We start from the raw sequence: 144,179 nt of genomic DNA on the forward strand, positions 1-144,179 counted from the left end.
TCTTGTGACCCTTTTAAAAAAAAAAAGACTACTTCATGGTACATCCCAGGTAGCTCAGTGGTAAAGAATCCACCTGCCAAGCAGGAGACATGGGTTCCATACCTGGGTCAGGAAGATCTCCTGGAGAAAGAAATGGCCACCTACTCCACTATCCTTGCCTGGGAAATCCCATGGACAGAGGAGACTGAAGGGCTACAGTCCATGGGGTTAAAAAGAGTCAGAGATGACTCAGCGACTAAACAACAACAGCAACATGTTACATTTAGAAATACTTAACCTGTAAGCATTTAGTTTAAAAAGATTATTTATTTTAATTTATTTGGCCATACGGGGCCTCAATTGTGTATGTAAGATCTAGTTCCCTGACCAGGGATCAAACCTGGGCCTCTTGCAGTTCAAGGATGGAATCTTTAGTCACTGGACCACCAGGGAAGTCCCTATAAGCACTTATGTTTCAACAGAATTGAATAGAACTCCTCTATGGATTAATTTTGGCAATACCATCCAGAAACAGAAACATACCATATTTGTAACATATAGACAAACATCTAAATAGACACAGAGATCACCTAGTTTTCATTTTAAAACTTAGTCGTGAATCATGTATTAGAGTATAAAATTCATAGTGTGTGTGCGCTCAGACAGGTCTGACTCTTTGTGATCCCATGGACTGTAGCCCGCCAGGCTTCTCTGTCCTTGGGATTTTCCAGGCAAGAATACAGGAGTGGGTTGCCATTTCCTTCTCCAGGGGATCTTCCTGACCCAGGGATCAAACCCAGGTTTCCTGCACTGTAGGCAGATTCTTTACCAACTGAGCTACAAGGTTTTAAAAATATATTTAAATATATATTTATATATATATTATGATTATGAATAATCTTATTTGCAGTGCATGTGTTAGTTCATAAATAATCATAAGGAAAAGTTAATTTTACTTGCTTTTCAAAGGTCTCCCCCCTACCTTTTTTTCCTTTTGCTGCTGCTGCTGCTGCTGCTAAGTCGCTTCAGTCATGTCCGACTCTGTGCGACCCCATAGACGGCAGCCCACCAGGCTCCCCCATCCCTGGGATTCTACAGGCAAGAACACTGGAGTGGGTTGCCATTTCCTTCTCCAATGCATGAAAGTGAAGTCGCTCAGTCGCTCAGTCGTGCCCGACTCTTAGCGAGCCAATGGACTGCAGCCCACCAGGCTCCTCTGTCCATGGAATTTTCCAGGCAAGAGTACTGGAGTGGGTTGCCATTGCCTTCTCTGGTTTTTCCTTTTAGTTTCTACTAATTGAGTCAGATAGAGCTTCCAGGTTGCTCTAGTGGTAAAGAACCCACCTGCCAAGGCAGGAGACCTAAGAATCACGGGTTCAGTCCTTGGGTTGGGTAGATCCCCTGGAGGAGGACACAGCAACCCACTCCAGTGTTCTTGCCTGGAGTATCCCATGGACAGAGGAGCCTGGTGGGCTACAGTCCACGGGGTCACAGAGAATCAGACACAACTGAAGTGACTTAGCATGCACAGCACAGTACAGTTGAGTCAGAGTCATGGTCTCTGGCCATGTGGGCTGTGTTTACATTTCAAGGACTTGATAAAAACAGTTATGGTTTTCATCTCTCTCCTAGGAATACTTATGTTCTCTTGGCATCAGAATTTTGAGAAAACTTTGTCGGGCTAACTTTCTCTAACTGCGTGCATGAAAAGCAGTTTGGGAATGTCAGGAGAGCCCCATCTTGGCCACTTCAGGGTGAGATAAGTATTTGCAAGGACTGGCTCCATCTCAGATGGACATGAATTCAGCTGGAGTTCCAGGGGCGGCTGCCAGCCTAGGAGCTGGTAGGCTTTAGAAGCACAATTTCCCTTTTTCTTTTAGTTTCATTTTACTGTAAAGTACAGATCTTTCTAATTTTTAGTCATGTTAAAAAATATTAGCCAACTCATTTGACTCCAAAGTTCCTTCTATCCCTTTCCTGCCTGGAAATGCCCTCTGTGTGACTTACTCAGAAATTCCCTATTTCTCTAAGAACTTCCTCCTCTATCCCCTGCTAAGAACTTCCCGCTATGTCCTCTGCTTAGGAAATTCTCCCTAGATCCCTTTCACCTAGAGACTCTACTGCTACCTCTTTAATATTCCAAGTCTTGGGACTTCCCTGGTGGTCCAAAGGCTAACACTTCATGTTCTCCATGCAGGGGGTTTGGGTTTAATCTCTGGTCAGGGAAATAGATCCCACATGCTGTAACTAAGAGTTTAAATGTCACAACTAAAGATCCTGCATGCCAAAAGTAAGACCAGGTGCAGCAGTCGAATAAATAAATAATAATTTTTTTTTTAAGTCTCCAAGTCTTAGGAAAATAGCCAAACAAAAGTCGTGGCACATCACTTAGTACAAGAAAATCCAGCTATCCGGAAAAATTCACTGGAGCACCTGAAGAGGGATGTGAAATACATCTAACAATGCCTATGACAGTAATCAACAAACAGTCTATAACAGGAATAGAAAAGAGGTTTATTTGAGCCAAACTAGGGGCTATAGCCGAGGAGACACAGGCTCAAGAGGCAGTTGAATTGTTTTCCACTGGACTATAAAATGGGAGAGGCTTATCAAGGCAAAACCCATAAAATTTCTTAAGTTGTTTGTCAAGAATCGTAATTGGAGTTGTAAGAAGTAAGAGAGCTTGATAAGTAAGGGTAGTTTGGGGTCTGAAATTACTGCGTGTTACAACAGGAGACCGTGAGATCATACGGCTGCAGCTCTGTTAGCAGATACGGTTTTGAGCATGGTGGTGTCCTAAGTCTGATTCAGTTCAGAAAACTCAGGTTCTCAGTGATGCAGGAATGTGTCTGAAACCACATCCACATTGGCCATCAGGTTCCATTTTGAGTGCCTGAACCACAGCTACTCCATTTTGATTTTTAAATAGTTAAAGCAAATGTACAGTGTATGTTATAATGGGCCACAAAACAGGCTGTCCTAGTCAGCGTGAAGTTTAAGCTAAATTGCTTTTAAGCCAGAATAACTTCCCCATGTCTCAGTATGGAAAAAGCTCTTCCATCAGGTTTTATAGGGTTAAAATATGTATTAATTTCCAGTTCCTTCTGATTTCTGTCATGTTTCTTCTAACACGAAGAATAATATTTTAAATCGACATAATATTGTAAAGCAATTATCCTCTAATTAAAAGTAAATTTTAAATAAGAATACTATTTTATTCAAATTCCAGAACTTATTTTAAGAAAATCATAGGGGATGTACCCAGAGGTTTTTAGTTTTTTTTTTTTTTTCTGGATGTTATAATAGCATAGCAAAAGATTGGAAATAGTTGAAATTGAGATAATGATCAAATAAACCATGGTAGGCCAATACTATGGAAGGCTATACATTGTTTGCAATACTACTTATGAAGAATATTTAAAGAGGGTAAAATATCTGTTAAAATCCTAGAGTATAAATGTTAGGAAAATCATATATATAATGTTATTATTATTAATGATATTTATTTCTGAGTGACGTTATGAGTAATTTTATTTTCTTCTTTGTAGTCTTCTTAATTTTCAAAATTACATATCGCCAGAGACTGAGGCTGGGTAGGACTGTGGGAGCACCAGTTCCTAACTACTAGACAAGGCCCTGGCATTGCAGAAAAGAATTTCCACAAAGACAGAAAGCAGTGAAGCAAGTAAAATATTTATCAGGAGAAAAAAGAGTACAGCACGTGTAGAGAGACAAATGGTGGACAGAGAGAGAGAATCGCTGAGTCCCACCTTCATGGCGATTGGAATTACTTTTATGGGTCGTTTCTTCTGGATTTCCTTTGGCCAGCCATTGTGATCTGCCTGGTTCACAGTCCATATTTGGTGTATTTCAGGATTCTGCCGGGTTTGCACATGCATCTCTTACCCATACAAAGAGGTGTATGGGTAGAGCATCTCTTGACATCATTCCCTTTTGACCTCCAAGGAGGCTTTCTGCACTTGTGTGGCCAAGGAGGTCTTCTAACTTTCAGAACGAGAAACATGTGGTCTAGACTCCTCCCTTAATTGTCCTCCTATTCTTGTCTTGGAGTTTTAGACCACAGGGAATGAATCTCCCAATCACTTAACCCTGGGGCGGGGGGTGGGGAGGTGGTTGTTCAGCCGCTCAGTCGTGTCCACCTCTTTGTGACCCCATGGACTGCAGGACACCAGGCTTCCCTGTCCTTCACCATCTCCCAGAGCTTGCTCAAAATAATGTCTACTGAGTCAATGATGCTATCTAATCATCTCATTCTCTGTTTCCACCTCCTCCTGTTCTCAATCTTTCCTAGCATCAGGGTCTTTTCCATTGAGTCAGCTCTTCACATCAGGTGGCCAAGGTATTGAGCTTCAGCATCAGTCCTCCCAATGAGTATTCAGGGTTGATTTCCTTCAGGAGATGGGGGCGTCCAACTACCTCTTACCTCCTTATCTTGATGAGTTTCTCTGTTCCCTTTGATCTTGCCTCAGGTGATTTCTTGGCTCCTCCCTTGATTATCAACTGTTGGAGTCCACCCCTTGGAACACAGTGAAAATCATGGAAGTTAGAGTCTTACTTACAAGAAATGGGGAACAAAAAAAAAAAAAGCCTTCCGTGTTCAGAAGCCCACAGGACCGCCCCGGTTTCAGTTACAAGTCATTATATATTTGCAAAAACTTGTTCAATATACAGTACCAAGGGTCAATCTTTATATAAAAGTGCTGTTGCTCTTTTGTACTACTTTTTGCGACACTATGGACCATAGCCCGTCAGACTCCACTGTCCATGGAATTCTCTAGGCAAGAATACTGGAATAGATTGCCATTCTCTTCTTCAGGGGATCTTCCTTACCCAGGGATCAAACCTGGCTCTTCTGCATTGCAGGCAGATTCTTTACCATCTGAGCCACCAGGGAAGTCTAATCTTAACATAGCATATGAACTTTGGGTGATTATGATGTGTCCATGTAGGTTTACTTGTTGTTCAATCACTAAATGTCCGACTCTCTGTGACCCCATGGACCGCAGCATGCCAGGCTTCCCTGTCCTTCACCATCTCCCAGAGTTTGCTCAAACTCATGTCCATTGAGTCAGTGATGCTATCCAACCATCTGTCCTCTGTCATCCCCTGTCCCCCTCCTCCATCCCCTTCTCCTCCTGCCCTCAATCTTCCTCAGCATCAGGCTCTTTTCTAATGAGTTGGCTCTTTGCATCAGGTGGCCAAAGTATTGGAGCTTTAGCTTTAGTGACAGTCCCTCCAATGAATATTCAGGACTGATTTCCTTTAGGACTGGTTTGATCTTCTTGCTGTTCGAGGGACTCTCAGGAGTCTTCTTCAACACCACAGTTTGAAAGCATCAATTCTTTGGCACTCAGTCTTCTTTATGATCTAATTCTCACATCTGAACATGACTACTAGAAATACGATAACTTTGACTACATGGGCCTTAGTAGATAAAATGATGTCTCTGCTTTTTTTTTGTTTTGTTTTTGTTTTTTTTGTCTCTGCTTTTTAATGTGCTGTCTAGGTTGGTTTCATGGCTGTAGATGGTGACTGCAGCCATGAAGTTAAAAGATGCTTGCTCCTTGGAAGAAAACCTATGACAAACCTAGACAGCATATTAAAACGTAGAGACAATACTTAACCAACAAAGGTCTACAGTAGTCCTATTTGAATGTGAGATTTGGACCATAAAGAGGGCTGAGCATTGAAGAATTGATGCTTTTGAACTGTGGTGTTGGAGAAGACTCTTGAGAGTCCCTTGGACTGCAAAAAGATCAAACCAGTCAATCCTAAAGGAAATCAATCTGGAATATTCATTGGAAGGACTGATGCTGAAGCTGAAGCTCCAATACTTTGGCCACCTAATGTGAAGAGCCAACTCATTAGAAAAGAGCCTAATGCTGGGAAAGATTGAAGGCAGAAGGAGAAGGGGACGACAGAGGAAAAGAAGGTTGGATGACATCACCGACTCAATGGACTTGAGTCTGAGCAAGTTCCGGGAGACAGTGAAGGACAGGGAAGCCTGGTGTGCTGCAGTCCATGGGGTCACAGAGAGTCAGAGATGACTCAGTGACTAAACAACAATAGCAACTGGTTGGTTGATGAATTACAACAAATGTGCCTTCCTGGTGGAGGAGGTTATGGGAGGGAAGGCAGTGGGTGTGTGGGTGAAGGGGTATATGGGAACTCATTCCTTTCTGCTCACTTTTGCTGTGAATCTAAATCTGCTCTAAAAGCTTGCTTATTTTAAAAAAAAATTAGAAAATCAGTGAATGATATATAATATCCTTCTTTTCGGTGTATTCGATTTGGGGCTTTCTTTTGAGCATTTGTTTATTTTATTTTTAGCCTAAAAAAAATACAAGACTGAGAAAACATAGTTTCACAGCTGTCTCTTAAATATTCAAGAATGTGTTCCTCCTCCCAGCTGAGATATTTGACCTTTATCCCTTTTGCGTTGGAATATAAGAATGGAAAGCACAAGTGTCCGAGGGACCCAAATAAACATCTTATAAAGGAAATCATTGAGAAGGTTTTGGCATGACTTTGGGGAATTCTGGGTGGTTTGCCATTCATACGTGTAATGACTAGCGTATAATCTTTGCCCAAGTTAAATTCATCCAGGCTAGATTTGACAATGAGTGTGCTGTCCTGTTTTTAAAATTCAGCATCTACTCTTCCTTCTTCTGGGGATGATATTGTTATTTTTTTCTGTGGAGAACTTCCCTCTCTCCATGGGGGCTGTACCTCCCAGATCAGGCAACAGGAGACTCAGACCTAATGTCACCAGAATGTGTCAGCCCCTGGCTAAAATGATCGGCTCAGAGCCAATGGTAAGAGCTTTTTAAGTGACTGGAATGAGGGAGTGTGTGTGTATGTGTGCATGTGTTTTCTTAGCTAAGAGGAAGCATGACATAGAAGAGCATGCATTCGGCACCCATGACTTGGGTTTGAATCCCAGCTACCCAGTTCCACTACCCTCTGGCCGAGTGGCCTTGGGTAAGTCACTCATCCTTTCTGGGTCTCAGTCTTGCCCTGCAAAATGGGGCCAAGAATTCTCCCTGTCTCACAGGTTGTTATGGGGGTTGAACGGGTGAATGTTTGTAAAGCCTGTCCTGATGTTTGTCTCCTCAACACTGTCATGTGAGCATCTCAGATTTAACACTTCACACAAATTCTTTCACTGTCTTCCTCAGCTCAGTGAATGACATCTCCAGCTTTCCTGTTGCTCAAGCCAAAAATCCTTGAAGTTGTCTTTGACCTTGATCTTTGTTTCTTTACTCTACAAACAACTCTGTCAGGTCTATCTTCAAAAATACATCCAGAATTCAACCAACTTCCACAGATGTCAGCCTGGCTCAGGGCACCATCATCTCCTATCTGGATAATGGCACCATAGCCTCTTAAAGGTTTTCCCTGCTTCTGCTTTTGCCCCACTTTAGTTTATTCCCAACAAGCAGCCAGAGTGAACCTGATAAAACCAAGTGAGAAAATATCACTCTACTGTACTGTTGACCTAAAAGATGGTCACAACCTAAAAGTTGAGAGTTATATTTTATTCGGTGGGAATTTTTAGGACTTAAGCCTGGGAGACAGCATCTCAAATAACCCTGAGAGATTGCTCCGAGGAGAGTTCAGGTTATATAGAAGTTTTGCAACAAGGGGCAGGTAGTCTGAACATCAGAAGTGTTTTGTGAATTAAAGAAAATCAGATATCCCAAGTTAAGGAATTTAGGGCTTTTCTACGTATGGGAAGATGCAAGAGTCTGGGCTCACAGAAATCATTCTTTTCCCACATATCTCAGCTATCTGGGGCCCGTATCTTGTGTTTTTCACATCCTGAGTTCCTTGGTGCTCACCATAGGCAGTGGCTGCAGCCTATTGACTGCTGGATTGTGCAAGGATTCTTCTCCTTCCTGGGTGCCCTTAGGGCTCAGAGATTCACATGTGGAGAGCCAGAATTGCTGATGACTATGACAGCCTTGTTTACTGGTACGGCAGGAATACTCCATTTCTCAGCCCCATGAGTGTTCATCTACCCCATCACATGCCGTCATGTCTCCCCATCTCTAGCCTCTTCTCCCACTTCCTCCCATCTTGCTCTCTCTGCACTTGGCATCTCTTACCTGATTTTTGCTCTTTTGTCAACACACCAGGTGCTCAGCATTCACTCTTTTTCTTCCCTCTGCTGGGACTCTGCTTGCTCTGACGTTGTGTGGCTACCCCACCTTCTTCAGATCCTTACCCAAAGGCTGCCTTCTCAGTTGGAAGGTCTTCATTCCAGTGTTGCCACCCTTGCCCTCCTCTCCCAGTGCTTATCTCATTCCTTGCTTATTTTGTTTCCTAGCTCTCATCACTACCTCACATGCCCTGTGATTTGCTCATGTTATTTTATCCATTATATGTCTGTTCCCTCCCATTAGAATCTAAGCTCCATAAGAATTGAGTTTTTAAACTGCTGTGTGTCTGTGTGTGTCTGTGTGTGCTCAGTTGTGTCCAACTCTTTGTGACCCCATGGACTGTAGCCCACCGGGCTCCTCTGTCCATGGGATTCTCCAGGCAAGAATACTAGAGTGGGTAGCCTTTCCCTTCTCCAGGGGATCTTCCCAACCCAGGGATCGAACCTGGGTCTCCCACATTGTAGATAGATTCCTTACCATCTGGGCCACCAGAGAAGCCCTTCAACTTATACAGTGATGTATATCAGCTATTTCTCAATAAAAATCGGGGCGGGGGGAAGGTTAAAAAAATGAAACAGTTCATGGAACATAATAGGGGCTCAGTGACTATTTAATGCAAAAATGAATGAATAAATGAGCAAACAAAGAAAGATTTGCATTATAATGTGATATTCTTCAAGACACAGTTTTACAGACACACAGTTTTGTGTCTACTAGGGGTCAGAGACTTGCTAGTCATGGGGGTCACACCCGAGAAAAAGATTGTTTCAAATTAAAGTCTAGAGTAGGGCAAAGAGGAATGAGGAAAATGACCCCAAAAATTCCCAACCGACCAAACAAACAAAACCACCCAGGAAGTTTCAGGTGCATATGGACGCTCATGACAGGAATGAGAAAGTTTGTAAAAGATTCTAGACATGGGGTGTGTAAGCTGTGACCTAAAAGTTCACGAAAGGGCAAGTAAGGCGACCAAAGAGGTGGAGGGTGAGGAGAGCTAAGTTGCCAAGTCTATTAGGCTGAGGTTAGAGCACTGACCGAGGAAGAGGCTGAGGAGCTGATTTATCACAACGAGCAAGCCCGGGCAGTGCAGAGAGAACACACAGCTCGGAGGGAATAAAAAGCAACTCACGGCTTTCTGCCACGTCGTGTCAATTCTGCTTCATTGAAAATACAGGATAAAGGGTGAACGACGTGGCTGTTCTCAGTTTCAGGATGTGGGAGATGTCACTGTACAGCTTTCGTTTTCACAAGAAGGTGAGAAGAAAAAAAATCCCCAGATGAGAGGCTGTGGTGTGTTTGACATCAATGGATGTGTGTTTCTGATGGTTTTGATATTTGACATCTATCCACCCTTCTGATTTGAAAACACGTTGCAAAGACAAATGCCTTCCTAAGAAAATAGGTCCATTCTAAAACCCCTGATGATGCTCGGAGTTGATGGCTGCCATGGATTCATACCCAAAAATATGTTTCCAGAAGTTCCCACTCTGGACCACAAATCCTCTGTAGCAACAGGTTGAGCCTGTCAATGCTGGGCCAGTACACAGTTGGAACCCATTGACTATCTGCTGCCTAAGTACATAGAGGTAGGGTTAGCTGGACAGGCTTGAAATGAGATTGTCTGAGTTCAAACCCCTCTGTGACTAACTAACTTTGGCCAAATTGCTTACCTTTCTAAGCCTCTAATTCCTCATTTTTTCTAGTCCTCATGTGGACTAACAAAGAATTTACACAATGGCAATGCTGTAGGGTATTGTACACAAAGTATTTGACAGTAATTGATGTTAGCAATTAATACTGAAGGAGGAAATATAACTTCGTAATTAACCGTAGCCTTTCCCCTCCCCTCCCTTCAACATTGCACTTTACTTCTCAGATGACCAATAGATGCTTACTGGATGGATTGGTTTTAGCTGGTGAGTCTTTTTTATTGGTTTCGCTGGGTCTTCATTGCTGGCTCTTCTGCTCTGCAGGAGAGGAAGTTGTCCTTCAGAGATATTTTGTTACTTGCCCCACTGACAGAAAAAATAGGATCTTTGGCTCAGATGGTAAAGAATCTGCCTGCAATACAGGAGACCTGGGTTCGATCGTGGGTCAGGAAGATCCTCTGGAGAAGGGAATAGCCATCCACTCCAGTATTCTTGCCCAGAAAAGTCAATGGACAGAGGAGCCTGGCAGACCACAGTCCATGGAGTTGTAAAGACTTGGACACGACTAAGCGACTAACACTTTCTCTCACTTTTAAGTGGCCCAGATCATTCAGGTTAACTTAACTGGCAAACCTATGCTTTTATTGTAGATTTAACTTTTTGATCGTTATTTTTATTGTTATAACATTATGGCCCAAAATATGGGCAATTAAGTTTCCACTTTGGGTAAAAAATTGAAGTACAGTCGATTTACAATATTGTGTTAGTTTCAGGTGTATAGCAAATTGATTCAGTTGTATATCTGTATTTTTCAGATTATTTTCCATTATACTTTATTACAAGGCATTGAATACTGTTCCCTGTATTATACGGATAATCCTTGTTGCTTATCTGTTTTATATACAGTAGTGTGTATCTGTTAATTCCATATTCCTAATTTATCCCTCCCCCTTCCCTTTCCCCTATGGTAAACATAAGTTTTGCTTTCTATGTCCCTGAGTCCATTTCTGTTTTCTAAATACATTCATTTGTATTGTATTATTTTTTAGATGTCATGAGTAAGTGATATATGATATTTGTCTTTCTCTTCCTGAATTACTTCACTTTGTATGATCATCCCTAGGTCCACCCATGACACTACAAATAACAATATTTCATTCTTCTTATGGCTGAGTCATAGTCTATGGTAAACATATGCCCCATCTTCTTTTTCTAAAAAATGTTATTTATTTATTTTATGTTTTACTTTTTGGTCACGTGCGGCATGTGGGATCTTAGTTCCCAGACTAGGGATCGAACCTGCGCCCCCTGCACTGGAAGCTCAGAGTCTTCACCACTGGACTACCAGGGAAGTCCCGCCCCATCTTCTTTATCCATTCATCGATCGTTGGGCCCCAAGGTTGCTTCCGTGTCTTGGCTATTGTGAATAATGTAAGCAAGCCTGCGTTCTTAATTGCCTTACACAGGCACTCCTCAAAGCTAGCTTCCTTCCCCGCCCTCAGCAATCCACCATAGTGCCTGGCGTGTGATGGGTCCTGAATGTATAGGATCAATGCCATTTTTTGAGCCTGAGTGCATGGCACCATGTGCGGAGCACCTAACCTGCCCAAGGTGTGTATACTATCCCACTCAATCCCCACTTTGACCTAAGTAAGCATTATACTGTGCCCATTTTACAGATGAGAAAACTGAAATTCAAAAATGTAACTTGCCCCAAATTGTACCTTATCCAGATAGTGTAGGGAGGGTGGCTCCCTTTTTGTGTCTTTGTAATCTCCTTCTCCCAGGGCATACCAGGATGTCTGACATTTGTAGCTGAACATCTGACTTGCAGAAAGACAGGATACAAGGTGAGAGGGTTCATAAATCAAGAGGCTTAGCAGGAGCAAAGTTCGAGAGGGTCCTTTTAGACATTATTTTCTCAAGTGTTCGTTGCATTTGACAGAAGGAGAGGCTGAAAGCTGAAGTGCTCCCAGGCCACTCCTGATTCATAATCAGAAATGGAGACAAAGCAAATCTGAAACTAACTGTGGGTGTGAGACTCAATTGGTATAATCTCTTTGGTTGGCAATACATTACAAAGTTTAAATGGTTGTGCTGTTTGACCCAGGAAATCTACTTTTAGGAGTGTAAGTACTCAGATATGTGAAAAATATGCTAACACAAAAATTCCAGTATTTAATGTAGTAAGAAAAGAATGAAAAACCTAAATGCCCATTGATATGGGTCTACTTAGATAAAGCATGGTGCGTCTGGTCCCATCACTTCATGGCAAATAGATGGGTAAACAATGGAAACAGTGAGAGGCTTTATTTTCTTGGGCTCCGAAATCACTGCAGATGGTGACTGCAGTCATGAAATTAAAAGACGCTTGTTCCTTGGAAGAAAAGCTATGACAAACCTAGACAGCATATTAAAAAGCAGAGGTGTTACTTTGCTTGCAAAGGTCTGTATAGTAAAAGCTATGGTGTTTCCAGTAGTCATGTATGGATGTGAAAGTTGAACCATAAAAAAGGCTGAGTGCTGAAGAATTGATGCTTTCGAACTGTGATGTTGGAGAAGACTCTAGAGAGTCCTTCAGACTGCAAGGAGATCAAACCAGTTCATCCTAAAGGAAATCAATCCCGAATAGTCATTGGAAGAACTGATGCTGAAGCTGAAACTCCAATACTTTGACCACCTGATGAGCTGACTCATTTGAAAAGACCCTGATGCTGGACAAGATTGAGAGCAGGAGGAGAAGGGGATGGCAGAGGATGAGATGGTTGGATGGCATCACCAACTCAATGGACATGAGTTTGGGTGAACTCCAGGAGTTGGTGATGGACAGGGAGGCCTGGCATGCTGTGGTTCATAGGGTCACAAAGAATCGGACACGCTGAGCGACTGAACTGAACTGAAGAGGAACATCCAGGGTAGGAGAAAGAATGACTGTCTACATATTTACCTGGTTCTATTTGGCTTTTATTCCATGTGTATTTATCTTTTCTTTTAATGTTTTTTCTTATTTTGGTAAAAGTCACATAATATAAAACATACTATTTAACCATATTTAACTGTACAGTTTAGTGACACTGAGAACATTCACATTGTTTTGCAACTCTCACCATTGTCCATCTCTCAAATTTTTTACATTCTTGAACTGAAACTGTACCCATTAAATATGAAACAACTCCCCCATTTCCAAAAACAAATGCCTTGTTACAAGGGATTGTTTGCGTGGCAGATCTTAGACGCTGTAATAACAAAAGACTTAGTTCAGTAAGGAATAGGAGTAACTGATTTTGGATCTTGCTCAATATTCAGTATAAAACAAAGTTCACACCCAGGAGAAGGGAGTGGAGGAAGGCAGAGCACAAGGTCAGAGATCAGGGAAATGAACCCTCGGCCAAAACCAACTTTTCTCACCCCATATTCATACTATTTCATGTAGATCTGAGATTGTAAAAGTAACCCTCTGAATCTAGTTTGGAAAGGATGGGGTAGCAGGGGCCAGAAATAAGACTCTGGTCTGTGATTCATTCATCTATTCATTCAACCAGCAGTTGTGGACACCAACTTGAGTCCCAGGATACTGAGAGAATGAGCTAGTATTCCTGCAGACCCAGGCTCAAGCAAACTCTGATCCAGTTGAAGAGGACATCTTGAAGAAATTCTCAGAGGACGTGTTCCTGGTCTAGGTGGTCCAGACCAGAGATTTGGGGCTCTGTAAGGTCACTGACATCTGTGTTCTTCTGCTAGGAAAGTATACAGCTTGGAGACCTAACCCAGTTTGGGAGCTCCATGGGGTCAGGAAAGGCTTCCAGAGAAAGTCACATTGAAGGAAATCAGGAGGAGTTGGCTGGGGATGGGAGCAGGGGTGGGGAGGGGGGTGAAGAGGTGATGGCATCTGTGAAGACCCAGTATCAGGGAAGAGCTTGGGTTTAACCCCTTGTCTGGGAAGATCCCCCACACCACGGGGCAACTAAGCCTGGAAGCTGAAACTACTAAGCCAGCATGCTGCAACTAAGCCCAAGTACCTAGAGCCTGTGCCCTGCAACCAGAGAGGTCACAGCAAGGAGGGGCCTGCGCACTGCAGCTAGGGAGTAGCCCCCGCTGTCTGCAAGCCCGCACAGCCAAGACCCAGCACAGTCAAAAATAAATAAATAAACAAAAGTTCTAGCGCATTACAAATGGCTAAGATGTGAATCGAATAAAAAAAAAAAACAACAACAACTGTATGTGTCCATACCTATGTCTCCAGGACTAACCCCTGGCCTGCATGCCAAATGTTTATATCCCATCAGTCACTTGGTGTCTGCTCTTGCAGTCTAATAGGCATCTCAAGCTTAAGACCTCTGAAACCAAATTCTTGCTTCATGCCTTTTCCCCCCAAAACCAAATCTATTTCACCCCCAGTTTTTCTTTCGCTGTACATGGCAATTCTGTCCTTTCTCTGGTCAGTTACTCAGACTAAAATTACTGGAGTCATCTTAGACTCCCCTCTTTCTGGTAAACCCTACATCCAACTCATAAGTAAATTCCCATGCTTCTGCTTTCAAACTACGTCAGGAATCCAACTTCCTTTTTTTCTTTGCTGCTTCTGCTGTTACTCTCCTGGTTACAGTCATCATAACAGGTGTCCACCTTTCTATCTTTACTTGCCTACAATTTATTCTCAATACAGAAGCCAGACGGAACCTTTAAAGTGTCATACCTGATCAAGTCACTCAGTGACCTCAAATAGGTTAAAAATAAAATCCACAGTCCCAAAAGTCCTTCGTTTGTACTGCTGGGCTATAGGTGGCCTGCCTTCCTCCTACCCTCTGAACTTCTCTCCTGATCTTCCTCCCTCAGCCCTGCATAACAGACCAAGAGCTTTTCTTGTTGTTGTTCAGTCGCTAATGTGTGTCTCACTCTTTGCAATCCCATGGCCACACACCAAGCTCCTCTGTCCTCCACTACCTTCTGGAGTTTTCCTGCCTCAGGGTATTGGCACCTGCTCTCTACACTGTATGGAAATTTTTTGCCCCCGGAAATCACTTTCCTTAGGTGTCTGCTGAAATATCAGAGATGCTCCTAGTGTAGAACCTTGAGAGAGGCAATGCAGTGGGTGCGGGAAAAGCCATTGCATTATTTATTGAATCACTACTTTGAGTACTTACTGCGTGCCAGACACATGCCAGGCACGTTCCAAGCAGCACCACATGGGTCACAGAACTGCAGCCTGTCGACAGCCTCAGGGAGTAGTTGAGTGCTTGTCATGTGCCTAGCTAAACACTTGGCAAGTGGAGAAGTGAAGTGAAAGTCGCTCAGTCATGTCTTTGCGACCCCATGGACTATAGCCCGCCAGGCTCCTCTGTGGCCGGCTTCCCTGTCCATGGAATTCTCCAGGCAAGAATACTGGAGTAGGTAGCCATTCCCTACTCCAGGGGATCCCAACCCAGGGATCGAACCCAGGTCTCCCACATTGCAGGCAGATTCTTTACCAGCTGAGCCACCAGGGAAGCCCTTGGTAATAATGAGCTCCCTCAATCCTCATAACAGCCCCATAAAGTCAGTATGACTATGGTGCCCACTTTACATCTGAAGCACAAAGAGGTCAAGTGACTTACCCCACAGCACCCAGCCAGAACTTACTCTGATGCCGCTGGAGAGAAGGCTTAAGCAGAGCCTTTACAGGAGGCTGAGCAGGTGTTTCTCAAAATGATAAGCAGAGGTAGGCATTGCACGCACACAGGCTGGGAGGCAGACAGTCACTTTGTGTAAAGTTCAGCTTGGGAAAGGGAGCCAACCAAGGTGTATAGTTACACTGTCTGTTCTTTGAGCGTCTGCCAAGTAAGGTCAAGGGCTTCCCAGGTGGCTCAGTGGTGAACAATCGGCCTGTCAATGCAGAAGAGGCCGCTTTGATCCCTGGGTGGAGAAGATTCTCCAGAGAAAGGAAATGGCAACCCACTCCAGTATTCTTGCCTGGAAAAATCCACGGACAGCGGAGCCTGGTGGGCTGCAGTCCATGGGATCGCAAAGAGTCACAACTGAGCGACAGGACAACAAATAAAGACAAAGTGGTGGCTTCTCCCTGGAGATGAGGAGCCTGGCTCTCTCTGCTCCGGAACTGAACAGTTCAGTTCAGTTCAGTTCAGTCGCTCAGTCATATCTGATTCTTTGCGACCCCATGGACTTTAGCAGCCAGGCCTCCCTGTCCATCACCAGCTCTCAAAGCTTGTCCAAACTCATGTCCACTGAGACAGTGATGCCATCCAACCATCTCATCCTCTGTTGTCCCCTTTTTCCCCTACCTTCAATCTTTCCCAGCATCAGGGTCTTTTCAAATGAGTCAGTTCTTCACATCAGGTGGCCAAAGTATTGGCCATTCATTCCTTCCAATGAATATTGAGCACCACAGTTCAAAAGCATCAGTTCCTTGGAACTCAGCTTTCTTCACTGTCCAACTCTCACATCCATACATGACTACTGGAAAAACCATAGCCTTGACTAGGCAAACCTTTGTTGACAAAGTAATGTCTCTGCTTTTTAATATGCTGTCTAGGTTGGTCATAAATTTCCTTCCAAGGAGCAAGCATCTTGTAATTTCATGGCTGCAATCACCATCTACAGTGATTTTGGAGCCCCCAAAAATAAAGACTGTCACTGTTTCCACTGTTTCCCCATCTATTTGCCATGAAGTGATGGGACCAGATGCCATGATCTTAGTTTTCTGAATGTTGCGTTTTAAGTCAAATGTTTCATTCTCTTCTTTCACTTTCATCAAGAAGCTCTTGAGTTCCTCTTCACTTTCTGCCATAGGGTGGTGTCTATCTGAGGTCATTGATATCTCTCCTGGAAATCTTAATTCCAGCTTGTGCTGTATCCAGGCCGGCATTTCTATGATGTACTCTGCATATAAGTTAAATAAGCAGTGTGACAATATACAGCCTTGATGCACTCCTTTCCAAATTTAGAACCTGTCTGTTGTACTATGTCCAGTTCTAACTGTTGCTTCTTGACCTGCATACAGATTTCTCAGGAGGTAGGTCAGGCGGTCTGGTATTCCCATCTCTTTCAAAATTTTCCAGTTTGTTGTGATCCACACAGTCAAAGGCTTTGGCATGGTCAGTAAAGCAGAAATAGATGTTTTTCTGGAACTCTCTTGCTTTTTCGAGGATCCAACACATGTTGGCAGTTTGATCTCTGGTTCCTCTGCCTTTTCTAAAACCAGCTTGAACATCTGGAAGCTCATGGTTCAGGTACTTTTGAAGTCTGGCTTGGAGAATTTTGAGTACTACTTTGCTAGTGTGTGAGATGAGTGCAATTGTGCAGTAGTTTGAATATTCTTCGACATTGCCTCTCTTTGGGATTGGAATGAAAACTGACCTTTTCCAGTCCTGTGGCCACTGCTGAGTTTTCCAAATTTGCTGGCATATTGAGTGCAGCACTTTCACAACATCCTCTTTCAGGATTTGAAATAGCTCAACTGGAATTCCATCACCTCCACTAGCTTTGTTCGTAGTAATGCCCACTAAGGCCCACTTGACTTCACATTCCAGGATGTCTGGCTCTAGGTGAGTGATCACACCATCGTGATTATCTGGGTCATGAAGATCTTATTTGTACAGTTCTTCTGTGTGTTCTTGCCACCTCTTCTTAATATCTTCTGCTTCTGTTAGGTCCATACCATTTCTGTCCTTTATTGTGCCCATCTTTGCATGAAATGTTCCCTTGGTATCTCTAATTTTCTTGAGGAGATCTCTAGTCTTTCTCATTCTATTGTTTTCCTCTATTTCTTTGCACTGATCACTGAGGAAGGCTTTCTTATCTCTTCTTGCTATTGTTTGGAACTCTACATTCAAATGGTATATCTTTCCTTTTCTCCTTTGCCTTTTGCTTTCTCCTTTGCTTTTCTCAGCTATTTGTAAGGCCTCCTCAGACAACCATTTTGCCTTTTTGCGTTTCTTTTTCTTGGGGATGGTTTTGATCACTGCCTTCTGTACAATGTCATGACCCTCTCTATTCATAGTTCTTCAGGCACTCTGCCTATCAGATCTCACCCCTTGAATCTATTTGTCCCTTTCACTGTATAATCATAAGGGATTTGATTTAGGTCATACCTGAATGGTCTAGTGGTTTTCCCTACTTTCTTCAATTTAAGTCTGCATTTGGCAATGATGAGTTCATGATCTGAGCCACAGTCAGCTCCTGGTCTTGTTTTTGCTGACTGTATAGAGCTTCTCCGTCTTTGGCTGCAAAGAATATAATCCACCTATCTGATCCAGTCCATTTTAGTTCGCTGATTCCTAAACTGTCGATGTTCTCTCTTGCCATCTAGGAAGTGAATGGCTGAAGGCTTTTTAAGACCGTGAGATCCTTATTGGTCGAGCGATCGCCACCGAGGGACTTCGAAGGAGGGGGGAGGAGCGGGAAAGGAAGCGAGAGAAAAGGCGAGCGAGCGCTAAAGGGGAAGTGCAGTTTGAGAACCGGGCTAGGGCTCTCCTCCCGGGCCGCTCGGACTCCAGCAGGCTCTTCTCCAAGTTGCTCCCGGCGACCCGCATCCGACTCCATGGGTGACTGCTGCACCCAGAGGAAGGTCTGCTGCTTCGTTCTTTTGTGCCTCCTGGTGGCGGGGATCACCGGGGGGGCGATCGGAATCTACAAGTGGCACCACTCCGGGCTCAACAGGTGGCACGGGAGAGGCAGCACCGCCGACTTTCAGAAAATCATCCAGGAGCGATGCGACTACTACACCCAGCAGATCCGGCCGGGTGCCAGGTGAGTGGGCGTCTTAGGCGCCCCGCGGGGCCCCACGCGCGGTGGGGACGGCGCTCGGCGGGGCGCGCTGTGCACAGCTGGACCCCGAGCGCCGAGCGGCAGCCGTCTGGATTTGCTGGCAACAAGGCATCTACTGTCCCGAGTCAGCTGAGAGCCCGCCGGGCGGTGCCGAGTAAGCAGTCCGGGCTGGCGTTTGCGCGCGCCACTCGCTAGAGGTGCGGGCGGCCGGTGGTCCCAGGGAGCCCGCCGACAGCGCGCGGCTCCTGGCACGTCGGCTCGGCGGGTGGGACTTGACCGAGACGCCCTGAGCCTGGCCTTCCATTTGGGGCCGCAGCCCACCCCCCCGCCCCGGGTGCCCACCGCCCGGCGACTGGTTCGGAAAGTCAACTGGAGGCAGGTGAGCTGCTGGCATTATCCACTTTGCGCGGGGTTTCTGTTTGCCATCTCTTGCCTCCCAAGTCCCCGGAGTGTTGCAGATGACACTGGATTAAGTGGTTTGCGGAGCCTGGGGTCGGGGGAGGACAGTGACTGGAGGGCCGGATCACCGACATTCATTTCATTCATTAATATACCAGCCCCGAGATTCTGCTTGTGCGCCCTGAAATGAGTGTGACTAGAGCTGCCAGTAACGACAGAAAACAAAGTAACAGCAAGGTTAAAAATTAAGATTCTAACAGCCGCGAAAGTGCATCTGCTTTATGAATCGGTAGAGACCCTGGAAACACCCAGTCTATGGAAACTTTTGTGAAGGTTTCTCGCGCCCTATCCCAGCTAGCCACTAATCTCTCCCCAAAGTGAACCGATTTCCTGACTTCCATTACCAGGGCTTAGTTTCACCCGGAAAACTCAGTTTTGAAATTGTACATGAAGTAAAATAAGCTGGGAAGTAAAAAGGTGCTGGCTGTCTTTTCCAGGCTGCCAAAGGCGCGCAGGCTAGCGCGAAATCCATCTATGTGATTCAAATCAGTTCTGCCTCCTAACACACTTGACCCCGGGTGGGGGAGAGAGGAAATGGGCAGAGAGAACCCCCCCTTTCCCCTCCCCCAAGCCTCCCTGCGTGCCCTTGAGTTCAGGTTCTAGCGCAGCGACTGAAGTTTCTTACTTGCAAATTGTTCTAGTCCAAAGATTGCCTAGGTCTCAAGTGTTTTGCTTACAATTAGTTAATTGAGAGAAAATGTAGAAGTTGAGCCATTCCTTTAGATTTCATTTAACGTATCAATTAAATCAAGTGATGTGCTGTGCTGTGTTTAATCGCTCATTCCTGTCTGACCTTTTGCGACCCCATGGACTGTAGCCTGCCAGGCTCCCTTGTCCCTGGGGATTCTCCAAGTAAGAATACTGGAGTGGGTAGCCATGCCCTCCTCCAGAGGATCTTCCCAACCCAGGGATCAAACCCAGGTCTCCCACGTTGCAGGCAGATTCTTTACCGTCTGAGCCACCAGGGAAGCCCATGAATACAAGAGTGGGTAGCCTATCCCTTCTCCAGGGGATCTTCCCCGCTGAAGAATCAAACCGGGGCCTCCTGCGTTGCAGGCTAATTCCTTACCAGCTGAGCTACCCCAGAAACTCAAATCAAGTGATACACAATCTGAAATGGTAAGAGCGATCATTTTATTTTCGCTTAATTTAATAGTCTTTAAATTGCTGTTGTTTGATCATCTTTGGGGCATTCACATCCATATAGCAAGCAGGATGCCATAGAGGTCGGTGGCTTTTCAGTGCTTGTCAGGATGCTTACTCAATGTTAGATACACACTCAGTATTCAAAACACAATGTCAAAAAGACACATCCTTTGGTGAATGCATATATATATTTAAAATATTAATGGGGATATCTTGTTACTATTTTTTGAACATCTTTCCAGATATCTCTCAATACACATACACACACACTTTGTGTAAGCAGGTTAATAATTAATCTGATACTTCCTGTGTGCCAGGCACTTAAAAAATGTTAAGCCAAATATTTAGCCCTTTCACAACTATCTGAGGCATTACTTGTGCTATCTCCATATTACATGTAAGCAAAATGAATTGGAGAATTTGAGCAAACTGCCCCAAATTTGGCTCCAGAAACTGAACTCTTAACACTCTGCTACCTGTGTAGGTTCTGTAGGTGGAGGGACCATAATGCATTGACTGTGTCTGGAACTTTTTGGAAAGAAAGGGGACACTATTCATAATTCTGCTGGCCTTAATCAGAACATACGGTCACTTTATCCTTGGGTAGTTTAAGAGCAGGAACTCTGGAGTCACACTGGGATTAAATCCCGGCTCTGTCACAGTGTAACTGGGCAAATTACTTACTTTCTTTGAACTTCAGTGTTCTTAGCTGTGAAATGGAACGTCAGTACCTACCACATGGGGGGAATGATGAGAATTAAGAGGAAAAATCCTGATATGTTCTAAACGTTCAACATGCTATCTTTGAGGGAAGTGCAATATCACAGACATCTTTCAATGATAATAAACATGGACCAAGGCCAGCATCAAAATAGATGTTCCTTTTCCATAGTCAGCCTAAAGGTGACCTCTAAAAACCATCTGCTGTTGGTGCAGGACTTGCAGAGCTCATGGTCGGATCAACCCATGCATGAGCTCTCCCGGTCACACTGAGATGATCCTCACTGGAAAGGAGCAGATTATTCCTAATCTTCCCAAGCCAGGGATCAAACCCGGGTCTCCCGCATTGTAGGCAGACGCTTTACTGTCTGAGCCACCAAGGAAGCCCTAAATCAGAAGAGGAGTTTGCACAAAAGAAAAAGATATCCCAGAAGAAACTGAAAAAACAAAAACTATGGCCTGGGAATAAATGTCGCCAAAAAAAAAAAAAGAATCCAAATAAAAGTAACAGCAAAAAACAAAAAACGTAGGTGCCTAAGATTTGATTTATTTAAATCACAATCCACTAAATCAATCCTTCAATGATGAAAAATTTTTTCTACTGTAATTATCATTATTTTGATTTAATTCATAATTGGTCCTGGAGATCTTTCAATATCACTACACATAGGTTGTGCAGGTTAAGTCACTTTAGTCAGTCTGACTCTTTTGTGACCCTATGGACTGTAGTCCACCAGGTTCCTCTGTCCATGGGATTCTTCAGGCAAGAATACTAGAGTGGATTGCCATGCCCTCCTCTAGGGGATCTCACGGACCCAGGGATTAAATCCCCATTTCTTATGTCTCCTGCATTGGAAGGCAGGTTCTTTACCACTAGCACCACCTGACAGCTAATAGTATTCTGTAGGGTGGATGTAAATATTTCCTACTGATACAAAATTAGTTTCCAATGTTCAGTCCCATTCATTTATTCAATAAATGTCTGTTGAGCATCTTCTATGTTTCAGAAAGTGATCTAGTTCTGACAATACAGGATTGAAAGACAAAGTGCCCACTGTCATGAAGCTATCATGCTGGTTGGGGAGAAACATGCTGCAATGAATATTTTTGTTAAATATATAATTTTTGTTATATATATTATGTTATATATATATATATATATATATATATATTTGTTATACCCAGGTGTCTCAATTGTAAAGAATCTACCTGCAATGCAGGAGACACAGGAGACCTATTTTTGTTAAATATATAATTTTTGTTATATATATTATGTTATATATATATATATATATATACATATATATATATATATATTTGTTATACCCAGGTGTCTCAATTGTAAAGAATCTACCTGCAATGAAGGAGACACAGGAGACAGGGGTTCGATCCTTGGGTCAGAAAGATCTCTGTGAGGAGAAAATGGCAACCCACTCCAGTATTCTTACCTGGAGCATCCCATGGGCAGAGCATCCCATGTAAAGAGGAGCCTGGGGAGCTACAGTCCATGGGGTTGTAAAGAGTCGGGCATGACTTAGAGACTAAACAACAACATATACGTATATTTGTGTACGTATGGGAGTGTTTCTATAGGATAGATTTCTACTGGGCCAAAGGGGGTATTATGCATATTTTAAAATTTGATAAATATTTCCGAATTCTCTCCAAAGTAACTGTATCATTTTATACTCCCATCACCGTCTATCAGAGGTCATGCTTTCCCACAATCTCTTCATTGCTGACTAGTACGAACTCTTTCGAGTTGTGAGAAAAACAACTAATTGTTCCCTGATTATTGGTGATTCTTAGTGTATTGTGTATGGTTATTGGTTGTTTATATTTTTTTTCCTGTGAGTTTCCTATTCAGATCCTTGTTAATTTCTACTGTGTTGCTTATTTCTTTCTATGAGAATTCTTCATATATTGTAGATTATATGTAATCTAATGGTGTTTTTTTTCTCTCTGCCTGTTGTCCTTGTAGCCCTTCTAATTTCTGTTCCCCCAGAGACTTTAACTTCAAGGTCATGGCTGTTTGGTTAATAACTTCCTCCTTCTATGTTGTTGAAAGTCTAGCATGCTATTTCCCTTGTAGTCATACACTCTTTTCCCTAATGAAAGCTGAGACCATTTCTGCATTCCTTCCTTGCATCCATCTCTTGCCTAGACTACTCTCTCCTGCCTTGGTCATTTATAGAGGGCCCAAGCAGCAATTTATGCCAACTGTTCAACTTGGTATTTCTACTCTGATCTGGCTCTTCTTACCCCTGCAGTACTTTATTCAAACTATGTATAACATATAAAAATGTGATAAGTAATATCATGCAAAACAAGACTGTCATAAAAATGATAATAATTGCAGTTATGTAAAATCGAGTGTCGAGGAAGAAAGACAGAATGTGGCAGTGCTAGGTAAACGGACTTGTTAGCCGCTGATAATTATTACCCCACCGCCTTCAGTAGGTTTATGGTAGGTCTCTTCCCTTATTACTCTTCACTTTCAAATAATCTGTAGTTGGTATTTTGCTTATCTATTACCATGTAACAAACCATCCCCAAACTTAGTGTTTTAAAACATAAGTCGTTTTACTGTTTTGCATGACTCTGAGGATTGATGGGCTTAGCTAGGTGGTTCTTCTGTTCCTTGTGGTGTCGGCTGGGGCCGAAGTCACTGGGGGGCTTAGCTAAGCTGGAGCATCCCAAACAGCTCAGACATCACTTCCATGAATGGCATGGTGGGGGAGTCAGCTGAAAGGCTGGCGTCACCTGGGATGCTGGAAATGCTGAGCTTCTTCTGCATGATGTCTCAGAGCCTTCCAGTCACACCCCTGAAGTCTTGACCCTGTGAATGTGTTTTATTGGCAGCACCCTGGATGTGATCATTGCCTGGAGGCCATTTCTTGCTTTGAAATTCTTTTACTAGGAAAGACTGGGAACGAAGAGCAGTTTTATTTCAAACCTAACAAATCTTGACTTGGAAATGCTTGCTTTTGAATCTGCTTAGAAAGGAACAGTTCTCTTTTGGTTTATTTCTCTCTTTCTCCCTGGATGTTTCTCACAGACAGTTAAAAGAAATGATTTGGCACTTCCAACATTCTGCCTGGAAATCTCCTTAGCCAAAACCCTAAGTTCACTAGGTCTGTTTCTATTGGCTCCATTATGGCAGGTGACAGGTCTTCATAGCACAGGTTTCGTTTCCCTAGCCTCCAATAACAATTTCTGTCCTGTCTGTTCAGCCTTCACAAATAGTCTTCTTGAGGCCTTTCTACTAATAACTGTAGCTTGTCACCCCGTCCTAAATGCCAAAGCTCGTTGTAATCAGGAAGAGAAAGAGACAGAGAGATAGAGACAGAGGGAGAGAAAGAGCTCATTTAACGTATTATTGACCAGAGACGTGGCAATGTGTTTTTAAGAGTGATACAATTAACATCACCATGCAAGATTGTTAGAGCTAAAAATTGATCAAGGGTTCATCATACAACTTGTGGTTGTTATCATTCATATTTTGCTCCATTAGGTTTTTGTTCCAACCTTATGTATATCATAAGCAAGTTTATTACCATAAATTTTTTAAAAAGGACATACCATGAAATTTTATTTTATTTTATTTATTTTTATTAGTTGGAGGCTAATTACTTTACAATGTCGTGTTTCGTTTTGTTTTTTATTTTTTTTTACGAAATTTTAAGTGAAGAGTCATTTTTCGGTGAATTTTATGCAGATACTTTCTCTGATTGTCCAAGCAACATAGATACTAGGATCTCAGAAGATGATAGTTCTTCAGAATATACTTCTGCTTCAGATGATGTGACTATATTGGGCCAACAAAAAGAATAAAATCCTTCGTGATTTAGTATTCACTTGCATAGCAAATCGCTGACCATAGGCATTAGTTTCTGCAAAAATCCTCTAGTCGATAATGTTTAAAGAATTGGCTTACATGATTTGGAGTCTCACAAGGCAAAATCTTCAGGGTGGGCAGGCAGGCTAGAGATCCAGGGAAGAGTTGATGATGCAGCTCCAATCTGAAGGCCTTTGCTGGCGGAAGTCAGTCTTTTTTTTAAAGCTTTCAACTCACTGAATGAGGCCCATCCAGACGGTGGGTGGTCACCTGCTTTACTCAAAGTGCATCCATTTAAATGTAACATACACACACACACACAAAATAAATGCAACATACATCCAGATGCATTTGACTAAATCTCTGAGTACCATGGGCTAGCCAAGCTGACATAGAACATGAACCATTGTACACATGCTGGACTGCAAGGAGATCCAACCAGTCCATCCTAAAGGAGATCAGTCCTGGGTGTTCATTGGAAGGACTGATGTTGAAGCTGAAACTTCAATACTTTGGCCACCTGATGCGAAGAACTGACTCATTGGAAAAGACCCTGATGCTGGGGAAGATTGAAGGCAGGAGGAGAAGGGGAAGACAGAGGATGAGATGGTTGGATGGCATCACCGACTCCCTGGACATGAGTTTGAGTAAACTCCAGGAGTTGGTGATGCACAGGGAGGCCTGGCGTGCTGCGGTCCATGGGGTCTCAAAGAGTCAGACACAACTGAGCGACTGAACTGAACTGAACTGAACACACGTTTCAGGTTTTCGTTAGGCCATGGCTCGCTTCCAGGTACACTTTCTGTTTTGGTTATCTTTTGCTGCATCGAAAACTACCCTAACATTTAGGGGCTTAAAGCCGCAGCCATTTGTAGTCTTTCCCGATTGAGTGGCTTGTCTGGGATCAGCTGGATGGCCTGCTTCACATGGTGCCAGCTAGGGCTGCAGTCATCTGAGGGACTGACGTGGCCGGAACATCCAAAACGTGGAACCTACAAGATGGCACCATGGCATGTGGTACCAGCCGGGGTGGTGGCCTCGCTTTCTCTCTCTGTATTCTTTTCAGGGCCCCTCTTCTCGTGGTGTCACCATACGATCTCTTTGTGGTGCGGCTGGATTTCTTCCGAGTTCCCAAACTTTCAGAAGTAGAGGCCTTCCTAAAGCATTAGGCCCGTAACCAGCACAGCATCATTTCCGCGTTGGTTAAAACTGTCACCCCTTCAGCCCAGATTCAGGAGGCAGAGAAACAACACCGCCCACTCCATTCGAGGAGGGGCAGGTAGTGTGGACAGCTTCGCCCTTTGTGTATCGTTATGTTAGCTTGTAAATGTTCGTTTCCTTATCATCTTTTTTGTTCTTCTGTTACATCTCTTTCTACCTTATTGCTTTTTTTAAAAAAAACTAGACTTAAAAATGCTAAAAATCTAGCAAATGCCTCGTGAAATATGAGCTCGCTTAGTCTAGAGACATTCTGTTGAGGGATCTACCTCGAGGATCTAAAAGAGTGCCTGGAATATAATAAGCAAGAATATTTAGCTGGGTTAAATGAATGGTGTACAAGCCAGTAGGGGCTACACAGATGGCTCAGTGGTGAAGAATCCGCCTGGAATGCAGAAGACGTGGGTTGGATCCTGGTCCAGGAAGATTCCCCTGGAGGAAATACAGCAACCCTCTCCAGTATTCTTGCCTGGGAAATCCCATGGACAGAGGAGCCTGGTGGGCTACAGTGCATGGCGTTGCAAAAGAGTCAGACACAACTCAGAGACTAAATAACAATATACAAGCCAATATATTACAAATAATAGAAATGAACAAAATCATAATAAATGATTTTTTTTTGTCCCTGTCCCGAGACAAGCTAGGGTCCTGGCTGAAGACCTTGTTTGCTTGTTCATGCTCAGTCATGTTCAACTTTTTGTGACCCTGTGGACTGTAGCCCACCAGGCTCCTCTGTCCATGGGATTTTTCAGGCAAGAATACTGGAATAGGTGGCCATTTCCCTTGGATGGAGAGGGGCTGTTTAATTCATCTCTGCATTCCCTGTGGTCCAGCACGTCCTCCATCACATTACAGAGTCTTAATCCGCGCTTGCTGAATTGAACCTGCTTAAGTCCACACCGTGCTTGTTGATACATAAACAGTGAGGGACTTAATCAGAGAAGATTCTTCTTTGATCTTTTCCCAACTGCTAGTGATCACTTCTGTGATCACATCCACTGTCTCTTCTGATGCCTGTATCTCTAGTTCATCATTTGTTTTGGCTTCTCTTTCCTTTTCAGAATTTCCAATAAGATTTCTCAGGGCAAGTCTTCATTTTTACTTCCCCATGCCTCCCATTTTAATGACTCTAGCATTTCCTTAACTTCCACTTCCTGTAAAATGTATGAGCAAAAAATCGTACCCAATAGCAGATTCATATGAACTCTTAGTCAAGGCTTTTGTGTGTGTGTGTGGAGCTGGGGCGAGACGTGGAGGATTCGGGGAGGAAGAGCACATGGGTCCTGCTCTCCATGTCCTGCAAGGCCGGTTTAGGAGGACAGGCCTGGAAACAGTAACGCAGGACAGTGAGATGCACAGCAGCTGAGAGGATGTACCCAGACGAGAGGGGCCCTGAGCAGGGAGGGGCCGCTTCTCTGCTATTAGCCCTTTTTGCTGGATTCCCCAGGGCCGTGTGGGATGTACGCAGGTACCCATCAAACAAGAAAATATCGGTACATGAATTGCCATGTACCGAGGGTCAGAGCAGCACCACCGAGATTCAGCAAGCTGAACCCACCTGGAGAGGCTGGATCAGGAAGGAGCTGATGAAAGAGGCCAGGCATGACGTCCTCTTTTAACGGTAGGGTTTCCACAAAAGGGTGTTCCCAAGTGTGTGTGTTCAACACTGTTGAACAAAGCCTGGGAGATAGATAAGATGCTATTGCTTGTGGCAGATTGGCCAGGCCGTGGACCAAAGCTCTCTGACGGCTGTGGGACCTCGGGAGGATCCCACTGGTTGGAGGGCCATGCTGGCCCGTGTGCAGCCTGGGCTTGCCCAGCACACGAGACTGTGTGAGGGTGGCCGTCCTTGCGCGGGACGGAGCGGCGGTGTGGTTGCCCTTTGCGGCGATGGAATGGCCACCTGCTCATCGTGCCTCCTCCCGGTGAGACCCTGAACTTCATCAGCGCACCACAGGGCCTCGGGTCCCCCCGTGCGCTCTCTGCGATTATCAGGTTTCCTTCAAGCCTGTCTTTCGTTCTGGGCTTCTGAGGCAGGGACCAGGGCCAGAGAGTCTCAGGTGGGCCTGACTGAATGTGGAAAGTGAAACAAGGATCCGAGCTGCTGCTATGGTTCCGAGGAGGGAAGTCGGACCCTGCAGCTGAGTTATCCATGGAGGGAAGGGTGGGGTGGAGGATGTATGCAAATTAGCAGAGTGTGGGGCCTGTAGGGCTTGGGGTGCTCCCAGGACATCTGGGGGAAGGTAGCTGGGGGTGGGTAGAATCTTCTAGAAGGAGGGGTTAGTTGGATGCTCTGGGCGCCCATTAGATGGCTGAGTGAGCGAGGATAGGAATAGGTGAGAGAGAAGGGGAGAGGCCACTTCCGGGCTCTTTGGCCTTGGGCTTTGCTTCTGATGCTGTTCTTAGAAAGGTCCGTGCTGCTTGCAGCCGCCTGCAGCCCAAGGTCCCTCCCTGGTATCATTATTAATAACCGAAGGAAGTGGCCATGAATAAAGAAAACCTTTATTCAGTACCACAGTGAGCACTCACGGCCTCTCTGCTTCCTCCTCCCCTCTTTGAAGGGAAAAATCCTTGGAAAACAGCTGCCAAAAGCCTGTTTAGAAATTTCGAGGGGATGAAGGTTGGGAATCCATGTGTATGGGTTGTCTGCAATGCACTAGGAGCTTTATCTCGGGGGTTCTTTCTCAACATTATCAGCATCCTGTCGGGGAAGTCTTAGGACACGCATTGTAGGGATGGACCCGAGACAGTTATTATAAATGATTAAGTGACAGTTAGAGCTCGCAAAGTAACTTGTGGGGCCCTCGTACAAGTAAAGATGACTTGCTTGTTGTTCAAAAAGCAGCAGAAAGATTTCTTTTTATTCTGTGGTCTCTCTCTCCACTGGAGCGGTAGTTTGAGCTTCCTAGGTGGCACTAGTGGTAAAGAACTCCCCGTCGATGCAGGAGACCTAAGAGACATGGATTCCATCCCTGGGTGGGGAAGATCCCCTGGAGAAGGAAATGGCAACCCACTCCAGTATTTTTGCCTGGAGAATCCCATGGACAGAGGAGCTTGGCAGGCTGTGGTCCATGGGGTCACACAGAGTCAGACATGGTAGTTTATCACTATTATTTTATGTGATTTTTTTTTTTTTTTTTGGCTGCGCTGGGTCTTGGTTGCTACACGTGGACTTTCTCTAGCTGCAGCCAGAGACGGCTACTCTCTGGCTGTGGTGCAATGACTTCTCGTTGCGGTGGCTTCTCTTGTCGGGAACCATGGGCTCCAGAGTGCTGGCTCAGGAGTTGTGGAAAATGGATTTAGTTGCCCCCCAGCATGTGGGATCTTCCCAGACCAGGGATGGAACTCATTTCTTCTGCATTGGCATGTGGATTCTTAGCCGCTGGACCACCAGGGAAACCCTGCCGGGTGGTTTTTACTTGCTGTTTGAGGTCAGGTTGTTACCGAGTCCAAGCTCACCACAATCGATCTGAGATGAGGCACTGTGATCAGGAAAGGGCTTTATTTGGGAGGCAGCCTACCAAGAAGATGGCAAGCTAGCACCTCAAAAGAACCATATTGTGGGGCCTGGATCCCAGGTTCTTTAATGAATCAGAAATGCAGGGAGGTGAGGAAACTAAGTAAAAAGACTATTTAGTCCTTACAAATGTCCCCCACAATGGCAAGTCTCAGGCAGGGGGATGTGTTAGTTTCACTTTCTCGCAGACCTTCACAGGTGGGCAGCTCGGCTCATCTCCCTGAGGCCAGCCATCGTGTACGCAGGTAACAACAAAAGGGGCAAGATGAGGGTTCCAGTCACAGAAATAGATCCTGCAGAAATTCAAGATGAACCTTTCCTGGTTGCAGGGTCCCCTTGAGCTTGGGGGTTACTGGCAGGGAGAGTTCAGAGCCTCACAGGTGCTGGACTGCTCCCCGCAACTTGCTACACAGGGAAGGGGTACCTGAGTCCATCAGACCTTCCTGCTGGTGGGCAGAGAGAGGAAGGGCCCTCACAGGCAAGACCCTGCCCCAAGGAGGTGGAGAAGCAGCGGATGGGGCACCATATGTGAGCCAAGGCTTCGAGGCCCTGGCGCCCCTTCCAATGTCCCATTGGGCTTATCTTGTAGAAACACAAAAGCAAAGGTAAAGTTTTTAAAAGTTTCCAGACAGCGACTTCAGACCATTAAACTCTAAGTGTGGTCTTTCTGAGCCCTGGGCTCTCTGTGACTGTATCAGGGCGTGAAGACAATCTTGAAGTTAGTACATGGCAGAGTGGGGACTGAAACTCATCCCTTTCTACTCTTGGAACCATCAGGCCCATTCAAACGTGGAGGAAGCAGAGACAGGGAGAGCTCTTCCCAGGGTCAGAACTGGCGAAATGGTAGAACTGGCTTTTGAACTGACTGCATAGCCTGGAGCCGTCCCATTCAATGGTTTCCAAAAGAGAGTTCTAAGCAAGGCTGAGGCCAGAGGCAACCCGTTCCCAGTGTGTTAGCGTTTCTGCTGTCTCCAGACGGAGGCAGCCGGTGTCCTCCTCTGTCATCTCACAGGTGAGTCATTAGGCTGCTGGGTGAGGTCACAGGTCTGCATTTAGTGAGGCAAGGTCCTAATGTTTGTGCGTCAGGACTTGCTACAGATTTCCGCAGGTAAGGCAGCAGGGTGCCACACCTGCGCTGGTTATCAGACGCAGTCTTTGTGGTTTATCTCACGTCTTGAACTGTCACCTCTTGGAACTGGGTCAGGAAGGATGTGGTTCATACCAGGCACGTTAATCTGGGGTCCCTGGAAGCCACTGCCGATTGCTGACAGCGCTTGGGGGTGAGCCTGGGTTCAGCCTCAGCCTGCCCTGTAGATAGATGCTAGCAGTGGGTTAGAATGAGCCCGAGAGATGACGTCTATTTGTGACTCTGCAGCAGAATCACGTTGCTCATCAGTAGAGAAGAGTAAAATATTATTTATTCCACCTGGGGATATTCTTCCCCTTCACTTTCAGATATGGATGCCTAAGTGCACCAGTGGGTAACAAATGAGAGCGATTCTGGAGTAGGGGAGGCCAGAGGGGACAGAGGATAAAGGGCCTAAAGTTGTGCGGTTAAGACAAATCTGATGGGAGGGACCGTAGGTGACCAGATGTCCTCTACCAGCTGAAAAAGAGTCTTGTTGTGAGTGGACCAGATGTGTGTTGTGTAGCTCGGCAAGGCAGAATCAGAGCCTCAAGAGGCAAAAAAGCCAAGAATATCAGCCAATATTTGCACAGCTCATCACAATCTTTTTGTTGAGCTTTTTTTTTGTTGTTGTTGTAGTTGCTGCTGCCACATGGCATGAGGGATCTTAGTTCCCCAACCAGGAATTGAACCCGTGCCCCCTGCAGTAGAAGCCCAGGAGTCTTAACCACTGGACCACCTTGGAAGCCCCACAACTTATTTGAACTGAATAATTTATTTGAATTCATTTGTCAAAGCAGGAATTTCAAAATGCTTAGAGTAGGAATTTTATAACGTACAGAATCAACACATGTCAAAGATTTATTTATTCCTTTATGAGGGAATCTGTAAAGTGATAAAGTCCACTCAGAGAACATTGGGAAGCACTGGATCACTTATAAGTATTTTAAAAGGAATATTAGAATAGATTGGTAGGTTAGATTTAAAACTGGTCAGTGTTCTGCAAGGCAATAAGAAGCCATAACCTTTGGGAATATCTTTTCTATCAGACAGAAATTATTTGCATCTCTAACAGACAAGATCTATAAGTTACCATCAAACTTCACAAGGTTTGAGAATCAGTAGAAGAGACAAAGACACAACTTGCTAGATAATTAATTCATTCTGGAGTAAACTTGTCAAGAAAGAGGAAAGTGAAAAAGCTGGTTCAAAACTCAACATTAATAAATTAAGATCATGGCATCTGGTCCTATCACTTCATGGCAAATAGAAGGGGAAAAAGTGGGAGAAATGGCAGATTTTATTTTCTGGGGCTCCAAAATCACTGCAGATGGTGACTGCAGCCTTGAAATTAAAAGACACTTGCTCTTTGGAAGGAAAACTATGACCAACCTAGACAGCCTATTAAAAAGCAGAGACATTGCTTTGCCAGCAAAGGTCCATATAGTCAAAGCTATGGTTTTTCCAGTAGTCATGTATGAATGTGAGATTTGGTCCATAAAGAAGGCTGAGTACTGAAGAACTGATGCTTTCAAATTGTGATGCTGGAGAAGACTCTTGAGAGTCCCTTAGACTGCAAAGAGATCCAACCAGTCAATCCTCAAGGAGCCCTGAATATTCATTGGAAGGAGTGATGCTGAAACTCCAATACTTTGGTCACCTGATGCAAAAAGCCAATTCATTGGAAAAGACCCTGTTGATGGGAAGGATTGAGGGCAGGAGGAGAAGGGAGAAGCAGAGGATGAGGTGGTTAGATAGCATCACCAACTTAATGGATATGAATTTGAGCAAACTCTGGGAGATAGTGGAAGACAGAAGCCTGGCTCCAGAGTGTTGCAGAGAGTTGCACACTTAGCAACTGAGTAACAACAGACTTGTTGAACAATGACCCAAAAGGACATTGAAAGGATGTGTGCCCACCTTTTGGTTTTATTTCCAAATCGTGTCTATTTTTTGCAATACAGTTATTCAGTAAGTTTTTATTGAGATTCTGTTACCTCTCACAAACCCCACTACATCCTGGGGATATAGCAGTGAACCAAACAGACTACATTCTTGCTCAGATGCAACAGATATTCTAGTGGGAGGTGGGGCACAGGCTAGAAAGCAAAAAGTATGTCGTGGGATGGATGGTGACATGTGCTGGAAGGAGTGCTTAGTTTTAAGTACGGTAATAAAATAAGGAAGGCTTCAGTGAAAGATGACAGGTTGGTAAAGACCTGAAGAAAGAGGGAGAGCAAAAACTAGAAAAGTCTGCAGAAGAGCATTTGAGGCGAAAGAAAGAACATGGGCAAAAGCACTAGACAGCAAGGACACACATAGGAACAGAACTTTTGTTACAGAAATCTTTAAACATCTATAAAACTAGAGAAAATAATAGCCAACCCCCTTTTGAGCATTACTCAACCTCAAGAATTATCAACATCCTGCTCTTCTTCTTTAATCTGTCTTCTCACATTTCCCCCCCTAAAGCAGAGGTTCTCAACCTCTGGAATCTAATGCCTGATAATCTGAAATGGAGCTGATGTAATCAGTTCAGTTCAGTCGCTCAGTCATGTCCGACTCCTTGCAACCCCATGAATTGCAGCACGCCAGGCCTCCCTGTCCATCACCAACTCAAGAGTTTACTCAAACTCAAACTCATGCCCATCGAGTCAGTGATGCCATCCAGCCATCTCATCCTCTGTTGTCCCCTTCTCCTCCTGCCCCCAACCCCCCCCGCCCCCAGCATCAGGGTCTTTTCCAATGAGTCAACTCTTCGCATGAGGTGGCCAAAGTACTGGAGTTTCAGCTTCAGCATCAGTCCTTCCAATGAACACCCAGGACTGATCTCCTTTAGGATGGACTGGTTGGATCTCCTTGCAGTCCAAGGGACTCTCAAGAGTCTTCTCCAACACCACAGTTCAAAAGCATCAATTTTTCGGCGCTCAGCTTTCTTCACAGTCCAACTCTCACATCCATACATGACCATTGGAAAAACCATAGCCTTGACCAGACGGACCTTTGTTGGCAAAGTAATGTCTCTACTTTTTAATATGCTATCTAGGTTGGTCATAACTTTCCTTCCAAGGAGTAAGCGTCTTTTAATTTCATGGCTGCAGTCACCATCTGCAGTGATTTTGGAGCCCAAAAAAGTAAAGCTAATGTAATAATAATAGACAAAGTGCACAATAAGTGTAATTCACTCAAATCATCCTGAAACCACCCCACTCCCACCCCGTCTGTGGAAAAATTGTCTCCCATGAAACCCGTCCCTAGTGCCAAAAGTTTGGGGACAGCAGCCCTAAAGCACTTTCTTTAAAGCAAATTCCAGATTTCACATTATTTTGTCTGTGAATACTTCAGTCTGAATCTTGAATGAAAAATAACCTTAAAAAAATTCAAGCCAGTGTAATACCATACTCTCATATAACAAAATAAAGAGTGGTTTTTCAATGTTGTCCAATATCCAACTTGTGTTCAGTTTTCTATGATTTTCTTAAAAAGCATGTAGTTTTACAATTGATTTGTTCAAATAAAGATTCACCCAGTACATTCAGCTATCTGAAGTATCCTCTAAGTATCTTCAAGGATATCTTATTAGTTTCCTTTAATTCATAATCATTTTTAAAAGCCTGTTACTCTGTTGATGAGATTGGGTGATTTGTCTTGTAGAATTTCATACCTGCTGAGTTTGGCTCCTGGTTTTATTCCATGTTCTCCTCTAGTCCCTGTGGCAAGTGGGCTCTGCTCAGCTGTTTCCAGCTCTTTGCGACCCCATGGACTGTAGCCCATCAGGCTCCTCCACCCGTGGGATTCTCCAGGCAAGGATACTGGGGTGGGTTGCCGTGCCCTCCTCCAGGGGATCTTCCAGACTCAGGGATTGAACCCACGGCTCTTACATCTCCTGTCCCTGTGTGACCAGCAAACAGAGCTAGGTTAGAGTCAGATTAGATTTGGGGGTGGTCAGGAATGCTTCATAGAGGGAGCTGTGGAATTCCTCAGCCATCACCTCAGGCAACGCATAATGTCACATTGTCTCGTATCTAGGGGCGTTAACAAGATTGGCCTTTATTCATTGGCCTAATTCATTCGTTATAAAGTTCCACAACAACTTTTCATTGAATTAGTTTAGCAGCATTTGATGACTGTTACCAAGATTGATTATTTCCATAGGAGCTGTAACATGGATGTTTTCTTTCTTTTTTGTCAAAATGCTTTTACTTAGATCCATAGAAAATGTCCTATTTACTGTTCATCAGTTTCTCAACCTTAAAAAACTTAGCAAGTACAAACTTAACAGAAGAGTCTACAATGATGAATGTAACTTGAACAACAGAAACTAGAAATGGATGGAAAAGAAGATGAAAATTATAAATTTGAAAACAAAATGTAGTTTTTTGAAATTAAAAAATCTTAGGCCAGATATTATATGTACAATCACCAAGTAGCATTAAAAAAATAAAAACATGTGCATTTAATAGTGATGAGTATAATGGATATTATCTAATTGTAAAATTCCTTCTGCACTTCTTACTCTGATTCTTACAAACAGAAGGCTATCTTTCATCAAACATTTGGTTGTCCTGAAATAGAGTCCATGAAAGAAAAGCAGGACACATGCTTGGTTCTTTACCTTTAAAAAAAAATCGATTTATGGAATAACAAATTGGTTAGTGCTCTATCAACTTCTAGAGGTGACCTATGAGTTTTTTAAAGTATCATTTTGAACTCATGATTTTTTTATATGTTTAATGAGTATCAGTTCCTTACATCACTATTTGGACTACATCAGAGTGCTAATTGCCACTGGATTGTCATAACTATTCAGGCTTTTTAATAGATGATGCTGGAAAACATATCCTTTTCAAGAAAGAGAAATTATGAGTTCAAGACGCAAGCCTTTTAATCTAACATTTAAAAATTTTATGTTTGTATGTTTCTCTGACACTAAAAATCTTGGTTCCTAATAACATTAACATAATCATGTATTTTCTTTCATATATATTAAATAATAAATAATTATATGTATATTATTATTGCTATTAGCGAAATATGTAAATGTCTTTATGATTCTTTTGGTCCTTAGGATATAGGATGCATCCCACTAGTGATGAATAGTGATGTATAGACTGATGGATAGTGGTGTACAACTGTCTGGCACCATATTAAAGGGATCCCTCTGGTTGCTGGGTTGAGAATAGGACAGAGACACGGAAGCCACCTAGAAGTTCGTATAGTTGTTCAGGTGAGAAGTGATTGAGGATTTGGTCTTGATGGATGGGGTTGAGAAGGGGACATATTCTGGATATATTCTGAACACAGATTTCGTATGATTTGCTATGAACTTGAATATAGGATGTTAGAAAAAAAGAAGAAACAATAAAAACTCAGGTTTGTGGGCTGAGTTACCAGAAAAATGAATTTCCCTATATTAACAAGGGAAAGACTGGGGTGAAGCAAGTTGGGACAGGAACCACCAGTTTGGTTCTGTACATATTAGCTTTGCATTGTCCATGGTCATTCAAGTGCATACATTGAATAGGATGCCGGTTTCTGTGAGTCTAGGGTACTGGGGAGAGGTCTGGGCTGAAGATATGAAAGTGAAAGTCAATTGTGTGTAGCCGTTCAAGCAGCTGTTTCATGTGGAGGAAGTGTTGCTTGTCTTATTCAAGTGCTTCTGACAGGCTAAACAAGATGAAAACTGAAAACGGACCAATGGATCAATGGCTTGACAAAATGGATTTTAGAGGAGTGGTCATGGTGAAAGCCTGGCATAATGGACTGAAGAAGAGCAGGGAAGAGAGGAACTGGAAACTGAAAATAGACAGCTTTCCCTAGGAGTCTTGCTGGAAAGGAGAGCAGAGATGACATGGTGATTGGATGGATAAGGGGGGATCCAAGATGGGAGAAATTGGGGCTAGTTTGAGAGACAGCTTCTTTGAAGTGGACTGAGGAGTTGTCTAAGTAAAGAATGCTACTGAACTTCTACAGTTCCTAAGCTCTTTGACAACTGGACGACCAACATCAAATTCAGCCACATTTTTAAAGTGACTCACCTTGGTCGTTTTTACCCAAAATTTCAACTTAGTTTTCACAGGAAAAAACCTTTTCTTTTTTCACTCACCCAATTTATTTGCAAACAATTTAATGAAAGGATATAATTAAAGCAAAAAGAATAGGCATACACTTATTTAAGAACAGGTAAATAAAGAACCAAATGAGTGAAAATGAAAGTTCTTGGGTATACTAGGAAGTAGCCTATTAATTGTGCAGAGGATGGGCAACTTGTATTGAGGGAGTGAAAAATGGTGGTGGTTAATGCAGAGATTCAGTTAAGAGTTTCTTTTTTCTTTTTTGTAATGAATGATTTTAGAAATGGTCAGGCATTACTTTTTTGTTGTTGTTGTTAAAGATCTTTTTCTTACCTCAGGTCAGAAAACTATGAGGACAAAGTTTTCTTTAAATGAACAATAGTGTAAAGATATGCCTGCAGTGCAGGAGACCTGGGTTCGATCCCTGGGTCTGGAAGATCCCCTGGAGAAGGAAATGGCAACCCACTCCAGTATTCTTGCCTGGAAAACCCCATAGACAGAGGAGCCTGGTGGGCTACAGTCCATGGGGTCACAAAGAGTCGGACACACTACTGAGCAACTCACTCACACACACTCATGGTGTAAAGAACAGATGCAAGATGGTGAGACTGAAACATGAAACTGAATGATAGATGAAATCAAGAATTGCTTTCATGTGTGCGTGGAAGGGAACGAGTGGTTATATTCACAAGTTTTTGTAGTTGATCTGAGTGGAGAATAGTGATAGCTTATGGTGAACGATGTTGGATTCGTGATCTCTGAAGAAGATTTAGCTTCGGGAACAGGGACCAAGCTTGATCACTCAAGAGCTTTTGTGTAGCAGAGTTTTATTCAAGTTAAGAAAAGGCTCAGAGAAAGCTTCTGACATAGACATCAGAAGGGCATGGAGAATGCCCCCCTTGCTGGTGTTAGCAAGGGAGTCATATACTTTTAAATTAATTATTACAAGTAAATCAAAGGAATGTCTCAAAGTTGTAAAGATCTTACTAGACCCACTCCCATAATTTACATTTTAAGATAACAGGATTAGCCAGAAGGTTTTCAGGAAGGAGAAACTGTCCTCAAACAGGATACATTGTTGTTATATAATCTTTAGTACGGAGTTTAAACTGAGTCATTTAATGGAGTTTAAACTGAGTCATTTGTTGTGTAATCATCAGTTCCAGGCTTAAAGAAAAAACGGTTTTATGTGACTAAGACTATGGAATATAGAGGAAAAAAAGTTTGTCCTTTCCTCCTCCTTGAGAATTCCAGACCCCTTTCTCCTCCTTAGGAACCCTGGACTTCTTATCAACCCGCCTAGGAATTGACTCTCTCAGTAGGAGATCACGGGTTTTTTTGTTTTTTTTTTAATCACCAGTAAATACCTGCTCTGAAACTGGGAGGGATGATGAGAAGGTTGTTTTTAAAGATAAAAGAGAAAGTGAAACCTGAGGTCAGAAGCTTGAATAAGTGCTAGGTGAGAATGACATTCCTTGTCCTTGCAGTGACTTTTCTTCTCATTTTAAAAATAAAGCATGCCCTTTCTAGAACACTTGGAAAAAAATTTTTTTTTAATGTACAGAAGAATACAAAATCACTTAGCCCCCAAGTGAAGTGAAGTGAAGTCGCTCAGTCGTGTTTGACTCTGTGACCCCGTGGACTGTAGCCCGCCAGGCTCCTCCATCCAGGGAATTTTCCAAGGCAAGAGTACTGGAGTAGGTTGCCATTTCCTTCTCCAGGGGATCTTCCCGACCCAGGGATCGAACCCAGGTCTCCTGCATTGTAGGCAGACGCTTTACCATCTGAGCCACCAGGGAAGCCCCAAAGTGGAATTCTAGATACTAGTGGGGCATACGACAAAAATTAAGGAGATTCACAAAAGGAAGCTGTATACCTGCTTAAATGGGTGACTTCAGCTAAGTAGTTTTATAGATACAATTCAAATTTCCCCTATAATATGACATTGAAAAAATTGCTAACCTATGTTCTCCGCTTCCTACCTGAATGCATCTATACAGCAGAAAGCTACCTACCTCTTTAGTCTCTGGATGTTTTGAAGCAGTTAGTAAAGCTTGATTTGAAGTAATGTTAACAATTCCGCCCATGCTTTTACTTGGCCATGATACATATTCGCCTTGCCATGGTCAAGATGTTTCTTTTCTCTTATTGTGACTATCAAGAAAACATTATCAAGTAGTTTCTGTCTTTGGCACCCCACAGTTTAAATATTGTAAAGCACATAATAAATTTCTTCCTTCATTATCTTGGTTTCTCGGAGTAAAAGTCTGTGTATGAATTAGCTTGTCTAGAGCAGTAATAAAATCTCCTTGGGGATTCTTTAAGAGTAAGGAAAGATGGAAAACATACAGTTTTGTATGGAAACTGGGAGAGATTTAAAACTGCAGAGGAATGTGTGAGACTGAGATCAAAGGTAACTGTTTGTATTTGGGGGATCTGATTTCATGTTTAGATACTTCTTGGTAAAAATTTTAAAAGGTTTGCATTTTTTTTTCTTGTCTAGTATGACTTCTTTGTTCCCACTCATATTTCATTTTGTACAACTCCTTGGAGCTCCTTTCTGTCTGCTAAATTGGGTGCTGTTCCATTCATGAATTGTTGATCTTTTAAAATAAAAAATAAATTTAAAGGTTCGGAAACCAAGATTATGAACATATCCATTTATGCCAAACATGTACTTTTTGTATTTGACAGGTCTAGTTTTCTTCATTCTTTTCCCTGTTCAATATTCCTTACTCCTCAGTTCATATATCCTCTCAAGTCTTTTCTTTTAAACACGTTAAATCATGACAGTGTTAAACACACTGAAATATCTGTGGGACAAATATCCATTTACTCATCGTGCAGAATTAACTGACAATACAACTTTTGTCATATTTCCTTCAGATCTTTTCCCCCTAGTTTTCAAAGAAATGACATGTTAGAGATAAAAATCAAAGTACATCTTCCCTCAATTTTCTTCTTTCTCATATGCAAGCAATACTTGATTCACCTATATCTTTCTAGAAATATTTTCTGAATATATGAGCACATATGCATATATTCATTTTTTCTGCACACATTCTTTCGCCTGTGTCTCACTTTTTTTTCACTTAATAGTGTATCTTGACTATCAATGTAGTTCTGTCTCATTCTATAATAGCGTTCCACTTTATAGATTTACCAAGTTCTAGACTTGCATTGATGGACGTTTGCTGCTGCTGCTGCTGCTAAGTCGCTTCAGTCGTGTTGAACTCGGTGAGACCCTAACTCTTCTCTTCGTGACCCCATGGTATTTAAACATGAAATCAGACCCCATGGACAGAGGAGCCTGTCGGGCTACAGTCCATGGGGTCACAAAGAGTCAGACATGACTGAGCGACTTCACTCTAAACTCTTTAAACTTTCACAATAGATTGCAAACTATGCTGCAATAAAATCCTTGGGTTTGTAAAACGGAATCCTAGAAGTCAAAATACTTACCACTCTACATTTTGAAAACATGGACACACTTCTCTTGATGAAGCAATCCTCTTCATGAGGCAATGAAACTTTATTTCCCTGTATGTTAACTATGAAGGATGTTTTAAAAACTTTCTGATTTTTGTCAATCTGATAAGGGAAGATGGTACTGCATTTGAATTCTAATTTGTATGTTTTGTGTTTTTGCCCTGTAGAATGAGCTTTGCTTTTTTCCCACTTACCAATATGTTTTGGTGATTTCAATTACATTATTTTGATGATTTATTCATGTTGCTATATGAGCACTAATTCATTCATTTTAACTGCTGCATAGTAGCCTAGCGAATGACTATATCCTACATTTATGAATAGATTTCCTTTTTCTAAAGGTATAAATTCAATATATTTATTTTAAAATGTTTTCTTTCTCTTTTAACTATCACAAATTATAATTGTACAATATTGAGAAGTGTAGAACGAAATACAGTTATGGGAGGAGAGTTGCCCCACAGTGCTCTGTGTTGGCCTCTGCCACGGTCAGCGTGAGTCGGCCAGGTACACACGCCCCGCCTCTGCACCTGCCTCTCACCTCCCTTCCCATCCCACGGCTCTAGGCTGTCACGGAACCCTGGGTTGAGCGTTCTGTTTGACACAGCTAATTCCCCCTTACTCTCAGTTTTTGCTGACCTAAACCACGCTGAAACACACACATCCACTGGCGCCTATGTTTTTTCTCAGATCTTTAGCTAGAGATGGAATTCCTAAGCCATAGGGGGTCATTGTCACCTTTCCTGGGTGCATTAGTTTGCTAGAGCCGCCATAATAAACTACCACAAACCGGGTGGCTTAAACAATGGGAATTTATTGTCCCACAGTTCTGGAGGCCAGAAGTCTGCAGTCAGGCTGTCAGAGGGCTTGGCTCTTTCCGAGAACCATGAGGAAGCCTCTCTTAGTTTCTAGACACCGCAGACATTCCTTGTCTGAAGTGAAAGTGAAAGTGATGTCACTAAGTCGTGTCCAACTTTTTGCGACCCCATGGACTGTAGCCCACCAGGCTCCTCCGTCCATGGGATTCTCCAGGCAAGAATACTGGAGTAGGTTGCCATTTCCTTCTCCAGGGGATCTTCCCGACCCAGGGATCGAACCCGGGTCTCCCGCATCACAGGCAGACACTTTAACCTCTGAGCCACTAGAATTCCTTGTCTAGCAGATGGCATTCTCCCTGTGTTTCCACATTTCCTTCCTTCTGTGTGTGTCTGTCTCTAGGTCCAAATTTCCTGTTCTTTCTAAGGACCCTGGTCATATTGGGTAAAGGATCCTCCTTATTCTCACCTTAACTTCATCATCTGCAAAGATCCTATTTCCAAATAAGGTCACCTTCTGAGGGGCTGGGAGTTAGAACTTCAGTATCTTTTAGGGGACACGATTAGCTCATAACAGTGGGTGTATCAATGAAGATGCTTTTGGTCACAAGAAAAAGAATACTCAACTATAAGAGGTCTAAAACAAGAGGTTTTTAATAGACACACATAACAAGACATACAGAAGTGGGTGGTCATTGGGTAGGTTCAGCAGCTCACCCATTACTTGGGACCTTCCATTCCTCCATCTCCCTAGGGCGGCTTTCATTCTTGTGCTTCTTGTCACAAGACGGCTGCTGCAGTTCCAGGCATTACGTCCTTGTATCATGATACCCAGGAACAGAGAGCAAGGGGATGGGCATGACTGCCTTCCCTGCAAGTCTCCTTATCAAGGAATAGCAATCCTTCCCAGAGCCCTCCTGCAGTTGCCTCTGTGCTTCCTCCTTGAATTTTATTAGCCAGAATTGGTGCACATGGCTCCCTAAACTGCAGAGGAGGCTTGCAAAGTGAGTATTTGATATTTGGAATCTCTATGATGGGAGACATGCTTTGCCAGTAAGGAAGAAGAGTGAATGATATCTATTTGGGTTGGAAAGCAAAGTTGTCTGCTACATCACATATGGCCAACCTGGCCTCCAACTTTGTGGTATCAGTTTCCCTTCACAAAAGCAGGGTGAATTCACCTGTTACCGTGCATCCTCACCAGCACTTGGAAATTGTCAAAATATTTTGCCCATCTTTTGTGGCTCTAATTTTTGTCCCCCTGATTACTAACACAATTGATCATTCTTTAATGGTTTTATCGGTCATTCTGGTTTCTTCTGTGAAATGCCTATTTTTATCTTTGAATGCCTGTTTTTATATTGAATTTTTTTCTTTATACTGAATGTATAAAGATTCTAAATTTTTGTCATTTACATGGATTACAAATAAGCTCTCCCTATCTGTGGTCTGACCTGACGTTATTTATCAGGTCCCTTGTCTTACTGAAGATTTTAATATATTCATATTATCTTTTATGGTTGTGCCTTTTTGCATCTTTATTTTTATTTATTTATTTTTCTTTTTGCATCTTTAAAAAAATGTTTATTTATTTTTTGGGCCACACTGCAGGGCATGTGGGATCTTAATTCCCCAACCAGGGATTGAACCCATGCCCTCTGCATTGGAGGCTTGGAATTTTAACCACTGGACCACCAGGGAAGTCCCTTGTATCTTATTTAAGAACTTATTTTCTACCAGAGGTCACAAAATGTCACATATAATCAAAAAATTTTAAAACAATTGATTTTCATTAGTGTTTTATACTTTTGGAATATATTTTTGTGTGTGGTATAATGTAGGAACCTAATTTCATTTTTCCCCCTGCAGTTGGATAGTCAGTTCTGTGAGTTCTATCTATTAAATAATCTATTATTTATGAAGGGCTTTATAATGCCACTTTTGTTGCATATCAGGTTTATTAGTTCACTTCTGGGCTCTAATATGTTTTATGATCTTTTTATTTCTAAACCACATTGTTTAAATTACTAATGTCTTGATACTGAGTAGGGTACCTCTGCTTTCTGCTAGTTTACATTTTTTTTTTTTGAAGTTTATGCAAACAGAATCACATACTCCATATTTTTGTCTCTGGTGTCTTTCAAGGCTTTGGCATGATGTTTTTTTTAGTTCATCCGTGTTGTACCAATAGTTTCTTCCCTATTATTGCTGAATTGTAGTCCCTTGTGTGTGCATATACCACAATGTGTCTATCCATTCACCTGTTGATGGGTATTTGGCTTGTATTCACCTTTTGGATATTATGAGTAAAATTTCTATGACTATTAGTATACAAGCTACTGTGTAGACATGTGGTTTCATTTTTCTTGGGTAAATTCCCGGAAATAAGGTAGCTGAGCCATCGTGGTTTAGCTGTGTAAGAAACTGCTATGCTGCTTCACAAGGTAATTGCATAGTTTTATGCATCCACTATCAGGGTATGAATATTGTTGCTAGCACTGTTATTGTCAGGCTTTTATGTGCTAGCCATTCTAACGAGCTTCCAGTGGTATTTGAATGGTGGTTTTAATGTGCATTTCCCTCATGACTAATGATATTGAACTTCATCTCATGGACTTATTGAAGTATGTATTCAAGTCTTTTGCCAATCTTTAAAAAATTAGATTTTTGTTCTTACTGTTGAGGTGTAGGTGCTTTATTTATACTGAATACAAGTCCATTTTCAATTCAGTTCACTTCAGTGGCTCAGTCGTGTCCGACTCTTTGCAACCCCATGGACTGCAGCTCTCCAGGCCTCCCTGTCCATCACCAACTCCCAGAGTTTACCCAGACTCATGTCCATTGAGTCAGTGATGCCATCCATCCATCTCATTTCTGTCGTCCCCTTCTCCTTCTGCTTTCAATCTTTCCCAGTATCAGGATTTTTTCAAATGAGTCCTTTATCAAATGTGTCCTAAACATATTTTCTTTCACTTTGTAACTTGTCTTTTCATCTTCTTTAATGGAGTCTTTAAGGACCAAAAATTTTTTTAAAAAACCTTTATAAGATCCAATTTGTTCATTTTCTCTTCTACAACTTGTGCTTTAGGTCTTTGATCAATTTATTGATCAAAAGATCAAAATTATTGTGTATAGTGTGAAGTGAGAGTCAATTTCTTTTTTTGCATATGAAAACTTATTTGCTATAGTATCATTTGGGCTTCCCAGGTGGCCCTAGTGGTAAAGAATCTGCCTGCAATGCAGGAGACCAAGTTCAATCCCTGGGTTAGGAAGATCCCCTGGAGGAGGGCATGGCTACCCGCTCCAGTATTCTTGCCTGGAGAATCTCCATGGATAGAGGAGCCTGGTAGGCTACAATCCATTGGGTTGCAAACAGTTGGACACAACTGTAGTATCACTTATGGAAAAAGCTTCCCCTTGCCTTCTTTGACTCCCTTCCTGAAAGTCAGTTGACCGTGTCTCAGTCAATTCCAGAGGCTGTAACAGAATAGCATAGACTGGGTGGTTTATTGGCAACAGAAATTTATTTCTCGAAGTTCTGGAGGCTAAACATCCAAGACCAAGACGTCAGCAGATTCGGTGTGTGCTGACAACCCACTTCCTAGTTCAAAGATGGCCCCTTCTCACTGTGTCCTCACAGGGATTAAGGAGGGAGTTCTCTGGGTCTCTTTTATGAGGTTGCTAATTCCATTCATGATAGCTCCACTCTCATAAGCTAACTACCCCAAATGCCCCACTGCCAAATAGTATCGCCTTGGGAAACAGGTTTCAACTTATGAATTTTGGGGGTCACAAACATTCAGTCTATAGCACCAAGTATGTATGGGTTTCTTTCTGCCCTCTCTTCTACTTTTTTGATTTATATCAATTCTTTCATGACTCCTACATTGTGTAGATCACTGAAGCTCTTTAGTAAAACCTTGAAATCAAATCTTGTAAGTCTTCTAGCTTTTCCCCTTTGATTGGTTTGGCTAGCTTGTATAATAAAGTTTAGACTCAACTTGTCAATATTTTTAACAAAGCATGCTGTAAGTTTGATTTGTATTTTGTCACCATCTTAATATTGAGCCTTCCAACCCATAAATATGGTATATTTCCTTGAAATGTTAATCACTCAGTTGTGTCCGACTCTTTGCCACCCCAAGGACTGGAGCCTGCCAGACTCCTCTGTCCATGGGATTCTCCAGGCAAGAATACTGGAGAGGGTAGACATTCCCTTCTCCAGGGAATCATCCCTACCCAGGGAACCCAGGTCTTCTGCATTGCAGGCAGATTCTTTAATATCTGAGCCACCAGGGAAGCCCTTAGGCATTTGAAAATTTCTTACAGCAATATTTTGTTTTCAGAGTACAAGTTGTATATATTTTGTTAAATTTGTTAATATTTCCCACTTTTGCACTCCTATAGTTTAATATACATGTATATATTCTACTTTGATATAATATGTAGTATGTAGTTTTCATATAGTACATTATGTGTAGTATTTAATATATAGTTTATAGCATAATAGGGGATGACAAGGGATGAGACGGTTGGATGGCATCACTGACTCGATGGACGTGAGTTTGCGTAAACTCCAGGGTTGGTGATGGACAGGGAAGCCGAGTGTGCAGCAGTCCATGGGGTCACAATCAGACACGACTGAATGACTGAACTGAACCGAACCGATACAATATATTACATATTCTGATCAATACCACCTCGACCCAAAGACTTCTCCATCCCAGTTCATGGCAATGCCATCCTTCCAGTGTCTCAGGCCCCAAACCCTGGAATTATTGAATCCTTATTTCTCTAGCACTACTTATCCTATCTGTTAGGAAATCTGCAATGAATCAAACATTTATCACATCTGTTACCTCCCTGGTGCAAATCACCATGGGCACTCATCCAGATTACTGGTCTACCTCTCTCTGCCTTTTCCACTTTTCAGACTCTATTTAACAAAGCTGTCCGAGAAATGCTGTGAAGCCTAAGTAATGCCAGGTGCCTCTCCTCAGTTCACCGTGAGTAGAAGCTCGCTGAGCTCAGCCCAGTGGACAGCATCGCCTTTCTGACCTCATTTCCGTCCACTCCACCTTGCTCACTGCTCTAGCCACACTGGCTTCTCTGCTGTTTCTGGATCACACCAGGCATCAGGGCTATTGTGAACGCTGTTCCTTCCACCCAGAATGTGGTGGGTGTCTGTGTGACTAACCTCCTTGCTTCCTTTGATCCTTTGCTCAAATGTCATCTACTGTCCTCCCTGTTTAATGCCAAACACAGACACTTCCTCCCAATGACTTCTGACTCCCTTCTCCTGTTCTATTTTCCATTTTCTCCCCTCATAGAATTTATAAATTGCTAGGATATTCTATAATACTCATTATCTTTATTGTCTATTATCAGCCTTGCTCTGGTAGAATGGAATTCTCCCAGGACAGAGATTCTTGTCTGTTTTGTTCACTGGTGCATATTATTTGCTCATAAATGTGCCTGGAACATAGCAGATGCTCAATAAATATTTTCCAGTTGAAGGAATGAATGATTTCTGAGCTTTCCTTCAGCCTGAAGAGTCTTCTGATTTTAAGACTGCTGAAAAAATCCTCACCACCTCAGAGAATGTGGTCAATCTCTTCCTCCTTCCAGTAGGTGGCGGTCTTCACCTTCAACGCAGGCTTCCGGGAGCCTCAAATTTGAGACTCCACTGATTCCTGCATCGCAGGCAGATTCTTTACCATCTGAGCCACCGGATCCTAATTTCTGTTAGGACTCAACTTCATTCTCAGGATAAGTTGTTATTGTTGTTCAGTCACTCAGTCGTGTCCGACTCTTTGCGACCCCATGAACTGTAGCACGCTAGGCTTCCCTGTCCTTCACCATCTCCCGGAGTTTGCTCAAATCACTGTCCATTGAGTCAGTGACGCCATCCAACCATCTCATCCCCTCTGTCATCCCCTTCTCCTCCTGCCCTCAGTCTTTCCCAGCATCAGGGTCTTTTCCAATGAGTCGTCTCTCCTTATCAGGTGGCCAAAGTATCCGAGCTTCGGCTTCAGCATCTGTCCTTCCAATGAATATTCGGGGTTGGTTTCCTTTAGGATTGACTGGGGATAAGAAGGGACATGATTTAAAATTTCCTGCAGGGGGCAGCATTGTTTAGCAGAAAGAGAGGAGTTTGGCGATCAGTCACCTGTCCTGACTGCTGATTGACTTTGGGCAAGTTGCTAAGCTCTGGGACTAGGTAGCTCCAAAGCAGGGGAGAGGGTAGTCCCCCCACCCCAACACACACACACGTAAGGAGGGCTGGTGTAAGAGTTAAACCGGATGTGTCCACGATGAGCACGTGGTGCGTGCTGCGGTGTTCACACCCTCTCCTCGCCCCTTCTAGCACTCCCCTGCCGCTGGGCACTGGAGGCACCTGCGTGAGTGGGTCAGAGGTAGAAAGAGGGGCAAGCGGTGAACAGGAGGGAATACTCATGGTGGGAGGGAAGCTGGTGGGGGTCTGTGGGAAGGAGCTGAGTGGTAGGAAGGGGCGGACATCTCGGTGACCTTGAATCCTGACACTGGTGCCCAGCCTGCATGCATCGAGACTCTAGGTCAGCAATTAAGGAAGCAAACAGAAAACTGCTGTCAGCCTGGGAGCCCAGCTCAACCCAGAAAGTTGCTTATGACAAATCACTTCTTTCAGAAGCTGCTCCTGGAGCTTGTCAGGCATGAACACTGATGAAGCATGCTGATTTTTCACAGTCTTCCCTGGTGGCTCAGATGGTAAATAATCTGCCTGCAATGCAGGAGACACGGCTTCGATCCCTGGGTTGGGAAGATCTGGTGAAGGGAATGGCTACCCACTCCAGTATTCTTGCCTGGAGAATCCCATGGACAGAGGAGCCTGGCGGGCTACAGTCCATGGGGTTGCAAAGAGTCGGACACAAATTAGTGACTGAACAACAAAAAAACAGTTCAGATTGCTGGTTACCGCCAATGCCTGCTCCCCTACCCCCATCCCCCGAGAACACCCACACAAGAACACCAGTGGTTGAACAAGGTGGGTTTATTGCTCTTTGCAGAACAACTGGACGCTCACCCTAGGGATGCACAGGGGCAGGAGAGGGCTCCATCTAAGGATGCTGTGCTTTAGTTGCTTAGTCGTGTCTGACTCTTTGCAACCCCATAGACGGCAGCCCACCAGGCCCTTCCGCCCATGGGATTCCCCAGGCAAGAACACTGGAGTGGGTTGCCATTTCCTTCTCCAAAAGAAACTGTAGAAAGAAAGTGAAGTCCTCAGTCCTGTCCGACTCTTTGCGAACCCATGGACTGTAGCCAACCAGACTCCTCCATCCATGGAATTTTCCAGGCAAGAGTACTGGAGTAGATTGCCTTTTCCTTCTCCATCTAAGGATGTTAGAAGGGACTTAAAGGATTCTGACTTGTTTTATGAGATTTTGGCCAAGTTTCAATGAGGCTGGTTTTCCCTGGATGCTGCCAGGAGGCAAAGGGGAAAGGAGTAATCCTTCATGTGCTGTCTTTTCAGTCGTGTTTGACTCTTGCGACCCCCATTGACTGTTGCCCTCCAGGCTGCTCTGTCCATGAGATTTCCCAGGCAAGAATCGTGGAGTGGGTTGCCGTTTGCTTCGCCAGGGGATCTTCCTGACCCAGGGCTCAAACTCGCGTCTGTTACATCTCCTGCATTGGCAGGTGGTTGCTTTACCCCTGAGCCATCAGGGAAGGCCATAGGGGCTGGACCTCAGTGATATTCGCTGATTCCTGGGCTCATCAGGAGGAACGAGCCACTCGACTTGGCCAGCCTGAGTCAAGAAGGCAGAAGACCCTTGGAATGGCTGCTTGGCTAGTGCCCTGCAGGGACAAAACAGGCTCAGGGGGAATAGAAAACCGGAGGCTAGTCCTTACTCCCCTGGGTCCAGCTGTCTGATCTAATATTATACTTGGGATGCCAAGTCCAAAGGCCAGAGTTTGTCCTGACGACGTTAGCCGAACTCTGCCAATGGAAACCCACTCCCTGCTCCCCCTGCCAGGAAACGATGGGCTCGGGTTCACTTGAAACACAAGCTCACAAAGGAAGGTCCAGCTGGGTCTCTGCCGGCACCTCCAGCTAGCCTCCCCTCCATCTCTGCTGCCTCGCCTGCCTGCCTGCTCTCCTCCAGGGGCTGTTTAGAGGGGGCCGTGGGGTTCGAGTTTCTATTACAAAGACTTCTCTCCATCTTTGAGGCCGGCACAGATTTTTTTCAGAATGATTTTTCAAAAAAAAAAAAAGTCAGCAGAGGCCAACTCCCTGCTTCCAGCTATCCACCATCTTCCCCTGGTAATTAGGTAAGATTCGGAACCGTTTCCTCGGTCTAAAAGGCCCGTGTGATCTCCTCTAGATTACTTTTGTGACTTGACTTCTCCCCTCTGCTCCCCTTATTCTTCCCTCACTTCCTCAAAATCAGCAAGTTCTTTTCTGCCTCAGGGCCTTTGCACTTTTGCAGGGCTGTCTGCCTGGACCGCACCCCTTCCCAACATCTAGTCTTAGGGAGCCATTTCCTGACCAGCCTTCCTAAAGTGGTCATTGCACCAAAATTCCCCACTGATTCCCTACGCTCTTATCATCACCTGTACTTGTTTTGTTAGCTTATTTGCTTGTTTGGTTCCGATCTGTCTCTCTGACCAGAGAGGAACCTCACGAGGGCAGGGACCTTGTAGAGCAGGGAGGCTGAGGCTCATCCCGTAAGGACGGTGCACACGAGACGCAAGGGTGTGGATGAACCACTTGACACATGGTGGCTTTCTCAGCAAGACTTCTTTGGTGTGTGTGTGCGCTGTCATGTCCAACCCTTTGTGGTCCCGTGGCCTGTAGCCCACCAGGCTCCTCTGTCCATGGGATTCTCCAGGCAAGAATACTGGAGTGGGTTGCCATGCCCTCCTCCAGGGGACCGTCCTGACCCAGGGGTGGAACCCGCGTCTCCTGCATCTCTTGCATTTGCAGGCAGATTCATTCATTACCACTAGCACCACCTGGGAAGCCTTGTGCTCTAAACATATATTTGAAATCGAATTATTCTTCTTTTACTTTGCTTCCTGTCTTATCTCACAGAAGCGGAAACTGCCAAGGGATCAGGCAGGCGTTCACGAGTGCATTCATTTCCAAGGATCCCTGCAAAGCGACAAAGGAGGACTACAAGCCCCTGCTAGACCTGGCGTATCCCACTGTGCCCTGTGGCAAGGTACCTGGGGCCAAGTTATGGATTTAAAAACTGAGGTTAAAAGCCAAAGGGGAGAGGTCATGATCAGGGTGAGGGAAGAGGAAAATTGGATATTAGGGTGTAGGCTTGATTGGCAGGGAGGGAGCTTGTGGGCCTTTGGGAGACCAGGATGTCACAGGGATTCAGGACACCCCGGGGGACACGAGGTGAGAGAGAGAATTGGGGATATAGAAAGAGGAAAGGAAAGTTGGCCAAAAACCAGGCCAAGCAAACCTAACGTAGATCCCAACCCAACCCAAACAGAGGTAACCCACCTGATGAAATTCAGAACTCTCCCTGACCTCTGGCGATGGTGATGCTGGTAACAGCAATGCCTTTTTGAATTTTCTGAGTCTCCTTTTTGTTTACAAAGGGCTCTCTGAACTTTATCCTGTTAGGTTTTCACTGTCAACTTGTGAAATAGACAGGTCAGGCATCAGTATCTCCATTTCACCAGAAAGAATACCGAGACTTCATGAGTTTGGGGACCATGATGACTGAGTTTGATGATCCTGAAAGTGCCCATCTGAAATGTGCAAGGTTCAAGATTTAGAACCAGACAGGCCTGAATTTTAATACACTAATTATACCGGAAAAGGTCTATAACGGAGTGCATCTTTTCTTTTAAGAAAAACTTTATTTGTTTTAATTGTAGGATAATTACTTTACAGTATTGTGATGGTTTGTGACATACATCAATATGAATCGGCCATAGGTATACAGGTGTCCCCTCCATCCTGAACTCCCCGCTCCCATGGAGTGCATCTTTTCTAAAATCAGCGTTTAAGGTGAAAATTCAGTGTGCCCCAAATCATCGTCATGCAGCCCTGCAGCCTTAAAGCCACAAATTACAGCCCATCGTTAGAGCTGCGGTTGCTATGAAGCTCTGGTTGGTACAACAAGAACCAGGCCCTTCACAGAGGGGCTGCTCGTAGATTACCACCCGGGAGACGCTGGCTGAATAGGTGATGGGGCCGCTGACAGGAGACAAGCACTTCACTTGTATTGTCTCATTTCATCTCAGCATCTCAGGGGTCCGTTACAATTGTTATCGGCGGGGGCTAAGAGGTCAAGAATCCGCCTGCCAGTGCAGGAGAGGGAAGAGATCAGGGTCTGATCCCTGGGTTGGGAAGATCCCCTGGAGGAAGGCATGGCAAGTGTTGGTTGCTAAGTCATGTCCAACTCTTTGTGACCCATGGACTGTGGCCCACCAGGCTCCTCTGTACATGGGATTCTCAGGCAAGAATTCTGGAGGGGGTTGCCATTCCCTTCTCCAGGGGATCTTCCCCAACCCAGGGGTCGAACCCGGGTCTCACTTGTTACTATCTGAGCCACCAAGGAAGCCCCTAAGGCTTCCCTGGGTCGGGAAGATACTCTGGAGAAGGAAATGCAACCCACTCCAGTATTCTTGCCTGGAGAATCCCGTGGACAGAGGAGCCTGGAGGGCTGCAGTCCACTGGGTCACAAACAGTCAGAGACGACGGAAGTGACTAAGCGCGCACACACCATTTTACGATGGGAACATAAGGCTTAGAGATTCTTTAGTCGCCCGAGGTCAGACAGCTAGTGAGCAGTGATGCTGGGTTTTGTACAGGCAGCCTGACTCCAGGACCTGGCTTCAAAGGGCAACGTCCACTGCCTCCTACTGAGAATGAACAGATCCATGGAACAGAAGATGGTTCTGAAATTCGACTTTACAAGGGACCTTTACAAGGGTCGCTGAGAGAGCTCACTGTATTTGTTCTTTTCCTTTGTTTGTAAGGGGCTAGGGGAGATTTGAGGGGGAAAGCAGGGATTATAGAGCTCTTTAAGAACCAATGAGCAGTTTTCCCAGAAAATGGCATGTAGAAAAAATTGTTTTGCCAAAAACTTTAGGAATTTGGAACTTCCTAATGCCTTCCCCAGATGCGTTTGGCACTTTTAAAATTCCAAGATTTTTTAAACTTTTGTATTTACTTAATTTTTGGCTCCACTTTTTAATTTATTTTATTTTTGAATTTTTATTTATTTAATTTTGGGTCTGTTGCTGAGCTCAGGCTTTTCTCTCGTTTCGGTCCACGGGCTCCTTGGTGCAGTGACTTTTCTTATTGCAGAGCGGGGAGTCTAGGGGGCGCGGGCTTTAATAGTTGTGGTTCACGGGCTTTGTTGTCCCTTGACATGTGGGATCTTCCCACATCAGGGATCGAACCTGTGTCCCCTGCACTGGCAGGCAGTTTCTTAACCATTGGACCAGCAGGGAAGTCCTATTATAAGATACTGATCAGTGGCTTTCAGGCTTCTTTCCTGCAGTCCAGAAAAATCAGTTCACTTTAACATTGTGACCTAGAGAACACACACACACATGCACACACACACACATGCGCACACACCCTCTCACTCACACACAGAAATTGATGATGCCTGCCGTACTTACTCTTACACAGGTGATTTACGTGATGTTTCCCATGTTTTCTTTCATTTACAGAAGATGCAGATTTGGTGTTTTTATTCAACTTAGTAAATCTATCTCAATAATAGATTGTGTTTATTCTTTCCTAGGCGGTCTTTTGGAGCAAAACACGGGAGCTGGCTCATGAGTATGCGAAACGGCGGGGCCTGTTGACCCTGGAGGACACGCTGCTGGGTTCCCTTGCGGATGGCCTCAGCTGGTGCGGGGAGCCAGGCTCTCCTGGTGAGACTCGGGGCCTGCGGGGCGGCCCCGGGGACGGGCAGGGTGCAGGAGCCTCCCAGCTGGTCAGTGCTCCTACAGGTGCCCCCGGCACCCTTGAGGACAACTCGGGCCGATGGAAGACAGCATCCTGTAGGCCAGCTCAATTTTTTTCTAGAAAAAAATAAATGACTTCAGGATTTGGGATTGCTCAAGCTTCCTGATTTTCTCCTTTCTGAGGGAAGGTGTAGCCTGCTTCGGAATGGTTGGTGGTCTGCTTTCTCTAAGGGCATCCTTCAGGACCAAAGAATTATCGGGCAGGAGGAGCCTCCAACGGAAGCAGGTAGAAGTCCTTGATCTGCAGAACAGCCCCAGGGGCCACGGGCTGGGCTTCTCTGTCTCGGGCTGTGTGTAGCTTTGCCAGAGATGAGAGGTCCCTTTACCTTCCTAGAAAGACCTAGAACACCTCCCTGTGGGAAGGTATTTCTACTCAGAGAGTCTGATTGCACTTTCACTTCTTTTTGTCCTTCTCTTTTTATTTTTAATGTGGGTATTTTTACTTTTAGTAAAACTTTTAGTTTTAGTCTTTCACTTTATATATTTTACTCTTTATATTATTTTATTGCTTTAGACTTACCCAAAAAAAACTTACTGTGGTGGCTTCTTCAACCCAGATGTGCACTGTTTCCAAATACAAAAAGGATGGACTCTTTTTTAAAAAATGATTTTTAAAATTTATTTATTTTTGGCCATGCTGGGTCTTTGTTGCTGTCACGGCTTTTTCTCTAGTTGTGGCAAATGGGGGCTACTCGCTAGTTGCTGTGTGTGGGCCTCTCGCTGCCATGCTTTCTCCTGTTGCAATCATGGGCTCCAGGGTGCGTGGGCTTCTGTAGTTGGGGCCCATAGGCTTAGTTGCTCCTTGGCATGTGGGATCTTCTTGGATCAGGCATCTATCCGTGTTTCCTGCATTGGCAGGTGGATTCTTCACCACTGAGCCACCGGTGAAAAAGTTGGCTTAAAGCTCAATATTCAGAAAACTAAGATCATGGCATCTGGTCCCATCACTTCAAGGCAAATAGATGGGGAAAGAGTGGAAACAGTGACAGACTTTATTTTGGGGGGGCTCCAAAGTCACTGCAGATGGTGACTGCAGCCATGAAATTAAAAGATGCTTACTCCTTGGAAGAAAAGTTATGACCAACCTAGACAGCATGTTAAAAACCAGAGACATTGTTTTGCCAACAAAGGTCCATTTAGTCAAGACTATGGTTTTTCCAGTAGTCGTGTATGGATGTGAGAGTTGGAGTATAAAGAAAGCTGAGCACCGACGAATTGATACTTTTGAACTGTGGTGTTGGAGAAGACTCTTGAGAGTTCTTTGTACTGCAAGGAGATCCAACCAGTCCATCCTAAAGGAAATCAATCCTGTATATTCATTGGAAGGACATATGCTGAAGCTGAAACTCCAATACTTTGGCCACCTGATGACTCATTGGAAAAGACCCTGATGCTGGGAGGATTGGCGGCAGGAGGAGAAGGGGATGACAGAGGATGAGATGGTTGGATGACATCACCGACTCAATGGGTGTGAGTTTGAGTAAACTCCGGGAGTTGGTGATGGACAGGGAGGCCTGTCCATGGGGTCACAAAGAGTCGGACGCCACTGAATGACTGAACTGAACTGAGCTGAGCCACCAGGGAAACTCCTCCATTTTTCACAATTGAAATATAGTTGATTTACAGTGTTCTGCTGGTTTCTGCTGTATAGCAAAGTGACTCATTTAAACTCACATATGCATTCTTTTCTAATATCCTTTTCCATTATGATTTATCCCAGGAGATTGCATATGGTCCCCTATGCTATACCGTAGGACCTTGTTGTTTGCCTATCTTTGATTTTGAGGCTCAGCATATTTGTGTATTTAATGGTGGACATTTCTATTCCTATTGTTAACTGACAGCTCATATATATTCATCCTTTTATTGGAATGTTTATTGCTTTCTTAAAGAAGTTCGATTTAAGTCGACAGTGGTGGCTACTATTTATTGGGACTTATAATAGCCCCAGTCCTTGCTCTGTGTGCTGTATGAATATTGGCTCATTTAATCCTTCAGGACTCTACGATGATCCCATTGTGCAGGTGAGAAGTCTGAGGCCCAGGGCTGCAGAGTGAGTTGTTGGTTAGTGAGTGGTGGAGCTGGAGCAGACCCAGGATTACTGGCTGAAGGATCCGTATTCTTAACCACATGACATCCTGCCTGTTCTCTGTCACGTGTCTATGTTTCTCAGCTTCTGTTTTTCATTTAATGCTGTTTATATTCTGTGTTTTGCCAACAGAAATGCAGGCAAGTCTGTCAACCCTGTCCCATTTGGCTACTGGGTTGCCTATTTTGCTTAGAGTTTCCTCACGCAAGATTGAGGTCTTCTATATTTTCATCTAGTGCTTTTATTTTGTAATTTTCAATTCATCTTTAATTTAGACTTTTCACCTAGAAATATGACATATAAATATATCTGTCCACTTTTTTTTCTTTTTGGCTAAATTCCAGTTTTCGCCATATTTCTTGCTTTCCTTTTTAAATGTCCCTTATTGTAAGTTGGGCTTCCCAGGTAGCACTAGTGGTAAAGTGTCCACCCGCTTTAGCTTTTGATGGTCATTCATTTAATCCTTTTAGCTTTTAAAGGTGTTTCCTTAAAACTTTTTAAGTTTGTTTTCTTCAATTCTTTCTTAGAGTGAAAAGTATATAAATATCTACTTCTCATCTAGTTACCATTTAAAGTTCCTTATTATTGCTCTCTTTTCAATTGAATCCCATATAGGTCATTTTATTTTGTCAGCTTCCTTCTTCTTTGCCCTCAGTTTTTATTGATTTTAACCTCTTCCCCTTATTTTATTTGTTGTCTTTCCAGTCCTAATTTTTATGTTTTAACTGTTCTACAGTCTGGTGTTTTCCTTATTTTTTACTACATTAATTTTGCCTTGTTTGTTTTGTTATGAAAATGGTAGTTTCCATTGTAACCTTCTAATTCCTTTTTTTAAAAACTTCTTATTCTGCTTTTTAGGTACTTGATTTCTCTTTATTCTAAAATTCCTCTCCTTTTTTTCCCTCTGACTTTAAAGTTTTGTCTAATGTGCAGGTGGCAAGGGGGAGATATCCTTGTGGGCAGGAGGTAGGTGACAAACTCAGAGACTTCTCTCTGGCTTTCTGTTCATGAAACCCTATAAACAAGGGCACCATTGTAGCACCTTACAAAATGTATGTTCACTTCATTATCATCAACATTTTTGCCTCTCTTGGAGATGATTCAAATTTATCTTTCGACTCCACAGTATTTATTTACATCTGTATGTGGGAAAGTTTTTGTTCTAATTTGTGTTATTTTGTTTTTAATGCATTTAATTATTATGGAAACCCTAAGGATTACTTCCTCATCCCTGGGAGGTTTCTGATCTAGAGCTTTATTTTCTGTCATTGGCGGTCAAGCCCACATCTGGAGTTATGTTAGTTTCCCGAGGCTGCCGTAATGAAGAACCACATTTTTGCTGTTGTTCAGTCACTAAGTCATGTCCAACTCTTTGTGACCCCATGGACTGAAGCACGCCAAGCTCTTCTGTCCTCTACTATCTCCCAGAGTTTACTCAAATTCCTGTTCATTGAGCATGTCCGGTGATGCCATCCAACCATCTCATCCTCTGCTGCTCCCTTCTCCCGCCTTCAATCTTCCCAGCATCTGGATCTTTTCTAACGAGTCAGTTCTTCACGTCAGGTGGCCAAATTATTTGAGCTTCAGCACCGGTTCTTCCAATGAATATTCAGGGTTGATTTCCTTTAAGATTGTCTGGTTTGATCTCCCATCAGTCCAAGGGACTCTCAAGAGTCTTCTCCAGCACCACAATTCAAAAGCATCAGTTCTTCAGCACTCAGCCTTCTTTATAGTCCAACTCTCACATCCATACATGACTACTGGAAAAAACCTTAGCTTTGACTAATTAGACTTTTGTCAGCAAAGTAATGTCTCTGCTTTTTAATGTGCTGTCTAGGTTTGTCATAGTTTTCCTTCCAAGGAGCTAGAGTCTATTAATTTCATCTTTGCATTTGCTCTTTGCAGTGATTTAGGAGCCCAAGAAAATAAAGTCTGCCTCTGTTTCCACATTTCCCCGTTCTATTTGCCATGAAGTGATGGGACCAGATGCCATGATCTTAGTTTTTTGAAAGTTGAGATTCATGCCAGCTTTTTCACTCTCCTCTTTCACCCTCATCTAGAGGCTCTTTAGTTCCTCTTCACTTTCTTCCATTAAGAGTGGTATCATCTGCATATCTGAGGTTGTTGATTTGTCTCCTGGCAGGTGGCTCAGTGATAAAGAACCTGAGATGCGAGTTTGATCCCCGGGTCGGGAAGATCCCCCAGAGGAGGGCATGGCAACCCACTTCAGTATTACTGCTGAGAAAATCCCATGGACAGAGGGGCCTGGCAGGCTGCACTCCATGGGATCACAAAGAGTCTGACACAACTGAGTGACTGAGTGCACACACACACACACACACACAATCTCGCTTCCAGCTTGATTCATAGAGCATTTCGCATGATATACTCTGCATGTAAATTAAATAAGCAGGGTGACAGTATACAGCCCTGTCATACTCCTTCCCCAATTTGGAACCAGTCCACTCTTCCATGTCCGGTTCTAACTGTTGCTTCCTGACCTGCATACAGGTTTCTTAGGAGACAGGTAAGGTGGTCTGGTACTCCCATCTCTGAGAATTTTCCACAGTTCGGCGTGTCCACACAGTCAAAGGCTTTAGCGTAGTCAAGGAAGCAGAAGTAGGTGTTTTTCTGGAACTCCCTTGCTTTCTCCATGATCTAATGAATGTGGCATCAAACAATATAAATTTATTTTCTTACACTTCTGGAGGCTAGAAGTCCTAGATCAAGGCGTCGGCTGGGCCGTGCTCTGTCTAAAGGCTCCAGGGGGAGAGACTCTGACTCTTCCAGCTTCTGGTGTTTGCTGGAAAACCTTGCTCATGGATACATCACTCCACCCCCGTCTCCATCCCCTTGGCTGTCTTTTGCTGTGCGTCTCCACAGTGTCTTCTCCCTGTGTTTGCCTCTGTAACCAAACCTCCCTTCTCATAAGGACCTCAGGCTTATAGGACCAGGACCCACCCAACCTAGCGGTCTAATTTTTTAAAATTAATTAGTTTTAATTGGAGTAGCAGTCTCATTGTGATTTGATTACATCTGCAAACACCCTTCAACACATCTTTTGGGGGGTATGCGATTCAACCTATACCAAGAGGGAGCAGAAAGATGGGTATTTTTGTAGGGTCAGCTATGCACATGGCTGCAAAGAAGACAGGCAGCTGCTACATGTCTGACTTCCGAGGCCTCTCCACACCCCCAGGACCTGCTTGCTGGTGCAAAGCCGGGGTGACACAATGCCAGATTGTCCCTTCACTCTCATTCTGCTCTCCTTTGCCATGCCCAATCAGTCCCCACCTGGTCATTTACCTGGCATTCATCCTTTCCTTCCTGTGTCTGTTACCACTGCCTGAATCCAGCTCACTAACATGCTCCCCTTTCTTGCTGGATAGACTGCTCACCCCTGACCCCTTTAGGTCAGCCTGTATCTGGCCATCACAATGGGACTGCTTCTGTCTCATACCTAAAACCCAAACAGCTCTCTTTTGCCTCTAAGATAAAGTCTGAATTCTGTCTTTCATACACCCTATCACCAGTCCGGCCCCTCCCCATCCCTTCTGCTCTGCCAAGGTCATTCTAAACCACAGGTCTCTGCACTGCTCTCTCCACATGGATCCCCTTCTACTCCTGTCTTCCTTCAGTCTTTCCCAGGGTCTTTTCAAATGACTCAGCTCTTCGCATCAGGTGGCCAAAGTATTGGAGTTTCAGCTTCAGCATCAGTCCTTCCAATGAACACCCAGGACTGATCTCCTTTAGGATGGACTGGTTGGATCTTATTGCAGTCCAGGGGACTCTTAGAGTCTTCTCCAACACCACACTTCAAAATCATCAATTCTTCTGCACTCAGCTTTCACCATAAGGACTTCAAAGTTCTCATAGAAAAAAAAAAAAAAACAACAAGAATATGAGGTGATGGATGCACTAATTAACCTGGTGGGGGAGAAACTTTCCAAAATATGTATGCATATCAAATCATTACATTGTACCCTTCAGGTATTTTACAATTTTATTTGTCAATTATTTGTTGCTGCAGCTGTTCAGTTGCTAAGTCATGTCCAACTCTTTGAGGCCCAATATGCTGCAGCATACCAGGCTTCCCTGTCCTGCAGTGTCTCCCAGAGATGGCTCAAATTCACGTCCATCGAGTCAGTCACGCTGTCTAACCAGCTCATACTCTGCTATACCTCAGTAAAAAGCGGTTGGTGTGTTAAGGCAGGTATCCTTGGTAGAAGGAGCACAGAAACTGCGTGTTCCTGCCTTATGTCTGTGGTTCCTCGCTGACAGCTGAGCCTGTCTGGATGCGGTGTGTGTAGGAAGACTCTGAGGGTATCTGAGTCTAAGGGTGTGGGGATGAAAGCAGTGAGGGAGGAAATGATCTCAAATTCTTCCTGGAACTGGAAATACTGCTGGGGGCTTGTCTCTGTCAGATGAGCTTTTGCTGCAGTTTTCCAGAATGATGACTCAAAGCTGGTCACTGTATTCCTGTCTGGGGCATGGAGGGTAAGCTGAGGACTTGGAAGGGATCCAGGGGGCACTTAGTTAAATTGGGTCGAGAGGCGTCCGTTCTCCGTCCTCTGTCTTGGCAGTGATGCCGCGGAAAGTGACTCCATTGAGATCCGACAGCCCACAGAGAACAGAGATGAATTACGCCTTTTCTTGCCCACTTTAAGTACTTTTCTGCAAACCATGTCTTTTAGATTTGAACTATCAGTCTTGCCCAGACTGGAAGAGAGACTGCAGAACCAACTATTTTTCTGTATTCTGGGAAGCGCTATCTGAAAGGGTAAGAACCGGGGTGGGATGGGGTGGGATGGGAAGGAGTCTCTAGAGGGAGAGGATATATGTATATTTATGGCTGGTTCATGTTGTTTGGGCTTCCCTGGCGGCTCAGACGGTAAAGCGTCTGCCTGCAATGTGGGAGACCTGGGTTCAATCCCCGGGTTGGGAAGATCCTCTGGAGAAGGAAATGGCAACCCACTCCAGTAGTCTTGCCTGGAAAATTCCGTGGATGGAGGAGCCTGGTAGGCTATAGTCCATGGGGTCGCAAAGCAACCGAGCAACTTCCCTGGCACTGGCATATTGTTGTACGGTGTGAAACCTACCCAACATTGTAAAGCAGTTATCCTCCCATTAAAAATATTAAAACAAAATAATTCACTTTATGAAGAAAAACAAGCAAAAGGGTAAGTACCACAAATGAAATTCTAGAATTTGGAGGCCAAAGAGCTTAGGAGGTCATCCCGTCAGTGGTAGGTTTTAATTCACTTGGAGAAGGGAGCAGCCCAGATCCTTTTAGAAACAAAGGGTTCTTTCCTGAGAAAAATGTTCATAAGCACATGCCAAAAGATTTTCACATGTAATCTGTGGCCATTCATGGAAGGTCTGGGGCTCTGGATGAAGATTCCCTGCTTCTGCCTTTTTTTGGAGCTTTGGCTGCCAGGCACCTCTGGCTTGGTTGAATCCTCTGATCCAGGTATTGGCCAATCTTAGATTCCTGGAACAGTCCTAATAATCTACACTCGCAGACCATTTACTGTGTGCTCGGGGTAGTCCTCAGCGTTTTACGTGGGTTAAAATCAGGCATCCTCGCAGAACTCTGTGAAGCAGGTACCCGGAGTGTCATACCCGTTGGAGGTGCAGGTGAATAAGCATTCCACTAAAGAGATGCAGCAAGTGGCAAATGTGGGTGTTTATCCCAAGGTGTCTGACTCCAGATCCAGGATTTAGCCTGGGAAATACCACCTTCCCCTCTATCTATGTATTTCTGGCCTCATTCTAAGCTGCTTTTGTGCTTATTTTTAAAATAATTTTGTTTATTTATTTATTTATTTTTGCCTGTGTTGGGTCTTCATTGCTGCACCCGGGCTTTCTCTAGCTGCAGTGCAAGGACTTCCCACTGGTGTGGCTTCTCTTGTTGGGGAGCACAGACTCTGGCCGCATAGGCCTCCGAAGTTGTGGTGCATGGATTTCATTGCTCTGCAGCATGTGGGATCTTCCCAGACCAGGGATCGAACCTGTGTCCCCTGCCTTGGCAGGCAGATTATTAACCTCTGGACCGCCACAGCAGCCCTGTCCTGGCCTTTCTGTGAGCACTTGCCTCAACCCCTACCAGGCGAAATCCTATTCATCCTTTAGGACTTGGTTTTTGTCCTCCTCTGTTACACCTTTGCTGGCTCTTCCTGCTCTCCATCATAGGGTATTTGGACATCTTGCTGTCCTCCCCTCTCCTCCGTCCATGGACTTTCCTTGGGCGCCCACTCACAGTGCCCTGGCTGCAAGGCTCCAGCGCTGTGGAGGTGGGTGGGATGGCCAGGCTCACAACTCTCAGTCCCAGGGGCTAAACCCACGTTAAACTCATCAGCACAATGCCCTAGAGCTGGATAATGAGAGAAGGGGATGCAGAGATAGTCCCAGGGGTCTGGGTGGGCCTCCTGGAAGAAATAGTAGATTGCATAGTGTTTTTATTTTGTATTAGCGCTTAGCCGATTAACAGCAACGTTGTGAGGGCTTCACGTGAACAGTGAAGGGACTCAGCCGTACATATACAGGTATCCATTCTCCCCTCCCTAGCTTGCATAGTTTTGTTCATCTTATTTTCCCCAGTGTCTAGCGAAGATTCCAGCTGAATCTTTGTTGCATGAAGAACTAAAACCCCATGCTCAAAAATATCCACTCATTTGTTCATTCTCCTCTCCTCATTATGCTGGTGCAGCCTTCAGGGCCACCGTCTGTCACAGTTTCTTTTCCCTTGGCATTTTCTTTTGTCTTTCTTCGTTTCTTACGGCTGAAGGGTCTGCTCCCACTGAATGAGATGTGTGGCGTCTACCGTGCGTGGTGTTAGGAAAGCAATGTTAACGTCCTTCTCCGGCAATGATGCTGTTCTTACTCACCCAGACTTCTGCCTTCTGAACCGCCAGCTTAGCAGCGATGAAGCTGAACTTCATTGTTCAGACACAGATTGGCACAATGGCTTCCAGAACTCCGGAGGGAAGCATATGCCCTCCAGTAATTTGGGGTAAACGTTCCTTAGGCCTCGCTGTCTGAGGTAGAACCCTGCGGACACTTCCTCTTTCACCAGCTGATGTTAAGAGCTGTGGGGGTGGACCTGCTGGGGACTGGCAGCGAAGTTTGCATGCTGAGGAATGGTGTTTCTGTTTTTAAGTTTGCAGAAAATGTCTGTGGTACAGTCCAGGTGGTGCTCAATGGATCCATCGAGAACGCCTTTGACAAAATGAGGTACTTATTTCTTTGCCTCCTGTGGGTTAGGGTTAACGCAGTCTCCTCCTGGCTCTTCTGCCTTTAGAAGAATATGCTTTTCATGTCGAACTTCAGGACTGAAGATGTGGGCTGAAAAAGGTAAAATGTATTCTATGGTGAGATTTTTGTCTTTCTAAGTCAACACTTGTGTCCAGTTTCTCCGGTTTAAAATTCTCCAAAGGTCCTTGCACGGGGTCCAGCTCTTCCTCTCAGCTTTCTGAGGCCTGCTCTCTCTCCTGTAGACCTTCCCAGGTGGCTCCGTGGTGAGGAATCTGCCTGCCAATGCAGGAGACACAGGAGGCATAGGTTCAGTTCCTGGGTTGGGAAGATCCCCTGGAAGAGGAAATGGCCACCCACTCCAGTATTCTTGCCTGGAGAATCCCCATGGACAGAGGAGTCTGGCAGGCTGCAGTCCACGGGGCCACAAAGAGTTGGACACGACTGGCTGGCTGAGCATGCCCGCTCTCTCTCGTAACACTCCATCCTGCCCATTTCCCTTGCTCACCCTGTTTCCCCACAGGACCTGTCCCCTCCTTCCTTCTGCCTGTCTAAAATCTTCTTCTCCACGAACATCTGCCCGAGACTCCTCTCTCCGCCCTGGACAGTACGGATCCCCGTGGATCTGCTGCTGAGAACAGCGGGAGCTCCGCCATGCCTTTGACCTGCATTCCATCTTTTGCAGGCAGTGTCAGCAGTTTATTGTCACGGTTAAAAGTGGGGACTCCAGAGGTCATGACATCTTACCTGGGTGACCTTAGCAGGGCCCCACTAGTTTCTGAGTACCTGAGGAGGTGCTGGTGATGTGAAGATGGGCGGGAGGGTGTATGAAAGATGCTGAGCCACACAGAGAAAGTGCTGGTTGAGTATCTCCTTTCGCCCACACCACTGACCCTGGTCTCACCCCGGCTTTCCTTCGCTGACCCCCTTCTGCACTTACAGGTTCTACCACATTGCTTACCTTGGTCTTTCTTCTCCAACCTTTCCCTGGATAAGGCTGATTGAGACGAGGGAACATATATTAATGTGCCCCAGGGGCTTCCGAGGTGGCGGAGCAGTAAAGAATCTGCCTGCCAATGCAGGAGATGTGAGTTTGATCCCTGAGCTGGGAAGATCCCCTGGAGAAGGAAATGGCAACCCACTCCAGTATATTCCTCTCCATGGGCAGAGGAACCTGGTAGGCTACAGTCCATGGGGTCGCAAGAGTTGGACACGACTGAGTGACTAAAGCGCCATGACTGGGCACTCCAGGTGCCCCCCAAATGAATTTTCCTTCTTTCCTCTTTCTTAAAAATATTTATTTGGCTACATCCTGTCTTAGTTGCAGTTGCCCGCATGGTATGCAGGATCTTAGTTCCCCAACCAAGGTTTGAACCCACGTTCCCTGCACTGCAAGCGGATTCTTAACCACTGGACCACCGGAGAAGCCCCCCTTGCCTCTGTTAATGTTTGAGTCCTCCAGGAAGCCTTTGTCCTCTTGTCTTCTTCTGACCCCAACCTCGCGGGCTTTTGGGTGCAAGTGTGAACATTCCAGAATTTTGTAATCTGGTATTAGGGGCCCAAGTACTTGTAACAGGAGTTGTGGCACCTAATGGGGAGAGCTTAGGGCTGGGGTCAGAACAGGACATAGGGGTCTTTCAACGACATGCTTCTCAAACTCACTGTGCGTGGGGATCACCTAGGAATTGTTGGGCTGCTGGCTCAGATTCAGCAGGTGGTGTTGGGCAGAGATTCTGTGATTGTAATGAGCTCCTTACCTTGGTCTAAGCGAGTGTAAGATAATTGTATCTTCTTGGAATAGCAAGTGTGTAAAGAATCAGCATCAGTGTACAGATGAAGACCCTTATTCTGAGAATCTTCCTAACTTGGGGTCATCCTGAATAAGTAAAGGTGGCTGATTCTGATGCAAATCATGGGTCACTTCCAAATGGTAGGTTCTAACCAGTGACACCCGCCCGATGACTTTTCACAGGGGCTGTGGGTGCTCCAACAATCCAGCTTGAGGTTAACAATGTTCTGTGTCTCTTCTATCTTAGCATATTTGGACGAGTGGAAGCCCCTACCTTGAGGCCAACGGTTACACTACAGGCCTGGCTGGTACATGACCCTGGAAAACCTCCCAGGTATGTGTTACTACTTTGTACTCCTGTATGTTCTCAGGCTTATTTCAGGAATCAGTCCATGAAAGACAGGGATGAATGCTCTGAGAAAAGACTGGCTCAGGAAATGAATGGGGCCTTACTCTACCTTTACCCCATCCCAACATAGCTCAGTTGGTAAAGAATCCGCTCAGCAGGAGGCCCCAGTTCAATTCCCGGGTTGGGAAGATCTGCTGGAGAAGGGACAGGCTACCCACTCCAGTATTCTTGGGCTTCCCTGGTACTCAGCTGGTAAAGAATCCCCCTGCCATGTGGGAGACCTGGGTTCAATCCCTGGGTTGGGAAGATTCCCTGGAGAAGGGAAAGGCTACCCACTCCAGTATTCTGGCCTGGAGAATTCCATGGACTGTATAGTCCACAGGGTCGCAAAGAGTCAGACACGACTGAGCGACTTTCACTCACTCCACAGTCTCTTAATTGTGTCTCCGTGGTAGGTCTCTACCTAGTTCACATCTTAGACTCTGCTGCAGACCTGTGAGCTCTCTGAAGCTCCCTCCACATCACGTCTTCATCCGAGGGCCCTGCCCAGGGCCTGCCTCCTGGAAGACACCAAGTGACTCCAAGGAAATGCGTGTGAGCTCTTGTTATTTTAACACTTTCTTCTTTTTCCCTCCAGCGACTCATGCTCTGGCCCCTCTATAAAGGAACTGGAGTCCATCCTGAATCAAAGGAGTGTCAGATTTATCTGCAGGGATAATCTCAGGTAACTGATGCTCTCCCGCCAGGTACAGATGCTCTTCCCTTGGGCCGTGACGGCGGTCTGGGTGGTGACCTTCAGCGAACCCCAACCTTCTCCCAGCTTAGCCTGGAAGCCATTTCCAGCCAGTGGCCTTCTGATGTCCACTCCCCTGCCCTGTTCCTCGTCCTTCCCCACGCGACTCTAGCAGTGATTTGCCTCTAAATGTGACCCAGGTTTGAGGGCATCTTTCCTGCTTTCCCATGTGAGAGGCCTGACCCAGAGCTCCTGACTTTCAGGGGTGTAGAAGCACATTTTGCCAAAAGCAAAGGATTTATAAAAGCCTTGTGATTTGGCATAACTTGCAGGTGGGATTGCTTTGGTTGGGTCTCAGTTGTACATACATAACACTTGGTGGCTTACACACAGACCCAAATAGCTCAGCTCACACCCAGGTCAGCTCCCTTGGGTGCGTAGCTCCTCTAGATACCAACACTCAGATAAGCTCAGCAGGGCTTTAAGCAGACACTCACAACAGACAGGAGGCCTGACGTCAAGCCTCCACATTTATTCTCCTTAAAGCCCACCAGCCTTTCTGGGCTTCACTCCATCATCTGTAACATTGGAATGGACTGGGTGATTTCTAAGACTTCCTAGCTTGGCCTCCCTGACCCTTGAGGGTCAGCCCCCTTGGGTAGAACAGCAGCTGTAACCATAGTCTCATATCATAAAGAGCAAGCTTTATGATTTTCTAATTAAAAAATGTAAAATCTTAAAACTGTTTACCCATAACACCTATTTATTGGAGGAAAGTTTAAATTACAGATAGGCATATGTTTTTTTTTTTTTTTCTTATTTTCAAAAATTTTAGTTATTTGTTTATTTTTGACCGTGCTGGTCTTTGTTGGCATGTGGGCTTTTCTCGAGCTGTGGTGTGCGGGCTTCACATCGCAGTGGCTTCTCTTGTCGTGGCTCCCCGGCTCTCGGGCGTGCGGGGCTCAGTAGTTGGTGGCACGTGGGCTTGTTTGCTCCACAGCAGGTGGGATCTTCCCAGACCCGGGATCGATCCCATGTTCCCTGCATTGGCAGGTGGATTCTTATCCACTGTACCACCAAGGGAAGCCACAAGTATATATTTTTTAAAATCACCTGTGACTCTGTTATCATAACCAAGACCCCTCACTGTTTTTTGTTTTTTTTTTTTTTTCCTCACTGTTTTTAAGATGTGTGGTCAGTATTTAACTCCAGGCAGAGATCTGTGCTAAAAGCATCTTTGGAAATTTTCCCATATGTGACAGATAGATACGGGACAGATAGTTCCCAGAGAACAGATGCAGAGAGAAACACTTTCTCAAAGAACATCGAAGCTGAAATGCTTCCCATCACTTCCCTGTCACCACCCTTTCCCACCAACCATGTCAGAAAGGCAGGAGGACAGATTCAAGGAACAGTCACTGAAGCCTTTGTCTCTCCGATGACCTGAATTCCCCATCAGCCAGCTGGCTTCTCTCTGGAAACTGCCAGAAAATAACACAAGCTTTCTACAGCAGTTAGGTGGGAAAACAGAAAAAAGGAACAACTATAAAGGAGACATGGCAGACATCTGACCAGTCTAAGTTACTCAAAGTTATTTTGCATTAAGAGAATGGAATACGAAAGCCCAGGACAAGATTAAGGAATGTAAGTGAGTCATTCACAAAACTCTTATCTATTCCCTTACAGTAAACATTCACCTTTTTTTTTTTTTTTCATGAATGGCCCAAACTGCAGGCTCTGGGTGGGCTCACTCATCCTTCACCTTGCAAAAATAATTAAGTATACCTTCCCACCTGGACTTGTGGAGTGGCCTACATAGGAAGCCAGTACCTGTCACTCAAGCATCAGTTCATGTGACCGTAAACTTGGGGACCATATTTGAAATCACTTCTGGTTTGCTCCAACCATGAGGTCATGATATATTCAGCATAACCAGACCTCCAGGGTCCCCTGTTGTATCTAAAGTTCCCTGTTGTACAGAACTGTTGTATCTAACAGTTTGAAGACTTTGCAAGAAACTTGCTTGTCTCTGCTGCTACTGCTAAGTCACTTCAGTCGTGTCTGACTCTGTGCGACCCCATAGATTGCAGCCCACCAGGCTCCCCCATCCATGGGATTCTCCAGGCAAGAACACTGGAATGGGTTTGCTCATCTCTAGGGGAGCTCAAAGTGAATGTCATGGATATAGATGTCGACTGTAGACTCCCCTTCCACAGCATTATTTTCTTGAGGATGAGGTTACTTTTCCCACCTAGAATGTATTCAGGTGGGTTTTCCGGGTGGCGCTTGTGATAAAGAACCCATTTACCAGTGCAAGAGACATAAGAGATGAGGGTCCGACCCCTGGGTCGGGAAGATCCCCTGGAGTAGGAAATGGCAACCCACTCCAGTATTCTTGTCTGGAATATTCCAGACAAGATTGGACAGAGGAGTCTGGCAGGCTGTAAGACACGGGGTCTCAAAGAGTCAGACACGACTGAGCATGTGCACACACACACACACACACACACATACGTGTTCACGTGGGGGATCCCAGACCACAATGTTGGTGAGGATGGATGACTCTACTTAGAGCTGATGTGCCCAGCTGGTCACGACAGAGGGCTAGAGATGAGCCTGAGATGGCCCCTCCTAGAAGCCCAGGGATGCTGCTAGCTACTTCTAAGGCTCTCTCTCTGTTTCTTGACTCACATTTAACAAAATCAGATTTGACTGCAGTTTAAGGAACCACTTTCCCCCACTAGACAACCCCCTCCACTAAGTGCCAGCCACTCCCATTGAACTCCGTTGCTTTGTGATTTGATTTTTAAGAAAAAGAGGGTCATTCACCTGCCTATACTATAGGAGGTATTCTGTGCAAAGAATCAGGGTCCTCTCGCTAACGGCAACCAGCCCTCTTCTGGAGAGTCTATGACCTCTTGCTGCCTGATGCTTTGACCCAACACGTCCTCAGGAAGTTCTTGAAGAAGAGAAAACCAATCCTCAATGGAAACTATGGGGTCTGTCCTCTTTGGTTGCTGCTTCTGCTGTTTCTTGACCATCAGTTGAGGATCACAGCACCTATCTGTGACATGTGAGCCCGACATTCGTTCCCATCTCCACATATTATCATAAAACATCAGTTATCTATTTCTCTGGCTTTGCACATGAAATGAAGCTAAATTGGGCTGTAGTTTCAGTCAGTCACTCTTGGACTTGACCTTTCTCGGTATTGTCACTGCAGCAGAAGGAACTTGTGTGGATGCTAAGTGGCCCACGCATACTTTTGTTGTTAATGAAGGGCCTTGTTTCATTGGCGAGTTGACCAAGGTGTATCGTACTGCCTCTTGACCTTTTTTTCTTTCTCATCATAGCCGTGACCAGTTTCTTGGAAGTTTCTGAGGATTCATTTTGCAGATGAGTCAATCAGCATGGTTGAGCCCTGGCAGTAGAGATCAACACACTCGATTCAGGAGACACGCTGGCGGAAAGCTGGGACTTTGGGGGGAAACTTTCGTCATAAAATTAACGCCAGAGATGGAAGCCTTTTCCTCTGGAATCTTAAAATAGCTTATGCTATTGACATAGTTTTTATCTTGATCTAATAGTCAAGAAAAATTAATTACTGTATAAAGTTAGAGTGGAAATTTTATATAGTTTTTTATTTTTTTTATATGATTCTTTTATATTGCTAATATGTTGGTAACATCCTTTCTGTTGAAGAATGACCTCTCCAAACCTATTGGCCGGTCAAGAAAAATAAATGCCCAGACTTTTCAGCAAAGATCACATATCAAAATGGATGACCTTATCTCAGGATATATTTTTGTATCTTTCCTACAGATAAAGTATAGATGCCATGGTTATGGGTCATGTTATGTTCTGTAAGATGTAAATTACTCCTGCACTTGGGGTTTTATCTCTAATCCTTCCAATAGCCCTGTGAGGTTGATATTACTATCCTCCATTTGTTAAATGAGAAGAATAAGTTCAGAAAGTTTATATAATTTCCCCAAAGTCATACATTTAGGTCAAGGTAGAGAATGAATTTGAACTCGACTTTGTTTCAAAACTTCACGTGCTTGCCCTTTCTAGGCAGATAACACTAGACTGATAGCCCTTATGTTCTCTTCTAATGAATGTATGTTGGATTAAACTGAATACGGTAGAGTCTGAAAAGTGATTTTTCTGGATGGCTTCAAAACAGGTACATTTTTTCATCCTTTTCCTTGCTTCTCCTCATCTTGGGGTCTTGTGTAGGAGTCAGTTAAAATGTATTTATTTGTTCTTGATGCTGACAGTTTGCATCTCACTTGAATTTTACTTGATTAGTCTTGCTTTGGGAATGCTCATGTTTACTACTGTTAAAGAACCAACATTTAACCTTGTTGATTTTCTCATTCTACTTATTTAGGTTTTACTTTTCTCTGTATTATTAGAGATAGAGAGATTCTAATTTCTTTGCATTTCCTTATTCAGCTTCTTAAGATGGAAGTTTAGATCACTGAGTTTGTAGTACATTTTCTTTTCTTCTATGTGCATTTAGTACTATAATTTTTCTTCTGAGTGCTGTCTTTGCTGCAGCTCTTAAAATTTTTGCTATGTCTCTTTTCCTCATAATTTAAAAATATTTTCTGATTTAATTGTTATTTCAAAATGTGTTGTTTAGGTTTTAAACATCGGATATTTTCTAGTTCTTTGTTGTTCTTGTCAAAACATAAGATGCATCGAGTGGAGAATTAATAAACTCATTTGGAAATCCTTCAGGGAAACCAGCAGGTGTGTTGAAAACAGCATACATTTTGGAGTCAGACGTTTCTGGGTCCATATTTTGGCATCACTCTACGCTTTAGAATGAAATACCTAATCTCTCTGAACTTCAGCTTCTTCGTCACTTAAATAAGGATTATAAATTTACCCTCATCAAAGTGTGGTGAGAACTAAAGAAGATGACAGAAAATGACAGTCTAACACAGTGAGTCACGTGTCAGAGGTCACTAGAACATAGACTCCCTTCTGCCTGCCCCTTGATTGCCAGTCCGGTTCCCATCAGGAGTCCTTAGAGCTACGGCCACTGCCATCAGAGCAGGGCTTCTTCACCGGCCCGTTCTCCGCTTTCTCGTGGACTGTGGTCTTGGCTAAAATGAGAGGAGATGCTGGGGACCAGTTCTGGGTAAGGTTCAGTCTTGCCTCTTGCCTACCTGCAGAACATCTTCAGAGACAGGTCCCTGCTAATTCACTGGGTAACCCGGCTGTTTTTCTTCCCACCACTCTGCCTTATTGTTGGGCTAGCTTGCTGAGTTCTGGATCCTTTAATGTACCTTCTTTGTTTACCAGGATACCCCCATGAGGTGGCTCCCTGTGTCAGGAAAATTTTGTCCTTAACATCTCTTTTCAGTGATGAAATGGATAGAGTAAAAATCAATTTGTGAGAATCTTCTCCCACAAGAAGACTGATTTGAGTGCTTAAGGTCAAAGCTGGTGGAGACCAAAGAGGGGGCTGGTCCCCAGATTTTCACACCTGCTGCAGGACGCCCTGCGGCCCCTGGAGGCGGCTGGGGGCTGAGGTGCTATTTTCTCCTCACACCACCTCTGTATCTTCATTACCATGATGTTTCATCCGTGCCTCCGCTCTCCCTGTAATTCTGATTTTGCATCTTTGCCATTGACCATGCATCATGGGCCTTCCCTGGTGGCTCAGCTGGCAAAGAATCCACCTGCAATGCAGGAGACACTAGTTTGATCCCTGGGTTGGGACGATCCCCTGGAGGAGGAAATGGCAATGCACTCCTGTATTCTTGCCTGGAAAATCCCATGAGCAGAGGAGCCTGGAGTGCTATAATCCACAGGGTCGAAAGAGTCAGATACAACTCAGTGGCTAAACCATGCGTCTCTAGCCCTAAGTACTTTTTCTGTAAGTAGATCCTCCATATCCCTCTTCTTATAAGTGACATCTCTACCAAATTACTGATTGCTCATCAACCTCATATTTTACTCATAAACCTGCTATGGCTTCTCTCCCCACTTCATTCCTGTGTGCTCTAGAAAAATCCTGTTACTATCCCAACTTTTACACACCACCATATTCACCCAAAGGCTGTGGGAATGAACCAGAACCTAATTTCCCTTCTCCAGCTCCTTGAGGATCACTATTTTCCTTCTATAATGGTTTATGACCTGATAACATTTGAGGCACACTTTCAAATACAGTTCTCATAGTTGAAGGGATACACATGCATGTATGCATTTATATGTATTTCTGTGTACACACATTTTTCTCAGTCCATAGCAATGCTGCATTTAGTAGGTCTCTCTTAGTCCCATTTGTGTTGACCTGTTTCACACCACATCTGTGTCTCTTACAAAGCCAAGTATATATCAAATATTTTGGCAAAATGCATTCTTTCTGTCAGCTCGACAACTTTCTGTTCCTTTTACCTCTTGTTGGGAACAAGCTCACCCAAGTCTGTACACTCCCCGATGGAAGAGATGCCTTAGGAGCCTTGCTGACTTACTTCCTGGCATGCAGTTTCTCCTGAGGACTGCTCCCAAGACTGTGACTTGAGCATCTCAAGTAGAATCCACATGGAGCAGAACAACTCTGTGTTTTTGTGGGTTTTTAAAGGGCAAGTGGTTATGTATATGGGTACAGGTTTTGTATGGCAAATTAGAATTGTGTGAAGCAAAATGTTAAAATAAACCTACAGCATAACTTTAAAAGGCATTTGTATTCATTTATTTATTTGGAGGATAATTGCTTTATGATGTTGTGTTGATTTCTGCCGTCTGATCGCTTGAGTTGGTCATAATTATATCTCTTCCTTCTTGAGACTCCCTCCCAACCCCCACCCCCATTCCATCCCTCTGAGTTGCCACAGAGCACCAGACTGGGTCCCCTGTCTTCAGTAGCAGCTTCCCATAAATAAAAATAAGATATTAAAAAAGAGGGGATACATGTATATGGCTGATTCACTTTGCTCTACAACAGAAACGAATATAACATTGCAAAGCAACTGTGCACCAATAAAAATAATAAAAAAAATAACAGTACTAGAAAAAGACAGCATTTTATAAATGCAATGTTAGCCTAACATTTTCCCACAGTTTTTAAATAATGAAGCAACTAATTTCTTTTTTGCTCCATTAGCCATCATTTTTTAAACTTTTTATTTCCTGTTGGACTATAGCCAATTAATAATGTTGTGACAGTTTCAGGTGAACCGTGGAGGGACTCAGCCACACATGTGCATGTATCCATTCTCCCCCACACTGCCCTCCCATCGAGGCTGGCACATAACATTGAGCAGAGTTCCCTGTGCTATATGCAGTAAGACCTGTTGGTTATCCGTTTTAAATATAGCAGCAGTCTTCCCAAGTAGCTGAGTGGTAAAGAATCTGTCTGCAATGCAGGCATCATGGGTTCAGTCCCTGGGACAGGAAGATTCCCTGGAGAAGGGAATGGCAACCCACTGCCGTATTCTTGTCTGGAAAATCCCATGGACAGAGGAGCTGGGTGGGCCGCCGTCTATGGGGTCCCAAAAGAGTCGGACACAGCTGAGTGACTAAACAATAACAATGGGTCAACCCCAGACTCCCTAACTATCCCCCCCAACCTGTCCCTGATAGCATATGATATACCTCCTTCTCTGTCTGACTCACTTCGCTCAGGATGACAAATCTCTAGGTCCATCCATGTTGCTACAAATGGCATTACTTCACATTCTTTTTGGCGGCTGAGTGATATTCCCCTGCATAGACGTATCACATCTTCTTCATCCGTTCCTCTGCTGATGGACATTTAGGTTGCTTCTTTGTATTGGCTATTGTAAGCAGTGCTAGCCATCATTTGAATATATGTTTTTTAATATAAATCCATCAGGGACTCTGATTCTGGGTGCTACCCCAAGAGGCAGGGGTTAGCTGGCTCTTAGATCACACTCAAAAAGCACAGAAGGGTTTGAATTGATCCCTAAATAGCGTTTATCCTTGAACTTAACTCAAATTGGGTCATCATGCTTTTTTTCTTTTTTAATCATTTAAGCAAAGTGCAAACAGCACAAGGTAGCGAAAACCATGGGATTAAGAGACAAGTGACCCAGTGAGAAAGTTCATTAACATCTGTGACTCTCCAGTTTGGAATATATTTACAACAGATATCAATGAATTATACAAAGAATGAATAATAAAGGGCTTTGTGGAATTATTCTTTTAAAAACAATTGTGTCTGCAAAAACTGCTTGCCCTCACTTATGTGTGGAATCTAAGAAAGTCAAACTCATAGTAACAACAAGTGGAAAGGTGGCTATCAGAGCCGGAGGGGTGGGGAACAGGACAATGCTGGTCAAAGGGTGTTGTAAACTTCTGGTTATAAGATGAGAAATTTCTGGAGATGTAGTGACTAGGGAAGCTGAAGCTCCAAAAATCTGGCCACCTGATGCAAAGAACCGACTCATTGGAAAAGACCCTGATGATGGGAAAGATTGAAGGTGGGAGGAGAAGTGGATGGCAGAGGATGAGATGGTTGGATGGCATCACCAACTCAATGCACATGAGTATGGGCAAGCTCCGGGAGATAGTGATGGACAGGTAGGCCTGGTGTGCTGCAATCCATGGGATCACAAAGAATCGGACATGACTGAGCGTCTGAACAGCAACAAAATAAATATCAAATTTTCTCACCACACACACATACACACACAGAGGTAACTATGTGAGATGATGAATGTGTTAATTAGCTTAATTGTGATCATCATTGAGCAATGTATATGTCTACCAAAACATCACATTATACACCTTAAATACATATCAATATTTATTTGTCAATCATACCTCAATATATCTGGGCAAAAAAACCTACAACAATTATCTATAGGTTTGGAGGGAGAATCAAACAAGCTGGAGATGCTCTTCCAAAGACAACATGGCTTCTGGCCTACCCCACCCCAAGGTCGAGTGAGTCGGGCAGCCGGAGAGAGGATGGACGGTCATTATGGATGTCTTGCGGATGGGGGAGGTGGGAATAGATGCTCAGAGGGGTCCACATAATCAGTTGAAGACCCGAAAGCTCTCAGCATTCATCTTTGTCATCAGAGACATCGAAGAACAAATAGTGCTGTTTGCTTTCCAGCAAGAATCTCAGCTTGGAAGTTTGGAGAATCATGTGATGACCCACCTTTGTCCTGTTAAGAAACCTCACTTGAAACCTCCCAGGAGTCGATGTGATGAGATAGTGAAATGTGTGACTATTATTAAGGAACGTAACTGTGAAACAACGTTTGAAATCTTGAACCACTGCAGACCTGCAGAGAAGAGAAACCCCGTCAAACACATGTATCAACCAGTGACCTTAGCTGCAACAAGTGAATACAGCTCTGGCCGGAAATACGTTATCTAGGGAAGCTCAGAGGCTGGCAGGTTTTCCAGGAGGGCAGGAGAACAGTTTGAAAGCCACTTAGTCAAGAGCAACCCTCCAGGACTTTCTCAGTGGTCCAGTGGTTAAGAATCCACTTTGCAATGCAGGAGATGTGGATTCAATCCCTGGTCTAGGAACTAAGATCCCAAATGCCACTGAGCAGCTAAGCCCCCACGCCACAGCTACTGAGCCCTTCCGCCCCAACTAGAGAATCTGTGCACTGCAACAAAAAATCCCGTGTGGAAAACCAAGACGTGACACAGCCAAATAAAGAAATATTTTTTAAAAAGAGCAACATTGCACATGACTCCACAGACAGGTCAGGTCGAGGAGTCATCCTTGCCCCCAGGACACTCAGCTGTCACTCTGTCACTGTCCAATGTGGCCACCATTGCTTCCGGGAGTAGGAATAACTGAAGTGGGTGGTGCATGGTGAAGCCCAGGGAGCGTGGCCCTTGCCTCCCACGCTAGCCTCACGTTCACGGTCACCCAGATCCATCTGACGTCCGGATCCTGACGTGTATAAAATGCTTAGAACAGAGCTCAGTTTTTCTACCTGTAAAATGGGGTGATAGTGGTGCCCAACTCTTTGGGTTGTTTGAGATTTAAGTGAGATGATAGATGCACAGTTCTCAGACTAGTTCTTGAGGTGGTGGTCCAGTGGTTAGGACTTGGCACTTTCACTGCCGTGGCCTGGGTTCAATCCCCTGTCAGGAAGCTAAGATCCTATAAGCTCCATGGCTTATGTATATATACACATATATACATATATAAACAGTGCTTGGGCTGGGAGGTGGGAGGGAGGTTCAAGAGGGAGGCTGCAAACATATACTACATATACCTATGACTGATCCATGTTGATATACGGCAGAATAAATAAAACAAATTAAAAAAAAAACAGTGCTTGACACAGAGTACCATCAAGTTTAGTTTTTTAAGTTCAAAAAATACTGTTGGAACCTGTTTTTATTCTAGAGTAAACTGCTTGGCAAGCCTACTTGGTTTGGAAGCTGAGACCCAGAGACCTCATGGGCAGTGGAGGAGAGGGTAGGGAATGGCTCTCTTGACAACCAGCTGGGTCGGCCACACTCTCTCCTCCTAGGTGGGCTTTGAATCATCCTAGGTGGGTACTACGTGCCCACCTGAAAGGACTGGCCAGAGAGCCTGATAAGACCTTTCACTAAGAGCTGGCTTCCACTCTTGGAAGATCTTCCTGACCCAGAGACCGACACTGTGTCTCCTGCATTGGCAGGCGGGTTCTTTACCACTGTGTCACACACCAAGTGATAAATTGATTCACTGATTCACTGATTCATTCAGCAAGCTTTATCAAGCCCCCATTATCTACCAGTCAGCTGCAAGAGGGCTTCCCTTGTAGCTCAGCTGGTAAAGAATCTGCCTGCAATGCAGGAGACCCAGGTTCAATTCCTGGGTCAGGAAGATACTCTGGAGGAAGGCATGGCAACCCTCTCCAGTATTCTTGCCTGGAGAATCCTGTGGACAGAGGAACCTGGTGGGCTACAGTCCTTGGGGTCGCAAAGAGTCGAACACGACAATGACCAAGCACAGCACATCTACCAGTCAAACCACTGTGAGCCGTCAGCCTTCCTCCCTACCTCCAGGACATGGTTTATAGTGATGCACTGGGCTTCCCCGGCAGCACTAGTGGTAAAGAACCTGCCTGCCAATGCAGGAGATGTAAGGGGCGTGGGTTTGATCCCTGGGTCCAGAAGATCCCCTGGAGGAGGAAAGAGCAACCCACTCCAGTCTTCTGGCCTGGAAAATTCCATGGACAGAAGAGCCTGGTGGGCTACAGTCTACGGGATGGCAAAGAGTCGGACACACCGAAGCGACTTAGCATGCATGCGGTTTACATGTGTTTCCTCCACCATCTCCACCTCTGAAACTTTAGAGACAGACAACGCTTTTCCATCACTTTAATTCCATGAACCTAGTCCTTACTGGTTGAAACAAGTACAACATATTAAAAGCCAAAATTACATCATAGAGGATGAAATACAGCAGATCTTAAAATCAATACAAGCAAGCAACAAAACTGACCCTAGTGTACTTTTTATTGATAATTCAGCCACCCAGGCACAAGAAATTAATTCAAGTCTTGTTTGAACATAATATCCTGACTGTGCACTGTTATTGGAATGTATTCTAAGGATGAAAATAACCACAAATCAGTCTTTAACTCTAATCAACAGGTTTGTTTTGACATGTATCACCCTTTGCAGGTTAGACCAAATGACTACAAAGAATGAATATGTAAACTGAGAGAAGACGAATGAGGTGTTGAGTTTGAGTTGATGGGGTCACTGTGAACTTAGACATATTTGCAGATGCGATATGGTTTAGCTGCATTGCTGTTTTGCCATATTTTAATTTCTCTGAGGTCCTAATTCTACAACATATGTTGAATGCTTCCTATACTCCAGACCCTGTACTCAGCAGTTTACATGAAATATTTCATTTAATTTTCACCATCGCACTTTGTGATTTGTACAACTGTTATGAAAAGGTGACCGATTTGCCCACAATAATGGCAGAGTTAGGTGTGATCTGACCCCAAATTGTGTTTATAATCACAGAGATGAACAAGACAAGACATAATCTACTCCATCTTAAAAAATGCCTTCATTTTAACACTAAACTTGATCTGATAACTGAAATAATTGTCTTACAGGAAAAGCTTTGGAATCACCTAATTTGTCGATAAAAGTATTTGTGCTCATTTGGCATAGGGCATATTTTAAGGGGTTTGAGAAGCAAGAACTGGGTTTTAGACCCAGTTCTGAAAAATCCCAGCTCCATGACCTTCTGCAAGTACTCCAGACCTTTCTGGGTCTCTTGTTTTTGCTTTTCTAATTGAAGGAGCTGGAAGACATGTGGAGTCACAGACTCGAACGTCTGCCGATGTCGACTGGAAACATAAATGAGTAAAATGCCCTCAGGTCCTGTATCCTGCCTGCTTGAAGTCCTCTGAACTTCTAATTCTTCAAAAGAAACCAGCAGTCCAGGCTTGTTTGACACTTTCCAAGTCTTAAACTAATAACTAAAAAAACCCAAAACAAACAACAAACAAAAAAACCCTTGTGTCAGAAAAGCAAACAAACCAACCCGTATGTAGCTCTCAGACCAACACCTTGTACATTTGTGGATCAGATAAACTCTGAAGTCCCTTCAAGGGGAGTCTTTGCAGAAAATGAAATGGTCACTTCAATCATGGAGAAGATGTTCCATGCCTTAAATTGTGAAACTCAAAGTTGATTACCTGGTTGATCTCAGAACTTTGAAGTAGTGGACAAATCCTAGCACCTTTTTGGGCCACCATCTTCTTATGGTGCAATGAAGAGCCTGAGCATCTCTGGGGAAGTGGGGATAAACCTAATACCCACTGAGCCCCTGGTATACGTCAGGGACCTTCATGAATCATACCATTTGTATTAGCTGGGGTTGTGCAGAGAAACAACCAGCAGTAGATAGATGATAGACAGATAGATAGAGGATGATGCTGTTAGTTGCTCAGTTGTGTCTGACTCTTTGTGACCCCATGGACTGTAGCCCGGCAGGTTCCTCCATCTATGGGATTTCCTAGGCAAGAATTCTGGAATGGATTGCCATTCCCTTCTCCAGGAGATTTTTCCCAACCCAGGGATTGAACCTGGGTCTCCTGCATTGCAGAAAGATTCTTTACCATCTGAGCCACATGGGAGATGATTAAATTGATGGATAGATAGATAGAAGATGGATAGATGATAGATTAGATAGATGGATAATGACAGATGATTAGATAGCCAAGTAGATAAATGACAGATAGATGATAAATGGATCACTAATACGTAATAGATGGATAGACAGGTAATAGATAGATAAAGGATAGATAGAGATGGATTTTAGGAAGTTGGTTTGTGTGATTATGAAGGCTAGCAAGTCCAAAATCTGCAGGGAGGACCATCAGGCTGAGACCCAGAAGAGATAATGATATAGTTCAAGTTTGAAGGTCACCCGCTGGCAGAATTCCCTCTTGTTCAGCAGAGGTCAGTCTTTGTTCTACTACTCAGGCTTTCAACTTCTCGGATGAGACTCACCCACATTATAAAGGGTAATCTGTTTTATTTAAAGCCCACAGACTTCAATGTTAATCTCATCTGAAAAAAAAAAACAGCCTCTCAGAGACATCAAGATAATGTTTGACCAAAACGCTAGACAAAGTGACCTGTTCAGTTCAGTTCAGTCAGTTAGTCGTATCCAACTCCTTGTGACCCCAAGGACTACAGCACGCCAGGCTTCCCTATCCATCACCAAATCCCAGAGCTTGCTCAAACTCACGTCCATCGAGTTGGTGATGCCATCCAACCATCTCATCCTCAGTGGTCCCCTTCTCCTCCTGCCTTCAATCTTTCCTAGCATCAGAGTCTTTTCCAATGAGTCAGTTCTTCACTTCAGGTGGCCAAAGTATTGGAGCTTCAACTTCAGCATCAGTCTTTCCAATGAATATTCAGGATTGATTTCCTTTACGATTGACTGGTTTGATCTCCTTGCAGCCCAAGGGACTCTCAAGAGTCTTCTCCAAAACCACAGTTCAAATACATCAATTCTTTGGTGCTCAGCTTCCTTTATGATCCAGTTTTCACATCCATACATGACTACTGGAAAAACCATAGCTTTGACTATATGAAACTTTGTTGCTAAAGTTATGTCTCTGCTTTTTAATATGCTGTCTCAGTTTGTCATACATTTTTTTCAAGGAGTAAGCATCTTTTAATTTCATGGCTGCAGTCATCATCTGCAGTGATTTTGGAGCCCAAGAAAAAAAAAGTCTCTCTCTGTTTCCATTGTTTCCCCATCTATTTGCCATGAAGTGATGGGACTGGATGCCATGATATTTGTTTTTTGAATGCTGAGTTTTAAGGCAGCTTTTTCACTCTCCTCTTTCACCTTCATCAAGAGGCTCTTTAATTCCTCTTTACTTGCTGCCATCAGGGTGGTGTTATCTGAGTATCTGAGATTATTGATAATTCTTCCAGCAATCTTAATTCCAGTTTGTCCTTCCTCCAGCCAGGCATTTCTTATGATGTACTCTGCACATAAGTTAAGTAAGCAGGGCGACAATATACAGCCTTGATGCATTGCTTTCCCAATTTGGAATCAATGTGTTGTTCCTTGTCCGGTTCTAACTGTTGCTTCTTGACCTGTATACAGATTTCTCAGGAGGCAGGTAGGGTAGTCTGGTATTCATATCTCTTTCAGAATTTTCCACAGTTTGTTATAATCCACTGAGCCAAAGGCTTTGGCATAGTCAATGAAGTAGATGTTTTTTGGAATTCTCTTGTTTTTTTTTATGATCCAACGGATGTTGGCAGTTTGATCTCTGGTTCCTATGACTTTTCTAAATCCAGCTTGAACATCTGGAAGTTCACGGTTCATGTACTATTAAAGCCTGGCTTGGAGAATTTTGAGCATTACTTTGCTAGCCTGTGAGATGAGTGTAACTGTGCAGTAGCTTGAGCATTCTTTGGCATTGCCCTTCTTTGGGGTTGGAATGAAAACTGACCTTTTCCAGTCCTGTGGCCACTGCTGAGCTTTCCAAATTTGCTGGCATATTGAGTGCAGCACTTCCACAACATCATCTTTTAGGATTTGAAGTAACTCAGCTGGAATTCCATCACCTCCATTAGCTTTGCCTGTAGTGATGCTTCCTAAGGCCCACTTGACTTCCTACTCCAGGATGTCTGGCTCTAGGTGAGTGATCACAGCATTGTGGTTAGCTGGGTCATGAACATCTTTTTTGTATAGTTCTTCTGTGTATTCTTGCACCTCCTCTTAATATCTTCTGCTTCTGTTAGGTGACCTGCTAAGCTGATACATGAAGTTAACATACCATTTAGCTTTCACCATGATCCATGAAGTAGATTACTATCCCCATTTTACAGATGAGGAAACCAAAGCTCTGAGAAGTTTAATGACTTATAAGCAATGAGGGGCAGAGCTGGCCTTCAAACCTGTATGTCTGACTTCAGAATTCATTTCTTCACCCAGTTCTATCATGATTCTAGATATTTTAAAATATTTTATTGGTTTTTGATTGTGCTGGTCCCCATTGCTGCAGGGGCTTTCTCCAGGTGTGGGATTAGGGCTGCTCTCTTAGCTGCGGTGGGTGGCTTCTCACTGCGGTGGCTTCTCTGGTCTCGAAGCGTGGGCTCTAGGCACACGGGCTTCAGTACTTGTGGCACGCGGACTTAGTTGTTGTCTCACAGCATGTGGAATCTTAGTTCCCGGTCCAGGGATCAAACTCATGTTCTCTGCACTCTGGGACCCTGACCTTTCCCTGAATTTTGTATCCTTGGAGGCTAGTATCCTGTCTGCATATAGTAGGTGCTTAATAAATGCTCACTGAATGTCTCCATGGATAGAGGGGTAAATAGAAATGATCTATTTACATATCTGTGCTTCTACAACACAGTTATCTCCTTAAGTGAGTGAAAGTCGCTCAGTTGTGTCCAACTCTTTGTGACCCCATGGACTATACAGTCCATGGAATTCTCCAGGCCAGAATACTGGAGAGGGTAGCCTTTCCCTTCTCCAGGGGATCTTCCCAACCCAGGAATCGAATGGGAGTCTCCTGCACTGCAGGCGGATTCTTCACCAGTTGAGCCACCAGGGAAGCCCAAGAATACTGGAGTGGGTAGCCTATCCCTTCTGCAGTGGATCTCCCTGACCCAGGAATCTAACCGGGGTCTCCTGCATTGCAGGCGGATTCTTTACTAACTGAGCTACAAGGGAAGCCCTACCTCTTTAAGGACAGTAGCTAAAAATATGGGCTCAGGACTTGGACCATCTGACTTTAATGTCCACCCATCCCGCTTACTGACCCAGGCTCAATGTCTTTGACTGTGAACTATTGCTAAAAATAACTCTGCTAAAAAAACCTCTGTGAGAACCCATAGACTGCAGCATGCCAGGCTTCCCTGTTCTTCACTATTTCCCAGAGTTTTCGTAAACTCTGCTGCTGCTGCTGCTGCTAAGTCTCTTCAGTTGTGTCCAACTCTGTGCGACCCCATAGACGGCAGCCCACCAGGCTCCCCCGTCCCTGGGGTTCTGCAGGCAAGAACACTGGAGTGGGTTACCATTTCCTTCTTCAATGCGTGAAAGTGAAAAGTGAAAGTGAAGTCGCTCAGTCGTGTCTGACTCTTAGCGACCCCGTGGACCGCAGCCTCCCAGGCTCCTCCATCCACGGGATTTTCCAGGCAAGAGTACTGGAGTGGGTTGCCATTGCCTTCTCCGTCACAAACTCTGAGTGGGTGATAAATGGTGAATGACTCATTTTATCCTGGGCCACTAGGGGGCGGAGAGGCAGGCAAATCCTCCCTCTCTTTTCTTCTCTGGGTTGTTTGAGCTCAGCCCGCAGGTATGTTCCCTTTAAATGCTCTGCCAGCCCTTGAAACTTTGGGGACCAGGGCAGCAGATTGTGAGGGTTTGGTGCTGTGAGGATGCAGGCCCCGAGAACTTTCAGTGACCCTTTTCCTCGTGAATTTTCACCTAAATTATTTACGTCTGAAATGAGTTGAGAGTGAATGAGGAATCAGCATTCTTCAAAGCTATTAATTTCACTCTCCCTAGTAATAGTTGTTATTGTCATTGCTCAGTTGCTAAGTCATGCCTGAGTGTTTGTGACCCCATGGACTGCAGGATGTCAGGTTTCCCTGTACTTCACCATCTTCCTGAGTTTGCTCAAACTCACATCCATTGAATCGGTGATGCTGTCTAACCCTCTCATCCTCTGGGATCCCTTTTTCCTCCTGCCCTCAATCTTCCCAGCATCAGAGTCTTTTCCAATGAGTCGACTCTTCACATCAGGTGGCCAAAGTGTTGGAGCTTCAGCTTCATCAGTCCTTCCAATAAATATTCAGGGTTGATTTCCTTTAGGATTGACTGGTTTGATCTCTTCGTAAGAGGGACTCTCAAGAATTTTCTCCAGCATCACAATTCAAAAGCATCAATTCTTCAGCACTCAGCCTTCTTCATGGTCCAACTTTTACCTCTGCACATGACTACTGGAAAAACCATAGCTTTGAATATAAGGACTTCATTCAAAGACACCGGGGTTCTTGGCCTCTGGAGGAGAAGAATTCAATCCGGGGCCAGAGATGAGGCTGGATCGCTCAGAGCTTTTGTGTAATAAAGTTTTATTAAAGTATAAAGGAGATAGAGAAAGCTTCTGACATAGACATCAGAAGGGGGTAGAAAGAGTACCCCCTTGCTAGTCTTAGCCCTGGAATTATATACTCTCAAATTAGTTATTACAGTGAATCAAAAGAATGTCTGGAGGTTGTAAGGACCTCACTATACCTACTCCCATAATTTACGTTTTAAGATAATAGGATTAGCCAGAGGTTTTTTTTCTTCCAGAGACTGTCCTCAGCAGGATATATTATTGTTATATAATCCTAAGGAATGTAGAGGGAAAAAAAGTTTGTCCTTTCTTCCTCCTTGAGAATTCCAGACCCCTCTCTCCATGGGGACCCCTAGACTTCTTATCAAACTGCCTAGGGATTGACTCTCTCAGACTTTTGTCAGCAAAGTGATGTTTCTGCTTTTTAATATGCTGCCTAGGTTTGTCATAACTTTTCTTCCAAGGAAAACCATGAATACTCTTGTTTTCCCTAAAGTCCTTGCTACACTCTTGTTTGTTTCAAGACCAGAGAAAATCAGAAACACTGTTAAAGGGATCTCTCTGTGGAGAGATCCACACTTCCATCTCTGAGGTTACCCCACATTAAAGTAGTTCAGATGTGCCTTGGCATGAAATCACCATAATGGCCAGACTCATAATTTTTAAAAGTGTCAGCTTATCTTTACCTCTCACCCTTTATTCTGGCTTGGCAGAAACTTATAAACTACTGGAAAAGATTATGTAGCAACATGTCCACATTTCAATTACCCATTAGGTAGGTACTCTTGTTTGAATTTAGTCAAAAAAATTTTGACTAAAATATTATATGTCTAAAATAATAAAATACACTTATTTGAGTCATGCACAAAAAAACAACCAAAACAAATGGATTTGGAGAATTAATAGTATATTCTATATTACTAATAATAGAATATATTTTAAATTAATAATAACATAGAATAATATTGACATTGGGTTGACCAGAAAGTTTGTTCTGACCAACTCAATAATAAGATATGATGTACTGGAAGGACCATACAATATCGTAATATAATATTATTAATGTAATAGTTAATAATAATATATATCTAAAATTTTTGCCTACATTTTGTGCTTTTAGTCTTAGAGTGAAGATATATTGAATTTTCTCTCTGAACTGAAGACCAAATATTCTCAGTTAAGAATATGTTCTAAATAGACATGTGGCCAAGAAAAACTAGAGGATACAATTTTTGAATGACAAATTATAGATTGGATTGGTAAAGAATATCAGGGCATTTAGGGTGTGGTCCCAAGCTCTCAAGTCCAGGCTTTGCCTTTCTTGATGCCTGTGGTATCTTTCTCAAAGACTTAATGCTGGGAAAATTTTATGTTCCTTTTATCATGTAATCAGGAATGTCATGTCATGTAATAAGGTCATCAGAAAGTACCTGAAAGTCCCCTTTTCTAGCTTCAAAATGCAAATGATTCAGAAAACACTCAGACCATTTATTTTGGTATTGGAGAATTAATGACAACTCAGCATATCCCAGATTTTGAAATTAAAACTTGCTCTTCAACTTCTGTTGCATTGACACATTTTAGTTTTGAAGGTATTGGGATTTTCAGAGAACGTAGAGAAGATGTGGGGTTACATGTAACATAAAAAATACAGCAAATGTTTATTGAAATACTTGATAAAATGAACATTTATTTATGTAACATTGATATATAATTTGTATAACTTTGTATTTAATTATAAAACAAAATTTGGAAAATAGGCTATTAAGAAAAAGAGGAAAAAGAAAATAAAAATTACTTCTAATTCCATCACCCAGGGATAATTACCATTCTCATATTTTTAGTGGCAAGCTTAATCCCTGGCAAAAAGTAGGTCCTCAAGAAGTATTAGTTCATTGACTATGTCCTTAATCTTCGTTATTATGAATATGTGTATTTATATATATATAAAATTGCAGTCATACCATGTGAACTGTTCTGTAATCTGTTAACACACACTTCCAAATTATAAAAAATGAGTTTTCTGCTTCAACACAGAAAACTCAGAAATACTTTCATGACTTCAAACAAGTTGGTCAGGTTATCCTTGGGAAATAGACTCAGAAGGAGAGGGGAATGTGTGAGCAGGAAGTTTATCAGCGTGCTCTTGGGATCAGCACTTTGGGAGGGGAAACAAAAGAGGCAGTTTTGAGCAGAAGGAGAGATGAATGTGCCATGCAGCCTTAGAAAAGGTCCCGGATGATCCCAAAGGGGGCTGGGATGGTCCTCCTGGGAGTCCCTCCTGGAGATAAGGGCTGGAACATTGAACTCTGAACAGTCCTTAGAGGCAGGTTTCATTACTTGCTTCCCTGGTGGCTCAGAGGTTAAAGCATCTGCCTGCAATGTGGGAGACCTGGGTCAGGAAGATCCCCTGGAGAAGGAAATGGCAACCCAGTCCAGTATTCTTGCCTGGAGAGTCCCATGGACAGAGGAGCTTGGTGGGCTATAGTCCACAGTATCACAAAGAGTCAGACACGACTGAGCGACTTCACTTCACTTTCATTACTTGCGGGTAGGCTGGTCCCTTCATCAGAAACAATCCTGGAGGGAACTCAGCTGAGAACCATCAGCTTCCAGCACTGCTGGACGCCGGGGAGATGAGTAATGAGGGTCCAGGGCTTGCAGGGCATCTGAGCACCCGCGGGGCTACGTCACACCTGCCAGGGATGCCGCGGGGCCGTCTTAGCTTCTATCTATTTGGGTGTTCTATTTATTCATACCATTTGCGTTCTGTCATTGTGTGCCAGAAGTGACATGTGACAAGGTGAGTACTTATCCCCTGCCCCTTTAAACTGTCTTCTACTTGTGACTATATGGGCTTCCCAGGTAGCTTAGTGGTAAAGATCGACCTGCCAAGCAGGAGACACGAGTTCGATCCCTAGGTTGGGAAGATCCCATAGAGAAGGAAATGGCAACACACAGCTGTATCCTTGCCTGGGAAATCCCATGGACAGAGGAGCCTCAGGGGCTACAGTCCACGGGATGGCAAAAGAGTCAGACACAGCTTAGCAACTAAACAGTAACAAGTTGTGACTATAGCTCAAATGCTACGGGCTCATTCTTTTGAACATTCTTTCTGAGCTTGATTTTTCTAAGTTGTTTCAGTCCTGATTTGCTGAAGGAAGGTGATCATATTGGGCTCAAACAAAAAAATGAGATGTAACTTTCATTTCACACCGGTCAGAGTGGCCATCAACAAAAAATCTGCAAACAGTAAATGCTGGAGAAGGTGTGGGGAAAAGGGAACCCTCTTACACTGTTGGTGGGAATGTAAATTGGTACAGCCACTATGGAGAACAGTATGGAGGTTCCTTAAAAAAACTAAAAACAGAACTATCATATGACCCATCAATCCCACTCCTGGGCATATACCCTGAGAAAAACACAATTTGAAAGGATACATACACCCTAACATTCGTTGCAGCACTATTTGCAATAGTCAGGACATGGGAGCAACCTAAGTGTCCATCAGCAGGGCAATGGATAAAGAAGACATGGCACATATATACAATGGAATGTTACTCAGCCATAAAAGGAATGAGTCGGGGCCATTGGCAGAGCTGTGGATGGACCTAGAGACTGCCATACAGAGTGAAGTAAGTCAGAAAGAGAAAAACAAGCATTGTGCATTAACACATGTATGTGGAATCTAGAAAAACAGTACTGATGAATCTATTTGCAGAGCAGAAATGGAGATAAAGACACTGAGAACAAATGTGAGGACACCAAGGAGGGGAAGGAGGAGGTGGGGTGAATTGAGAGATTTAGACTGATACATATACACGAGTACGTATGAACTTGTTGACTGCTGAGACCCTGCTGTACTGCACAGGGAACCCTATTCAGCGCTCTGCGGTGACCTACATGGGAAGGAAGCCCAGTAAAGAGGGGATATATGTAGATGTGGGTTTTCCTGGTGGCTCAGCTGGTAAAGAATCCTCCTGCAATGCAGGGGAGCCCGGTTCAATTGCTGGGTCAGGAAGATCCCCTGGAGAAGGGATAGGCTACCCACTCCAGTATTCTTGGGCTTCCCTGGTGGCTTAGTCAGTAAAAATCCACCTGCAATGTGGGAGACCTGAGTTCAATCCCCGTGTCAGGAAGATCCCCTGGAGAAGGGAGAGGCTACCCATTCTAGTATTCTTTCCTGGAGAATTCCAAGGACAGAGGAGCCTGGTGGGCTACAGTCCCAAAGAGTTGGACACAAGCGAGCAACTTACCGTTGCTTACACAAGCAAGCACATTACAGTGAATTTTGGGGGAGGACATACCCAGCACTTGTGTATACATATGGCGGATACACTTTGCTACACAGCGGAAACTAACAGAACATTGTGAAGCAATAAATTTTTTTAAAATATAAAGGGATATAAATGGCTGACTCTAATGATTTTTTTGGGCTCCAAAATCACTACAGATGGTGACTGCAGCCATGAAATTAAAAGACGCTTGCTCCTTGGAAGGAAAGTTATGACAAACCTAGACAACATATTAAAAAGCTGAGACATTACTTTGCCAACAAAGGTCCATCTAGTCAAGGCTATGGTTTTTCCAGAGGTCATGTATGGATGTGAGAGTTGGACTATAAAGAAAGCTGAGCACTGAAGAATTGATGCTTTTAACTGTGGTGTTGGAGAAGACTCTTGAGAATCCCTTGGACTGCAAGGAGATTCAACCAGTCCATTCTAAAGGAAATCAGTCCTGAATATTCATTGGGAAGACTAATAACTGAAGCTGAAGCTGCAATACTTTGGCCATCTGATGGGAAGAGCTGACTCACTGGAAAAGACCCTGATGCTGGGAAAGATTGAGGGCAGGCGGAGAAGGGGATGACTGAGGATGAGATGGTTGGATGACGTCACCAACAACTCATGATGGACACGAGTTTGTGTAAGCGAGTTTGGTGATGGCCAGGGAAGCATGGCGCCCTACAGTCCATGGGGTCACAAAGAGTTGAACACAACTGAGCAACTGAACTGATCTGAATAACCAAAAATCTGGATCCCCCTAAAACTCTGCGGGAGTTTCTAGAACTCATCCTAGAATTATGAAGCACCATTGGCAAAAGTGTGCATTGTCCCAGGGTTCTGCAGTGACTCTATTTGCTTTCAATGATCCTCCGCCACTCTGTCTGCTTGAAGCGAGGGATCATAATTTAAGCAGACAAAGATGAGAAACTGTGCATTCTCCTGGATGTGGCTTATGTGGGAACACCTTGAGGTCCACCCAATCAAAGGCTGCTTAGTCCTTTGACTAAGTTACCAAGTCACCAAGTATTTGTTTTCCACTGTTTTCTTCAGATATGAATGTTGTCTTGATAAATATTAAATAGGAGTATGTTGAGGGAAATTGTTAAGTTTAAAGGGACCTCAGCTGCATGAGACATGAGAAGGGGGGCTTCATGTTCTGGCAAAACTGCAGCAATGGTCAAGCTGGACTGGGAGGGATAGAGCTGCTCCAAGTTGATAGGTCTCTCTTGCGGCTCCCATTCAAGCCGAGCTGTGAGATCAAAGTGCTCATCTTCTACCAGTGCGAGGCACACACCCACCTACCAGGTTGCCGGGCCCCTCCTCCAGGGGATCTTCCCCACCCAGGGATCGAGCCCACATCTCTTACATCTTCCACATCAGCAGGTGGGTTCTTTACCACTAGCACCATCTGGAAAGCCCTCTGTTTACAACAGAATACATTTAATAGAGGGATTTATTGCACCAGTAATGAAGGAAGCCAGGAAGCGAGATTGGGACTGGAGAAGAATAACAGCTGGAAGCCTTCGCTACTCTAAGGCTGGAAAATCAAAGGGAGGAAAACCTGTCACCAGATCCTAGGGGCCAGGTCACCTGGCTGGAGATGGGACCAGGTGGGCCTCCTGGGCAGAAGTAGGGAGTCCCAGAGATGACCAACCTGCCGAAGGAAAGGCAGAGAGGGTGGGAGGGGAGCCCTCACGTCGCGCTTTTCCTCACCTTCCTGTCTCCATCAACTCCTGCAGCTACTAAATTCATCAAGAAGCCAGAAGACACGGGAGTCCTCAGGAGTCAGCTGCCCTGAATACAGAGAAGAGCAGGGCAGAGTAAAGAATAAATTCGAGGGTGAGCAGAAAGTGAAAGTGTTAGTTACTCAGTCATGTCTGATTATTCGCAATCACATGGACTGTAGCCCACCAGGCTCCTATGTCTGTGGGATTTCCCAGGCAAGAATACTGGAGCGGGTTGCCATTTCCTCCTCCAGGGGATCTTTCTGACCCAGGGATCGAACCCACATCTCTTACGTCTCCTGCACTGCTGTGGGTTCTTTACCGTAAGTGCCACCTGGGAAGCCTGACGGTGATCAGGCCCAGTGCAGTCTATCAGGAGCAGGAAGAGGAGCTTTGATGGAACCAGTCTTCTCCCCATCAATCGTCCAAGAATCCCAGTGGTCTTCTCTGGGAGGCAGTAACTCCTCAAAGGGATCCAACTCTTTGTCATACTTGGACAACAGGGCCCAGACTCAGGCCCCCAGGGTGGAGAGCCTGTTGTTTAAATTTAAATGCTTAATAAGTCCTCAGCAGCATGATCTTGATGCCAGCATGTTGGTTAAGGTGGAGTTCCAGTCTTAGGCACATGCCTGACACAGTGGGCCTCTCTATCATGGGACCTTGGCTTGGAACCCGACATTCCACTTCCTCATGCTGAGTTCTCCACTGGAAGCCTAACCTCAGCCAACATCATTGCAACCAACAAATATGTTCTGTTATCACTGAGCCTCAAACAGGAACGTTTTCAACTCTTTATCCCTGCTCTCCCATGATCTCCCTGGCCCGTAAGAAAATTTCCACCTCTAACCCAGTAATCTTTTTGCCTTCTCATACTGTTCATGGGGAGCTCAAGGCAAGAATGCTGAAGTGGTTTCCCATTCTCTTCTCCAGTGGACCAGCTTTTGGTGGAATCCTATCTGAGCTATTTTGAATCCTAAAAGATGATGCTGTGAAAGTGCTGCACTCAGTATGCCAGCAAATTAGGAAAACTCAGCAGTAGCCACAGGACTGGAAAAGGTCAGTTTTCACACCAATCCAAAAGAAAGGAAATGCCAAAGAATGATCAAACTACCACACAACTACACTCATCTCACATGGTAGCAAAATAATGCTCAAAATCCTTCAAATTAGGCTTCAACAGTACGTGAACCGAGAACTTCCAGATTTACAAGTTGGATTTAGAAAAGACAGAGGAACTAGAGGTCAAATTGTCAACATATGTTGAATCATAGGAAAAGCTAGAGAATTTCAGAAGAACATCTGCTTCATTGACTATGCTAAAGCTTTTGATGGTGTGAATCACAACAAACTGTGGAAAATTCTTCAAAAGATGGGAATACCAGACCACCTTGCCTGCCTCCTGAGAAACCTGTATGCAGGTCAAGAAGCAACAGTTAGGACCAGACATGGAATAATGGACTGGTTCAAAATTGGGAAGGGAGCATGTCAGGACTGTGTATTGTCACCTGCTTATTTAATTTATATGCAGAGTACTTTATGCAAAATGCCAGACTGAATGAAGCACAAGCTGGAATCAAGACTGCAGGGAGAAATATCAATAACCTCAGATATGCAGATGATACCACCCTTATGGCAGAAAGTGAAGAGGAATTAAAGAGCCTCTTGATGGAGGCTAAGGAGGAGAGTGAAAAAGCTGGCTAAAAACTCAACATTCAAAAAACTAAGATTATGGCATCTGGTCCCATCACTTCATGGTAAATAGGTGGGGAAACGATGGAAACAGTGATAGACTTTATTTTCTTGGGGCCAAAATCACTGTGGATGGTGACAACAGCCATGAAATTTAAATACATTTGCTTCTTGGAAGAAAAGCACAGACAAACTTAGACAGCATATGAAAAAGCAGAGACATTACTTTGCTGACAAAGGTTCATATAGTCAAAGCTACGGTTTTTCCAGTAGTCATGCACGGATGTGAGAGCTGGGCAATAAAAAAGGCTGAGCACAGAAGAACTGATGCCTTCAAATTGTGGTGTTGGAGAAGACTCTTGAGAGTCCCTTGGACAGCAAGGAGATCAAACCCATCAATCCTAAGGGAAATCAGTCTTGTCTATTCACTGGAAGGACTGATGCTGAAGCTGAAGATCCAATACTTTGGCCACCTCATGCAAAGGGCCAAGCCATTGGAAAAGACCCTGATGCTGGGATAGATTGAGGGCAGGAAGAGAAGGAGGCAACAGAAGATGAGATGATCAGGTGGCATCACCGACTCAATGGACTTGAGTCTGAGCAGGGAGATAATGAAGGTCAGGGAAGCCTGGCGTTCTGCAGTCCATGGGGTTGCAAAGAGTCGGACATGACTCAGCGACTGAACAACAACATAATTCTACCACCCAAGATTCTCCATGTTGTATCACTGAAATTTCAACACTCACTCACACACACACACACACACACACAGTCATACACACTCTTATTTTAGAAATTTTGTCAGTTTCGAAGAGCCTAGTCTCTTCTACTCTCGAGCTGTGCTAGCCCCTCTTTCTGAGACTTAAGTGAAAGTGAAAGTGTTAATCACTCAGTCGTGTCCAGCTCTTTGCAACCCCATGGACTGTAGCCCTGGGTAGGGAAGATCCCCTGGAGATGAGAATGGCAACCCACTCCAGTATTCCTGTCTGAGAAATCCCATGGATAGAGGAGCCTGGTGACTAATACTTTCACACTTTTGTGACTTAGGGTAAGGTAATTAACTCATCTGAGCCTTGACTGTCTCAAAATTTAGTGGCTTGCACAATTACCCTTTTCTTGTCCCAATTCTGAGCAGCTTCCAGCTGGAACAGCTCGTGTCTGCCCCCATGGGGTCTCAGTATGGCTCCCCTGGGACCTCAGGGCTCAAGACGGCCTCACTCACATGCCCAGAGCACTGGCTGGAGTAGCAGGAATGGCTGGGGACAAACTAGTGTGAGTGGGTTTCTCTCTCCCTGCAGTGTGGGCTGAAATCACCTACATGTCTGGAACCTATAACCTAGGTTTCTTTCTATGGTTGGTTGGATTCCCCTCCTAGTAAAAGAAGAATCCATGTGGCTCTTTAGGGTCTAGGCCCACAAGTCCCAGAACATCACATTGGCTGCATTCTATTTGTCAAACTGTTATAGCAGGCAGGTAGCTAGAGATGGGCAGAGAAATGAGGCCAGGTGGCAGGAAATCACACATCTTGCAAATGGTGCGGACTGGGAGAGTCCATAGACAGACAAAGAAAAGCAGGAATTTCCAGACTGACAGGAAACCACACATTTTGGGTGATAAGTGTCCGGGTAGCAGACAATGAAAGGTGGGGCCAGGTGAGAATCTCTTATGTCCAATGTAACCTGTTGTTTATTATACTCTTGAGAGTGAAAGAAAGTGAAAGTGAAAGTCACTCAGTCCCATCTAACTCTTTGCAACCCCATGGCCCATACGATCCATGGAATTCTCCAGGCCAGAATACTGGCATGGGTTGCCATTGCCTTCTCCAGGGCATCTTTCCAACCCAGGGATCGAACCCATGTCTTCTGCATTGCAGGCAGATTCTTTACCACCATGAACCCCAAGGGAAGCCCGCAGATACTGTTAATCAACCACAAAACTTTCTAATGAGGTCCTCTTGCATTCTTACCATTTTTCTCAAGATTAAGCTCTAGACAAGTATCATCAATCTAAGTATTTAAAAAAGAGATGAAAGGCATCTACCACACTGGCTTATTTTCTGAGGGGTAGGAGGGCTGTGAATATTTTTAATACACTCCCCAGGTCAATCCTGACATACCCTGCCCCCTACTGGTGGAGACCACTGCCTTAGCCTCTTCATTTGGCATAGCAGAGTACCCTCAGCAGTGGCTTTCTAATAGGATTGGATTCTCACATCACATTCTCAAGCAAACAGGATTTGGTTCTCACAACTCAGGGGAAAGATGATGCAACTGGGACTCAGAAAAAGTTGAACAGTCTGTTCAAGTTCCATTAGTGGGTTAGTGGTGGTCCCAGTGTCTTTTTACTTCTCACCCAAACTCTCAGAATCATAGACCCTGGAAGGTGAAGTGACGCTATCGGGTCTAAACCCCTTGCTTCATGGCTTAAGACACAGAGTCCCAGAAGATTGAGGGTCTTTCTTCTGGTCATAGGAGCCTCGTTGGCTATGGTCTGTGGGGTCACAAAAAGTCAGATATGACTGAAGCAACTCAGCATGCAGCCACTGGCTGTGCCCTACAGCAGAGGTTAACCTCAGTGCTGGAAGCCAGGTTCCCTGTTTCTAGGGAACTGCCCTTTACCTCCATTTCCGCAGAGCTAAACATTCCCACTTGGCTGACTTTAGACTCTTGGTTCATCCATTTGGCTGATCTGCCCTTTGAAATTAAGTAAGAAAGGAGGTGAATTCTCACAGGTTCAGACCCACAGTCCAAAGCAGTTCCTATACTTTTAACAGTTATAAAAGTATAAAAGTATTTCACAGTTATAAAAGCTGTGAAATATTTAAATTAGTCTTTATGTTTAGAATTTGCCTGTCAGAACGGGATTCTAAAGATTTGGGAATATGCTGCTCTGACAGATTTTGTTCTTGCCTTTGATTTAATACTGTCATTGGAGGTATTTCATGCAGAGTCCTGAGATGTTTTGCAGAGTGATATGTTTTTTAAAAATCTGATACATTATTTATGGATAAACCTAACCTCACTAGCTTCTTGAATTTATCTAATCAACATACAACCTTATTTATCTAATTAATTTATTTTACTTGCCAGCTCCAGAGCAAGTGAGCTCAGTAGTTGAGACTCGTGGGCTGAGTTGCCCCACAACAGGTGGAACCTTAGTTCTCTGACTAGGGATTGAACCCGTGTCCCCTGCTTTGGAAGATGGATTCTTAACCACTGGGCCACCAGGGAAGTCCCAGATGTACATCTTCTTAATAAACAGATTTCCAGAGCTGGAAATTGTGTGTTAAGAACAATGAGACAAGGAGTTGTGATTTTAAAAAATATATATTTTTTATTTATTTGGTTGTGCCAGGTCTTAGCTGTAGCACATGGGATCTTCAGTCTTCAGTCTGCTGCATGCAGGGTCTTTAGTTGCGGCATGCGGGATCTACTTCCTCCACCAGGGATCGAATCCCAGCCCCCTGCATTGGGGGGCATTGGGAGCATAGAGTCAACCTCTGGACTACCATCCCAGCTGTCACTTTTTGAGTGCAGCTGGGAACCAGGGGCTCACCTATACTCAGTCATTCAGCCTCTACAGAGTCTGTGTGAGATGAGCATTGTAAAGTGAAAGTGAAGTCACTCAGTCGTTTCCGACTCTTTGCAACCCTAAGGACTGTAGCCCGCCATTCTCCTCCGTCCATGGGATTTTCCAGGCAAAAATACTGGAGTGGGTTGCCATATCTGCCTCCAGGGGATCTTCCTGATCCAGGGATTGAACCCAGGTCTCCTGCATTGCAGGCAGACTCTTTACCACCTGAGAGTCTATGTGAGATGAGCATTGTAAGCCCCAGTTAAGTACGGATGAGGAAGCTGAGACCCAGAGCGGTTTGCCGTCTACCAGTATCTGTACGGCACACTCACCACCTGGGCTACCGCCGCAGGTGACATCAGAAGCCGGTCACTTTGTGACCAGCTTCTCTACTCCGCTTGCCTCTTCAAGCACATCTTCCTAGATATTCCCGTCTGTTTTCTACAACCTCAATTTTTTGGATTTTTGTTACATTATTCTTATCAGCACACAAACATACAGTCAGTTCCACCATTTATCAAAAACAGGCATATAAATGTAAAAAAAAAAACCCAATGCTTTTTTTTCTGTCTGCATTGCTGATTTCATTTCTCAACGCCCCTTTGAAGCAAAATACCGTGGAAGGATTGATTATACGGGTTGATTCTTATTCCTTTCTTCCTGTTGTTTGACCTTACCCCACCTGCTTGCTAGTCAACACTAAGAGAGGGTTCAGTAGTTGTGGCACATGGGCTTAGTTGCCCCCTGGCATGTGGGATCTTCTTGGACCAGGGATTAAACCCCTGCCCCCTGTCCTGGCAGGCGGATTCTTTACCCCTGAGTCACCAGGAGGCCCCAGGTTTACTGCTTGGGCTTCCCAGGTGGGTAAGGAATCCACCTGCAATGCAGGAGACACTGGAGACTCGGGTTTGACCCCTGGTCCGGGAAGATCCCTGCAGGAGGAAATGGCAACCCACTCTGGTATTCTTGTCTGGGAAGTGGACAGGAGGAGCCTGGCAGGCTACAGTCCATGGGGTCGCAAAGAGTCAGACACGACTGAGTGACCGAGCACACATGCTCGACCAAGACAGCTCTGGCCACATTCCCAGGGGGTACTAGTGCTAAAGACCCCGCCTGCCAGTATAAGAGACTCAGGTTTGATCCCTGGGTCGGGATGATCCCCTGGAGGGCACAGCACCCCACTCCAGTATTCTTGCCTGGAGAGTCCCAAGGACAGAGGAGCCTGGCGGGCTACAGTCCACGGGGTCGCAAAGAGTCGGACACTACTGAAGTGACTTAACGTGCATGCCTGTTGTTAAATCCCCCGTCCTTCACCTGTGCTCACCTTCCCTGGCCTTTGACACAGTCACGTGAGGAGGGTAATGTGGGCACGTGAGGCGCTGGCGGGGTCATGACCGGGGAGCAGCTGTACTTTACTGCAGTCAGCTGTTGCGTTCTACCCTATGGTGTTGCCAGATCTTCAGGGCTTTTTTGAGAAGCAAAGAGGAAAGGCATTTAGATTTTCATGCTAAATTTTTAGAATGCTTGTGACTAATTGCAAACTTTAAGAGTAACGTGCAGGACTTCAAATCCACAGGTCAGCTGGTCTCCATTTCTCACCTTTGCACCAAGCTTAAGTACCTGCAGAACAATCTGTTCTAATTTCTCTCTAGACTCAAGTGCCAGAGACATGTGTTGGTAGTTTTAATATTCTTTCCATCTTCCTGCTTTGTATGTATCTGTGTGTGTGTATGTGTGTGTGTGTGTATGTGTGCATGTTTCTTTTTTGGAGAAGAGTGGCTTTTTATTACAGTATAACATACATACAGAAAAGCAGTTAATAATAAATATACACTTTGAGGAGTTTTTCACAAGATGAGCATCTTGGTCAAGAAACAATTCTTTTCCCCACCCTGGAAGCTTCCTTCACACAGTTTCCAGTAACTACCCCCTCAGTTCAGTTCAGTCCCTCACTTGTGTCTGACTCTTTCCGACCCCATGAACTGCAGCACGCCAGGCCTCCCTGTCCGTCACCAACTCCCAGAGTTTACCCAAACTCATGTCCACTGAGTCGGTGATGCCACCCAACCATCTCATCCTCTGTCATCCCCTTCTCCCCCTGCCTTCAGTCTTTCCCAGCATCAGGGTCTTTTCAAATGAGTCAGCTCTTCGCATTAGGTGGCTAAAGTATTGGAGTTTCAGCTTCAACAGCATTCCTTCCAATGAACACTCCAATGACCTACCCCCTAAGGATAACTATATCCTGCCTGTTGCAATGAAAAGGAAAAAAGAGGAAGGATTTTTTTCTTTTTCCCTTTTCTAAGAACAAAGTAGATAAAGAGGACAGTGAGCAGGCCCGAACATTCCTTGTTTTTTTTTTTTTTTTACCTTAACTGCTCCTAATTCTGCATGTCTGTAACTAAGTTTGCTTTTCTGCCCTCTAACTCTGCAGGAGCCACAATTTACATTTTCTCCTTTGACTCCATACTAGATACATCCCCTCCCTGGTGTTTACCCTTACACCTTTCCCCTTATAGTCACATATCAGAAAGAATGTCTCAGAGCCACCTAACTGCCAGACTCAATTACTGGATTACTGATGAAAGTTTATGACTGTCTTTGAAACAATGAAAGTGGAAGAAATCAAGATCCTGCCACCTTTGTTCCTCATCACTGACTCCTGACTAGGAGCCTTGCCTTATATAAGCCCCTAGACTCCTCATGGAGGGGGCGAGGGGCACAGTTTTTCATGCATGAGCCTACAGTGTTCCCCTCTCTGCTGGCTGAGAATAAAAGCCACCTTTCTATTTCCTCCAGACTCTGTCTCCATATTTTTCATTTGGCTTCAGTGCCCAGAGAAGGCCAAGAAGATTTTGGCTGGCAACATGCCTTCCTGCACCACAGAGTCTTTTTGCCTCTCCTTATGAACTTTATATAGATGGAATTGTAGAACATACTTGCTTTTGTGTTTGGCTTTGTCAGCTCAACTTTGTGAAAGTCGTCCGTGTTGTTTCATGTTGTACATTTTCTCTTTTTAATTAGTGTATAGCATTTCATTGTGTAGATAGACCATGATTTATTTTGTGTATGCTACTCTTGATGAGTAGTATTCGGGTAATTTCCAGTTAGGGTTTATTAGGAATAATGCTGCTACCTTCTCACACATGTCTCTTGATGGACCTGTGTATGTATTTCGCTAGGTATATATTTAAGGTGGATGGCCGAGTCATAGGTTAGGCACATGTTCAGCATTAGTAGTTCCTACCAACAAAGTTTTGCAAAGTGACTGTCACAACAGACTCTCTCCCAGTGTGTGAGTTCTGGTTGCTCCATGTCCTTGCCAACACTTGGCATTGTCTTTCCATTTTAGCTGTTCTGGTGGGTGTGAAGAGATACTTCGTTGTGGTCTTATATCCGTCTTCTCTTCCTTTAAATTTGTGTGCTATGCTATTATTGTCAGGGGTACTTCTATATAATCTATACACTACTTAAGGAGCCCATCTATTATAAATTCTTTAAATGACTCTCCACTGCTTTCAGGGTAGAGCTAAAACTCTATAACCCTTTTTTCCCCACTGTAAATCCTAAGTGCTTTCACTTAGGTCACACTGAGCATCTGTTCACTCTTTTTTCCCTGATTTTTTCTCTTCCATGCTCTTTCCCAGGTTTGGTCTTTCTGTGTGTTGTTCTCTCTGCCTGGAACCCATTCTCTGACATCACTGCTTGACCAATAGCTTCTCAGCCCTCAGGATTCAGCCCAAACTTTACCTCTTCCAGGAAGCCTCTCCTGACTCTTATAACTTAGCTGCTCATACTATGCCAAAATGGTTGATTTGCTTATTAACATCCATCAGTTCTTCATGAGTAAAGGCAATTTACATGGTTGTCATAGTGTATGAGCGGCAAGTGTTTATTGAATGAATGAATGAATGAACCAACAAGGGCATCAGTAAGAGAGATTTAGAAAGGGGAACAAACTTAGAGATTGATAATGGTATTTATTCAAGAGGAATTTCTAATAATAATAATAATTATGTCCCGTGACTCTCTTTTCTTCAATTCACTTAAGCAAAGCATTGGTTCTGGAGAGCAAGGCAACACATTCTTCATTCAATTCAATTCCAGTGTTGAAAAGATGCTTCAGGCTTATGCAAAAATGAGTTCCTTTAATCACAGAGGTTTACTCAGGAAGCCACAGGAAAAGTGATTAAAACAGATGATTCACTACTGGGTTTAGCCAGAAGTTGTTTCAAACCTGCCCTGAAGGTCTGGTGGGTGGGGAGATTTGCTTCCCTTCAGCTGTCTTCAGGCTCAAACACGGTCAATACAAGTTTGATCGCTTAGTGTATCTTTCCAGATTTCCTGCATAGGGAAGTTCTTATAATCCAAGAATCACCTAGGGAACAATGGGCCACCCATGCGTCATCTGATTCGTCTTTCAGTGTCATAACTCTGTGATTCTTAGTGAACAGTAGAACATTGATTGGTTCCAGGCTTAAAAAGTATCGATGGACAGAGTATTGACAGATGAGCCAGACTTAAGCATGCTCTCCTGAAGCAGTGAAACAAAAGAGGAAACCTTGAACCCACGGGTTGAGAGAAAATCACCAGCTAGTGGATCTCATTCATTGTTTTAAGAACACAATATTATTTTAAAATTATTTTCTTACCCTCAAAAGTAAGATGGAGAAATTAATGTATAATCCTACAAAAATGCTTCTGTCCTGTGGGAGACAACTCACCCCCACCACGTCCCTCCCACTCGTACAAGCTCCACACAGGGAGGGACCATGCCTTCTTTTCTGCATTCCCAAGGTGTGTGCGTCAGCACCTGCATTTGATAATTGCTCAATAATCATTTGAATTAAATAGATTTATAACCCATACATTTACTGTCTCTGATCATACATTTTGTTTTTGCCCTTCAGCAACTTTGATGTACAACTCAGCACTTTTTTACATTCATTAAGAATTATCGCGTTGGCATCAGATGTAAGTTTTACTGAAGGATTTTTAGGAGAAATAGAAAGATTTCCTTACAGAGCCTGTGGCGTTTCCTCCCCTAGGTCTCCATCAAACACATACTTCCAGTTTCTCTCTCTCTTTTTTTTAATTTTGGGCACTGTATTATATCTCTTCAAATCTCCCTCAGGAGTCCATATTTCCCAAGGAGTAAGATATGAATCCATAAGAGACACTTTTTGATTGTATGTGTAATGATTTTTAGACCATTCCTAGAAAGAGCATAATAGCACATCTTGTAAGGAAAACTATTCTCTTTAAATTTTATTCTCAGTCCAATTACATCAAAGAGAATGGTTTCAGTTTGCTGCTATTATATCTTCTTTTTTCCCCCCCTTAAAGCCTATCTTCTTTCTTTTATTTTCTTTTACCTGAGAGAAAACAGGACTTAGACTCACATGAGACAGTGGTTTCTAGATAGACACTTTTTTTTTTTTTTTTTTTTCTGTTCTGTGTGGCTTTCAGGATCCTAGTTCCCTGACCAGGGATAAAACATGACCCTGGCAATGAAAGAACCAAGTTCTAAGCACCTGACTGCCAGGGAATTCCATCTAGCTAGACTTTAATAAGGAAATGGCAAGCCACTCCAGTAGCCTTGCCTGGAAAATCTCATGGACAGAAGAACCTGGAGGGCTGCAGTCCATGGGGTCGCAAAGAGTCAGGCATGACTGGGTGACTAGCACTTCCTTACTTACACTAAGACTTTAATAACTTGAATTTCTTCACAGTATATTTATTTTCATGATCACTTTCTGTATATATAAAGTTATGTTAGTTTTTATTTTAATGTAGTGAAATAAGCCTTCCTTTTAAAATGAATTTAAATTTAAAAATTGAATCAATTTAAAGACAATGGTAATTGATAGTTGGTAACTTTAGAAAAGTAGAAAATAGTAATTTTTTGTGTCAACTTGGTTAGGCCCTAGCACACAGGGAGTTGTTCAAACATTATTCTAGATATTGCTGGGAAGGTATTTTAAACTCATGGTTAAGATTTAAATCAGTAGACTTTGAGTAGAGCAGATTACTCTTCACAATGTGGGTGGGCCTCATCCAATCTGTTGACATTTTTAATAGAAAAAGACTGACCTCTCCCAAGAAAGATGCCATCCTTTGGACTCAAACTGTAACTCCTCTTTGGGCCTCCAGCCTGCGTGTCTGCCCTGAGAATTTTGGACCCGCTAAGCCTTCACCATCATGTAAGCCATAATCATTAACCCTTGAGTCAGCATTTTGCTTTAAAAGACAAGGGCATAGGGGCTTATACACACTTTCAGAGGTGGCCTCAGAAAAGAGATCCATAATGTCAGCTGATCAGGAGAAAGCAGGTAAAAAATAGGGGAAACGTACGTGGACAAAGAAAGACTCCACTTGGGAGTCAGTTTTCAGCAAGTCCCTGATGGCGCGCGCGCACACACACACACACACACACACACACACACACACACGCACACACACCCCAAACACATACTCACAAAACCCGGGTCTAAGATTAGGTAGCTATTTGTATTTATTCTCAGGGCTTCCTTTGCAGCTCAGCTGGTAAAGAACCTGCCTGCAATGCAGGAGACCTGGGCTCGATCCCTGGGTTGGGAAGATCCCCTGGAGGAGGGAAAGGCTACCCACTCCAGTATTCTGGCCTGGAGAATCCCATGGACTGTTTTATTTATTCTCAAGTACTTTTTCTTGGAAAATATCACTGAAATAACTGGTTGATCAGTCAATCCAAGTTTATTTCCACCCTGACAAGGTCTTAATAGAGTCTCAGCGTGGAGAAAACAAAGTTAGGATATTTAGATATTTATGGGGTTTGGAGTCTGGTTTAAGGTGGGTCTTTCAGTGCAGGGGTTTGATTACCACTGGGCAAGGATCATGTCATAATCACTTAGGATTAATGGACACAATGAGGCAGGGGTTCCCAGGCACAGCTTTAGATGAATCCAACTTGGGGTATAATTGTCACTGTTAACCACCTACTGAAATATCGAGCAGTCTGATGTTCTCTTAAATCGATTTGACCTCAGGAAGTTCCTGACCCAAAGAATAAGATCATTTGCAACTTCTTATCTTTCTGGGCAAACAGATGTCTCCTGGAATAGCAGTCATATTGTTCAAGATGGTGATGGCACAATTTGTTTTTGCCACTTAGCACGTTTGAAGCATGACTCAGCAGTTTTTCCATTCTTAAAGAATTTGTTGCTTTGCTGTACAATGATGATTTTAGTGAGAGCTTCTTCTAAGGCACAAAAGAGCAAAAGGTTTATCTTGTAAAGTCACGCTGAGGAAGACAGTAGAATATGAATGTCAGGTCAAGATCGACAGCTTGTGGGCATACATAGCTTTGGTTCCCATGATCAAGACTCCTGATTACAAATGACAGAAAAAAACAACCCAAACTGGGTTTTCAGCACAAAGAGATTCCGTTGACTCGTGATGCTGCGAAGATTCCAAGTCCAGGCTCGGGTGGAAGCAGGGGCTCCCACGATTACATCATATATTATGAATCTATGATTAGAGAAAGATATTCCACTATTGTATTTCTCTTCGTTTCCCAAGTCTGCTGTCCCCTGTGCTGGCCTCATTCTCAAGCTCATAAAGTGAAAAGAAAGTGAAGCCACTCATCGTGTCTGACTCTTTGCGACTCCATGGACTATAACCCTCCAGGCTCCTCCGTCCATGGGATTCTCCAGGCAAGAATACTGGAATGGGTTGCCATTTCCTTCTCCAGGGGATCTTCCCGACCCAGGGATTGAACCCGGGTCTCCTGCACTGCCGGCAGACTCTTTACCATCTGAGCCACGAGGGACGCTCTCAAGTTCATAGGGACAGAGTAAAGGGACACGGTAGGTCATTAAATAGTTAATCCCACAAAGGGATTGTAAGTAGAAAAAAATATGGGAAACCCCTGTAGGTTAAGTTACTCAGGAAAGCAGGTTTGCTTAACCACAAAACCAAGCAGACTCGCTTAGCAGCAAAACCACGTGACAGAAGCATGAGACATGCCCCCAAACAATAAAACAACGATGACATGAGACCCACATCCTGCCCAGAGAGCCCAGAGTTCCTAGTACCTGCTCTCTGCCCACATAAAAAGTGATCATTTGTGGACCCAGCTTGACCACGCTGGGACAGGAAAACTCCTCTGCTCAACCAGGAGGAGGAGCTGATGATGGATGCATGGTATCTACTCAAGAAGGATGCAGAAGGCCCTCTGCACTCCACCTTTCCTTTGATTATAAAACTGTTGCAGTAAGTTCCAAGGGTGTTGCACCCTCTCACCTGCCCGCTTTAAGCCTCATAAGCACCCATTCTAATAAATCACTTCTTGCGTATCACATTGCCGCTTGCTGAATTCTACCTTTGCTGAAACATAAAGGGCTGTGGTGCTGGAGCTCTTTGGAGCCCCTGAAGTGACAGCCAATGGTTTCAAAGCCAATTTTCCCTTCTCATGGGGAATGTGGAAAATGATGGAGGGATGTTATTTTAGAGAGAGGGCTCCAGAATGCCTCTAGGAAGAGGTGAGTTAAATCAGCCATATGAATATCTAGGGCAGGACTTCTTGGTGGGGTGGAAAGCAAGGAGCAAAGACCCCAAGTGGGGAGTAAGTTTAAGGAGTGTGGAAATGCAAGCAGGCCAGTGGGGACTGAAACAGGAGAAGCAAAACAGAGCAAGGAGTCAGAGCTATTAGAAATTAGAGATGAGACCAGAGAGAGAAACAGATTATAGAGGGATTTACAAACCATGGAGAAGAGGTTGTATTTTATCCTGCCTGTAAGGAAGACTGGAGGGTACTGGGCAGGAGAATAATGGGCCTGTTTTAAGTATTAAACTGTGCTCTGGGTGCTGAGAGGAGAATTACTTGGAGGGGAACAGAAGTAGAAAGTCCAGTTAGACAAGGTATGAAGTGATGGTGGTTTGATGGTAGAACCAGCAAGGCCCCTGTATATGGATTTGATGTAAGACTAAAAGGGAGAAAAGGGTCAAAGAAGGGTCCTAGGTAGTGTGCAGACTGCTGTGAGTCGGTGCTCCTACCCTGCGCGAGTCCACAAGCCGCTTTCTCTGCTGTCTGACCCGCTCGGCTCCACGATGCCGGTGGACCTCGGCAAGTGGTCCGGGCCTTTGAGCCGGCAGGAAGTGGATGAGCGGCCGCAGCACCCGCTGCAGGTCAAATACGGCGGGGCGGAGGTCGACGAACTGGGGAAAGTGCTGACACCCACTCAGGTTAAGAACCGGCCCACCAGCATTACATGGGATGGCCTTGATCCAGGTAAATTGTACACCTTGGTCTTGACAGATCCGGATGCTCCCAGCAGGAAGGACCCCAAATACAGGGAATGGCACCATTTCCTGGTGGTCAACATGAAGGGCAACGACGTCGGCAGTGGCACGGTTCTCTCTGATTATGTGGGCTCTGGGCCTCCCAAGGGCACAGGCCTGCACCGCTACCTCTGGCTGGTTTACGAGCAGAAAGGACCACTGAAGTGTGACGAGCCCATTCTCGGCAACCGATCTGGAGACCGCCGTGGCAAATTCAAGGTGGCCTCTTTCCGCAAAAAGTATGAGCTTGGGACCCCAGTGGCCGGCACATGTTACCAGGCTGAATGGGATGATTATGTGCCCAAGCTCTATGAGCAGCTGTCTGGGAAGTAGAGGAGATGGACACTGTCCCAGAGTTCCCAAATAGTGTTTCAGTTTAGTGATGCATGTAGATTTCCCCCCATCTCTCTGCCCAAGCCCTGAGTGGTCAGATTTACATTTAGGGTGACTTTTCTTTCCTTCTGCCTGTATTGTATAATTTTAGGGGGTTTATGTTTTGATCAAATTTGAACTCCGTTTTGGTGGGGGATTCTTTAAGAAGAAAACAAATTCTGGTAAAAAGACCAGGTCTGCAGTATTAGAACAGAGCTTCAAAGAATCTTTAAGGGAGGTTGAAAACAAAAAAGAGATTGATTGCCTCCGCCTTTGTGAACCTGAGCACAGAATTGTGTGTGAAGGCACCTACTGGCATGTGTTTTCACGGCTCTGTCTCACCAAAACAACCAGGGGCCGGCATGTCCACTAACCCCCAGCGTCTCAGACTGGTTACTGCTTGTCTGTCCCGCTGTGGCTCCTTTAAAGAACAGTACTGAAAAAAACTCCACAGAAGAAGTTGCTTTTCTGTTAAAGCCTGGCCATCTAGATGAGCAGCAGGGCTGGGTAAGAGGTTATCAGAAATCCTAAAGTCTGTGCTTATTAAATTGATCACTCTTTGGTTTAAAAAAGAAAGCCAGTCTGGAGTTGAATGTTGTGTTAATTTTGCTGTTTGCTTATATTTGAATAAAAATAAAAACACTGTGTAATTGAAAAAAAAAAAAGAAGGGTCCTAGGTTACGATCCAAATAAATGGATAATCATGAGAGTCATCTACAGAGCTGGGGGTCTGTGGGGAAGCAGCCAGTTAGGAGTCAAGGGTTCTTGACATGCTTACCTACTAGGCACCCATGTCAAGTGCCAAGTAGACACTTGGACCCAGAGGACAGAGTTGTCTATGTTTTCAGAGGCAGGCATATAAATGGCAAGAGCAGGGTCCCAGGACTGATCCTTGGAACACTCCAGGAGAGAGAGGTTGGGAAGAGGAGATGAAGACAGAAAAGATGACGCAGAACAAGCAATCTGTAAGGTTAGGCAGACTCAGGGTGTGATGTCCCACAGCCTGGAAAAGGGAGAATTTCCAGAAAGACTGATCCATGTGTCCTAAGTTCCTGAGAGTCTGAGCCAGACGAGCTGTGAGAACTGACAAATGGAAATGAGTGCTGAACAGTTTAGATCTGCAAAGCACATGTTATTTCCTGTGGACTAAAGGCATTGTGCTTGGAAATCCCTGTTCCTGCTAATGATGGTGGAAGAGGAGGTTAGCAAGGTGGTTAAAGGTTGCTTTCTCTTCTGGGATTTTAATTATTCTCTTCGGGGTTGCCTCCACCTCTATGGGGTAGGAAGTTCAAACATAAGACTATTCATGAGGATATTTTCTCCCTCTCTTCAGGGGTTTCGTCACTCCTTAACCTCAAGAAGGCATCTGGGGACAGAAGGCAATGCGTGGAGCTAGGTGGGGTCTTGGTCCTGGGTCTTTGCTGCTGTGTGTGGCTCCTGCTGGCTGGTTCCCAGTCCCGGCTCTGTTCCTGAGCTCGGGGCCCTGACACTCCATCCCTGTCTGCATCCCTCACCCACCAGCTCTCTCAGCATCTTGCGGTCCTCTTCCTCAGGATGGGGGACCACAGGAAGAGAGGTGACGGCTCTCACTGCCCTCACAAAGCCCCTCAGCCATGGGACCTGGGAGGCAAGTACAATGCTCAACGGAAGCTTTCTCTCTGAGCCTCATGATTTGCCTGAGTGATGGCAGCCCCTGCTTAGAATAGCTCCAAACCCTTGCAGATGATTATATTCTCCTTCACTCCCCTCCGCCCGCGGGGCTTTGCCCCCAGGGCGGGGGCAGCCGGGATACTTGGTTATGACACCTCTGTCCCATTCCTCCCGTACTGCTTCCCCCTTCACGGGGGCACATCACTCACATCAGATCTGGGGTCTTTCCTCGGGCAGGTGCTGTGACCCGGTGATCCTTGGAGGTCCAGGTTAGACAAGTAACAGGCAACATTGCCAATACAGAAAAGCCCTTCTGACCTGTTTGTTTTTTTGTTTTTAAGTTTGATATTTAACACAATTCTCTTCCTAGGAACACTAGAAAGTCAACTTTGAGAGTCAAGGCTAAGAAATGATTTCTAATAAACCAGGATTCCAAACCAGTCAATCCTAAAGGAATTTCTAATAAGCTAGGATTCCAAACCAGTCCATCCTAAAGGAAATCAGCCTTGAATATTTATTGGAAGGACTGACATGGAAGCTGAAGCTCCAATACTTTGGCCACCTGATGCGAAGAGCCGACTCATTAGAAAAGACCCTGATGCTGGGAAAGATTGAGGGCAGGAAGAGAAGGGGATGTCAGAGAATGAGATGGTTGGATGGCATCACTGACTCAATGGACATGAGTTTGAGCAAGCTCCAGGAGAGAGTGAAGGACAGGGAAGCCTGGCGTGCTGTGGTCCATGGGGTCACAGAGTTGGACACGGGTGAGCAACTGAACAGCAATGAGGGATTCAAAGCAGACGAATCCATCTGCCCAGTGCTGTGGGGAGCCACAGGCAGCATGCTCTACAAGGAATGAAAAATACAACGATTGATCAGGCACTCTGTTTTATTTTCATTTGTGCTGGATCTTCGCAGCTGTGTGAAGATCCTGTGCCCTGCTTTTCTCCAGCTGCCTTGAGCGGGGGCTGCTCTTTAGTTGCCGGGTGCAGGCTTCTCATCGCAAAGGTTTCTCACGGGCTCTAGGGCATGCGGGCTTCAGTCGTGGTGGCTCCCAGGCTCCAGAGCACAGGCTCAATAGCTGTGGTGCACAAACTTAGTTGCCCTGAAGTATGTGGGGTCTTCCCAAGTCAGGGATTGAGCCCAGGCAGGCTATTTTCATAACGCTTTTGTCTGTCCCCTTCCAACACCCCCTGGTATAATCTCATGAATTGCATTGCTTTCCCTTCTCATGTGACTTTCAGCCATATATGAGCAGTTTGTCTCTCGCTCAAACTACTCCGAGTGTCCACTCCAGTTCTGCCACTCAGATACTTCTTGCACAGCTGGGGGGACCTGGAAACTCTCATATGCAGTTTCTAGGAATCAACATGGATGTCTTTGGGGGATGCAGCATTCTGCCAATCACAAGTCCATGGCTACTTGGCATCCTATCAACAGTCCCGTTAGGATACAGTTGGAGGAAGGACGGTGGTTTAGGACAGCAGTTAGGACAACGGTCCCTCTACTAGTGAAGCTAAGTTTCAGGGGGTATAAATTGGAGAGGGAAGCCATTGCCAAAGCTATGTGTCTTCCTGGGTGTGTGTGCCAGGGTGGGAGGGGGTGGGGGAAGCAGATAAGAAATGTAGCTACAGGGCCCCTCCCCAGCGATTCTGATTGATTAGATCAGAGCTGGTGGTGAGGTATTAGGTCCCCCTTCCTGGTGCAGAAGGGTGTGAATTACACTTCCCCGAGCTTGTGACCCTGCCCGTGAGAGACCACGGGTGGATCCTCCTTTTCTTATTCCCCTGCTGAAGTCTGGCCTCGCAAGGACACCTAGGTGGCCGAGTCATTTCCCAGTTGGTCAGCAGTCACCACCAAGAACGAAGATGCTGGGGAGGGTCAAAATGGATGAGCTTCCTCGGTTGTATGTTCTTGACAGATTTCCTTCCTTTAGGGGACAGTGGTCTTACTTATCCAGGTCACCTGCCAAAAAAGGGGGGAGCTTCTCTGGTGGCCCAGTGGCTGGGACTCTATGCTGCCTGCAGGGGACCTGGGTTAGAGTCCTGATCAGGGAAACGGATCCCACATGTTGCAGTTAAACATCTCATGTACCACCGCTAAGACTCGGCACAGCCAAATAAATAAATGAAAATTTTTAAAGGGAGAAGGACAACAAGGGCTCCCTGCAAATCATTTTTGGGCAATATATAGTATTTCAGTTATAGGAACATATTTCATTAAATTTTTAGTTGAAAAGGTAATAGAAATTGAAAAAATGCATACAATGTAAAAAACACAAACCTCCCTCCCTAGTTTTCCTCTCTCCCAAACAGCTGCTATCAGTTTTTTTGGTCCAGAAATATACACAAACATATTTATGTAGACATGCCCATTTTTCTCTTATACAAATGTAACAATCTTGTGCACACACCATTCCCTATTGTACCTTTCCCCCTGGGACCTGATTTCATATTCAGTTCCGTTCAGTTCAGTCACTCAGTCCTGTCCGACTCTTCACGACCCCATGGACCACAGCACGCTAGGCCTCCCTGTCCATCACCAACTCCCGGAGTTTACTCAAACTCAAATCCACTGAGTCAGTGATGCCATGTAACCATCTCATCCTCTGTCGTCCCCTTCTCCTCCTGCCCTCAATTTTTCCTAGCATCACGGTCTTTTCCAATGAGTCAGCTCTTCACATCAGGTGTCCAAAGTATTGGAGTTTCAGCTTCAGCATCAGTCCTTCCAATGAACACTCAGGATTGATCTCCTTTAGGATGGACTGGTTGGATCTCCTTGCAGTCCAAGGGACTCTCAAGAGTCTTCTCCAGCACCACAGTTCAAAAGCACCAATTCTTTGGCACTCAGCTTTCTTTATAGTCCAACTCTCACATTCATATTAGCACGTGAAATTGGCTGCGTGAGATCAACTCCTTTTCAGAACTGTACCCCTCACAGGGATGACTGTGACTGATCTTGACTCTTCCTTATTAATGCCTTTTTAGGTTGTTTCCAGATTTTGCTACTACCAACACTGCTGTAATAGCTAGACTTGCATACATGTCAGTTCCTGACCATCAGAGTCTATTTTAGGGCAAATATCTAGATATGGATTTGCTGGGTTAAACGGTTTGTTCATTTCCAAGTCTGATTCTATACTGGCAAACTGCTTTACGAACAGCCTGTGGAGATTTGCTACCAGCAAGAGATTGTGAGAGTGTCTGTTTCAAAACTTTCTCTTTCGTACCTGCTCTGAGGCAATCCGAGTTGCGTTTTGGAGTCTCTTTTAAAAGATGCCAGTTGTCCCAGTCCCAGCTGTTTGAGTGTGGGGGAAAGGGTACCAGTCTAAAAACTGGAGCAACTAGATCCTAGTCCTGCCTCTCTAATTCCCTCAAAGACCTCTTGACCAGTTACTTATTCTCTCTGGGATCCAAGCTTCTCATCTGATGACAGGCCTCTGAACTAGACAAGGGCTGACACCATGATCTCAAATCTGTGATCGCCAACTGACACAGCCACGCACCATGTCGATGGTCATTCACCACAATGTCCAAGAGCAACTCAATCAATAAGCTCTGATCGAGTCCCATTAAGAGCCCAGCTTGTGTGTCACATATCCTGTCAAATACAAGCGATAAAGCATGCTGCTGCTGCTGCTAAGGCGCTTCAGTCGTGTCCGACTCTGTGCGACCCCATAGACGGCAGCCCACCAGGCTCCCCCGTCCCTGGGATTCTCCAGGCAAGAACACTGGAGTGGGTTGCCATTTCTTTCTCCAATGCATGAAAGTGAAAAGTGAAAGTGAAGTCTCTCAGTCGTGTCCGACTCTTAGGGACCCCATGGACTGCAGCCTACCAGGCTCCTCAGTCCATGGAATTTTCCAGGCAAGAGTACCGGAGTGGGGTGCCATTGCCTTCTCCGGATAAGGCATGAGCACTCACCGTTTGAGAAAGATGGTTACCAAACCTCAAGGAGGTGGTGAGCCACAAACAGTGGCATGTGATCAAGTGTCACATGGGTGGCATGGATAATAAGGGTCGAGAGATTGACATCAGGCACTTAGTGTCAACAAAATATTCCTAGAAAGGTGCCGTTTACCTAAGATATAAAGAGAACTAGAAATCTAGCTGGCAGCAGTGGTAGAAAGGAAGCTGGGGCATAGGGTGGTGTGAAAGTCCCCCGCCCCCCAACATAAAGAAACGTCGTGCTGGAGCACAGGAAAACTCCCACCCCAAAGGCGGCTGCGCCTTATCCGTTGTTTGCACAGTTGCTGAAAACCAAGAGTGAATTCCTTGTCCCCACCACCAATAAGTCTTCACAGTCTCTCCTGTCTCAGGTGGAGCAGCTCTGCTCTTTCAGTTTGGTAAAACCTTCAGGCTGCCTTTGACGCCTCTATTTCATGACTCACATCCAGCCGGTCACCACATCCTACTGATTCGCCCTTCAAAGCGGATCCAGAATCAAGGTCCTTCTGTCCAGCTTCACTGCTCCCACCTCGGTCCTGGGCTACCACCATCTCTCAACTGCACAGCTATGAATGCCTCTTACCTGGTATTTTGCTTCCACCTGACTCCTCACATGTTACTCTGGGCTAGAATGATCCTGTTCAAATGAAAGTCAAACCATGTCATTCCTTGGATGCCCTCCGACGGCACCCAGAGTGAAAGTCAGGCTTTATAATGACCTACAAGATCCTACACGATGTGACAAGTGCCCCCTCGTCTAGACCTCCTGCCATCCCCTCCTCATTTCTCACTCCTTCCCCCATCTCCAGCCCTACTAGCTTCCCAGTTGCTCCAGTTACACACCAGCGGAACTATTGTGCTGCTTACACTCCCTGGCTAGAAAACGCTTTCCTAACATAGCAATAAGCTCACACTTTTGCTATCTTCTCAATGAATCCTACCCCATGAGAAATGGAGTATTTCCTGCCATATCAGAAAGCAGGAATGTCACAGTCATCAGCAATTCCAGCTCTCCAGCGTGAGCTGATGAGCCCTAAGGGCACTCAGGAAGGAGAAGGATACCTCTGATCCAGCAACAATCAGACTGCAGCCACTCCCTACGGTGAGCCGAAGGTAGCCCAGGAAGTGAAACACAGGATACTAGCCCTGATAGCTGAGATGCACATGAAAGGAATGAGTTCAGTGAACCCAGAGTCTTACATTTTCCCATACACAGAAAAGTGCTAAAGTCCTTAACTTGGGACATCTGGTTTTCTTTAATTCACAAAAATATTTTTGACATTCATACTACCTACCCTTTGTTACAAACTTCTATATAACCTCCCCCTGCCCCATTTCCTCTGTACCAGTTCTCTCAGGGTTGCTTTTGAGATGCTGCCTCCCAAGCTTAAGTCCTAAAAATTCCCACCTGATAAAACATAACTCTCAACTGTTCAGTTCAGTTGCTCAGTTGCGTCTAACTCTTTGCGACCCTGTGGACCACAGCACACCAGGCCTCCCTGTCCATCACCAACTCCTGGAGTTTGCCCAAACTCATGTCCATTGAGTCAGTGATGCCATCCAACCATCTCATCCTCTGTCGTCCCCTTCTCCTCCCACCTGCAATCTTTCCCAGCATCAGGGTCTTTTCCAATGAGTCAGTTCTTCACATCAGGTGGCCAAAGTATTGGAGTTTCAGCTTCAACATCAGTCCTTCCAAAGAACTGTTAGGTTGTGAATTTTTTTTAAGTCAACATCCAAAAGCCCTATTTATAACTGCAATCTGCTTCCACTTCTTTGGCACTTTCACTCCCCTTATCATGCTCCACTTTTTCTCATAGCACTGATTTTACTGTACAATTAAATTATTATTTTCTTACATTGATTGCATATTGCCTATCTCTTCCCACCCCTCACCAGAATGTCAGCTCCACGAGGGCAAGGCTATATGTCTGATTCTTGCATTTCCTTAGGACAGTGCCTGGCTCATAGAAGGGCTCAATGGATGTTTGTTAACTGAATGCCTAAATAAATCAGCTGATTTCTGGATGTGCTGCTATGAAGGCCAAATGTTTTGGGCAGTTATCATCAAGATGGCATTTTCCTTTGTCTTGTCTTTTGTCCCCTGAAAGAAAAAATGTTGCCTGCCATATCAGTAAACAAAGAATGATGCAGCCATCAAGCCAGCACTTCACAACCTCTCCGACACTGGGCACTGAGAGAACCCAGGACGGAAACAGGATGTCTGCCATCCAGCTATCAGCCGTTGCACTCACCACCACCCCCTCAACAAGGCACCTTGAGGAGACTCAAGATGAGAAAACACAGGATACAGGCCCCAGATGGCCGAGATGTGCATCAAAGGAACGATTTCAGTGAGCCCAGACTCTCGCATTCTTCCATATATAGAAAAGCACTAAATTCCTTAACTTGAGATACCTGGTTTTCTTTCATTAATAATCTTGATTTATTAATAGCTAAGGGCTTCCTTGGTGGCTCAGTTGGTTAAGAATGGCCTGCAATGCAGGCAACCTAATTGTCCATCAAGTTCAAGACCTGGGTTCGATCCCTGGGTCAGAAGATCCCATGGAGAAGGGAATGGCTACCCAGTCCACTATTCTTGCCTCGAGAATTCTGTGGACAGAAGGGTCTGGTGGGCTACAGTCCATGGGGTCATACACTGTTGGACATGGCTGAGGGACAAACACATTAATAATCAATACTCAGTTAATAATCTTATGATGTCCTGACTAGGTATTTGTTGCAAAAACTCCTCTATACCCCATCTTCTCCCTTATCTTGTCAGAGCGGTCACTAAGAGAGATCTGAGAGTCCTGTCTCCCAGGCTTGAAGTTCTCAGAAAGTCTGCTAAATAAAACATAATTCTCAACTTTTAAGTTCTGCAATTCTTTTCAGTCCACAGTCCTCTGCCCACCAAGCTGGTGTGTTCAATGACGGCTCCCTGCTGGATGTTAGCTGATTCATTACTGAGTAAGAGAGGCGGAAAGATGGAGTGTTTGCGCCAAGAGCTTGCCTTCTGGCTCGGTCGCTTACTGATTGCTTAAACCATCATCCCAGGAGCTCAATTTCCTCATCCGCAAACTGGAGGCAATGATACAAATCTCTTCAAACTGTGGTGCTGGAAAAGACTCTTGCGAGTCCCTTGGACTGCAAGGAGGTCAAATCAGTCAATCCTAAAGGAAATCAGCCCTGAATATTCACTGGAAGCACTGATGCTGATGCTGAAGCTCCAATACTTGGGCCACCTGATGCGAAGACCTGACTCCTTGGAAAAGACCCTGATGCTGGGAAAGATTGAAGGCAGGAGGAGAAGGGGACCACAGAGGATGAGATGGTTGGCACCCAACTCAATGGACATGAGTCTGAGTGAACTCCGGGAGAGCGTGAAGGACAGGGAAGCCCGGCGTGCTGCAGTTCATGGGGTCACAGACACAACTTAGTGACTGAACAACAACAGGCAAGAAGATTACATGAGATAATAATGTAAACGGCATTTTTGCAGGATACCTGCTGTTTAATAAGTACTCAAGAGAACACACAACAGGGACTTCAGATCTTTCCCGGCTCTAAGGGGGAATTAGGTGGGGGTGGCCCTGCGGTCACACCCTCCTTCCATTGTCTCCACATCCAGGTGATTTCCCCAGGTTTCCAGTTTCTTTTCCGTGCAGTCACCTCCCCGTGACAATCTTTGCCAGCCAAGGGGGAAAAGCCAGTTTTGGTCTCAAGGGGGAAAAAAAAATTAAAAGCTGGCTCAAGGCCAACCTTGCAAGAAATACCCTCGTGAGGGTTGCTCTCTCCTCATTCCGCCAGCCCCACGCCCACCAGCTGACCCCTGACTGCTAAGGAATTAAGGTTCCTGCCTTTTCAGGGAAGGGGACCTTTGAAAGGAATGGGATGGGCGAGATTATAAGCAAGGTGAAAAGAGATCACACCAAAGGTGAGAGTCTAGGCCTCCCGGGAAGGCTGGCAGCGGTGTAGGTTTGGGAGGGGCCAGAAGAGCAGTGCCAGAGCATCCCAGAGGTTCGCTGCCCGCAGGTGCCGCCGGGTACCTGGCCAGTGCGGCGGCCGCACTGATTGGCCCGCGCGCGTGGGACCACATCAGGCGATGGGGTGGGGCGGGGCGGTCCGCTGAGCGGGGTGTGTCCAGCCCCTGCCCGTGTTCCTTTCCCAGGGTGTGTGATTAGGCAAGTGTGTGAGCCACCAAGGTCCCCGCTGCTGCCAAGTGGGTGACTAAGTCAGCCCTGGGTGGGAAAAAGAATGTGCATTTAGAATGATCCAAGTTTCCTAACAGAGGGAAATCTGCCTCCAAAGACCCAACTCTCCCCACAGCCTCACCCCTTAACAAGAGGTGATTTACTGACCACTCTGTTGAGTACTTTCCCTGCCCTGGGGCTCACTGGATTCTCACAACAGCCCTGAGTAGGAGATGTTTTAATTCCCATTTTACAGATGGGGAAACTGAGGACCAGAGAGGCTCAGAACTGTACACCCACACAACCGGTCAGTCAGTAGCAAAGTCAGGTTTATAATCCATTGCCCTTTGCCTTCAAGGGGACTAATGATTATCCTGCCCTTCTCATTTAATTTTTAAATAGTGCAGATTTTTGCATTTTGTTTGTTTGTTTTTTACCATACTGGGTCTTAGTTGTGCAATGTGGGATCTAGCTCCTGCACCAGAGATTGAACTTCAACCCCCTGCACTCGGAGAGCGAAGTCTTAGCCACTAGGCCAGCAGAACTCCTTGTCCTTTATTTTTAAGAAAATGGTAAGTTTCTACTAATAAAGCATCTTCTTTTCTTCAGTGAAATATAGTTGACATAGAACATCATATTACTTTCAGGTGTATAACATGATGAGTGGATGTATGTGTCTATTGCAAAATCATCACCACAATAAGTCTGGTTAACATCCATCACCACCCATAGTTCGGATTTTTTTCCTTGTGATGAGAACTGTTAAGAGCTACTTTCTTAAGCATCGTCTTGTTAATCCAATTGGCTTGAGGACTTGAAACCATTTTTCCACATCGTAGGTGGGGACAAGAAGACCACATGCCTTAGCCTCCACCTTCTGCAGACCAGACTTATCCTTCTATCCAAACTTGCTTTTCGAGAATTCCTTAGGTCACGGAATCAGCAAGTCAGAAATTCAGAAAGGGTCTTCACTGCCCACCCCTCCAGACTGCTCTGAGGGCAGAGAAAGTAGGCTCTCTAAGTGCCCTGTCAGCTAACTCACCCTTCTTTATGCCTTGGGCGGGGAATGGGGGCTTTCCTTTATGGCCTGGGGGACCCTCCTAAGCCCTCTGCCCATGCCCCACTGCTGCCCCCAGCCCAGACTCCAGCCCCGCCAGGCCTGTCTAGTCCTTGTCACATCCCTCTGGGTCGGCTTTGACCCTGCTCTCTTGACTATCAAGCTCCATGGTCAGAATATCTGATCTCAGGACCTCTTCACAATCTTCAAGGTTATGGAGACATCCCAACAACTTCTGTTTCTGTGAGTCATACCTGTTAATATTTACTGTATTAGAAATTAAAAATGAGATTGTTAACCATTATTTTTAAAAAGTATTTATTTATTTGGCGACATTGGGCCCTAGCTTGCAGTACCTAAGACCTTTCACTGAGGTGCACGGGCTTCTCTGGTTGCGGCCTCAGTAGTTTTAGTGAGTGGGCTCAGTTGCCCTAAAGCATGTGGGATCTTAGTTCCCTGACCAGGGACTGAACCCTCATCTCCTGCACTGGAAGACAGATTCTTAACCGTTGGACCACCAGGGAAGTCCCCTAAACCCTTGTTTTAAGCAATAATAAACCCACAACGTGTTAATAGAAACACTTCTGTGAAAAATAACTATATTTTCCAAAACAAAAGATAATTAGAAGAATGGCATTGTCTTCTACTTTTGAAAATCTCTTTCCTGCCTGGCCAGAAGCCAGCGGGCTCCCCGTCTGCGTTCAGTCGGTCACAATACTACTGCAGCCTCTGGGAACCCCAGCTATCCACTCCTGAGGGGCGTGTGAAAAGACGATGCATCTTAGCACAGCAGGGCAGTAGTCTGACTTTGTGAGCCCCTGAAAGCATCCCAGGGACTCCCAGGAGTCTCCAGACCACGGTAAAGGCAGCTGGCCACTGTAAGAATTCTTCGCCTTGTTTTGCTTTGTCCTGTACTAGTTTTCCATTTCAAATTCATCTTCTGCCAGTTATTTCTGCTTGGTGCTAATGGCTAATAGATAAAGGCTGCCAGTGACCTAGATAGCCAATAATAGAACCAGGCAACTTCCCACACGGAACCAAATGGAGCCATTAAAAATTATTTTTTCTTATTGTAATTCAGTATCTTTTCCATCACAATAAAATCAGGTGATAGTGATTACCCACAACCTTTTATGTCCAAAGACAGTCATTGTTAATACTTGTATAGATACCTTGACCTTAGACCTTAGACCCAGGAGGGGTCCCTGCCTGTGGCAGGCAGCATAACAGCCCCCACATCTCAATATATTCTCAGCCTCATGCCTGGAACCTAAAAATATGTCACCTTACCTGGCAAAAGGGACTTTGCAGATGTGGTTAAGGTCAAGAATCTTGAAATCGGGAGAAAAGCCTAGATTATCCAGTTATTGTTTTTCAGCCATTAAGCCTGTCCAGCTCTGTGTCCCCTTGGGCTGAAACACGTCAGGCTTCTCTGTCCTTTACTATCTCCTGGAGTTTGCTCACACTCACGTCCACTGAGTCGGTGATGCCATCCAACCATCTCATCCTCTGTCGTCCTCTTCTCCTCCTGCCCTCACTCTTTCCCAGCATCAGGGCCTTTTCCAGTGACTCAGCTCTTCTCATCAGGTGGCCAAAGTATTGGAGCTTCAGCTTTCGTATCAGTCCTTCCAATGAAGTACTGATAATTTCCTTTAGGACTGACCTCCTTGCAGTCTAAGGGACTCTCAAGAGTCTTCTCCAGGACCACAATTTGAAAGCACCAGTTCTTCAGTACTCAGCCTTCTTTATAGTCCAGCTCTCATGTAGAAACGAAGTTACATTGTAGAACCTCTCTAAAGGCAGAGCTGAGACTCTTGCCTATTGTTCTCAAGCAAAGCTATATCCATGTCTGTTCAACCCCAGAAGATGCTGGGAAGAGGAAAACGCACATTGATGATTTCCAAGCTCTTTCTCAAAAAAAAAAAAAATTTGGACAATGTTGGTTTGCTTTCTTCCAAGGTTTTAGTAGTGAACTTCACAAAAATTTCCCCACAATATCTTGAATGAAATAAGAGAGTAATGACTGCAGTTCAGCCTAGGCGGTTATTTTCTGCCCAGTAAAGTCATAAAAAGGCAGCACACCCCCCTTACTGTCACTCTATGAAAGAGTCACCTGGTCGACCCCATAGCACTTGACCATGGACCATCAGCAAAGTGGGGATCCTGAAAGCTCAGGGCTTAGGACACCTAAAAATCTCCAAGAATATCACTTTCAGCAGACAGGTAGAAGCCATGCAGGTAAGATCAAATGTTACTTAGAGATGTACTAGATGAGAAATAAAGGCACAGTAGACATCTCCATAAGTATCTTGAAATTTTAAAGTTTTTACCTTTAAAAAGATCACAGTCCTGGCTTGCCAAGTGAGGGGTGCCATCTCAACCTTTTTTTTAAATTTATTTATTTGGCTGCACCAGGTTATGTGCACACCGTAGCAAGGTCCATCTTTGTTGCAGCAACTTTAGTTGCCCTATGTGGAATGTAGTTCCTTGACCAGAGATCGAACACAAGCCCCTTGCTTTGGGAGCTCAGAGTCTTAGCCACTGGACCACCAGGGAATTCTCTCAACTTTTGATGGAGGCTGAAATAACAGAGTGGCATACCTCCCTGCTCTGGGGTCTCTGTTTACTCTGATGGCCCAGATGGGCTAGATGCCAGCCCAGCACACTGTGGCCACCTGTATTCCATGACCACCCTCTGAGGGACAGTTTCCCAAGACACCCAGGGACTTGGCTTGAGCCCCCGCTGCAGCACAAGGACCTCTTTGGTCATCACTGTGTCCCTCTGGATGCAGGCTCCCCAGAAATGACAGTGTCTCTGCCATCAGGCCACCTGTCACACCTCACCAGTCTTCTCTGCAACTTTAGCTCTCCTCCCCACCTCTCCCCTCTCCCTCCTCTCTACCTCTCCATCTCCCTCTCCATCACCCCCCAACCTTCCCTACTTCCCTTTCTCCCTCCTTCCTGCTCCTCCCTCTTCCCTTCCCCCTCCTTCCTTCACTCGTCCTCTCTCCATCTCCCTCAAGGGGCAGAGGGGGTAGAGTTAAGAACTAGCAGCTAGCCCACCACGGTTGACCTGGCTTCTTGGGAATGTGCTGCTCTCTAGAACTCTCTCTTGAGCACCTGCCCGTGTTAAGTACTATGCTCAGGCCTAGAGAAACACAGGTGAATAAAACACTGTCCCAACCTAGACTTACAGGATTGTTAGATCAGGAAGAGACTCCAAGGAGCCAATAAAGGAGCACCTGCTGTGCCAAGACCCTGGGTGCACAGAGGTGAAGCCAGCTTTCCTCTGCCCTTAGGAAATGATAGCTAAATAAATCCTTGCAGGAAGCTGTCATAACAGAGACAGAAGGACACTCGGGGATCTTTGATTCACCGGGGGAGTCAGGAGTCAGCAGAAGAATTACAAACAGCTTGAAGCTCTGTTTCTGAAATGAGCTAACACCCATGAGAGTGGGCTCTCTCGTCCACTCCTGGTCGGAGCGTAGGTTGGGACGATTTTCAGAAGTGGAGACAGAGGTGGAGACGGCCCACCAGTGTGGTTCCCAGATGGCTTAGTGGTAGAAGGATCCCCCTGATACTTCGAGAGGTGCAGGTTCAACCCCTGGGTTGGGAAGATCCCCTGGAGTAGGAAATGGAACCTGCTCCAGTATTCCTGCTGGGAGCTTCCATGGACAGAGGACCTGGCAGGCTACGGTCTATGGGGTCACAAGGAGTCAGACATGACCGAGCAACCGAGCACACACACACACGTGCTTGTGCAGTGGTGTGCAGGCTGCAAGTGTCCTCTGACTCAGGAACCCACCGGTCAGGGACTGAGCCTAGGAACTCATGGCAAAAGTTTGCTCAGATTCAAGCCTGATGGTGTTCCCTGCAGCCTTTGTAACTGTGAGATATACCAACCAAGGGAAAGCTAATGTTTCATCACTGTTGTTTTTCAGTGGCTACATCATGTTCAGCTCTTTGCCACCCCATGAACAGCAGCACGCCAGGCTTCCCTGTCCTTCACCATCTCCCAGAGTTTGCTCACACTCATGTCTATTGAGTTGGTGATGCCATCCAACCATCTAACCCTCTGTCACCCCCTTCTCCTCTTGCCTTTAGTCTTTTCCAGCATCAGGGTCTGGTTTCATTCCTTTTCATGTCTGTTAATTCTATGTGTTAATTACCAAGAAGGTGCTTCTCTGCTTTCTAGATGGGGAGTCTTCCTCACCTCCTTCCCCATTAGGGGCAATAAGCTTTGAGGATGAGTTCTGTCCTGAGAATACATGAAACATACCTGCTTTGTTGGTGCTATTCAGCTGCTAAATCATGTCCAACTCTTTGTGACCCCATGGACTGCAGCACACCAGACTTCCCTGGCCTTAAATATCTCGCAGAGCTTGCTCAAACTCATGTCCATTGAGTCGGTGATGCCATCCAACCATCTCATCCTCTGTTGTTTCCTTCTCCTCCTGTCCTTAGTCTTTCCCAGCATCAGGGTCTTTTCCAATGAGTCGGCTCTTCGCATCAGGTGGCCAAAGTATTGGAGCTTCAGCTTCAGCATCAGTCCTTCCAATGAATATTCAGGGTTGATTTCCTTTACACAGACTTTTGTTATTGTTGCTGTTTAGTTGCTAAGTCATGTCAAATTCTTCTGATCCTGCTCCTCTGTCCATGAAATTTCCCAAGCAAGGATACTGGAGTGGGTTGCATTTCCTTCTCCAGAGTATCTTCCCGACCCAGGAATCAAACCCACATCTCCTGCATTGGCAGGTGGATTCTTTACCCCGAGCCAACTGAGAAGGCTTTGGGTTCTGACGAACTGCACTGCAAAATGAGGACACAGGGAAACCTGTACTGATTCTCTGTTTCAGGACCTGTCAGATTGTCAGTGACTCACCTCTCTGCCCTAAGACTTACTTGGATTTTGTTAATCCAGTGAGACAGAAGTTTCAGAATGCCCAGAGACTGACACTAGCCACTGACCCTTTTTCCCCATCCAAGATAAAGCTATGCAGCATTTAGATATTGCCAACATCACTTCCAGCCCTCTGCCCATGGTGGATGTCTGCAAGTGTAGGTTTCATTATTGACCAGAAATGGTAAGGTACACAGACCAGGAGATGACTGCCATTGAAAATTACCTGCCAGCCACACTTCCCAGGGGAAGGGGACACATCACACCATGTCTGGCCACAGGGAGACACACCAGGGCTGGTCAGGCGGCAGACAGTGGGAGGAGAACATGGCAAGAGCTGCACTGGGGTTTCTGTGAGAAGCTATGGGCACGGCAGGCTTAGCGTTGGCTGCTGTGACTAATTTCATCAGGTTCTACAGAGTAGAGACTGTCCTGCATTGTCTGGTACCCAGCTCTTTCCGGGGTTGGGGGTGGGGGGCGGGATCAGAGTAGGGGAATATTGGCCCAGAGTGTAAGAGTCCTGTGTGAGCCCAATAAGGGAGATGTTTGAGGTGTGGGCTTTGGGTTCACAGGTTTGCATTCGAGGGGAGGATTTTGCAGCTGGATTTTTTTCCTTCTTTTTCTTTTTTCAAATTAATTTTTTTGGAGTATAGTTGCTTTACAATGCTGTGTTAGTTTCTGCTATAGAACAAAATGAATCCGCTCTCCTATACATCTGCGCTTCCCTTTCGGCCTTCCTTCCCATTCAGGACGCCTCATAGGGCACTAAATAGAGTTACCAGTGCTGTACAGTGTGTTTGCGTTCGTTATCCACTTTATACACAACATCCATAGTGTACTAAGCATGCCAATCCCAACCTCTCAGTTCCTCCCACCCCCACTTCCCACCTGGTGTCCATGCGTTTGTTCTCTATGTCTGTGTCTCTCTTTATGCTTTGGAAATAGGATCACCTATATACCATTTTTCTAGATGCCACATATACGTGCTAATATATAATGCTTGGTTTTCTCTTTCTGACTTACTTCACTGTTATGACACTCTCTAAGTCCATTGACTTAGATCCATCTCTAAGTCTCTATGAAGGACCCAGTTTCATTCTTTTTTATGGCCAAGTAATATTCCCTTGTATATATGTACCACACTTTCTTTATCCATTCCTCTGTCTACGGAAATAAGTTACTTCCATGTCCTGCCTATTGTAAATAGTGCTGCAGTGAATATTGGGGGTACATGTTTCTTTTTGACTATGGTTTTCTCAGGGTATATGCCCAGGGGTGAGATTGCTGGGTCATATATTAGTTCTAAATTTAGTTTTCAAGGAACCTCTGTACTGTTTTCCACAGTGGCTATACCAATTCACATTCCCACCATCAGTGCAGGAAGATTCCTCCTTCTCCATATCCTCTCCAGCATTTAATGTTTGTAGATTTTATTCCATCTCTAGAAATTGGCTGGTCCTGGGAGTAGAAGTGTCTTCTGGGCAGCAAGGCCCCAAGATATCAAAACATTAGGAAATACAGAAAATAATAAAATGTGATTAAACTGTGGGTGATATCTAATCATGCACTGTTGGCTCAAGAATGGGCTCAGGGCAGCTGATCTGCAATGGCCAGAAAAGCTCTGTGACCTTGGGCAGGTGATCACCTTTAAGGTGGGAGGTATCCTGAGCCCTGTTATGCCCTCTGTGGACCAGAGTCCCAACTTCCCCGTGTCATATGCACCAGAGCAGCATGGTTGGGTTTTCGTTTTTGTCTCCAAGAGGAACACAGCACTCAGCCAGCATTGTCTCCCCAACAAGAGGGCTTTGTGTAGGAACTTCTGCACATGGCACATTTTCTCCTTCCTCTTAGCCATCCTTGTTTTTGTTCATTTATTTTCCAGGAAAAAGACACACAGAGGCTGGTGGACTTACTTCAGGCTTGTTTAGTTATACTTGCTTCCCAAGAAGAGGAAGGGCTTTGTCACAGGCCCTTCTATAGGATCTGGGGAAACTGTAGAGGCCTGACTGAGGTGAAGACAGGGGCCCTCTTCAAGGCTTTAGTGAAGTGAGCGTTCTCCATGCCCAGGACATGCTGGGGATGAGGCAGAGTCCAGCCAGCAGCTGTGAATCGGGACAAGGAGGAGGAAGTGATCCCAACATCATTTGGTGAATGGACACTAGTCATTGATACATTAGGTCACTCATTCAACAATGGTTTGTTTATTTGTATATTTAAAAACATGGGTACTTCTCTGATGGTCCAATGGCTAAGACTCCATGCTCCCACTGCATGGGGCCCAGGTTTGACCTCCAGGGAACCAGATCCCACATGATGTAACTAAGAGCTCACATGCTGCAGTGAAAGATCCCGCATGCTGCCAGGAGGATCAGAGATCCCACGTGCCATAACTAAGACCTGGCACGGTTAAATAAATAAATATTAAAAACAAAAATCCCCTAGAAAAACAAAAACCATGATATTTGTTAATTGCTTTAACATTCTAGGAAGAATATTACTTTGCCAAAAAAGGTCCTTCTAGTCAAGGCTATGGTTTTTCCAGTAGTCATGTATGGATGTGAGAGTTGGGTTATAAAGAAAGCTGAGCTGAGTGCCAAAGAATTGATGCTTTTGAACTGTGATGTTGGAGAAGACTCTTGAGAGTCCCTTGGACTGCAAGGAGATCCAACCAGTCCATCCTAAAAGAGGTCAGTCCTGAGTGTTCATTGGAAGGACTGATGTTGAAGCTGAAACTCCAGTACTTTGGCCACCTAATGGGAAGAGCTGACTCATTTGAAAAGACCCTGATGCTGGGAAAGATTGCAGGCAGGAGGAGAAGGGGATGCCAGAGGATGAGATGGTTGGATGGCATCACCGACTCAATGGACATGAGTTTGGGTAAACTCTGGGAGTTGGTGATGGACAGGGAGGCCTGGCATGCTGTGGTCTGTGGGGTCGCAAAGAGTTGGACACAACTGAGCAACTGAACTGAACTGAACATATTCATCATTTAGTTTTATTTGGAATGCTAATTCTACTTATATGGCGGTGATATTGGGAGCTGAATTTCCCTTTCTATGAGGGAGAAAGATCCATAGAAGACCCAGCAGGGCCTCCATCCTCTTCCCCAAGTGCCTGGAATCCTAGCAGTGGGGTGGAGAACCGGAGAGAGTTACAAATCCCCCGGCCATCAGGTTCAGTGAATTCACCCGTGGATCCAGGCCAACATGTGTCTGTCCTAAATGACAAGGCAGAGCCAAAAGGAAGAGGGAAGACATCTGCTAAGAAGCAAGAGGCATCCCGGCAGAGGTGGAAAGACTGCTTTGTCTTCTCAGAGTTCTCTGAGAAAAGATTAAATCATAGATTAGCTGAAGTCACAGTTCTCTGATCTGTAAAGGGTGTCAGAAAAAGTGATGAACTGAGATGGAGAAAGCTGATGGTTATCTTCACCACCTGTTTCCCCTTCTAAAGAGAATGAGTTCCAAGGAGGGCTGATCCTCTGCTAGGATGGTGATGGAGACTCTGAGAGGCTGATGGGGAACACTAACTTGCTTTGGAAAAAGAAAAGAAAGAACAATACGGATATCGGAAGAGATGTTAGTAACCTGGGACAAGAAAGTGAAGCAGGCTGTGGTTAAGATCACAGATGCGGCAAGAAGAGCATTGGCGAATGGGCCTTGGTAACCTTGGTAACCGTATTTTTTGTGTGTGTGATGGAGGACTCTGCCCATAATATCTTCAGTAGACTGTGGACATTTCCCTAAAGGGCTGTTTCAGGTTGACCTTTTTGGGGTACAAATAAGTGCTGCATCTTTCTCTGAGGTGGGCACAGGGGTGAGACCAGAGGCAGGCAGGTGACACGCTCATCTCCACTCCTTTGGCCAAAGAAAGTCCAGGGGCCACATCCAAGGTCAAGTTTCATTAGCTCCATTTGTCTCCTAAAAGGAAGAGTTATTCGTGTCTGTCTCACACACCAGGACTGGAAGTGTCTCTGCAGTCACTCTTATCCATCTCTGTGCCTCCAGAGCCTCACACAGTGCTTACACAGAGTAAATACTCTGTGAGTGTTTATTGCATAAAATGTCTCTGGAGAATTGCCTCCTCTTTCCATCAGCACCACCTGAAGTCCAGGCTGCCCCTGGACTGTTCCAGAACCTTTTCCATGACTGCCATCTTTTCAGCTTCTCCCACTGCAAATGCACCCTGCACTCCATCCCCATTGTCTTTGCTCCAACACTGCTTCGATTGTTGTCTCCATTGACTTATGGAACTTTAGCATTTCCAACCTTCCTTCGGAAATCTCTTTTTTCTTTTTTAAATTAATTTACTTTTAATTGAAGAGTAATTGCTTTACAGTATTGTGTTTGTTTCTACCAAACATCAACATGAATCCTCCATAGGTTTACCCACGTCCCCTCCCACTTGTCAGGAAATCTTAAAGGCTCCCAATTACTAGAATCATGTCTACATTCTTCATCCTGAGGTTTAAGATCACACAGGGAGTTCTAAGGATGGAGAGGATTCAGGAATAGGAAGAGCTCTTATAGAACATTCAGAGTGATACAGTTATTATTTTTTTGTGGGAATCATTTGTGATTTTCTTCCATGCAGATATATAGTAAGATGACATTTTCCACCCCCTTAAACTTGGGTGTGACCACTGGACTTGCCTTAACTAAAAAAGTGGAGGTGAGCATGTCACTGAGTAGAAGCTGGGTTGTCACGCTCCTACTCTCCCACGAGGAAAGTGACCATGGAACTCCATCAACCCAGGCCCTGGGAGAGAATCCCACAGAACACACTCCCTCAGCTGATCTGTGACAAACATACAGGAGGAACTACTATTCCCACTTATAAAACGAGAGCCATTCCTATCTTGCTTGATAGAGGAGGAGAGGAAGGTAAATGGCTGAATCACTTGCTCATTTCACTCAGCTACTCAGGGGTAGAACAAAGAGTTCCCCAGTTCTAGTGGGAGAGCTCACCTCTTGGCCCCCCCCCCCAGGAAGATGCATAACTGGGGGGAAAGCACAAAGGCTTTGTCATTAGGCAGACCTGGTTCAAGTTTTGTCATATACCAAGGAGTCCCGCAGGTGGTGACTGCAGCCATCAAATTAAAAGATGCTTGCTCCTTGGAAGAAAAGCTATGACAACCGCTTCCTATACAGCTAGATAGTGTAATAAAAACCAGAGACATCACTTTGCCAACTAAGGTCCGAATAGTCAAAACTATGTTTTTCCAGTAGTCATGTATGGATTTGAGAGTTGGACCATAAAGAAGGCTGAGTGCCAAAGAATTGATGTTTTTTGAATTGTGGTGCTGGAGAAGACTCTCAAGAGTCCATAGGACTGCAAGGAGATGAAATCAGTCAATCCTAGAGGGAATCAACTCTGAATATTCATTGGAAGGACTGATGCTGATGTTGAAGCTCTAATACTTTGGCCACCTGATGTGAAGAGCCAACTTATTGGAAAAGACCCTGATACTAGGAAGGACTGAAGGCAAAAAGAGAAGGAAGTGGCAGAGGATGAGATGGTTAGATAGCATCACCAACTCAATGAACATGAATTTGAGCACACTCCAGGAGATAGTGGAGGACAGAGGAGGCTGGTGTGCTGCAGTCCATGGGGTTGCAAGAAGTCACACATGACTTAGCAACTGAACAACAGTGACAACAAAGGAGTCCTGGTTCTCCAGCTATAAAAGGGCAACAACAATCTGTCTCATAATTTTGTGGGAGGATGATGAGAAATGGGATATTTCCTGCCATATCAGTAAACAAAGGATATCACAGTCATCAGCAATTATAGTCACCACAGATGGTGAGTTGGTGAGCCCTGAGGGAACTCTGAAGGAAATAATATCTGCTATCTGGCAACCATCAAATGGAGCCACTCCCTATGGTGAGCCCTGAGGAACTCAGGATGTGAAAATACAGGATACTGGCTCCAGATACTTGAGATGCAGTATCAAAGGAATGATTTCAATGAGCCCAGATTCTTGCATCTTCCCATACATAAAAGAGCCCTAAATTCCTTAGCTTGAAATGTCTAGCTTTTCTTTTATTAGCAATAATCTTTTGATGTTCAGATTGCCTGCCCTTTGATGCAAAACTCCTACATAACCTGGCTCCTTCCACTTCTCCTCCTTGGAGCAGTTCTTCAGGATTGTGAGCTGCTGCCTCCAAGTCTTGAAGTCCTAAAAATTCCCACCAGATAAAATATAATTCTCAGCTTTTAGGTTGCAAATATTTTTTTAAGTCAACAGTGAAATAAACTAGGGTGGAGTACCTTGGCAGGCATATGGTACAGACCTGGAAGAGGTCAGTTAGCCTTGTCTCTGACCCATGATCTGGCTCTCCTCTTTGTCCTCTGGATTGACCACAGCCATCCTCACCTCTGAGGTCTGGCTCACTCTGTTCCCTCCCCTTCACCTCCTTTTTCCTCTCCAGAAGCCCAGTTGAAGTCCCACTTTCTCCATGCTGCCTCCTTCCATATTCCTGCTCACACTCTCCTCCCCAACCGTGGGACTTCTGATGTTTAATCAGCCATATGTATTTAACTGTTTCACCGATGAGTGGGTTTTCTCCATAGTGACAGCAGACACATTCTGAGGCATTGACCAGCCTCACACCTCTTGCATCTTAGCTCTGCCCCAGCTTAGTCTGTTATTGGGTGAGAGGCTTTGGGGACTTCCCTCCACATCCCTGAGCCTAATTCCTCCCCTGCGCACATGGGGAGTTGCTGGATGAGCACTAAAGGTGCTTCCACTCAGGGACAACACAGTTCAACTGGCCTGAGCCCTCAAACAGGAAGTGATCCACAGGAATCATTGAGTCCTGAGCATCTCCATGGACCAGGCATTGTAGCAGTGCCTTGCACTTTCTTAATTGTCAGCAGGACCTTACATCGTGGGATGCTGACACATGGAGAGCACAAAATTTGAAGACATTCTGTAACTTAACTGGTTGAGAATGGTTTCTTATTAATAACTAAATATTTATGTGTGAGAGGCTGTGCTAGGGATTCAGAAAGGTGAATAAGGCAGAAGCGGTATCTGGATTCAGGCTTCCCAGGTGGCACTAGTGGTAAAGAACCCACCTGCCAATTCAGGAGACATAAGAGATGTGGGTTTGATCCCTGGATAAGGAAGATCCCCTAGAGGAGGGCATGGCAACTCACTCTAGTATTCTTGCCCAGAGAATCCCACGGACAGAGGAGCCTTGAGGACTACAGTCCATGGGGTCACACAGGGTTGGACAGGACTGAAGCGACTTAGCAGGCAGGCATGCACGGTATCTGGATTCATGGAGCATACAGCCCAGCAGACAAATAAGATGTTCAACTCTATGATCATTCCATCAACCCTCCTCCATCCTGCACATCCCTGTATTATTATATTCCATGTATGAGAGGCACCATCATCATAGTACTGACCTCTGAGTCAGCACCTTCCATGAATGGTCACAAGGAAATTCTATATATACTGTCTCATTTACTCCCAAAAGCATTCTGAAGAAGGTGTATTATTATTGTCTTTTGATGTTCTCTAAGCGCATAGAATAGTGCAGAGGCCAATTAAATTTTACATGTATAAATTGCCATGTTAGAAGAGCTACATGAAGGTTTACCTGTCCAAATGGGAAATGTGAAGAAGCCAGAACCCAAGCAATGAGAGAGTTTTGAGCCTTCCTATTACTTCTCAAAAGAAATACAAGTTCTTTATTTTCCCTATTTACCTTCACTTTCCCCTCAAATGACCACAATTCTTGTTTTGGTTTTCAGCATCTTTTCAGCCAGCCACCATGTAGGTGACATCTCTGGTTGATCCAGCCAACTGCAAGCCCAAGATGTTACTATTTCCAGAGAGAATGGAGACCACAGTTCACAGAGACCTTGATCAGAGACAAGAACCCCTTCTTCAACTCCCTCTGTGAGTGGTCAAACCCTTAGTCACTCTGGGAGAGAAATCCAGCTGAAAACCTGAAGAAATGCCTCAAGAGGAAATCTGACTATATCTCCCAACCAAGAGACAAAGCAAGACACACAAATACAGTAACCTCTGATAAGTCAAACTAAATGAGCTAATAAAAATCAGTGCTATTGAGATGTCCAATTAATTTAAACACAAAGATTATTGGTTTCTAACCTCTCTGATTCTAAGCCAGCAGCTCTCACCAGAGGGGCCTTTATCCAGCATAATGTGGTTGGGGTTTTGTTTTTAAGTGTAGTTGTGAAGTCAGTCTTGGAGATTTCCTTACTGCTGGTCATTGTCTGGAGCTCTGTTGGATGAGTTCGTGTTTCAAACCTTGGCCATCTCATGCATCTCATGCTCTGATCTTATATATATGGCACCCAGCCATCCACACACTCATTCATTTACTCAACAGTGAGCACACTCATGTATCAGGCACTATCAGTTATGAGCTCCCAGCTAACTAGTGGGGTTTGAGGGGAAGGACACACATTTGGGCAATTAGAGTTCAGAGGGTGTTTGGCTCTGTTCCCTCCTGGTCTCTCTGTTCTGGACTCCATCAGTGATCTTCCTTCTTCCAAAATTTCATCAGTTTCTCTGTCTTCTCTGCTTCTTCTCTACCAGTTCTTTCTCAGACCTCCTTCATATCATAAAACTGCACTGAGCTGGAGGTCCTCCGAGGTGTCATCTTATCCACCACCCCCCACCCAAACCCCTAAGTAATCTGCATTCTCTGTGCGTCCTTCACCTTCACCTCATTCCTCAACCCGTGACAACACATCCACCAACTTCAGTTATAACTGCTCTTTCAAAAGTCACCTGTTGCTCTTGTTGTTCAGTCACCCAGTTACGTCCGACTCTTTGTGACCCCGTGGACTGCAGCACGCCAGGCCTCCCTGTCCCTCACCATCTTCCCAAAGTTTGCCCAAGTTCATGACCACTGCATCAGTGATGCCATCCAGCCATCTCACCCTCAGACTCCCTCTTCTCCTTCTGCCCTCAATCTCTCCCAGCATCAGGGACGTTGCCAATGAGTTGGCTGTTTGCATCAGGTGACCAAAATAGTGGAGCTTCAGCTTCAGCGTCAGTCCTTCCAATGAGTATTCAGGGTTGATTTCCCTTAAGATCGACTGGCTGGATCGCCCTGCTGCCCAAGGGATTCTCAGGAGTCTTCTCCAACACCACAGTTTGAAGGCATCACTTCTTTGATGCTCTGCCTTCTTTACCATCCAGCTCTCACCACCATGCATGACTGCTGGGAAGACCAGAGCCTTGATGATACAGACCTTTGTTGGCAGAGTAATATCTCTGCTTTTCAACACCTTGTCTAGTTTGTCATAACTTTCCTGCCAAGAAGCAATCATCCTCTGATCTCATGGCTGCAGTCACCATCTGTTGTCATTTTAGAGCCCAAGAAGAGGAAACCTGTCACTAATTCCAACATTTCCCCTTCTATTTGCCATGAAGTAATGGGACCGGATGCCAAGATCTCAGTTTTTAATATTTAGTTTTAAGCTGGCTCTTTCCCTCTCCTTCTTCACCCTCATCAAGAGGCTCCAGCAACCTCCTAATCCAACCAGCAGACACGCTTGTCCTTTTCCTTCTACTGTGTCTAATGCTGCTGATCACTCCAAGAAGCTTCATTCTCCTGGCTCCTGTCTCCTCCAGTCTCCTCCTTGCCTGCCTCCTGGTAGGTGGCCCTTCCTCTTCTCACCTCTTAGATCTCATGCTCCCCCGACAACTTGGCCCCCTTCTCCGGACACGCCTATCTCCCTGGAACTTCTTATTAACCCTCACTGATTTAACTGGAATTTGCCTACTGATGGCCTTAGCATCTAGACCTCTGGGCAGAGACTATCAATGTGCTGTGCTGTACTTAGTTGCTCAGCCATGTCCAACTCTCTGCAACCCCATGGACTGTAGCCTACCAGGCCCCTCCAGGGGATCTTCCCAACCCAGGGAGTGAACCCAGGTCTCCTGCATTACAGGCAGATTCTTTACCAGCTGAGCTACCAGGGAAGTCTGACCACTCAATATTTGGACTCAAATTAGAGTGTAAGCTAGATATCTGCACTCTGATGTTCCATAAACAGTTTATATTCAACTCGTTTCGAAGAAAGCTCATTCGTTACCATTCTCTAAACTTGTTTGTTTTTCCTTCTATATATCTTTTTAAATCTCAGTTGCTGGTCCAAGTATTCAGTTGGTCATTCAAATATGAGTCCTGGTTTTTGTCTTCACTGAGACCCATCAGTTTCTTTCACCATCGAAACAACCTAAACGTCCGATGACAGATGAATGGATAAAGAAGATGTGGTAAATATATATATAGTGGAATATTACTCGGCCATAAAAATGAGTGAAAGTGGATCATTTGTAGAGATGTGGATGAACCTAGAGACTGTTATACCTTACAGGGTGAAGTAAGTCAGAAAAAGAAAAACAAAGATTGCATATTAATGCATGTATGTGGAATCTTGAAAAAAGGTAGAGATGAGCCTATTTCCAGGGCAGGAATAGAGACACAGACATAGAGAATGGGCATGCGGATACAGCGGGGGAAGGGGAGGGTGGGATGAACTGGGAGATTAGGATTGACATATATGCATACCATGTGTAAAATGGATGGCTACTGGGAACCTCCTGGATAGACAGGGAGCCAGCGCCGTGCTCTGTGGTGACCTAGAGGGGTGGGATGGGCGTGGGAGGGAGGTTCAGAGGGAGGAGATATATGTGTACACACAGCTGGTGCACGTCACATGCAACAGAAGCTAATGCACTATTGTAAAGCAATTATCCTCCTAATGAAAATGGATCACCAATAAGGACCTACTCAATACTCTGTAACAACCTAAATGGAGAAAAGAGTTTGATGAAGAATAAATCCATATACATGTATAACTGAATCACTTTGCTGTGCATCTGAAATGAACCCAGCATTGTTCATCAACTATACTCCAGTGGCACAGCCATCAGCCATTTCCGGCCCCCAGATGTGAATGAGGGCTCCCCAAACTATGATCCAACAGATGCCACCACCTCCCCCCGCCCCCCCGCCCCCCCACAACGCTAATTGCTGAGCAGCTGAGGGAATGCAAGAGGTAGCCATTTGCCACTCCTTAAGGTGAACAAGGAAGCAGGATTTGGCCCTGGAGAGCTGAGGTGCGCATGAAAGGAATGAATTCAGCGAGCCCAGAGGCGTGCTTCCTCCCATACACAGAATGCTAAATTCCTTAACTTGATATCCGATCTTTGATGTTCAGACTCCCTGCCCCTTTGTTGCAAACTTGCAACCAAGTCTGTGTGGCCTGACTCCCCGTCCTGCCTCCTTGGAGCAGTTTTCTCAGAGCTACTGAGATGCTGTCTCCTGGGCTCGGAGTCCTAAACATTCCCCCCAAATTAAATAACTCTCTACTTTCAGGTTGTAACTGTATTTTTCTCAGTTGACAATTTAAAGCGAGTTGCAACTGTCTAGATCATTACGAGGGCATCCATGTGTGACTCTTTCTCCTGAAAGCACCGAGTTCATGAGACACCAGTCTGGTTTTTCTAACTGAATTCTGAGAGCTGTGAGATCCATCCTGACGCTGGGTGGGGTGACATTATCAATGGCCCCCCCTATCGTACCGAAAGTGTCATCTCCAAATTCACATACCAAGATCATAGCTCTTACTACTGATATTTTAAAAATTAGTTACTACTTCCACGTTAGCCTGGGTCACGCGGAAGTGCTGGTTTGTGGGTCAAAAACGACACCACGTCGGCAATTTCACAAGGTTCCGTCTCACACAAAACACAGCAAACCAATTTTGAGAGTATAAAGGGTCCAAAGGTCCCTCTCCCATTCTAATCCCTGCTTCCTCTCCCCAAAGGCAACAGCTGCTGCCTCGACCTGCAGAATAATTGCAGACAATTTGAGAACTATTTTACTTGCATATTAATTTATGAACACGTGGAAGCATGGCCTGCACCCTTTTTAAAAAATTTATTTTTAATCGAAGGATAATTGCTTTAAAATACTGTGTTGGTTTCTGACATACGTCAACATGAAAACATTATTTCTTTAGCTGAATCTCTTAGAAATCATTCAACTAACTTGATACCTATGGCTATGTCAGTTCTTTCCAGTGTTGTGCCATGATGAACAATACCAAAATGAACACACACACACACACACACACACACACACACATATAAACACACCCCCTTTGTTATCTGCAAGTATATGAGGCCTGTATCTCTATGCATTAATCACTCAATCATGTCTGACTCATTGTCACCCCATGGACTGTCACCTGCTTTTGTCCATGAGATGTTTCAGGGAAAAATACTGGAGCGGGTTGCCACTCCCTTCTCCAGAGGATCTTCCCGACCTAAGGATCAAACCTGGGTCTCCTACTTTGCAGCCAGATTCTTTACCATCTGAGCCACCAGGGAAACCTACATCTCTGGAAGGGAAATTACTACTCTAAAGGGCTGGTGTTTTTAAATATTGAGAGATATTGACAAGTTCCTCTCCAAGTGGGTCGCACTAACATGCCTTCTTCCCAACAGCATGTGTCTGGTCTCCACTCGACACTAGTCAATCTCATACCTTCCCTCATGACATGCAGATTATTTTTAAAATCTATCGGATAGTACTATTCCTCTTATTTATTTATTTTTTGGCCTCTCTGTGAGGTGTGCGGGATCCTAGTTCCCCAGTCAGGGACCCAGCCCGAGCCCTCTGCAGCGGAAGCACAGAGTCCTAACCACTGGACCCTCAGGAAGTCCCTTGCAGATATTTTTGACGCACACACAGCTTGTGTTCGTTAAGAAACTTAAACTAAAATGGCGATGCTCAGAGTGCTGGTCACTGGCCTATTGGCTCTCAGACAAGCTCCCCGTATCAGTGATTGATGAGGGGGAAGGATGGGAGGTGAGCGCTGAAGCAAACTCGTAGCCCAGACTCTCCTGTCCACTGACTTCAGATTAGGATTGGCTGGTGGAGCAGAGTGGCGGAGTTGGGACGCTGGGACCTTGCTCACTCTTGTTGGCAGTGGAAAGGGAAAAAGACGAATGAGTTTTCTCTTTCCCTTTCCTGAAAACAAAGAAGATAAAGAGAACAATAGCAGGCCTGAACATTCCTAGCTTTTTTTTTTTTTCCCACTTTAACTGCTCCTCTCTCTGAATGTCTGGAACTAAGTTTGCTTTTCTGCCCCTTTCCTCGGCAGGAGCTGTAATTCACATTTTCCCCTTTGACCCTATGCTAAATACATCCCCGATCTAGTGTTTACCCTTACAACACCCTTCCCCTTATAGTTATATATCAGAAAGAAGGCCACCGAACTGTTAAGACTCAAGAGGCAGAAACCAAGATCCTAACACCTTTGTTCCTTACCACTGACTCCTGAATGCAAGCCCTCATCGTATATAAGCCCCTAGACTCCTCATGGGGCTTGGGGCGGGGCGGGGGGCGGGGGGGGGGGCGGGGAGGGCACAGTTTCTGAGGCATGAGCTTACTGTGTTGCCCTCTCTGCTGGCTGAAGATTAAAGCCACCTTTCTAATTCCACACACTCTATCTCGCATTTTTTAATCCGGCTTCAGTGGGCAGAGAAGGCCGAGATGCTGGCCGGTAGCACTCTGTCTGTTTCTGATGGCGTCTCCTGCAGACACTGACCCCATTTCTGGGGCGGGGAGGGGTGTTCTGCCTCCAGGTGGGCGCCCTGGCCCTTGGGCACTGCTTGCTTCAGCTGTTCCCTTTATCCCTCCATCCCAGGGCTGCTCGTGGGAAGCTTCTGGCTCTCGGACTGTGTCGCTCTACTTTGTTCATCCTTACAGCTTTTCCACTATCCTTGCCACTGGCTCCCTATTCAAAATCACCTTTATCGAACTCTCTGCTTTGGCTTCGTGTGTTCCATATTTTTTCCCCTGCAAGGGACACTGAATGGACGCACCCCAGGTCAACAAAAGTGAGAAGTTGCCACCTTCTTAAGCTGATGGTGGGAATGAAAATTATTGCAGAATTTGTTTTTGGCAGGCAGCTTGGTAATATCGCCCAGGAGCTTTAAAAACGAGCCTGCTCTTGCCTCATGTTTCAGAGATACATGTTGAAATATTTATGAATGGAATGATGTATGTCTGGGATTTGCTTCAAAACAAGCCAAGGGAGAAGATAAAAGGAGATTGGCCCTGAGCTGACAGTTGTTTAATCTGGGTGAAGGGTGCTTACACGTTGGTGACACTCCTTGCTTTACTTATGAGTGTTTGCATATTTCAATAAGAAAAAGGGTCCTTCCAAAGCAAAGTCTTGGACCTTGCAATCTACTTTCTAAGAATTTATGCTAAAGAAAAAACCTTCTAAATGTTAAAAAGGAAAGATAAGGAAAAAATTCTAAATGTTATAAAGAAAAGATTTATCGTTAAAGATGGTTTCTACGAGCACTGTTTATAATAACAAACAGGTGGCAACAATCTGATCTTCTGACAGTGGGTTGGTCCTATCCTAAGTTATATGACACATTGGAAGTGGTTTAAGCTTAAGAAGAGTCGTGTTTCAGAAGCAAGCATATTGTCAAAGATCTTCGTGACTTTATTTTTTTTTTGTTCATGATAATTTAAGCGAAAAAACAAGTTATAAGCATGAGATAATATAAATGAATTAAAACTGTTTTTACACGTGTCTGAAGGAGGAGGTAAGGGGTATGCACACAAGTGTGAACAGTGTCACGTGGATAGGGTTGTGTTCTTTCTTTCTTTCACTTGTTCACACTTTCTGGTTGGTTTGTTGTATGATAGTTCTTATTATCATGTACAAGTATCAAAAAGTAGGACTTGTGACCTATGAAGCACACAAGTGTTACTTTTGAATTATCAGAGATGAATGGCACATCCTTTTTTTCCTCACTCCCTCTTCCCTTTTAATGCCCCTTTAAAATGGACCCTGCCCACACACTGCTATATTTAAAATGGATAACCAACAAGAACTTACTGTATAGCACAGGGAACTCTGCTCAATGTTATGTGGCAGCCTGGATGGGAGGGGAGTTTGGAGGAGAATGGATACATGTAAATGTATGGCTGAATACCTTTGTTATCCACCTGAGACTATCACAACATTGTTACCTGGCTATACCCTAATATAAAATGAAAAGTTTAGAAACATAAGCTATCAAAAAAAAAATCAACACTACCCTTGACTGAAGGTTTGCATGCTGAAGCTGAAGCTCCAATACTTTGGCCACCTGATGCGAAGAGTTGACTCATTGGGAAAGACTCTGATGCTGGGAAAGATTGAAGGCAGGAGGAGAAGCGGGTGATAGACGATGAGAGGGTTGGATGGCATCACCGACTCAATGGATATGAGTTTGGGTAAACTCTGGGAGAGAGTGAAGGACAGGAAGCCTGGCACAGGTTGGGGAGAAAAAAAGGAAAAAGAAAAGCGGGTGCCAAGGGGAACGGGAACGGTCATAAACCTTCCCCGCTGGGCTGACGCTGCGTTTACCTGTGATCAGGAGCATGGGGGACGGGATGTCGGTGACATAGCAGGCATGGGCACTGTCTGGCGTGGCCCCCTTCACGTGCCCTGGCCGCCCTGCCCTCATCATCCCCTCTTGCTGGTCCCCATCCACTGGGCTGCTGGACCCCTCCTGGCCTCGGCCCCAGCCTTGCCCTCACATCCCATTCCTGCCGCCCATCCTGCAGCCCCTCAGGGTTTTGACTGATGACTCTTGTTTCAGGGGATGCTCCCTCTCAACAGGTACCGTCTCAGCTGCTGACCCATTTTTGGCCACATCATCTAATAATAAGGATAAACAACCAGGCATTCAACTGTGAACCAAACTGCTCTAAGGACCGTCATAAGCATCATCTCATAGAACCCTCCAGTGTTCTGTAAGAATGACAACACCTCCCCCCTCCACAGCCTCCCACCTGCCCCCGATTCTGCAGATAAGAGGCTGAGAGAATCAAAGGAATGAAATGACTTGCCCAGAACCCCACCCCACAGGCACCGGGGCTTAGGGGCAGAAGCAAGGCTCAAACCCAGGTCCCTGCAGTTTCTGCTACACGGTGGGTGCCTTCGTGTCTGTAATGACGCCGGGAAGACTGGACTCTGGAGGTTGCCTCTGCCTTGTGCCAGCTCTGACCCAGGCCAATACTGAGCCTCCCTGCAGCCTGGCTCCTCATCTGTAGGAGAGGCGTGACAATAAGATTGTGCCATGCCCCGTCACTCCAGTCATGTCCAACTCTGCGGACTGCAGCCTGCCAGGCTCCTCTGTCCATGGAATTTTCCAGGTAAGGTTACTGGAGTGGGTTGCCATGCCCTCCTCCAGGGGATCTTCCTGACCCAGGGATCGAACCCACATCTTCTGCATTTCCCGGATTGCAGGTGGATTATTCCCTAGTGGCTCAGATGGTAAAGCGTCTGCCTGCAATGTGGGAGACCTGGGTTCCATGCCTGGGTGGGGAAGATCCCCTGGAGAAGGAAATGGCAACCCACTCCAGTGTTCTTGCCTGGGAAATCCCATGGACAGAGGAGCCCGGTAGGCTATAGTCCATGGGGTTGCAAAGAGTCAGACACGACTGAGCAACTTCACTATTTACCACTGAGCCATCGGGGAAGCCCGACAATAGGACAGCGGTGAGGATGAAATCAGAGGATGAAACGGCACAGGGAAAGTACTTTGAGCGATGCCCTTCAGAGTGCAGCCTTGTTGTGCATCACAATTGTTCTCAGAGCTTGAAAATCCCTAAGCCGCCCACCCCTGAGATTCTGTCATTGATCCAGGAGCAGCCTAGACACTGGGTTTTCTAAAACCCCCTCCTCCAGGTGATTCTAACCTGCAGCCAAGCTTGGGTCCCACTGCCTAGCACACAGGAAGCACCTAATAAATAATAGATGCTTTGTCCTGTCTGGTCACACCCCACTTCTGGCTCCCAGATTCTGAGGTCTCCAGCCTCAAGCTTCCCTGACAATGATGCTGTCCATTCTGGGGTGGCCCCTCTGGGTTCCTGGGTTCCTAGGGCTCCTAGGCAGCCCTAGCTTGCCCTCGGGCTGCAGGTATTTGGCTTAGAGCCAGCCCTGTGCCCAATTTCAAGAAAGACAATTCCAGAACACTCATGCTAGGGGCAGTGGGTGCAGAGGGAGAGGCTTGAGGGGCCCTAGATGCTCTGGGGGCCCTCCTGTAAGCGGAGGAGCCCCCACCTAGGCTGATTTCAGTGGGGGCTGCCGCGTGTCTTTGGAAGCCAGTTCTGACAGCATTCAGTACAGGAGTGCCACTCCCAAGTCACACGGTGACCTGGTGGCCAGGGTCTGGGATCAGCGCCTGGGTTTGCAAAACCTGACTTTAGTCAAAATTGCCTAAATGGAAAGGAAATGCAAAAAAGAGGGAATATATGATACATATCGCTGATTCACTTTGCTGTGCAGCGGAAACTAACACACTGTACTATTTCAGTTGTTGTTCAGTCACCAGTCACGTCCGACTCTTTGTGATCCCACGGACTGCAGCACACCAGGCTGCCCTGTCCTTCACTATCTCCCAGAGTTTGCTGAGACTCATGTCCATTGAGTCGGTGATGCCATCCAATCATCTCATCCTCTATTGTCCCCTTCTCTTCCTGCCTGCAATCTTTCCCAGCATCAGGGTCTTTACCAATGAGTCAGCTTTTCCCATCAGGTGGCCAAAGTATTGGAGTTTCATCTTCAGCATCAGTCCTTCCAATGAATATTCAGGACTGATTTCCTTTAGGATGGACTGGTTGGATCTCCTTGCAGTCCAAGGGACTCTCAAGAGTCTTCTCTAGCACCACAGTTTGAAAGCACCGATTCTTTGGAACTCATTCCAATAAAATGTTTTTTTAAAAATTGCCTTTATGACTTCTCTGTGGTTGAATACCAGAAAAAGTTCCAGAGCAAAGTAAAATGTGTAACTTTAGACACTAGGAGACCAGGAATGGCTGAACAACAGCAAGCTGTCATTCTTGATGCCTTGCTCAGCCTTGTGCGCCCCAGCAGGTGGGACTGTCTGTAGAATTCACACCTTTGCACTTGTCTTTCTTCACCCCCTATGCCTCCAGCAGTATGCCTGTTGTTCCATAAAACTGAGCAAATTGACAACGTGCTATGACTTCCCCCTAGTCCAGTTGTTCTGTATCAGGGTGATTTTGTCTCCAGGAGACATGTGACAACCTCTGAAGATATTTTTGGTTGTCACGACTGGGGGAGGTTCGCTACAGGCATCTAGGGAGTAGAGGCGAGGGATGCTGTAACCATCTAAAATGTGCAAGATAGGAAGTCTCACTCGTGGAGTGGATGCACCGCCTGGGCCCCTCTGCCATCTGGGACGCCAGACTACTGTTAACAAGGGACTTTCCAGTACTGATCAAGTCTGGATATGACAAACAAACCTGAACACAAGCAGGAGAAGTCGATCCAGACTCCAGTGACTTAAAAGGTTTGACTTTGTGGGCACACCAGAAATGTGGACGTCTGGGAGAAAAAGCAACATACAGACTCTTCTTGGAAGTCTGACTGTAATGTGGATTCATGCCTCAATCTTCAAGGGTCTTCAGCTGGAGAAACATGAGCCAGACCCCAAATCAGCATACCTTCACCTACCCAGCAAACCAGGCCTCTTCTTCCTTAGCTGTGGACACAATTTTTCTGTCTGTTAGATCACATGGGCTTCCCAGGTGGCACTAGTGGTAAAGAACCCTCCTGCCAATGCAGGAGGCATAAAAGACATGGGTTCAATCCCTGGGTCACACAGATCCCCTTTAAGAGGGCATGGCAACCCACTCCAGTATTCTTGCCTGGAAAATCCTATGGACAGAGAAGCCTGGTGGGCTACATGGGGTCATAAGGGCCAGACATGACTTAGTGACTAAATCTCCACCACAACATCAAAACCACATGAACTTAGGTTAACATATGACAAAGACTTTTTACAGTTGTTTACAGACTCAGTAATGTTTCAGTTCTTCAGTCACCCGCTCATGTCCGACTCTTTGCAACCCCATGGACTGTAACATGCCAGATCTTCCTGTCATTACCATCTCCCGAAGTTTGCCCACGTTCATGTCCGTTGCATCGGTGATGCCATCCGGCCCCCTCATCCCCTGAGGCCTTCTTCTCCTTCAGTTACATCAAAACAAATCCTTAACTGACATGTTTGATTGGACTGCTTGTTCTCTGCAACTGCTGTGTTACCTTGTTCAGAAGGATGAGGCCTGAGGGGTTTTAATGCCTGCTACCACATGCAGGGTCAGTCGCATGCTCAGTCGCTCAGCCGTGTCCGACTCTTCGTGACCCCATGGACTGCGGCCCACCAGGCTCCTCTGTCCATGGAATCTTCCAGACTAGAACACTGGAGTCGGTTTCCTCCTACAGGGATTGAACCTGCGTCTCTTGCATCTCCCACGTTGGCAGATGGATTCCTTTACCACTAGCGCCCCTGGGAAGCCCCTACTAATACACATGCATGGGAAAAAGATTATTTAGAGAATGGGTTCCTGATGATCATTGGGTATTTATCCCTGAAGGCATTACTGAATGCCCTGACATCTGGTGCCAAGGAACTCTGTACCATTATGGTACAGTTAATGTGAGTTTGATGTGCCGATTTCATGCATTGCCTATTGTTTTTGGAGAGGAATATTGACTGCCTCTTTTCACTGGAAATTATTTGAACTTTCATAACTATACCCACTTTTTGACAGATTGTGATAAAGCTACCAAAAAACTGTTGTATGGATCTGCTTCTCTTATTGGGAGCCCTACTTATTAGAGAACTCCATCCACTATTGTGAATTGACTGTTTTTCCTAAATCCTGTAATGTCTTTTTAAAGATAGCCACTCAATTTGTATGTATTGTAACCTGTGATGTAGAATGACCTCTATGTACCAGTTAGGAAACCCTTTTTCTGGATTCCTAACTCTTGTTGAATAATGGACTCGTTCCAAATTGGGAAAGGTACGTCAAGGCTGTATATTGTCACCTGCTTATTTAACTTATATGCAGAGTACATCATGGGAAACGCTGGGCTCGATGAAGCACTAAATGGAGTCAAAATTGCCAGGAGAAATATCAATAACCTCAGATGTGCAGATGACACCACTCTTATGGCAGAAAATGAAGAGGAGCTAAAGAGCCTCCTGATGAAGGTGAAAGAGGAGAGTGAAAAAGCTAGCTTAAAACTCAACATTCAAAAAACTAAGATCATGGCATCTGGTCCCATCACTTCATGACAAGTAGATGGGGAAACAGTCGAAAGAGTGGCAGACTTTATTTTCTTGGGCTCCAAAATCACTGCAGATGGTGACTGCAGCCATGAAATTAAAAGACGCTTGCTCCTTGGAAAAAAAGGTATGACAAATCGAGATAGCATATTAAAAAGCACAGACATTACTTTACCAACAAGGGTCCGTCTAGTCAAAGCTATAGCTTTTCCAGTAGTCATGTATGGATGTGAGAGTTGGACCATAAAGAAAGCTGAACACCGAAGAATTGATGCTTTTGATCTGTGGTGTTGAACAAGACTCTTGAGAGTCCCTTGGATTGCAAGGAGGTCAAACCAGTCAATCCTAAAGGAAATCAGTCCTGAATATTCATTGGAAGGACTGATGTTGAAGCTGAAGCTCCAATACTTTGGCCACCTGATGAGAAGAACTGACTCACTGGAAAAGACCTTGATTGGGGGAAAGATTGAAGGAAGGAAGAGAAGGGGATAACAGAGGATGAGATGGTTGGATGGCATCACCAACTCGATAGACATAAGTTTGAGCAAGCTCTGAGAGTTGGTGATGGACAGGGAGGCCTGGCGTGCCACAGTCCATGGGGTTGCAAACAGTCAGACATGACTGAGCGACTGAACTGAACTGAACACTTGTTGATCATTTATTTTGGAAAACTATTAGTAGCTCAGTCATCTCCAACTCTTTGTGACGCCTTGGACTGCAGCCCACCAGGCTCCTCTGTCCATGGAATTCTCCAGGCAAGAATACTGGAGTGGGTTGCAATGGCCTCCTCCAGGGGATCTTCCTGACCCGGGGATTGAACCTGGGTCTCCTGCATTGCAAGTGAACTCTTTGCCTTTGAGCCACCAGGGAAGCCCGCCTTTTAATTGGAAGGGGACCACTTATTACATTCCCCCATGAGACTTTGGGTAGTGTGGACCCAAATGTTATTCCCTCCTCTTTCTGTTCTTGATATTAGCTTCTCCTTAGAATCCTTATGTAAGATTTTGCAAGGAACCAAAGAATTGCAAATTTTCATGTGTAAATGTAATCATACCTTGATGGAACATTCTGTTGCACCTACAGTTGCTGCCAATAAGTTAATGGATATAGGAGTTGATGTACAAAAACATTCATGGAGGGACGTTTTCTTTACTAAATCCCCTACTGCTCAAAAATGGTTTTCTGCTTTGTTTAACCCATTACTCCTTTCTTTGATCAAGTTATTTCTATTGATTATCTAGAATTGTTATTTGACTCATACAGTTAAGAAGACTGCTTGTGATAGAGACTTACAGACTTAAGAGAACAAACGTATGGTTGCTGTGGGGAAAGCTGGGGGGAAGGGATAGATAGGGAGTTTGTATGGACATGTACACTCTGCTGTATTTAAAACGGATAACCAACAAGGACCTACTGTATAGCTCAGGGAACTCTGCTCACTGCTATGTGGCAGCCTGGATGGGAGGGGAGTTTGGGGGAGAATGGATGCATGGGTATGTATGGCTGAATCCCTTCACTGTTCACTTGGAACTGTTACAACATGGTTAATTGGTGATACCCCAGTATGAAATAAAAACATTTAGAAAAAGAAGACTGCTTGTATTATTTTGCCTTGTTCCTATGCTCTTCAACCTAAACAGGTTTCACCGAAGAAGTATACGTGGGAATTGTGAGTGGGCAGATGGTATATAGAGCAGTGACACCGGGGGAGATGACCTGGGAACCAGGTGCTGGGCTGGGCCCCAGAGCCCTCAGGCAGTAGAACCGAAGGAGAGGAGGGGAGGATCCTGGCAAGTGAGCTGGAAGGCTGGTAAAAAAAAGCCCCAAAGTTGTCCTAAAGGACCAGCAGTGTCTTCACCTTCCTCCTACTCCTCGGAAAGTCCTTCCATTCAGCGACAAGTATGAGATGCTCAAGCGCCGTTAGGGAGAGGGTGGTCCTTGGGAGTAGATTATGAACAGTCAGACCTTTGGCATGGCAGATCTCGAGTCTTGTGCAACCTTCTTCTTCTCTCTCTCTCTTTTTTTTTTTTTTTTGGTTGGAAAACGTTTAAGTATGTTTTATTTTTTATTGTACGTGCAACCTTCTTAGAGAATTGTCCCCTTGTCTCTTCTCTCACTCAATTGCCTCATCCATTCATTCACTGATATAAAATCTTAAAGACCTGTTTGTGTAAGGCCCATGCTCTAGACTTTAAGTGATGTCTAATTCGTCTCGGATGGATATTCTCAGACCCATCTTGTAGACGGAGAAACTGAGGCTGAGACAGAAAATATGACTTGTTTCAGGTCACACACCTAGAAACTCAAGTTTTCTTTTACGCTGAAGTCTACAGTCTTTGTTCTTGCCTTCCTTTCTCTCCTCTTTTATTTACTCAGCCAAGATTTTTGGCGGGCTTCTTATGTGGTGGGCTGGGCCCTAAGGGCTGGGGCTGTAGTGATAGACAAGATGGAAATCACCTTTGCCACGTTATTACCCACATATCCAACTACCCGATGAGAAGTTCCTCCAGGATAACCACCTCAAACTCACCAGGCCCCCGACATCCTTCCTCCAGAATCTTCTCTGCCCCCGGCATCCTGACACTTCACTTAGCAGGCCTCCACATGAATATTTTCTTGTGTATTGTTCATGGAAGACTTTTGAGAGAGAGATCGCCAAGTAGGCATTCAGCGTGGCATGTTATGAGAACCAACCCTGTAGGTGATGCCTGGCCTTGCGTTTGCATGGGAGCTGTCCGCCCTGAACACTTTGCCTCCTTTGTGTGTCCTGCCAAAAGCGACTGAGGAGGGAGGCTGGTGCGGAGGTGTCTGGGTCGGAGGCCAGGTGAGATGTGCTGGATTCCAGGGGTTCAAGTCGGCACTGGTTTTGCTGTGGTTCACCACAGCACACAGCCAAGCCGCCGCAGGGAAGAGCCCCGCTTTCTTCTTTTTCTGCTGAGATGTAGTTTTATAAGGAACTGGAGATGTTCCCACGACTGAGCAGCTTGAGGGGATGCAGAATTTCCATCTCACTGACTTGAGAGTGTCCAGTCTTTTGTTACCCAGGGAATCATTCCTTCAGGGACACAGCACAGATACACGCATGCACTTGCATGCACGCACACACACGCATGCACGCACGCACACGCATGCACGCACGCACACACGTGCACACATGCACACACGCACACACACATGCACACACGCAGGCATGCACACGCATGCTGGCTCCTCCACTTCGAGAAAATGTGCTGTGCTGTGCCAAGTCGCTTCAGCCGTCTTTGCGACCCTCTGGACCGCAGCCCGCCAGGCTCCTCTGTCCGTGGGATTCTCCAGGTAGGAACACTGGAATGGGTTGCAGCGCCCTCCTCAGAGAGAGACAATATGGAGTGCCGAGTTGGATAGAAGCTAATGTATAGTCTGTGTTGGCTTTTAAAATATTTTTAATTTGTTTTAAAAGCATCCCCCCTCAGAATGTGACTGTGGCCAAAGAGAAATGGAAGCTTGAGCGTCTGGCACTTTCTCTGTAAGAACACAGAAGGGGCTTACACGTGGATGGGAGGGAAGCACCCTGCTTGTGTTATGGCCTGGTCCACATCTAGCAACCACAAATGCCCATCTTCTCTCAACCAGGGAAGACATCCTGAGCTGCAGATGCAGAAAGGGCTTGGGGGCCTCCAGACCCGGCTTCCTCCCAGGCACAACCTCTCCCAGGCTTTGTGACCTTGGCAACTGATCCAACTTCTCTGAGCCACAGTTTCCTCATCTAGAAAATCAGGATGAAACACCTCCCAGTTAGTTGTTTGGGAATAAAAAAGAGAATGGGGCAAAGTCACTGGCACGTACCACCCTTAAGTAAGGGTTGCTAACCTTGGCTGATCATGTTAGAAAAAAGACGAACTTCCAATTTTACAAGTTTACATAAGGAAGTTCTGAGCTGCATCCACAGGCCAGTCTTGTGCTGTGGACTTTAGACGGTCAGTAGTGCTAAACACCCACAATGTAAGCCATGGGGCCCTGGGCACTTAAGATTTATTGACTAGTGCAAGTCTTACAACATCTCTGAAGGTGATTTCATTATGCTGCAAAATTTTAATGATAAGTTGAATTCATTAACTCTGGTATTTGCAAATTCTGAAGGCAGAGTGGCTTCTGGGTTGGTTTGGTTTAAGCTATCCAATAGTACTATCAATAGACTTTATTATTATCATTTATCTCCTCCCCATTGTCTTCTTTTCTCCCTTCCTCCCTCCTTTTCCTTTCTTATTCCTTTTTCCAGCAGTATAAGTTTCACCCATATGATCTTCGTTGTTGAGATGACGTTATTGGAACTCAGTTGTTGTTGTCTAGTCACTGAGTCATGTCTAACTCTTTTGCGACCCCATGAACTCTAGCCCACCAGGCTCCTCTGTCCATGGGATTTCCCAGGCAAGAATACTGGAGCGACTTGCCATTTTCTTCACCAGGGGATTTTCCCAACCCAGGGATCGAACCCATGTCCCCCTGCATTGGCAGGAGGATTCACCACTGAGCCACCAGGAAAGCCCTCCTGGAGCTCAGACAGTTGAATAATTG

At 44.9% G+C, this 144,179-nt stretch overlaps 2 protein-coding genes and 1 non-coding gene across 3 annotated transcripts; all 3 read left to right on the top strand.

Moving 5' to 3' along the window:
* Positions 1 to 18,040: 18,040 nt before the first annotated feature.
* On the top strand, positions 18,041 to 71,868 carry CD38 (CD38 molecule). Its single transcript, XM_043448178.1, has 8 exons — positions 18,041 to 18,556; positions 50,047 to 50,176; positions 52,733 to 52,865; positions 59,742 to 59,827; positions 62,207 to 62,280; positions 64,335 to 64,421; positions 65,074 to 65,160; positions 68,523 to 71,868. The coding sequence occupies exons 1-8, from the start codon at positions 18,348 to 18,350 to the stop codon at positions 68,548 to 68,550; spliced, it is 834 nt and encodes a 277-aa protein (XP_043304113.1). The 5' UTR covers positions 18,041 to 18,347; the 3' UTR covers positions 68,551 to 71,868.
* Positions 71,869 to 75,201: 3,333 nt separating this feature from the next.
* Positions 75,202 to 75,278, top strand: TRNAE-UUC. Its single transcript has one exon. It is a non-coding gene; the product is annotated as a tRNA-Glu (tRNA).
* A 27,751-nt stretch (positions 75,279 to 103,029) lies between these two features.
* LOC122428420 (phosphatidylethanolamine-binding protein 1-like) lies at positions 103,030 to 104,369 on the top strand. The gene has a single exon (XM_043448438.1). It carries the CDS (start codon positions 103,102 to 103,104, stop codon positions 103,663 to 103,665), a length of 564 nt encoding a protein of 187 aa, XP_043304373.1. The 5' UTR covers positions 103,030 to 103,101; the 3' UTR covers positions 103,666 to 104,369.
* Positions 104,370 to 144,179: the final 39,810 nt, after the last annotated feature.

Source organism: Cervus canadensis, chromosome 26, assembly GCF_019320065.1.
Source record: "Cervus canadensis isolate Bull #8, Minnesota chromosome 26, ASM1932006v1, whole genome shotgun sequence".
Classification (NCBI taxonomy): Eukaryota; Metazoa; Chordata; class Mammalia; order Artiodactyla; family Cervidae; genus Cervus; species Cervus canadensis.

What these genes read in the sequence shown, in the direction of transcription:
- LOC122428420 (XM_043448438.1), top strand. Translation starts at nt 103,102, where the DNA reads ATGCCGGTGGACCTCGGCAAGTGGTCCGGGCCTTTGAGCCGGCAGGAA.
- CD38 (XM_043448178.1), top strand. Translation starts at nt 18,348, where the DNA reads ATGGGTGACTGCTGCACCCAGAGGAAGGTCTGCTGCTTCGTTCTTTTG. An exon ending in GGGAAGCGCTATCTGAAAGG is followed by an intron (nt 59,828 to 62,206) that starts GTAAGAACCGGG and finishes TCTGTTTTTAAG; the next exon opens with TTTGCAGAAAATGTCTGTGG. An exon ending in GACCCTGGAAAACCTCCCAG is followed by an intron (nt 64,422 to 65,073) that starts GTATGTGTTACT and finishes TTTTCCCTCCAG; the next exon opens with CGACTCATGCTCTGGCCCCT.